The sequence below is a fragment of the Zophobas morio genome, unplaced genomic scaffold (genome assembly GCF_036711695.1).
Source record: "Zophobas morio isolate AGI-343-1 ecotype UQ-CSIRO unplaced genomic scaffold, CSIRO_AGI_Zmor_V1 ptg000038l, whole genome shotgun sequence".
In the NCBI taxonomy this organism is placed as follows: Eukaryota; Metazoa; Arthropoda; class Insecta; order Coleoptera; family Tenebrionidae; genus Zophobas; species Zophobas morio.
In genome coordinates, this window is record NW_026972143.1 from 421,316 (window position 1) to 528,342 (window position 107,027).

The 107,027-nt window shown below is 32.7% G+C and overlaps 8 protein-coding genes across 12 annotated transcripts; 1 reads left to right on the plus strand and 7 right to left on the minus strand.

Moving 5' to 3' along the window:
* Positions 1–2,333: 2,333 nt before the first annotated feature.
* Positions 2,334–3,630, minus strand: LOC135140019 (zinc finger Y-chromosomal protein 2-like). Its single transcript, XM_064070392.1, has 2 exons — positions 3,090–3,630; positions 2,334–3,036 (listed from the first exon to the last, which is right to left on the minus strand). The coding sequence occupies exons 1-2, from the start codon at positions 3,502–3,504 to the stop codon at positions 2,453–2,455; spliced, it is 999 nt and encodes a 332-aa protein (XP_063926462.1). The 5' UTR covers positions 3,505–3,630; the 3' UTR covers positions 2,334–2,452.
* A 3,796-nt stretch (positions 3,631–7,426) lies between these two features.
* Positions 7,427–9,113, minus strand: LOC135140053 (uncharacterized). The gene is made up of 7 exons (XM_064070448.1): positions 8,686–9,113; positions 8,510–8,637; positions 8,299–8,465; positions 8,056–8,253; positions 7,814–8,003; positions 7,658–7,765; positions 7,427–7,613 (listed from the first exon to the last, which is right to left on the minus strand). Exons 1-7 carry the CDS (start codon positions 8,833–8,835, stop codon positions 7,499–7,501), a joined length of 1,056 nt encoding a protein of 351 aa, XP_063926518.1. The 5' UTR covers positions 8,836–9,113; the 3' UTR covers positions 7,427–7,498.
* Positions 9,114–9,214: 101 nt separating this feature from the next.
* On the minus strand, positions 9,215–10,761 carry LOC135140054 (D-altritol 5-dehydrogenase-like). The gene is made up of 6 exons (XM_064070449.1): positions 10,431–10,761; positions 10,234–10,361; positions 10,020–10,186; positions 9,761–9,958; positions 9,524–9,710; positions 9,215–9,474 (listed from the first exon to the last, which is right to left on the minus strand). The coding sequence occupies exons 1-6, from the start codon at positions 10,569–10,571 to the stop codon at positions 9,255–9,257; spliced, it is 1,041 nt and encodes a 346-aa protein (XP_063926519.1). The 5' UTR covers positions 10,572–10,761; the 3' UTR covers positions 9,215–9,254.
* Positions 10,762–11,867: 1,106 nt separating this feature from the next.
* Positions 11,868–13,103, minus strand: LOC135140068 (uncharacterized). Its single transcript, XM_064070468.1, has 4 exons — positions 12,963–13,103; positions 12,234–12,901; positions 12,075–12,182; positions 11,868–12,027 (listed from the first exon to the last, which is right to left on the minus strand). Exons 1-4 carry the CDS (start codon positions 13,101–13,103, stop codon positions 11,916–11,918), a joined length of 1,029 nt encoding a protein of 342 aa, XP_063926538.1. The 3' UTR covers positions 11,868–11,915.
* A 152-nt stretch (positions 13,104–13,255) lies between these two features.
* On the plus strand, positions 13,256–91,465 carry LOC135139893 (GTPase-activating protein CdGAPr). Of its 3 annotated transcripts, none has more exons than XM_064070256.1 (15): positions 13,256–13,379; positions 58,641–58,839; positions 58,904–59,091; positions 59,152–59,340; positions 59,392–59,576; positions 59,631–60,008; positions 72,038–72,193; positions 72,243–72,405; positions 72,658–72,937; positions 80,582–80,712; positions 80,770–80,927; positions 88,006–88,825; positions 88,929–90,136; positions 90,192–90,638; positions 90,692–91,465. In XM_064070256.1, the coding sequence occupies exons 2-15, from the start codon at positions 58,674–58,676 to the stop codon at positions 90,762–90,764; spliced, it is 4,542 nt and encodes a 1,513-aa protein (XP_063926326.1). In that variant the 5' UTR covers positions 13,256–13,379; positions 58,641–58,673; the 3' UTR covers positions 90,765–91,465. The 3 variants fall into 3 exon arrangements, with proteins under 3 accessions (XP_063926326.1, XP_063926324.1, XP_063926325.1); XM_064070254.1 differs by lacking the exon at positions 13,256–13,379 and adding an exon at positions 37,393–37,555; XM_064070255.1 differs by lacking the exon at positions 13,256–13,379 and adding an exon at positions 37,393–37,555 and having other exon boundaries at positions 88,929–90,130.
* LOC135140215 (cell surface glycoprotein 1-like) lies at positions 68,044–71,712 on the minus strand. 3 transcript variants are annotated; one of them, XM_064070667.1, is made up of 3 exons: positions 71,567–71,712; positions 70,992–71,468; positions 68,044–70,733 (listed from the first exon to the last, which is right to left on the minus strand). In XM_064070667.1, exons 1-3 carry the CDS (start codon positions 71,631–71,633, stop codon positions 68,077–68,079), a joined length of 3,201 nt encoding a protein of 1,066 aa, XP_063926737.1. In that variant the 5' UTR covers positions 71,634–71,712; the 3' UTR covers positions 68,044–68,076. The 3 variants fall into 3 exon arrangements, with proteins under 3 accessions (XP_063926737.1, XP_063926736.1, XP_063926735.1); XM_064070666.1 differs by having other exon boundaries at positions 68,044–68,851; positions 69,062–71,468; XM_064070665.1 differs by having other exon boundaries at positions 68,044–71,468.
* A 519-nt stretch (positions 91,466–91,984) lies between the features above and the next one.
* Positions 91,985–94,397, minus strand: LOC135139922 (luciferin 4-monooxygenase-like). Its single transcript, XM_064070289.1, has 7 exons — positions 94,289–94,397; positions 94,152–94,216; positions 93,621–93,752; positions 93,367–93,574; positions 93,022–93,316; positions 92,658–92,975; positions 91,985–92,609 (listed from the first exon to the last, which is right to left on the minus strand). The coding sequence occupies exons 1-7, from the start codon at positions 94,395–94,397 to the stop codon at positions 91,985–91,987; spliced, it is 1,752 nt and encodes a 583-aa protein (XP_063926359.1).
* A 4,484-nt stretch (positions 94,398–98,881) lies between these two features.
* LOC135140177 (luciferin 4-monooxygenase-like) lies at positions 98,882–100,891 on the minus strand. Its single transcript, XM_064070604.1, has 5 exons — positions 100,729–100,891; positions 100,472–100,679; positions 100,127–100,421; positions 99,764–100,081; positions 98,882–99,721 (listed from the first exon to the last, which is right to left on the minus strand). The coding sequence occupies exons 1-5, from the start codon at positions 100,840–100,842 to the stop codon at positions 99,097–99,099; spliced, it is 1,560 nt and encodes a 519-aa protein (XP_063926674.1). The 5' UTR covers positions 100,843–100,891; the 3' UTR covers positions 98,882–99,096.
* Positions 100,892–107,027: the final 6,136 nt, after the last annotated feature.

Below are 107,027 nucleotides of genomic sequence, written 5' to 3' on the forward strand. Positions count from 1 at the left end.
AACAAAAATTTCTATAAATTAAATAATCAAAAATACAAAAAATTTTAATTTCAAAATCCAAATATTTTAAAATGAAACTTGAAAAATCGAAAAATTGTAATATTGAAACCTCAACACCCTGATTAATTAAAAATCGAAAAATCGAAAAAACCAAACAATTCTGCAATTTTTCCACATAAAATTTTTCAAATTCTCGATTTTTAATTTTTCATTTTCTCGATTTTTAATTTTTTAGTTGTTCAACAAAGGACAAATTTATTTAAACCGAAATTTTGAATTGAATTGAAAAACAAAAAATTGAGAAATCGAAGATTTGAAAAAATAAAGAAAACTTGAAAAAACCGAAAAAATGAGACTTGAAATATCGAAAAATTTAAAAATTGAAAAATCGAAAAATGAAAAAATTGAGAAATTGAAGAATTGTAATATTGAAACCTGAAAACCCTGATTAATTAAAAATCGAGAAAATGAAAAATTGAAAAAACGAAAAACAAAAACTTCTATAAATTAAACAATTAAAAATACAAAAAAAAAAAAATACGAAATTGTAACAACGAAACATGGAAAAGTTTAAAAGTTGAGAAATCGAAGAATTGAAAAAATACAGAAACTGAAATATCGGAAAATGGAAAAGCCAAAAATTGAATAATAATAAAATTATCGTAAAAAATAAGAAATTAAAAATCGGCATATTTAAAAATGAAACAATTACAAAATTGTAAATTAAAAAAAAAATAAAAATGGAAAAATTGAAGAAATAAAAAATTGAAAATCAAAAATTGAAAAACCAAACTTGAAATATCGAAAAATTGAAAAAAATGGCAAACTGAAAATTGGTTAACGAAAAAACAATTAAAAAATGAAACTGTAAAATCGAAAATTTGTAACATTGAAACCTGAAAAAGTGATAAATTAAAAATGTAGGAATTGAAAAATCAACAAAACGAAGCAATTCTGCAATTTTTCGAAAAAAAAATTTTTGAAATTCTCGATTTTTAATTTTTCGTTTTCTCGATTTTTCATTTTTTAATTGTTTAACAAAGGACAAATTTATTCAAACTAAACTTTTGAAAAATCGGAAAATTATAACACTGAAACATCAAAAAACAAAACAATTGTTAAGTCGAGAAATTGAAAAATCGACAAAAAGAAACAATTCTGCAATTTTTCCATATAAAATTTTTCAAATCCTCGATTTTTATTTCTTCATTTTCTCGATTTGTCATTTTTTAATTGTTCAACAAAAGGACAAATTTATTAAAACTGAAATTTTGCATTGAATTGAAAAATCAAAAATTGAGAAATCGAAAAAATAAAGAAAACTTGAAAAAACCGAAAAAATGAGACTTGAAATATCGAAAAATTTAAGAATTGAAAAAACAATTGAAAAATCGAAAAATTGTAATATTGAAGCCTGAAAACCCTGATTAATTAAAAATCGAGAAAGTGAAAAATTGAAAAAGCGAAAAACAAAAACTTCTACAAATTAAACAATCAAAAATACAAAAAAAAAATACAAAATTCAAAAATTTTAAAATGAAAACTGGAAAACTAAATTAAGAAATTGCAAAAACGAAAAGTTGAAAAATCGAAGCATTGAAAAACTACAGAAACTGAAAGATCGGAAAATGGAAAAACCAAAAACTGAATAATAAAAACCCTAATAATTATTTGAAAAAAGTGAGAAATTAAAAATTGGCAGATTTAAAAATGAAACAATTACAAAATTGTAAATTTGAAAAAAAAATGGAAAAATTGAAGAAATGAAAAAAAAACTATAAAATCGAAAAACTGATTAATTAAAAATCGAGAAATAGAAAAACACGGAAAACAAAATTTTCTAGAAATATAAAAGTCGACAAATTGTAAAATTCAAAAATGCTGAAGAATGTCAAAATAAACATCTAAAAACCGTAAAATTAAAAAATCGAAAACTGAAAAATTGAAAAAAATGAAACATTGAACAATAAATAAAATTGAAATACTGAAATGTTGATAAAATAGCGAAAATAAAAAATCTGATAACGAAAAAATCAACAATTGAAAAAAAAAAACAAATCTTAAAATGGAAAAATCGAAAAAACGAGAAACTGTCAAATCTAAAAATTTTCTAAAAATACTTTGTTGTGATTGGTCGGTACGGGTGCGGAAATTAATGTATGAGGGCCTCAAGTCTTAAAAAATGTGTTTAAATATTAAAGAAATGTGTGTATGCAACCAAATATACACCCACGTGAAACAGAAAGATCAAAGCAAATTATTTTGTAAACATTTTTTTGCAATAACGCCATCAAATTATGGGAAGGAATGAATAAATAAATATTACAAGTGAATAACTGTGATTAATCTATTTGTAAAATATGGGAAAATATGAAAATGCTACATATATCACTATAGTTGCACAAATTATCATACCCACAACAAAATCCCCCTAAAAACCCATTAAAAAAATCTAATGTATCCCCGAATTTGCATGAATTTCAAGTATATGCCTACCTAAATCTTGAGCCGAACTTTTAAAATCGCAAAGACCACACTTATAAGACACTTTTTCGTTAACGACATGATGTTTGAGCACGTGTTGCTTCCACTTAACCTTAACTTCGGATCTGAATGGACATTGATCACACTCGAACCACTTAACCCGCTCGCGCTTGTGCAGTTTCAGGGTGTGACGTATCAGATGATATTTTTGCGTCGTTTTGAACGAACATTGATCACACTTAATTTTGTGTTTTTCACTAACGTGTCTGTTTAAAAAGTCCAAGGAAAACGTTTTCAACGCACAATGCGCACATTTGTGCCAAACAAAATCCGTTTTATCTATGTTGTTTAAATGACGCTTACGTTTGTGTGTGTTTAACTCAGAGTAACATTTGGCTTTGTATGGGCACTGGTCACACCAGTGCCATTCAACGTGGTTGTGATGAGTCTTAATGATGTGTCCTTTTAAATAATCCTTTTTGTCTGTCTTGAATGAACAATAGTTGCATTCGTGCCATTTTACACTTAAATCCTGGTGTGACTCCTTGATTTCTGCAAATACGTCATAGTCGCATTTATGTTTTCGTATGAACAGTTTTACCAACCTGTTTGTGGTGTTGCGTTAGTTGTTGATGTTTCGTTAGGTTCTAGGCACCTTCGGGCGTGTTGCAGCCATTTCAACATAAAATAAGTTTCAAAACTACATTGTTTGCAAATATATCTCCGAATTTTGTTTTCTTGCGAGTTGCTTACGTTTTGTGGTTGAGAACTGTGCTGCTTTTTGATGTGTCGATTCATAACTAAGGTTAGGTCGGTCTGCAAGTTGCAGTCTTTGCAAAGGTATACTTCAATTTTGGATTTTTCGCAGTCGAAATGGGTTAACGGTGAACGGTGGGTTCTCACATGGTTTACCATTCGGAACACTGATGTGGTGAAGAACGGGCAAATTTTGCAATTGTGGACCTTGTTGGCGAAGAAACCCATGCGGGCATACTTTTCGGAAAATTCCAGCGCGGGCATGTTGTCGGACCTGATTTATTAACTTGTGCAAGCGAAATCGATTGTTTTACCCAATAGTTCAGCGAAAAATCATGAAACAACTTCGGTGAACATTTTAAACCTAACCTAAATACACAAATCACACAAATGTCATTTAGAGTGCGTTAACGATTTCCTTGATCTGATTACCTTGAGTTACAGAAATCTGTAACTGGTTTCATATCACAGACCATGGCCGACTAGTATAAAGATTATGGCCTGTCCAAAGGAATGTCAAAGGTACATTACGTGCTGCCATCTATTAATAATTCAAAAACGACAAAAGAATTATTAACACGTTTTGAAAGGCACAAAGGCATTCATACCGAAACAAACCACCATTACACGTTTTGAAGTCCCATAATGTCAAGTCAAATTAAAATTTTGCTAAATTATTAAGTGTAATTATTAATAGATGGCAACACGTATCGTACCTCTTGGACAGGCCATAATCTTTATACTAGTCGGCCATGCACAGACCATTAAGCAAACGTTTTTCTTTGTTTTTTCTAATAATGTCTAAGTCTTCTTTTCATAACAAGAAACTTAAAACATGTCATTCGCCAAAATCAGTCTTATCTTACCAAACAGTAGCCCCGCCCACCCGCCCTCTATTTTTTAACGGACATGTCATCTGCCAAAATCAGTCTTATCTTAGTAAGTATTAGCCCCGCCCACCCACCCTCACTTTTGTTAGAGGGGATTTCATTTGTCAAAATCAGTCCTATTTTAGCAAGTACTAGCTTATATTTGGCTTTCTTTTTACTTAATACATTTACTTTTCTTTGAAAAACACGATAACCACGAACATGTTTTTAATTTCTCGTAGAAAAATAAGGATTTTGCAATTACGATCCGCCCCTTGGCTCACGACGAATCAAATAATTCATCACAATTGTGATAGGGCAGGTGGGTGGGGCTTACGTTTTTCATTGTTTTTTTCTAATATGTCTAAGTCTTCTTTTCATAACAAGAAACTTAAAACATGTTTAAAATAGTAAATTTTTTAGGGAAATACCCATTTTGCAATTACTCCCCGCCTCAAAGTTTGACAACGAATGAAAAAGTCATCACGACTAAGATAGACACGGATGGGTGGAGCTTATCTTTGGCTTCCTTCTTATTTAACACATTTAATTTTCTTTGAATATGACGATACTCAGAAACATGGTTTTAATTTTTTGTAGAGAAACAACGATTTTGCAATTACGATCCGCCCTCTTGGCTCACGACAAATAGAACAATTCATCACAATTGAGATAGGGCGGGTGGGCGGGGCTTAAATTTTGTTTTAAAATTTACTTAATACATTTAGTTTTCTTTTATGAAAACGATACTCAAAAAGCTAATTTTTATTTCTTGTGGAGAAATAAGGATTTTGCAGTTACGATTTTACGCCTCCTTGCTTCACGACCAATAAAATAAATCATCACAATTGAGATCGGGTGGGTGGGCGGGGCTTAGATTTTGTTTTTTTTTCTAATATCTGTAGTCTTCTTTTTATAACAAGAAACTTGAAACATTTAAAATGGTAAATTAAGTAAAAATACAATTAGATTTCTTTGAACAACACGACACTCAAACCCATGTTTTTAATTCTTGTAGAGAAATAAGGATTTTGCAATTAAACTCCACCCCCTTGGCTCACAGCGAATAAAATAAATCGTCACAATTGAGATAGGGCGGGCGGGTGGGGCTTAGATTTTGTTTTAAAGTTTACTTAATACATTTAGTTTTCTTTTATGAAAACGATACTCAAAAAGCTAATTTTTATTTCTTGTAGAGAAATAGGGGTTTTGCAATTACGATCTTACGCCTCCTTGCTTCACGACCAATAAAATATATCATCAGAATTGAGATAGGGTGGATGGGCGGGGCTTAGATTTTTTTTTTTTTTTCAATACATCTGTAGTCTTCTTTTTACAACAAGAAACTTGAAACATATTTAAAATGGTAAATTTTTGTGGGGAAAAGCCGATTTTGAACTACTGAGCTCGAGGTGGATGGGTGGAGCTTACCTTTGACTTTTTTTTACTGAATCTAATTAGATTTCTTTGAACAACACGACACTCAAACCCATGTTTTTAATTCTTGTAGAGAAATAAGGATTTTGCAATTAAGCTCCACCCCCTTGGCTCAAGCGAATAAAATAAATCGTCACAATTGAGATAGGGCGGGTGGGTGGGGCTTAGATTTTGTCTTAAATTGTACTTAGTACATTTAGTTTTCTCTTATGAAAACGATACTAAAAAGACTTTTTTTTTATTTCTTGTGAAGAAGTAGGGGTTTTGCAATTACAATCTTACGCCTCATTGCATCACGACCAATAAAATAAATCATCACAATTGAGATAGGGTGGGTGGGCGGGGCTTAGATGTTGTCTTTTTTTTCTAATATCTGTAGTCTTCTTTTTACAACAAGAAACTTGAAACATATTTAAAATGGTAAACTTTTGTAGGGAAAAGCCGATTTTGAACTACTGAGATCGAGACGGATGGGTGGAGCTTACCTTTGACTTTCTTTTTACTTAATACATTTAATTTGAACAGCAGAATTCTTAAGAACATTTGTCATTTGGTAATTCCTCGAAATAAATAAATTTTTAAGCTCCACCTCCGGCTTACGACGAATAAGAAAAATTCATCACAATTGAGATAGGGTGGGTGGGCGGGGCTTAGATTTTGTCTTTTTTTCTAATATCTGTAGTCTTGTTTTTACGACAAGAAACTTGAAACATATTTAAAATGGTAAATTTTTGTAGGTAAAAGCCGATTTTGAAGTACTGAGATCGAGATGGATGGGTGGAGCTTACCTTTGACTTTTTTTTTACTGAATATAATTAGATTTCTTTGAACAACACGACACTCAAACTCATGTTTTTAATTTCTTGTAGAGAAATAAGGATGTTGCAATTAAGCTCCACCCCCTTGGCTCACAGCGAATAAAAGAAATCATCACAATTGAGATAGGGCGGGTGGGTGGGGCTTAGATTTTGTCTTAAATTCTACTTAATACGTTTAGTTTTCTCTTATGAAAACGATACTCAAAAACCTAATTTTTATTTCTTGTGGAGAAATAGGGATTTTGCAATTACGATCTTACGCCTCCTTGCATCACGACCAATAAAATAAATCATCACAATTGAGACAGGGTGAGTGGGCGGGGTTTAGGTTTTGTTTTTTTTTTCTAATGTCTGTAGTTTTCTTTGTACAACAAGAAACTTGAAACATATTTAAAATGGTAAATTTTTGTAGGGAAAACCCGATTTTTAGCTATTGAGGTCGAGACGGATGAGTGGAGCTTACCTTTGACTTTCTTTTACTGAATACAATTAGATTTCTTTGAACAATACGACACTCAAATCCATGTTTTTAATTTTTTGTAGAGAAATAAGGATTTTGCAATTAAGCTCCACCCTCTTGGCTCACAGCGAATAAAATAAATCGTCACAATTGAGATAGGGCGGGTGGGTGGGGCTTAGATTTTGTCTTAAATTGTACTTAGTACATTTAGTTTTCTCTTATGAAAACGATAATAAAAAAACTTTTTTTTATTTCTTGTGAAGAAATAGGGGTTTTGCAATTACGATCTTACGCCTCATTGCTTCACGACCAATAAAATAAATCATCACAATTAAGATAGGGTGGGTGGGCGGGGCTTAGATTTTGTGTTTTTTCTTTTTGTAATATTTGTAGTCTTCTTTTTACAACAAGAAACTTGAAACATATTTAAAATCGTAAATTTTTATGGGGAAAAGCCGATTTTGAACTACTGAGATCGAGACGGATGGGTGGAGCTTACCTTTGACTTTCTTTTTACTTAATACATTTAATTTGAACAGCAGAATTCTTAAGAACATTTGTTTAATGGTCTGTGTTTCATATTTCGTACAAAAAAACTAAAGTTTGAAAATTTCAGAAGTCGTTTATTACTTTTGTTCTTAGATGTTTAGGGTATTTGCACTGTTTTCGTTTCATTAATTTATTTTGAAGACCGCCTTCAGAATTTTACCTTGTTTCAGAGTTTCAATAGCTTCATTATATTGACTCAACTGGAAGGTCTTGATTCCCAGCACTTTGTAGTTTAAGTATCTGCAAAAAAATAAGCTACAAATTAAAAAAAAATCATGATTTACCTGTTTCCCATTGCTTCTATAAGACTCAGCGCCTTCTTAAAACAATAGGGGTTGATCTTCGACCCTAAAATCTTCATTTCTTTCCAGAAAACGTCAAAAGGGTTGATTCTACAACGCAATAATAATATTTAACCCCTTTGGGCACGTGTGTGTTACTGGATTCTGCTGTTAGGAGGCGCCACCCCGTACTGACAATACTTTCCCCCAAAATTTAAAAGCGAAATTCCCTGTTCGATAGCAGGGGGAGAGCCACTACAATCGATCACCACATCGAACGCATAACTACCCGGATCGTCGTACGCATTCTTCCTCAGCTGCTCCGGAGTGATCATTTTAAACCCAGTATCTACCAAAACGACAACGTTACTAACAAAACCCCCTATACCACTCGTACCAACTTAGTTTCCGGAGTTGGTCAAGCCGGCTTTGAATCGGCTCGGATATCATCACGTCCCTGTGACCTTGCAGATGTAAAGTGCAGGCCCATAAAGCCCCAGCTACTCCTCCACCCATCAACAGGATCTTCGCACCCACAGTGATGGGACTTATCAATTCCCATCCGTGTACCATGCAAGATATGGGTTCAGCAAGAACGGCTAGAAAAACCGGCGCATCCACCATTTTCTACCAAACTGACTTACCTTGTTCGAGGGTTATGGGTGGGTTTAGTTTGTAGACTTGTTCTTCCGGACATACCAAGTACTGTGCCCATCCCCCATCCACGTAGATACCAATGGTATTGGTGGTGCATCCGAGTTTACAGTAGTGGGGCTTGCCGGCGTGGCAGAAAGCGCAACGTTTGCAACCGCTACAACCATTTCGTTCAGGTTGGTCAAACTGGTTGGGTTTTACCTGTTGGGGTCTATGGCGACGTGGTCGCCTTCTTCGAAGTGGATGACATCTTGTCCCACTTCGACGATTACTCCCGAGATTTCGTGCCCCAGGCTGATTTCTGTTGATTTTCTACAAGGGTACTCGCCCTGGAACGGGAAATGGTTGAGGGTTTTTTAAGGAAGTGGTTTAGCTACGGCTAGAATGTGGAGGTCGGTGCCGCAGATTCCAGCAAATGATACTTTGACGAGGATGTCGTTGGGGTCGTTTATTTGGGGTAGTTCGGAACGCGTTAGTAGTAAGGTTCCGTCTAAAAAAGAGAATTTGAGGGCGTCCATGGTATTCATTGTGGCGGCTTCGCCCCTGCGGGGGTGACAAGTGGCGAGACGACGATTGACCGAAAGTGACTGTCAAATAAAGTGTCAAATAGCTGCAACATCATTATTTTAAAAATAAATTTCATGGTCCACTAGACGACTTTTTTCCATCATGTGGATCAGTGGATTTATAAAAAAACTAGTTTTAGTAGCAATATATTTGATATTTTCGATAATAAAACTTTACGAGATACAATCAAATTGTTTTATTACCTAATCGCTACTGGAAATAACAAGTTATAATCCCTCAAGCTATACCTAATTACAAAGTCAGCATATCACAGCCACCTTTGACTCAGTTTACGTTTAGTACAACTCAGTTTCAAGCGAGCGGCACAAAAATACACTCTAACAAACAAACAACAGTTTATTGTTCCATCACCACGACATTACAGCTTAAATATAGCCTTAGCAATGGTCCCCTTCTTCAAGTGCTCAATCGCCTCCTGGTACTGATTAAGCGCGAACGTCTTAATCCCCAGATTCCCATAATTCAAATACCTATCTCCCATAGCTTCCAACAACCCCAGCGACTTCGGGAAACTAAACGGGTTAATATTAACCCCAAAAATCTTCATCTCTTTCATGTAGATATCGAACGGGGCAACCCTACAACACCAATTAACTAACCTAACCTCACAAACCCCACCTTACTTACGAAATGCGGCCGTGAGGGGGCGCCACCCCGAAAATACACAACTTCCCGCCTGAATTCAAAAGCGAAATGGCGTGCTCGATGGCTGGCGGAAAACCACTGCAGTCGATAATCACGTCGAACAAGTAGTTAGGATCGGCGGCTTGCTTTTCCTTGAGTTGGTTGGGGGTGATTAGTTTATAACCCGTATCTGAAATCAACTGGTTATTTCTGTGACTATTGATGGTTGGTACGACTGACTTAGCTTTTTTAACATGTCAAGTCGCGCGGTGTTGGGTTCCGACACTGTGACGTTTCGGTGACCTTGAAGATGTAGGGCGCACACCCATAAATTACCGATGATGCCGGCGCCGGTCACTAGAATCTTGTTACCGACGTGGATGGGGCTGACGATGTCCCAGCCATGGGCTAAGCACGACAACGGTTCAGTGAGAGCGGCTAAAACCAGGTAAAACGTCACTTTTAGTGTGTTTTTAGTTTAGGGTTTTTGGTTTTTAACCTTGTTCTAGAGTGATGGTGTCTGGCAACTTGTGCACTTGGTCCTCTGGACAGACGACGTAATTCGCCCATCCTCCGTCTCTATAGATGCCAATAGTGTTGTTAATTCCGCCTATTTTGCAAAAGTGGGGCCGGCCCGAATGACAGAAGTGACAACATTTGCACCCGCTGCAACTCAACAGTCAGAAAAACCCCAGTTTCAGTGTTGCCAATACCTGTTGGGATCGACTGAAACCCTGTCTCCCGCCTTGAAAGTTTTAATATTGGCGCCGACTTCGACCACAGTTCCCGAAAATTCGTGCCCTAGGGTGAAAGTCCGCTCTGCGTTGCACGGAAATTCGCCCTAACGACAAACCGATAACTAATCTCCATTACAAAGACAAACAAGGTCAAAGAATGTATATTAACGTACTTGTATGATGTGCAAATCCGTGCCGCAAATTCCTGCGTAAGCGACTTTCACTAAAATCCCGTCGGGGTTGGTGATTTTGGGCACTTCTACTTTGGTTAGTTCAAGTTTTTTGTCTTTGGCTGTATACCGGAGGGCTTCCATCTTGGCGGCTGGACACGTTCTGTTTTTTCAGAGTGTACAACGTGTATTTATATGTTTTGCTTGTTTGTTGATGATGTAATCTATGGATTATGGTTGATAAAAAACGCTTTACAACGTATATTGATAATGGTATCAATTGGTGGTGACCCGTGAAGATGTTGAGCTGGGAATGTACGGGTTATGTAAGAAGTAAGAGTGATGATGGCGCCGACGTTTTTTGTGTTTTATTTAGTTATGCTAAATTGATAATAAAATTGGATTTAAATGGATTAAGCTTAATTGGTTGTTGGAGATTTAGTTTAGATAATCCAGAGAGCAAAATTTGCGTTTGTTTATGTCATTATTATTATTATTATTATACTTACATTAGTGAGCACAATGGAAACTGATTATGTTGTTGTTAAATATGTACTATTTATAAAGTAGTGTCAAGGTTTTTCTCGAAATTAATGAATACTTAAACCGCAAATGTTAATTTAGTTACAAGTATTTGTGTAGAGAACTAGTTTTACTTACACATATACAGAGTGAGCTGTTAACTGTCAAATTGTTGACACATATATATGTCTATATTTTAAACAAATACAATTTGTTTGCACTAATCTGTACAATCGTATGCAATTATTATTTTGCTTAATGTGATAAATCTGGTGTGACGTCAAGAAAGTAAAAAGGTCAAATAGTTATCTACAAAATGCTACAATTTAATTTGTTCTTTCGTGTGATACATATGAATCTTTTTTCAAACCAATACATTTAATTTACAACAAAGTGGTGTATTTTTTTTCTGTTGGCATAACTAAATGTAAATGTCACAATTACGTCAACTAGAGTCAGCGAGGTTATGAAAAAATGGAACTTTTTTCACTAATTCCGAACGACGTAGATCTGATATTTTAGAGAAATGTAGGTACGTCACTAGAGGAATGAGGAAATTTCAGTACCAACAAAAAAAGTTTTTCTTGTTAAACTTGGGTTAAAATACTTAAGTTTCGTTTCTCAGTTATAACTAGTAAAAAAATAGTTGTTATCTTTATATAATTGACAGTGTATTAGTTTTTTTTTTAAACTTGAAGATACATAACTTTAACGAGTCAGAAATAAAGACCCTCATATTGATACCATAATTACTGATAAGCCTGATAAGTATTATTTGTTAGCATATGCAAAGTAGACACACAGTGTATTTATGTATATGAACAGCCAAGTAAATATTATACATGCTATCACATCTATTAAACTTTCAAGTGCAATTTCCGTGAAACAATATAATGGCCATCAAAAAAAAACGTGAAGTTGTTATCAAAATCACCATTTATTGTTTTACAACTTTACAAGCACGAACTAAACCTCGAAAATCGCCTTCGTAATATCGCCATTTTTGAGAGCCTTAAGTGCCTCTTGAAACTCCCTTAACTTGAACACCTTAATCCCTAACTTATCGTAGTCGAGATATCTACAACCCACCAATCAAAACTTACATTTAAATCACGAGGTACCTACTTGTCGGCCATAGCTTCCACCAAAGCCACCGCTTTAGTAAAACTGAACGGATTAACTTTAACACTCAGTAGAGTCAATTCTTTCATATAAATCATATACGGGGAGACCCTAAAATAATTAATTTTTCAAAAACAAGACAAAAAAGTGTGTTAACCGTACGAAATTTTCACTCCAGGTGGCGCCACCCCGAACATACAAATTTTCCCGCCACTCTTCAACAACTCAACCCCTTTTTCCACAGCAGGCCCGTACCCCGAACAATCCACCACCAAATCAAACCCTCCTCCATCCATTTTCACGTCTTCTGGTGCCACCACGTCATACCCCATCTCACCCATCAAACCCCCAATCAAATGTCTTCTTCGTGCGTTTAGTTCGACCACCGTCACTCTTCTGTGGCCGTGCAAATGCAGCAAACACGCCCACAGAGTGCCGATAATCCCCGCCCCTATTACAAGGACATCTCCGCCTAGTGGGAGGGGCGACACTAAATCCCAACCGTGCGAGATGCAAGACACAGGCTCGGCTAAAGCGGCCGTTTTTAGGGAGATGGTGGTGGGGAGCTTGTAGACTTGTTCGATGGAGCATAGGCAGTATTCGCCCCACCCACCATGGTTTTTCACCCCTAGGTTGGCGTAAAAGCCGCCGGTGGTGCAGAAGTGGGGGTTACCGGTGTGGCAGAAGTGGCACTTGTGGCAGGCGCTATTAGGGTCGACTATGACGTGGTCGCCTTTGGACAGGGTGGTGACTAGGGGGCCGTAGTCGACGACGGTGGCCGAGAATTCGTGGCCGAGGGTTAAGGGACGTGGGTTGCAGGGAAATGCGCCCTAGAAGGAACGTGGAAACTAATAAATGAAGCTTGATTAACATGTAATAATGAAATCTTACGTGTATAATGTGCAAATCGGTGCCACAAACTCCCGAATACGCAACTTTAACAAGAACTTCCCTCGGATGCGTGATCACAGGTACTGGAACCGTAACACACTCAATTTTTTGTTCCTCAGATCTGAACTGAATTGCGTCCATTTTGTTAATAACAGTTAATAATCTCAATTTTGTTTAAAGCGATACAATTATCAATAAAATCGTACGTAGGCAACCAACAATACCCCGTTTCAAATTTACCGGTCGCCCGTCCGACCCGCCGCTAGGTGTCGCCCCGCAAACGTCAAATTAGATAAGATGGCGGTCATAATAAAAGTTTGTGTTTGTTACATCTGTGATTAATTCCTCGCATTTGAAGATTTTTGTGTGTGAAAATGTGGAAGAAAACCCGCGTGAGCAGTGCCTGAGCATTTCCCCGTAAGTCCCGTCGAGAATTTCGGCCGCCTTTGGCCCAGAACTCGGCCGTTACGCTTTCGTTATTTTTGTGCCTATTTATTAATTCAAATATTTATTTTCGGGCTCGGGTGTCGCTTGCAGCCCTCGGGGCCCCGAAAGCGGCCCTTCGTCGTCGTGGCGCCCCCTTTTAACGCTCCGCTGCCGAATTAACTGTAACGACTAATTGCCCATTCAGCACATGTCCACCACTACGCCTAGCGACTTTAATTGTGGGCCGAAATGAACGAAAATCGGCGCTTGTCACGTGCCGAGGAGTGTAGAGTTACAGGGGCTTCCTGGTGAGGAATGCGGCGGAACGCCCAAATGGGCACCGTGCCAGGGACGGCTTCCCGTTTCGGGAGCCCCCGGAAGCCTTGACATTGCGTGCAGACGCCGCGAAAGTGGGGCCTGGGGTTGTTGACTGCGTGTTGGTCGCCCCTTTTCGTGTTCTTTATCAGAGTGTCAACACCCTAATTTGTTTATTCGGATGGATATGGGGTGGTTCACCGATATCGAAGCAAACAGCGTCAACGCAAACGTCGATAGCCTAATTTGCTAGTCGAGATTGTGCACACTCTATGTGTCAATAGCCTGGTCCTGGGGTGATACCAGGTCCTTTTCTTTTCTCTTTTTTTCCAGTGATTGGCATAAATGGTTCACGGTCTTGCGGATGATGTAATTGGGTTCACGTTGCGCGACTTCCTCGGATCGACCCGATTTCCTCGGATAAATATTTGCACGATGGTCTGGTCGAGGCGGAGGAAATGAATGCGGGGAAAAATGCGTTATACGATTCATGTGTGGTGCATGTGGTGCGATAATTAATTAATTACTGCATCGGTGTGTCTAGTTTGAAAGGGTTTTAACAATCAATTTCCGTCAACAAAGGGTGAATCACACGGCGAAGCGCAAACCTCACAGAGCATTGATTTAGTATCTGAACAAAGCTAAACATTGTTGTTTGTTTGGAAATTCGTTTAGGAAGTAGCGATGGCTAGAACAATAAGCTGATTGGTAGTGCTGGAAATTGTATTTGCTTATTTTTGGATGATTCATTTTGAGGTGGATGGGTATGTTATGGACTGGTGTTTGGAAGTTTCTTATGAGCGGTCGCTGAAAGACGGGTGAGTCACGGGAGTTTTATGCCCTTCAGACGTCGAGGAGTTTTATTGTAATTCAAGGAACGTGATAAGATCGATATATATGGTGTTTTATCGTAGTTTGATCGATTTACTGACGCTCAAAAACTGGCCCTATAATCTCGTATAATAAAATAAATATATGCAGATTTCGGACTCTAATTAGTATGAAACTCGTTAAGTTGACTTCTACAGTTTCAATAAAAAACTAAACATTAATCATTATTTTATGTCGATACTACTCCTATATTTTTTGAACATTTATAGGTAGGTAAAAATAATCCGTAGTTTGATTGCTTTTAAAAACCCGTGTCTCAAGTCGTCCATGAAATGTGAATAAGAAAAAAGTGCTGGTTCTGAAAATTTAAATAATTTTTACTTCCCGATCGTCAGCTGCTTGACTGAAATTTTTAAATTGTGTCGTAAATGTAGTATAGTTTCCCCAGTTCTAATTCGGTTTTATGATGTTTAAAAGGTAACTTCCTTAACAATAGATTACTACTGCCGGTGATGGGACAGTCATAAATAAGGATTTAACCATTATAGTGTATAATGGTATGGGCATGGTGAAATCTTATTTATGACTGTCCCATTACCAGCAGTAGTACTATATTGTTAAGGTAGTTAACTTTTACACAATGGGGTATTGTACTCCCAGTTTAAAGTGGTTTTTATGACAAGATAATAAACATTATCACCTCATTATTACCCCACGAGGGATAATATGAGTTGAATAACAAAGTACGACCCTTCAAGAAACCGACCAGTTTCTTATTTATGCCTAGGGATTTACTCTATTGTCCCCATCATCACCTTCGATACAATGGACCCATCATAGAAACCACTTTAAACTGGGAGTACAATACTATCATAAAACCGAATTTGAACTGGGGAAATCAAAATTTTGCATTCGCTCCAAAAATTTGATGATGCCTTTTCGTCGTTTTTTCAGTTTTTTTGGTGACTTTTTTTGGCCTTTTGTTTTTTATCGCTTTTTTTGATGTTCTTATTTCGTAATTTTTAATCCCTCTTTATTGGTGTCTTGTTTTTGTTGCATTTTTTTGTGCTTTCTGACGCAATTTCCTATTTCCTATCCTTCCTATTTTTTTTGCTTTCTTTTTGCTGCTTTTTTTTGACATTGTTAAGTTCCCTTTTTAGCCTTTTTCGTCTTTTTTGTCTTTTTTCTGATTTTTCATTGTCTCGTTTTTTGCCGTAGTTTTTGTGGATTTCTGTTTTTTTTTGTCATCGTTTTGACTTTTTGGTTCGAATTTTTATGGAAATTTTTTTCTGTTACGTTTTCTTGTCCTTTTTGTTTGCCTTTTGTTTTCCTTTTTTTTTGTCGCGTTTCCTCTGGCTCCGTTTTAGTCGCTTTTTTGTCGCGTTTTCTTTAATTTTCTTGTCGCTTGTTTGTTTCTTTGTTTATTTTTGTCACTTTTTTTATTTACCTTTCCCCCTTTTTTGGTGTCTGGTTTTTTTGGGAGTTTTTTATACTTTCCAGTCCTTATTTTTTGTTTGTTTTTGTCGCGTTTTTTGTTCCCCTTTTTGTCATATTCTTTTCGTTTATTTTTGTCGCTTTTTTTGCATTGTTTAGTCCTCTTTTTTGCTTTTTTCGTCTTTTTTTAGTTGTTTTTTCTAATCTTTTGTTGTCTCGTGTTTTGTTGTAGTTTTTGTGGATTTCTTGTTTTTTTTGTGGCGATATTTTACCATCATTTTTGTTGGCATTTTTTTTTGTCACCGTTTTGACTTTTTTTTGATCGGAGTTTTTGTGAACATTTTTTCCGTTACTTTTTCTTGTCCTTGGTTTTTGCTTTTTTATATCTCTTTTTTTTGGTGACTTTTTTCTGTTTTTTTTTGGCGCGTTTCTTCTGGATCCATTTTAATCCCCTTTTTGGTCGCATGTTCTTTTATTTTTTGTCGCATTTTTTTCTATTTTTTCGCTTTTTTTCGTATTTGTTTTTTTTGTCTCAGTTTTTGTAGACTTTTTTGTCGTAGTTTTTTTTTGGCTTTTTCGTCGTCTTTTTTGGTCGCGGTCTTTTACTCTCCTTTTTATCATCTTTTTCTTTTGTAATCGTTTAATTTTGTTGTGTTTTCTCCGTGTCCTTTTTTTTCACTTTTTTAATTGGCTTTATTGTGTCATTTTTTTGTCGCATTTTTGGTGAAGTTTGCTGTCGCAGTTTTCGTGGACTTCTTTGTTGCTGTTTTGGCTTTTTTCGCCTGTTTTTGGTCGCAGTATCTGTGATTTTTTTTATGTTTTTATATCGTCGCATTTTTTATCACGTTTTTTCGTTCTTTCTTTTGTCTTTTATTTGTCGCTTTTTGTAGACTTTTTAATTGTTTTTTGTATCGCGTTTTTACTTCTCGTTTTTTTGTCGCATTTCTTTTTCGACTTTTGCCTCCTTCAATGTTTGTTTTTTTTGTGTGTATTAGTACGTGTTGTCTTTTGTTTTGTTAGTATTCTAAACATCTTTTTTGTTGTTTTGTTTTCCAATCCTATTTTTTTGTTTAGTTTTTCGTTTTCTTATCACTTTTTAAATTGCCGTTTCTTTATCGCGTTTTTGTCCCTTTTTTTAACGTCGTTTTTATTCCCTTTTTTCTCGCCTTTTTGTTGTTTTTTTTTCTGATCTTTTTTTGTCTCAGTTTTAGTGGATTTTTTGTTTTTTTCTGTCTCCTTTTTGATTTCATTTTTTGCACCGTTTTGACTTTTTTTGGTTAGTTTTTGTAAATTTTTTTTTACGTTTTCTTGTCTTTTATTTGCCTTTTATTTCCATTTTTTCGTTGACTTTTTCTGAGTTTTTTTGTTGCGTTTCCTCTGGCTCCGTTTTAATCGCCTTTTTTTTCGCATTTTTGTTTTTTTCATCGAGTTCTTTTATTTCCATTTTTTCGTTCTTTTGTCTTTGTCGCCTTTTTTCGTATTGTTTAGTTTTTTGCTTTTTTTTTGTTTTTTTTTTTATAGTTTTTTTCTGATCTTTTGTTGTCTCCTTTTTTGTCGGAGTTTTTGTGATTTTTTTTGTTATACGTTTTCTTGTCCTTTTTCTTTGCCTTTTATTTCTCTTTTTTTTTGTTGACTTCTTCTGATTTTTTTGTGGCGTTTTGTCTGGCTCCGATTTAATCGCTTTTTTTGTCACATTTTCTATAATTTTTTTTGTCGCATTTTCTATAATTTTTTTTGTAGCATCTTTTCGTCTTTTTCACATTTTTTCATATTTGTTTTTTTTTGTCGGAGTTTTTGTGTACTTTTTTAGCTTAGTTTTTTTTTTTTTGTTACTTTTTTGTCGCCTTATTTCATCGCTATTTTACTTCCCTGTGTATCATCTTTTTCTTTTTTGATCGTTTAATTTTGTTACCTTTTTGGTGTTGCTTTTTTGGACGCCTTTTTTTGTTGTTTTTCGCTACTTCCTTTTTAATCTCCTGTTCTTTCACTTTTTTAATGGGCTTTATTGTATCGTTTTTTGTCGCATTTTTTGTGGACTTTTTTGCCACAGTTTTTGTGGACTTTTGTTGCTATTTTGGCTTTTTTCGCTTGTTTTTAGTCGGAGTACCTGAAATCTTTTATGTTTTTATATAGCCGCCATTTTTATCGCGTTTTTTTGTTCTCTTTTTTCGTTTAATTGCTTTTTTGTCGTGTTTAATTCTCCTTTTTTTTTGTCGCAGTTTTTTTCGTTTTGTCGCTTTCTATCATCTTTGTTTTTTTTGTCACATTTTTTTTTTGACTTTCTATTTTTTGTCGTCGCGGTATTTTTCTTCACCTTCTATCACTTTTTTTCTGTGATAGTTTTATGTTGTTTTTTGTTGCTTTTTTTTAAACACCTTTTTTTTGTCGTGTTTTTGTCTGTCTCTTTTTTAATCGCCATTTTTTGGCGCGTTTTCTTTTTTTTTTTTTTTTAATCATATTTAAGCATATTTTTTGTTACTTTTTCATCGCCTCTATTGTCACCATTTTGTCCTCTTTGCCCTTTATTTATTGTCTGTTTTGTTGCATTTTTTGTGACCTTTTTTGTAGCGTTTTCTTGTAGTGTCTTTTTTTGTATTTTTTCGCAGTTTTTGTTACCTTTTTTGCCATCTTTTTTCGTCGTGATATTTTACCCCTATTTCACTTTTTTGTCGATTTTTTGTCACTTTTTAGTTGTTTTCTTTCCGCCTTTTATTTGTCGTCTTTTTTTTAATTTTAATATATATAATTTTTCTTGTCATTTTTTTGTCACATTTTTTTAGTTTCATTTTATTTGGCGCCGTTTTTTTGGTGTATTTCCTTGTTTTGTTTTTTTCGTTTTTAAACTGTCCTAGATTTACCCATTTATACCTAAACGACTTATAAGGGTCGTTATAAAAACACTCTCATCGAATCAAGTTCTATAATTTATCAAAAGAATAGGATTTGTTCGATTGTGCTTCAAAGGCAAGAAAAGTTCTGTCTAGATAACTTTGCCCAATTTTTTAAACTTTCGTAGCCATTTAAGACATCGGGGAAGTTGTAAAGTCGAGCATATGCCTCGTCCACTTCATCTATTTTTTTTCTTAATCAAATCAAAGTTGCGAAATTTTCTCTTAGTGGAAGCTTACCGAATGATTTTTAATATTGATAAAAGTCGGCTTCTTTGTTACCCAATGAATCCACAACTATAAAAGTTATTGTCAACAACACACACATGTTGCTTTATTTATGTGAATAATGTGATTGTTGACATTTATTGAGCCCTTATTCACTAATCCCAGCGGATATTTTATCATTATATTAGTAGACTCTCCAATCGGGCTTAGCCTCGGCAATCACACTATCTCTTATCACCTCCACAAATAAAAGAAACAGCGTTTCTCGATCCCAGGTCATCCGCATAATTATTACTTTTCCGAATGAAAGAAACAAATCCACGCATCTCCCAGATTTCTCTGCTTGTAGGTTAATTAGCTCGTTAATTTTTCTTATATTAACAGTTCGATTTTCAATACCTTTTTCAGCGACGTTTATTGATATTTAAGCCAGATCCTTAACGAGCGCAATTAACGTCTTTATCTTTCGCCCGACTTCCAAAAAAGGGGCGACGTTTAGCCAACAAACCCATCTGTCGCACTCCGTAAATTAAAACTAGAAACGTCTTCAAAGCGCGAATTTACGTTGTGTATTCGTTCTCAATAAATGATAATAAAGCCACTGATCTTCGCTCATAACACAAATCCTTGCGCAAGATCGCGCTCTTGGACCGTTTCCCAAAATAGGGTTTGCATATTGCAGAGATTGGTTTTTCGTGGCCTGATTTCTCGGTTTAGAATAAAACCGGAATGCGCGATTTTTCGGAGGGATTATTTTTTTTCAAAGCGTCTCACGAGATTTTCCGCGTTGACATTTCGAACGCCCCAGTCACATCACCCTCTGCCAAGCCCATATAAAGCGACTTTCTGTCTTGACGTCACAGCGAAAGTATCGAATTATGCACTCTTTGTGGAGTTGTTTGTGGAACGATCGAGTTTCGACGGACGTTCGGTTGGATTTTCTATTTTAAAAAGTGATTTATTGTCGAAAAGATTACACAAAGGATCGGCCTGACGTTTCACTTCTTCGGACAAATTGGGTGAGGATGTCGACGCGGTTTTGAGAGAAGTTAAATTGTTTTTCCGAGAGTGCTGATTTTGTTGTGAAATTTTAGACGTATTTTATGAATATCGTGTGGTCGGTAAAACGCTAATATTGTATCCGCGTTTTAATGATACCTACACGGATTATCGTAAAAAAATTAACCACAGTTGATAAAGCTCGGGTTAGAACGGAGTTGAAATGGTAAAATTTGAATTTTAAATTGATCGCCGCTTTATTAATGAAGCAGTTATTTAAAGTAATGTTCAAATTGAGTAATGAGTGGCTGCGTTTTAGACGTTGTCGCAATTTTTATGAATCTAAAGACAGTTTTTGAGATTGATGGAAGTTTGATGGCGAATGTATGGGTAATATGTGAAGCCGCAAAAAATTAAATGGATGTGAATGAACCAAAAACCTATCAGTTCTGGACGAAAAAAGTATTAAAAACAGTTTGTTGCAGAGCAAAAAATTTAAGAAAGCTGATAACGCTCGAGTCGGGACTAAATTGAACGAATAAAGTCGGAATTTTAAATAGAGCTCACTTTATTATCGAATTAATTAAGTTACCGAACTGCCACTCAGTAGTGTCGAAATTTACAAATAAAACGCGAGGCGAAGTCGAGAGTTACAATTAGGTGAATCGAGGCTTGCAAACAATGTAGTGACTTTTATTTGATAACTTGGTAAAAAACTGTTTCATTGTACTTCAGGAGCGAGGAAAGTTCTGTTGAAACAACTTTCGACCAATTTTTTTTGTAGTCGTAACCCCTAGATCCTAATTTAATATCAGATCAAAACTTTCGGGATTTTTCGAAATATTTTGAAAATAAGTCATCAAGGGTCCCGCTAATTTGTATAAAATTCTTTCAAAAATAAAACAAGAGATTCCCGAGATTCTTTTAAATTCTTTGAAAAATAAATACAAGGAATGTCCAAGATTCTTCAAACTTTCTCAAAAATAAAACACAAGAGGTCCTTCAGATTTTTCTAATTTTTTCGAAAATTATACATAAGTAGTCGCCGAGATTTTTCAAATTCTTTTAAATATGAAATAAGGGGCCCCAGAGATTCTTTCAAACTCCTGCAAAAATGAAACACAGGGCTCTCGAATATTCTTAAAATTAAAAAAAAAAATAAAGGACAAAGGATCTCGGATATTTTTTCAACCGCTTTCAAAAATAACATAAGATTCCCCGAGATTCTTTCAAATTCTTTTAAATATCAAATAAGGGGCCCCAGAGATTCTTTCAAACTCCTGCCAAAATAAAACACAGGGGTTTCCAATATTCTTCAAATTTAAAAAAAATAAAGGACAAAGGATCTCGGATATTCTTTCAACCTCTTTCAAAAATAACATATGATCCCCCGAGATTCTTTCAAATTCTTTTAAATATCAAATAAGGTGCCCCATAGATTCTTTCAAACTCCTGCAAAAATAAAACACAGGGGGTCTCCAATATTCTTCAATTTTTTTTTAAAAATGAAGGACAAAGGATCTCGGATATTCTTTCAACCTCTTTCGAAAATAACATAGGATCCCCAGAGATTCTTTCCAAATGAAACTAGGCACCCTCAAGATACGTTCGAACTCTTTAAAAAATAAACCAAGAGGTCCTCTAGATTTTTAAATTTTTTTCAAAGATAAAACAGTTAAAAAAAAGTACGAGATTTTTCAAATTTTTTCAAGAATAAAGCGCAGGGGACTCCGGATTTTTTTTACAATTAAAAAAAGGGTCCTTTGATGATTCTTTCAGAATTTTTAAAAAATATACTGGGTACCTCAAGATTTTTTCGAACTTTTTCACAATAGAACCCAAGAGGTGGTCAAAATTCTTTAAAATTCTTTCAAAAATAAACCAGAAAGGGTCTTCCAGTTTGTTTAAAAAATTTTTAAAAAATAAAACACAGACGGTCCTGAAAATTCTTTCAAATTCTTTAGTTAAATATCGGGTCTTGAAGGTTCTTAAACAAAAATTTCGTTCAAACTCTTTAAATAATAAAACCCAGAAGACCTTGAAGATTCTTTCAAATTCTTGAATTCCCTACAGGGTTCCCAAGATTCTTAAACTCTTTAAAAAATAAAACACAGAGGGTATTGAACATTCTTTGAAATTCTGTAATTAAAGGCACTAAAAACCCCCAAATTTCGTTCAAACTCTTTAAAAAATAAAACCCAGAAGGCCTCGAAGATTCTTTCAAATTCTTTAGTTGAACATAGGATCCTCAAGATATTTAAACTCTTTCAAAAATAAAACACAGAAGGCCTTGAAGATTCTTTCAAATCCCTTTCAAATCCTTTAATTAAAGACACTTGGCGTCCGCAAATTTCATTCAAACTTTTTAAAAAATAAAACCCAGAAGGCCTTGAAGATTCTTACAAATTCTTAAATTGTCTACAGAGTTCCTAAGATACTTAAACTCTTTAAAAAGTAAAACACAGAGGGTATTGAACATTTTTTAAAATTCTTTAATTAAAGGCACTTGGAATCCCCAAATTTCGTTCAAACTCTAAAAAATAAAACCCAGAGGGCCTTGAAGATTTTTTCAAATTCTTTAGTTGAACATAGGGTTCTCAAAATTCTTAAACTCTTTCAAAAATAAAACACAGAAGGCCTTGAAGATTCTTTCAAATCCCGTTCAAATCCTTTAATTAAAGACGCTAGGCGTCCGTAAATTTTGTTCAAACTGTTTAAAAAATAAAACCCAGAAGGTCTTGAAGATTCTTTCAAAATTCTTGAATTGCGTACAGAGTTTCTAAGATTCTTAAACTCTTTTAAAAATAAAACACAGAGGCTATTGAACATTCTTTGAAATTCTTTAATTAAAGATACTAAGAATCCCCAAATTTCGTTCAAACTCTTTAAAAAATAAAACCAAGAAGGTCTCGAAGATTCTTTCAAAAATAAAACACAAAAGGCCTTGAAGATTTTTTCATATTCTTTAGTTAAAGAAACTAGGCGTTTCTAAGTTTCGTTCAAACTCTTTAAAAAATAAATCACAGGAGGCCTTTAAGATTCTTTCAAATTCTTTAGTCAAAGACAAGGTCCTCAAGATTCTTAAACTCTTTCAAAAATAAAACACGGGATACCTTGACGGTTCTTTCAAATTCTATAATTACAGATAGGATCCTTGAGATTCTTAAATTCTTTCAAAAATAGAGCACAGAAGACCTTGAAGATTCTTTCAAATTCTTTACTCAAAGAGAGTGTCCTCAGGATTCTTAAACTATTTCAAAAATAAAACACAGTAGGCCTTAAAGATTCTTTCAAATCTTTTAATTAAAGATACTAGGCGTCCCCAAATTTCATCCAAACTTTAAAAAAAAAGAAAACCCAGAAGGCATTGAAGATTCTTCCAAATTCTTTAGTTAAAGAGACTAGGCATTTCTAAGTTTCGTTCAAACTCTTTAAAAAATGAAGCACAGGAGCCCTTCAAGATTCTTTCAAATTCTTTAATCAAAGATAGGGTCCTCAAGATTCTTAAACTCTTTCAAAAATAAAACACGGGATACCTTGACGGTTCTTTCAAATTCTATAATTACAGATAGGATCCTTGAGATTCTTAAATTCTTTCAAAAATAGAACACAGAGGACCTTGAAAATTCTTTCGAATTCTTTACTCAAAGAGAGTGTCCTCCGGATTCTTAAACTATTTCAAAAATAAAACACAGAAGGCCTTAAAGATTCTTTCAAATCTTTTAATTAAAGACACTAGGCGTCTCCAAATTTCATCCAAACTTTAAAAAAAAAGAAAACCCAAAAGGCCTTGAAGATTCTTCCAAATTCTTTAGTTAAAGAGACTAGACGTGTCTAAGTTTCGTTCAAACTCTTTAAAAAATAAATCACAGGAGGCCTTCAAGATTTTTTCAAATTCTTTAGTCAAAATCAGGGTACTCAAGATTCTTAAACTCTTTAAAAAATAAAACACGGAATATCTTGACGGTTATTTCAAATTCTATAATTACAGATAGGATCCTTGAGATTCTTAAATTCTTTCAAAAATAGAACACAGAGGACCTTGAAGATTCTTTCGAATTCTTTACTCAAAGAGTGTCCTCAGGATTCTTTAACTATTTCAAAAATAAAACACAGAAGGCCTTAAAGATTCTTTCAAATCTTTTAATTAAAGATTCTAGGCGTCCCCAAATTTCATCCAAACTTAAAAAAAAGAAAACCCATTAGGCCTTGAAGATTCTTTCAAATTCTTTAGTTAAAGAGACTAGACGTTTCTAAGTTTCGTTCAAACTCTTTAAAAAATGAAGCACAGGAGGCCTTCAAGATTCTTTCAAATTCTATAATTACAGATAGGATCCTTGAGATTCTTAAATTCTTTCAAAAATAGAACACAGAGGACCTTGAAGATTCTTTCGAATTCTTTACTCAAAGAGAGTGTCCTCAGGATTCTTAAACTATTTCAAAAATAAAACACAGAAGGCCTTAAAGATTCTTTCAAATCTTTTAATTAAAGACACTAGGCGTCTCCAAATTTCATCCAAACTTTTAAAAAAAAGAAAACCCAAAAGGCCTTGAAGATTCTTCCAAATTCTTTAGTTAAAGAGACTAGACGTGTCTAAGTTTCGTTCAAACTCATTAAAAAATAAATCACAGGAGGCCTTCAAGATTCTTTCAAATTCTTTAGTCAAAGACAGGGTCCTCAAGATTCTTAAACTCTTTCAAAAATAAAAGACGGGGTACCTTGACGGTTCTTTCAAATTCTATAATTACAGATAGGATCCTTAAGATTCTTAAATTCTTTCAAAAATAGAACGCAGAAGACCTTGAAGATTCTTTCAAATTCTTTACTCAAAGAGAGTGTCCTCAGGATTCTTAAACTATTTCAAAAATAAAACACGGAAGGCCTTAAAGATTCTTTCAAATCTTTTAATTGAAGACACTAAGCGTCCCCAAATTTCATCCAAACTTAAAAAAAAAGAAAACCCAGTAGGCCTTGAAGATTCTTTCAAATTCTTTAGTTAACGAGATTAGGCGTCTCTAAGTTTAGTTCAAACTCTTTAAAAAATAAAGCACAGAAGGCCTTCAAGATTCTTTCAAATTCTTTAGTCAAAGACAGGTTGGTTCCTCAAGACTCTTAAACTCTTTTAAAAATTAAACACGGGGTACCTTGACGGTTCTTTCAAATTCTATAATTGCAGACAGGGTCCTTAAGATTCTTTAACTCTTTCAAAAATAGAACACAGAGGACCTTGAAGATTCTTTCAAATTTTTTAATTAAAGACACTGGGCGTCCCCAAGTTTCGTTCAAACTCTTTAAAAATTAAAACGGAGAAGACCTTGAAGATTCTTTCAAATTCTTTAATTACAGACAGAGCTCCCAAGATTCTTAAACTCTTTCAAAAATAAAACACAGAAGTCTTTGAAGATTCTTTCGAATTCTTTAGTTAAAAACACTAGGCGTTTCTAATTTTCGTTCAAACTCTTTAAAGAGGGCCTTGAAGATTCTTTCAAATTCTTTAGTCACAGAGAGTGTCCTCAGGATTCTTAAACTTTTTCAAAAATAAAACACCATAGGCCTTAAAGATTCTTTTAAATCTTTGAATTAAAGACACTAGCCGTCCCCAGATTTCATCCAAACTTAACAAAAAGAAAACCCAGAAGGCCTTGAAGATTCTTCCAAATTCTTTAGTTAAAGAGACTAGGCGTTTCTAAGTTTCGTTCAAACTCTTTAAAAAATGAAGCACAGAAGACCTTCAAGATCCTTTCAAATTCTGTAGTCAAACACAGGGTCCTCAAGATTCTTAAACTCTTTCAAAAATAATACACGGGGTACCTTGACGGTTCTTTCAAATTCTATAATTACAGACAGGGTCCTTAAGATTCTTAAACTCTTTCAAAAACAGAACCTAGAGGATCTTGAAGATTCTTTCGAATTTTTTGTTTAAAGACACTAGACGTCCCCAAGTTTCGTTAAAACTCTTTAAAAAACAAAACACAGAAGGCCTTGAAGATTTTTTCAAATTCTTTAGTTAAGGACAGGATTCTCAGGATTCTTAAACTCTTTCAAAAATTTGTTTTTCCGAACTTTTTCATTAATAAATCAGACGAGGTTTCCGTGATGTTTTCAAATTGTTTCAAAAATAACACAAAGGGAGTACCGGACATTTTTTCATAATTAAAAAAAAACAATGAACTCCTTCGATTTTTGTAAACTGTTTTGAAGACAAAACACCAGGGATCCCAGAGACTTTTTCAGTTTTATTCAAAAATAAAATACCAGTGACTTTTTCGTAGTTTTCTAGACAAAACTTTCCTTGTCTCTGAAGCAGAGACAATTAAACAATTGACCAGTTTCGTAGATAAATAATAAAATTTGATTATGTAATATTTTATTTAGACGTGGATTAATACACCATAGGTACAGGAGTATCCTGTGGTAGATTTAGATAGGGATGATATAATACAAATATAACTAATAACAAGGCCTGCGTTGCCAAAGTTTCATAAAAATCAGACAAATTCATATTTTTCCAGGATAATTTGAAACAAAATTTCGAAATAGTCGGTTGTGTAGTTTCTAAGATACATAAAGTGGGGAATTGGACTTGAAATTGTTTGTGCTTTAGGAACAAGGGAATAACTTAAACTTATTACAATATTAGTACTGTCAAAAATGTTATGATAAATAGCATCTGAAGAAATCAGAAGAGTGACAGTTTGAGGTTTGCGCTAAAATCGCCTTTATGTTTACATACTGATCACAAATATAGCGAATGCAATCACCCCTCTCACATTATAAGTGAGACAGAAAATTAATCACCGAACATCGAGACCGCTCCGCTTATTGGCCAACACGCAAAATTCACAACTCGAGAACGAAACCTCCGTCTTAATCTCGTATTACACTATTACCCGTCCCCAATTAAGACATTTCGTCTAACAATACCCACAATCACGCTTTTTAATTACCGTTGCAGCAACCTCCGCCATTAACCCATTTCCAAAAAACCCGAAAAAACACAAACCCGATTTACATTTCGTACGAAACGAAAATAAACCGTTGCACAATCTCGCCCGTTTGTTTTGTTATTGAGGTTTATTATAGTATTTTTGTTTATGCTAACGGCGTGATGGTTTCTCGTTTACGTTTTATGCGAAAATCGCTTCCGTCGGGCCAAGACGGACAACTCAAGGCTAATACGTAACGGAAGGATGGTACAGTCCGTAAATAATTCAATTAAATTGATTGCCAAGTTCGCCTAATTAATGGCCGACTGTACTTGCGGTTTACTGATTATTCGGTTGGTCAGTGTTTCAGTTGTCGAGGCGGCGGGGTCGGGATGATTCACTGAAAATTTAAATTTGGAATTGCGGTGATGAGGAGTTAAGTGGGTTAGTTAAGGAACTGGAGGGAGAAGTGCGGCGTAATTCACTTATTTGGGGAAAAAGTGGATTATTGGGTGGCTTTGGAACTTCGTGAGGTGTTATAATTTCATCTTTCGCTGAATTAAATTAAGTTGGCGGTTGTTACATAACACGTTATAGAGTTGACAGTTCGATTATGTTTCTGACATGTGACACACTATTAGCGCGTCGTCAAGTGGACATATTAAATATCTTTGGAAGAAAAATGCGTAGCCCTTGATCTTGACCCCCTTCGAACGACTTCAACGAATTCCTCCGTCTCTTGATCGTTATTTAAACTCGGAAAAGAACGTTTTAACGATAAATTAATTTAACCAGCGCCAGAAATAGTTGGCTTTGTCTCTTCCTTCACGGTTTGCTGGAAGAAATGTGATTAGGATCGACCGCAGTCGCTAATGTAAATAATGACCCTCTAGATGTAGACCGACTACTTACACTAAAATTAAATTTTCATGACACAAAACGCAAAAAATCGCCCTCGAAATGAACCAAAGCAGAAGCAACAACACGAAGACGCAAAAAGTTTTAATGGAAAGAAAGCAAGTTTATGCAGATAAAGTAGTCGAAGCATTCAGCGAAAAAAGTTCCGTTGCTACTCCGTCTAACGTAAATAGCGTCGGGTTCAATGAGCACCCTTGCGTAACTTCTACAATGATCCGAATTAGTGTGTATCCTGTATTTTCGACATTTACCAGGAAATGTGTGGTCGAAATCGACTTTCGCAGCTCGGAAAAAAGACGTGGAAAGTGCAGGAAGGCGGATTTGTCACGGTGTGACGTGTGCTGCAATTTACAGTTTGGTGTTTCGGGTGACTTTTTGATGTGTGAAAAATTGGGCGGGTTCCAAAATTTCTTGGATAAAAGAGCGGCTTCGGTTCGCTTTGTCTGGTTAATTGTCGACATTGAGAAATAATGGTTGCTGTCATTGGCAACGGCACTGAACTTAATGAGCTCGAAATTCTAAAAGTCGCTATGAAAGTGGCAATATATTCGAAATTTGTATGTGTAGAAATAAATAGTGCTTCGTTTGGATTTTTTTTCTTTTTTGTAACGATTTGATCTGGTGAAGTTGGCACTGTTAAGTTTTCATAAATCTCGCCACTGACAGAACTAGTACATGATTTTATTTTATATTTAATTTCAGTTCATGCTTGTTCCAAAATTAAAAAAAAAGTCTTGGTTTACGTTTAGCACGAAGAAATATTTCGTGTTTATAGGCTGAAATGCGAGGCGAAGTCGAGGCTCGAAAACTATTGTGGTTGTCGTTATCGAGCTTTTAATTGTGAAAAATAAGTGGATGCGAACGAACGCAAAAACTGTGCCATGTTTAAAATAAAGCGGACCATGTGAGGATCGATACGACCCCAAGCTTCACAATAGAATTGCAGACGAAAAGTCTACGTAGTCAATTGTTAACATATGCAATATAGGTCACCGGAATATGTGAGTTTTTAGGATAAAATCGATGGTAACGAGAAAATAATATTTTACATAGAATCGTAAATGTAAAAGAATGTTGGAATAATTGGAGTTGAAATTAGAGTATGTGTTTACTATTCTAAGTTGAATACTTTATAGGTATGAGAATATTAGGATGGAAAATTGCTCCAAGGTTATTTAGACAGAACTTCAAATGCCGCTTCTTAAATAAAAATATATAAAATTTGATTTAGCGAAATTTTATTTATTTTGTCATAACCGCTATAAGTTTTTTGAATTTTCGATTTTGCAATTTTTCTGTTTTAGAATTTTCGATTATTCAGTTTTCGATATTTCGCTTTTATATTTTTTCGTTTCTTGGATTTCTCGATTCTTCGATTTCCGATTTGTAGATTTTCGAATTTTCGGTTTGTTGTTTTTCGAATATTTGATTCAACGAATTCTCGATTTTTCGTAATTTAAATTTTCAATTTGTTTTTTTTTCGATTTCCCGATTTTTCAATTTTTACATTTTTCGATTTTAGAATTTTGATTATATAACTTTCGATATTTCGCTTTTTTATTTTTGCCTTTCTTGGAGTTTTCGATTTTTCTAATTTTTATTTTTCGATTTCCGTCTTATAGTTTTTCAAATTTTCGATTTTTGGTAATTCAAATTTCCAAATTGTTTCTTTTTCGATTTCCCGATTTTTAAATTTTTGAATTCGCCGATATTTCAAATTTTCGATTTTTGGTTGAATTTTCGATTTTGCAATTTTTCTGTTTTAGAATTTTCGATTATTCAGCTTTCGGTGTTTCGCTTTTTTAGTTTTTCGTTTCTTGGATTTTTCGATTTTTGCAAATCTAGATTTCTAATTTTTATTTTTCGATTTCCGATTTATAGATTTTCGAATTTTCGATTCTCCGGTTTGTTGTTTTTCGAGTATTTGATTCAACGAATTCTCGATTTTTCGTAATTCATATTTTCAATTTGTTTCTTTTTCGATTTCCCGATTTTTCAATTTTTCCATTTTTCGATTTTAGAATTTTCGATTTTTCAACTTTTGATATTTCGCTTTGTAGCGCGATCAGTACCCCTAGCGCCCTCTGTCACGCCCACGCACCACCACTACCCTGCCGCAGCACCCCGGTACTCGCTCGCTCCCTTACCAGAGGGCGGTGCGCCCTTTCACTCCCACGCGACGCATTTCTAGCCGCCTTTACATAGGACCCGAGCGGCCAGATTCGGCAAGTTTTTCCATCTGCGAACTTCACAGCTCATTTGCGTATCACCTTGCATCCGAGGGGTCTTGGAGGTCCAAATCGAGTAGTAAGTCGGCTTGAGTATCAGCGGCGTATCCGAGGGGTCCCGCAGGTCCGGCCGTGGAAAAACGCTCCGGGTGTTCGCGACTGTACGAGTTATCAGGACTGTTCGTCCGCGGAGTGACCATTTTTAAGAACTCGTGTAACCAGTCTATGTCTATGCAGTGTATATACTATGTTTTGTTGAATAAAGTTTTTACGGAATAAACCACGTGTTATAGCTTTTTTATTTTTGCGTTTGTTGGAGTTTTGGATTTTTCGAAATCTCGGTTTCTAATTTTTATTTTTCGATTTCCGACTTATAGATTTTCAAATTTTCGGTTTTCCAATTTGTCGTTTTTCTAATTTGTCGTTTTTCTAATATTTGATTCAACAAATTTTCGATTTTTCGTAATTCAAATTTCCAAATTATTTCTTTTTCGATTTCCCAATTGTTAAATTTTTTAATTCGCCGTTTTTTCAAATTTTCGATTTTTGATTTTTTGAATTTTCGATTTTGCAATTTTTCGGTTTTAGAATTCGATTATTCAGCTTTCGATATTTCGCTTTTTTAGTTTTGCGTTTCTTGGAGTTTTCGATTTTTCGAAATCTCGATTTCTAATTTTTAGTTTTCGATTTCCGATTTATAGATTTTCGAATTTTCGGTTTTCTGATTTGTTGGTTTTCGAGTACTCGATTCAACGAATTCTCGATTTTTCGTAATTCAAATTTTCAATTGGTTTCTTTTTCGATTTCCCGATTTTTCAATTTTTCCATTTTTCGATTTTAGAATTTTTGATTATTCAACTTCCGATATTTCGCTTTTTTGTTTTTGCGTTCCCTGGAGTTTCCGATTTTTCGAAATCTTGATTTCTAATTTTCATTTTTCGATTTCCGACTTATAGGTTTTCAAATTTTCGGTTTTCCGATTTGTCGTTTTTCTAATATTTGATTCAACGAATTTTCGATTTTTGGTAATTCAAATTTACAAATTGTTTCTTTTTCGATTTTCCGATTTTTAAATTTTTCAAGTCGCCGATTTTTCAAATTTTCGATTTTTGATTTTTTGAATTTTCGATTTTGCAATTTTTCTGTTTTAGAATTTTCGATTATTCAGCTTTCGATATTTCGCTTTTTTATTTTTGCGTTTCTTGGAGTTTTCGATTTTTCGAAATCTCGATTTCTAATTTTGATTTTTCGATTTCCGATTTATAGATTTTCGAATTTTCGGTTTTCTGATTTGTTGTTTTTCGAGTATTTGATTCAACGGATTCTCGATTTTTCGTAATCCATATTTTCAATTTGTTTTTTTTTCGATTTCCCGATTTTTCAATTTTTCCATTTTTCGATTTTAGAATTTTGATTATTCAACTTCCGATATTTCGCCCTTTTATTTTTGCGTTTCTTGGAGTTTTCGATTTTTCGAAATCTCGATTTCTTATTTTTATTTTTCGATTTCCGACTCATTGATTTTCAAATTTTCGGTTTTCCGATTTGTCGTTTTTCTAATATTTGATTCAACAAATTTTCGTTTTTTCGTAATTAAAATTTCCAAATTATTTACCTTTTTCAATTTCCCAGTTTTTAAATTTTTTAATTCGCCGATTTTCCAAATTTTCGATTTTTGATTTTTTGTGTTTTCGATTTTGCAATTTTTCTGTTTTAGAATTTTCGATTATTCAGCTTTCGATATTTCGCTTTTTTATTTTTTCGTTTCTTGGATTTTTCGTTTTTCGAAATCTCGATTTCTAATTTTTATTTTTCGATTTCCGATTTATAGATTTTCGAATTTTCGGTTTTCTGATTTGTTGTTTTTCGAGTATTCGATTCAACGAATTATCGATTTTTCGTAATTCAAATTTTGAATTTGTTTCTTTTTCGATTTTCCGATTTTTCGATTTTAGAATTTTCGATTAATCAACTTTCGATATTTCGCTTTTTTATTTTTTCGTTTCTTGGACTTTTCCATTTTTCGAAATCTCGATTTAGAATTTTTATTCCTCGATTTCCGATTTATAGATTTTCGAATTTTCGGTTTTCTGATTTGTTGGTTTTCGAGTACTTGATTCAACGAATTCTCGATTTTTCGTAATTCAAATTTTCAATTTGTTTCTTTTTCGATTTCCCGATTTTTCAATTTTTCCATTTTTCGATTTTAAAATTTTCGATTTTTCAACTTTCGACATTTCGCTTTTTTATTTTTGCGTTTCTTGGATTTTTCGATTTTTCGAAATCTCGATTTCTAATTTTTATTTTTCGATTTCCGACTTATAGATTTTCAAATTTTCGGTTCTCCGATTTGTCGTTTTTCTAATATTTGATTCAACGAATTTTCGATTTTTGGTAATTCAAATTTAAAATTGTTTCTTTTTCGATTTCCCGATTTTTAAATTTTTCAATTCGCCGATTTTTCAAATTTTCGATTTTTGATTTTTTGAATTTTCGATTTTGCAATTTTTCTGTTTTAGAATTTTCGATTATTCAGCTTTCGATATTTCGCTTTTTTAATTTTTCGTTTCTTGGATTTTTCGATTTTTCGAAATCTGGATTTAGAATTTTTATTTTTCGATTTCCCGATTTTTCAATTTTTCCATTTTTCGATTTTAGAATTTTCGATTTTTCAACTTTCGATATTTCGCTTTTTTATTTTTGCTTTTCCTGGAGTTTCCGATTTTTCGAAATCTCGATTTCTAATTTTTATTTTTCGATTTCCGACTTATAGATTGTCAAATTTTCGGTTTTCCGATTTGTCGTTTTTGATTCAACGAATTTTCGATTTTTGGTAATTCAAATTTCCAAATTGTTTCTGTTTTGATTTCCCAATTTTTAAATTTTTCAATTCGCCGATTTTTCAAATTTTCGATTTTTGATTTTTTGAATTTTCGATTTTGCAATTTTTCTGTTTTAGAATTTTCGATTATTCAGCTTTCGATATTTCGCTTTTTTATTTTTTCGTTTCTTGGACTTTTCCATTTTTCGAAATCTCGATTTAGAATTTTTATTTTTCCATTTCAATTTTTTTTTCGTTTTCCCGGTTTTTCAATTTTTCCATTTTTCGATTTTAGAATTTTGAATTTTCAACTTTCGATATTTCGCTTTTTGATTTTTGCGTTTCTCGGAGTTTTCGATTTTTCGAAATCTTAATTCTAATTTTTATTTTTCGATTTCCGATTTATAGATTTTGAAATTTTCGGTTTTCCGATTTGTCGTTTTTTTATTTGATTATTTTTTTCAACGAATTTTCGATTTTTGGTAATCCAAATTGTTTCTTTTTCGATTTCCCGATTTTAAAATTTTTCATTTCCCCGATTTTTCAAATTTTCGATTTTTGATTATCTGAATTTTCGATTTTGCAATTTTTCTGTTTTGGATTTCCCGATTTTTAAATTTTTCAATTCGCCGATTTTTCAAATTTTCGATTTTTGGTTTTTTGAATTTTCGATTTTGCACTTTTTCTGTTTTAGAATTTTGATTATTCAACTTCCGATATTTCGCTTTTTTATTTTTGCGTTTCTTGGAGTTTGCGATTTTTTGAAATCTTGATTTCTAATTTTTATTTTTCGATTTCCGACTTATGGATTTTCAAATTTTCGGTTTTCCGATTTGTCGTTTTTCTAATATTTGTTTCAACGAATTTTCGATTTTTGGTAATTCTAATTTCCAAATTGTTTCTTGTTCGATTTCCCGATTTCTAAAATTTTCAATTCGCCGATTTTTCAAATTTTCGATTTTTGATTTTTTGAATTTTCGATTTTGCAAATTTTCTGTTTTAGAATTTTCGATTTTTGATTTTTTGAATTTTCGATTTTGCAATTTTTCGGTTTTAGAATTTTCGATATTTCGCTTTTTTATTTTTTCGTTTCTTGGATTTTTCCATTTTTCGAAATCTCGATTTCTAATTTTTATTTTTCGATTTCCGATTTACAGATTTTCGAATTTTCGGTTTTCTGATTTGTTGTTTTTCGAGCATTTGATTCAACAAATTCTCGATTTTTCGTAATTCAAATTTTCAATTTGTTTCTTTTTCGATTTCCCGATTTTTCAATTTTTCCATTTTTCGATTTTAGAATTTTCGATTTTTCAACTTTCGAAAATTGAAAAAACGAAAATTATAAAAACCGGAAAGTCGAAAAATTGAGAAATTGAAAAAAGCGAAAAGTAAAAAATTGAAAAATTCGAACTTCCAACAATGAACAAATCGAATATCGAAAATCGAAAATTCAAAAATCCAAAAAAAATTGCGAAAACGAAAATCGAGTGACCTAAAATTCTAGAAGTCGTAATATCGAAAATCGAGAATTCGATAAATCAACTGTTCGAAACAAATCGGAAAACCAAAAATTCGAAAACCTATAAATCGGAAATGGAAAAACCGAAATATCAAAAAATCGAAATCGAGATTTCGAAAAATCGATAAATCCAAGAAACGAAAAATAAAAAACAAATATCGAAAGTTGAATAATCGAAAAAACCCTAAAATCGAAAAATCGAGAAATCAAAAAGCAAACGACCTGAAAATTCTAATACTGAAAACTCGAAGAATCGAAATGTAGAAAAAACGATATATCGAAAGTCGAAAAACTGGAAATTCGAAAAATGGAAAAACTGAAAAATCGAGAAATTGAAAATCGAATATCCAAAAATTGAAAATTCGAAATATAGAAAATTGAAAAATCAAGGATTAGAAAAAGCGAAAAGTAAAAACATATAATATTCGAATTTCCAACAATGAACAAATCGAAAATCGAAAAATCAGAATTTCAAAAATCGAAAAAAAAATTGAGAAAACGAAAATCCAGTGACTTAAAATTCGAAAAGTCAAAATATCAAAAATTGAGAATTCGATGAACCAATGTTCGAAAAACGACAAATCGGAAAACCGATAATTTGAAGATCAATAGATAGGAAATCGAAAAACCGAAAAATAACAAATTCGAAATCGAAATTTCGAAAAATCGAAAAATCCAAAATACAAAAAAATAAAAAAGCGAAATATCGAAAGCTGAATAATCGAAAATTCTAAAATCGAAAAATCGAGAAATCAAAAAGGAAACGAATTGAAAATTTGAATACTCAAAAATCGAAGAATTGTAATGTAGAAAAAACGAAACATCGAAAGTCGAAAAATAGAAAATTCTAAAGACGAAAAATTGATAAATGGAAAAGCTGAAAAACCGAAAAATCAAAATTTAAGAAAATGAAAATTCGAATATACAAAAATCGGAAATTCGAAAATAGAAAAGTTGAAAAATGAAAAAACGAGAATTCGAAAAAAATGAAAATTCGAATTTTGAACAATGAACAAATCGAAAACCGAAAAACCGAAAAAATCGAAAATCCAAAAATCGAAAAAAAATTGAAAATTCGATTAATCAAATGTTCGAAAAACGACAAATCGGAAAACCGAAAAAATGAAAGTCTATAAATCGGAAATGGAAAAACCGAAAAATAAAAAAAATCGTAATCGAGATTTCGAAAAATCGATAAATCCAAGAAACGAAAAAATAAAAAGCGAAATATCGAAAGTTGAATAATCGAAAATTCTAAAATCGAAAAATCGATAAATCAAAAAGTAAACGACCTGAAAATTCGAATACTGAAAAGTCGAAAAATGGAAAAACTGAAAAATCGAGAAATTGAAATTAAAAAAATTGAAAATCCAATATCCAAAGATTGAAAATTCGAAGTATAAAAAATTGAAAAATCAAGGATTAGAAAAAGCGAAAAGTAAAAACATTTAATATTCGAATTTCCAACAATGAACAAATCGAAAATCGAAAAACTGGAAATCAGAAGTCCAAAAATCAAAAAAAAAAAAAAAATTGAGAAAACGAAAATCGAGTGATTTAAAATTCGAAAAGTCAAAATATCGAAAATTGAGAATTCGATGAACCAATGTTTGAAAAACGACAAATCGGAAAACCGAAAATTTGAAGATCTATTGATAGGAAATCGAAAAACCGAAAAATAACAAACTCGAAATCGAAATTTCGAAAAATCGAAAAATCCAAGAAACGAAAAAATAAAAAAGCGAAATATCGAAAGCTGAATAATCGAAAATTCTAAAAACGAAAAATCGAGAAATCAAAATGAAAATTTAAATACTCAAAAATCGAATAATTGAAATGTCGAAAAAAACGAAATATCGAAAGTCGAAAAAAGAAATTTCCAAAGACGAAAAATCGAAAAATGGAAAAGCTGAAAAATCGAGAAATCAAAATTTAAAAAAATGAAAATTAGAATATCCAAAAATCAAAAATTTTTTTAACCTGATGTGACTGATATGATTCAACTTTACTTGATCTGATTTGATCTGGCTTGACATGATTTCTTTATTCACGTAAGAAAAATTTTCAAAGTTGATATTCTCTAAAAATGTAGAAGCTGAGAGATAAGAATAAGAATGTAGTAACTAATGGCTCATTTTTTTCCATTTTTAATATTGTTTTTTTTTTAATTTGCGTTTTGAAGTTAATTACAAAAATGTAACTTACTATACTGTAGGTTGACTATTAAGTGGAAACGGATCGACCTATATTAGAAATTCAATCTCTGCCTCATCCAGTAATAAATTTCAATCTTATACTTTACTGGATTATCAGAATCAATATTAGTCTCACGTTGCGCCAGAGATAAAAAAAATACGACGAACGATATGTCTAGTCTGGTGAAAATAGTTAAAATCGAATAAAGATTTAACTTCGATGGAATTTTATCGACGTAAATATTGCCTGTTATTGCAATAATTTATCAACATAATTGTGACATTTCTCAATAAAAAAGTATTAATTAAAGTGTAGGTGATTTAGAAAAACTTAAAAACAGATAATAAAATAAAAACAACATCGTTGATATTATTGTATTGTTTTCAACATGTCATTGTATTTGGCTTTTACTCAGTGGGAATGTTGCAATTAATAATATGGACATATTGAGGAAGTGGTTCAACATTTTTTGTGCATTCTTTTCACATCCCTCCCCCACCACTTCTCTTCTCTCCTTTCCTTCCTCCCGTCTTCCTTCTCTCCCGTGTCCTCTCCGTTCCCCATCGCAATCGCCTTCGAATTCCCGCCCGTTCGAAATCGATCGATCTCGGCGTCCGGGGCGCCGCGACGCGCAGCGTCGCTCGATATTTTTGGGGGGCGCAGCTTTCGCTTTTAAACGCACACACGCTCGCCAGTCGTCTCCGGCCGCTCCTAACCCACATTCGCGGAAAGGGGCGTGCGACGACGGCGGCGGCGGAGGCGGCGATGACGAGCCCGCCCGCCCGACACGCGAAAAACCGATGACGTGCTCGTGCTGTTCAGCAACCGCCGACGACGAGATGTTCTGCGTTAACTTCGCCAAAGTCAGTGGTGGCGGCGGCGCGACGCCTCCGAAGGGGGCGGTTCCGCATACTCTGTGTTGTGTGGCGTTTGTTGTTCTTTTGTTTGGTGGCTGTTGCTCGCGCGACCCTCAGATAACACGTAGGGAATGCGAGAGGAATGCGCCTTCGCTCGATGCCAAGAATTTTCGTAGGATTTTTGCCGGTCGGAGGGGTCACGTGGGGTTGGCGGTTTTTCGGAATTGTGATGATTGGCGGGCGATGAGCGGGAGCGGCGTCGGGAGCGGCGTCGGAAGCGGCACACTTAGAGGTCGGCTGGGACGGAGCCAAGTTTTTTGCGGATGAACGAAGACGTTCTTTCGAGTTGTTGCATATGGGGCATTCCGGGGCTGGTGGCGGGTTGGAGGGGACGGTGGCTGGTTTTTAGCACAGTTTGCAGAGTGCGTCCATGGGGTGAGCAGACTTGATTTTTTAATATTTTTTTTCACTGAATTTAAAATATTATCTACAAAAAAGTGGTTCAATTAATTTTTTTATTATTATTTTTTTCTAACTTTTATTAATTTGTTGCCTCGTATAAAAAATTCGCATCGTCATTTTATTGTGGTTAATTCCACGATGAAAAAATATCGCGTTATTATTCATATCAGTTTGTAGTACGTAAAGTTTTAGAGCGATGATCTAATGCAACTAGTGTCAAATTTCGTTGAAGCTGCTATAGATCCAAGAGCAACAATGTGGTTTAAGTTTCTGATATTGAAAATAACTCAGTGTCAAGATTTCCGTTCTGTATCGATTTCCGCACTCAACGTCTTGCTCGCTACGCGAACTTATGTTAATTGTTTTCCGTGAAGGACTTATTTGATATTTGTGCCGTTTTACTGCTTTACGTAAGATAAGCTTAAAAAAAACGAAATTTGTACAAAGAAATTTTACAGTTAAAATTTGTTTATTATTTATTTCCCCCAGAAAGTTAATGACGTCATCTCAGAATTATTATGATTAATTAAATACATGTTTCTTGAAATTGAAGAAGCTGGACGATATAATGTCTTTTTTTATATTCTATGTATTAATTGTGTCCAATGATGTCTTTGGATTTATGAAAATTGTGTAAATATACAGGGTGAGATAGAAAAAAATCAAAGACTAAAGTTCTACGGTATTCTGTTTTTAAGGCGTAACACACTTACCCTTATTGTAATCGAGTCCATTGGGCGACTGGCCACTTTTACGTTTTCTCGACGTTTCATGACTCCGAGTCTCTGTCCACTGGACCAATTATTGTTAAATTTTATATGTGTATTAGGATTATTGTGTAGGTAAAACGCTAACCAAAATTTACCTAATTATCCCCACCAAGAATAGAATGACGTCATCTTCAAAATTTACATTAGTGAATGTTATTTAAATTTTTCGGATTTGTCGTTTTTCGCAAATTTGCTTCATCGAATTGTCGATTTTCTATATTTCGACTTTTCTAATTTTAGAACTTTCGATTTTCGTTTTCTCATTTTTTTTTAGATTTTTGGATTTTTGATTTTTTGTTTTTCGATTTTCGATTTGTTCATTCAAAATTCGATTTTCAATTTTTTTAATTTCGACTTTTCAATTTTTCAATTCGTTTCCTTTTTGATTTCTCGATTATTCGATTTTAGAATTTTCGATTATTCAGTTTCCAATATTTCGGTTTTTTGTTTTTTTCATTTTTTGGATGTTTGGATTTTTCATCATCTCGATTTCGAATTTTTTATTTTTCGGCCTTTCGATTTCCGATTTATAGATTTTCGAATATTTGATTCAACGAATTTTCGATTTATCGTAACTCAAATTTTGGATTTGTTGCTTTTTCGATTTCCCGATTTTTCAATTTTCCAATTCGTTGATTTTTTAAATTTTCGATTTTTCAATTTTTCTATTCTTCAATTTGTAGACCTCAATTTTTTTACTTTTCATTTTTTTATTTCTTGAGTTCTCGATTTTCGATCTGTTCATTGTTCGAAATTCGACTTTTCAATTTTTTTTTACTTTTCGCTTTTCCAATTTCTCAATTTTTCAATTTTTCGACTTTCCGTTTTTTCGAATTCTCACTTTTTCAATTTTCAATTTTTCGATATTTTGAATGTTCTATTATTATTCAGCTTCCAATATTTCGCTTTTTTATTTTTTTCGTTTTTTGGATGTTTGGATTTTTTGAAATCTCGATTTCGAATTTTTTATTTTTCGGTTTTTCGATTTCCGATTTATAGATTTTCGATTTATCGTAACTCAAATTTTCAATTTGTTTTTTTCCAATTTCCCGATTTTTCAATTTTCCAATTCGTTGATTTTTTAAATTTTAGATTTTTCTATTTTTCCATTTATTAATTTGTAGACTTCAATTTTTTTACTTTTCAAAATTTATTTCATGAGTTTTCGATTTTCGAGCTGTTCATTGTTCGAAATTCGACTTTTCAATTTTTTTTATTTTTCGTTTTTTCAATTTTCAATTTTTCGATATTTCGATTTTTCTGTTATTCAGCTCTCAATATTTCGTTTTTTTAATTTTTTCGTTTTTGGATTTTTCGATTTTTACAATTCTCGATTTTTTATTTTTCGGAAGATTTGATTCATCGAATTTTCAATTTTTTTTTCGATTTTTGGATTTCCAAATTTTTCGGTTTTTCGGTGTTCGATTTGTTCTTCTTCGAAATTCGACTTTTCAATTTTTTTTAATTTTAGTTTTTTCAAGTTCTCAAATTTTCAATTTTTCGACTTCCCATTTTTTTCAATTTTCGACTTCTCGATATTTCGAATTTTCGGTTTTTCAAATTTTCATTTTTTTAAATTTTGATTTCTCCATTTTTCAGCTTTTCCATTTTTCGATTTTTCGTCTTTGGAAATTTCTTTTTTCGACTTTCGATATTTCGTTTTCTTCGACATTTCAATTATTCGATTTTTGAGTATTTGAATTTTCATTTTGATTTCTCGATTTTTCGTTTTTAGAATTTTCGATTATTCAGCTTTCGATATTTCGCTTTTTTATTTTTTCGTTTCTTGGATTTTTCGATTTTTCGAAATTTCGAATTCGAGTTTGTTATTTTCCGGTTTTTCGATTTCATATCTATAGATCTTCAAAATTTTCGATTTTCCGATTTGTCGTTTTTCGAACATTGGTTCATCGAATTCTCAATTTTCGATATTTTGACTTTTCGAATTTTAAATCACTCGATTTTCGTTTTCTCAATTTTGTTTTCTGATTTCCAGTTTTTCGATTTTCGATTTGTTCACTGTTGGAAATTCGAATATTAAATGTTTTTACTTTTCGCTTTTTCTAATCCTTGATTTTTCAATTTTCTATACTTCGAATTTTCAATCTTTGGATATTCGATTTTCAATTTTTTTAATTTCAATTTCTCGATTTTTCAGTTTTTCCATTTTTCGACTTTTCAGTGTTTGAATTTTCAGGTCTTTTGCTTTTTGATTTCTCGATTTTTCGATTTTAGAATTTTCGATTATTCAGCTTTCGATATTTCGCTTTATTATTTTTTCGTTTCTTGGATTTTTCGATTTTTCTAAATTTCGATTTCGAATTTGTTATTTTTCGGTTTTTCGATTTCCTATCTATTGATCTTCAAATTTTCGGTTTTCCGATTTGTCGTTTTTCGAACATTGGTTCATCGAATTCTCAATTTTCGATATTTTGACTTTTCGAATTTTAAATCATTCGATTTTCGTTTTCTCAAATTTTTTTTTCGATTTTTGGACTTCTGATTTCCAGTTTTTCGATTTTCGATTTGTTCATTGTTGGAAATTCGAATATTAAATGTTTTTACTTTTCGCTTTTTCTAATCCTTGATTTTTCAATTTTCTATACTTCGAATTTTTAATTTTTGGATATTCGATTTTCAATTTTTTTAATTTCAATTTCTCGATTTTTCGGTTTTTCCATTTTTCGACTTTTCAGTTTTTCGACTTTCGATACATCGTTTTTTCTACATTTCGATTCTTCGAGTTTTCAGTATTCGAATTTTCAGGTCGTTTCATTTTTGATTTTTCGATTTTTAGATTTTAGAGTTTTTTCGATTGTTCAACTTTCGATATTTCGTTTTTTTATTTTTTCATTTCTTGGATTTATCGGTTTTCCGATTTGTGGTTTTTCGAACATTTGATTCATCGAATTCTCGATTCTCGATATTACGACTTCTCTAATGTTAGGTCACTAGATATTCGATTTTCGATATTCGATTTCTTCATTGTTGAAAGTTCGAATTTTCAATTTTTTTACTTTTCGCTTTTTCAATTTTTCAATTTTCGACTTTCCGTCTTTTATAATTCTCGTATTTTCAATTTTCGAAATTTTGATTTTCGTGTTTAGAATTTCCGATTTTTCGACTTTTGATATTTCGTTTTTTCTACATTTCGATTCTTGGATTTTTCATTATTCGAATTTTTAATTTGTTTCCTTTTTGATTTCCCGAATTTTAAATTTTTCGATCCTTCGATTTTTCAGTTTTACCATTTTTCGATTTTAGAATTTTCGATTATTCAACTTTCGATGTTTCTCTTTTTTATTTTTTCGTTTCCTGGATTTTCTGATTTTTCGAAATCTCGATTTCGAATTTTTGGTTTCCGATTTATAGATTTTCGAATTTTCGGTTTCGAATATTTGATTCAACAAATTTTCGTAATTCAAATTTTCAATTGGTTTCCTTTTCGATTTCCTGATTTTTCAATTCTTAAAAACAGAAAAACAGAACACTCTGTATAGTTAAAAATAATTTAGAATATAGTCCTCAAATAACCGTACATCTTTGATCCGTGACTTTTTATTATTTCTATTTAATGAGATATCGAGGAACACGTTCTTAGTGATTCACCCTGTATAAATATTATGCAGATAATGAAACGTTAACTATTTTTTTTTAATTATACCCACCAACAGTGGAATGACGTGGTGTTTTGCTTAGTTAATAATAATGTTTAAATTTAATAAAATACCATACTTCTGTACCTGTGTTTGATGAATCCGTCTTGATTTTCAGTCACAACTACTTTATAGAAATGTTTGTGCAATATTTGCCACTTGTTTTACGTAATCGATATTTCACTCATATATGAAACAAGTAGGTCGTAGTTGAGCGATTAAAGCTTTGAAATCGAAACGTGGGTTCGAATTCCATCCTCGGCGACATTTTTTTTCTTTTGAAAAAATTGTTCGTATTTTATTTCAGTCTATTTTAAATTATGTCAAAACAGTAGTTTTGGTTATTCATCTGTTCCAAAAAATTGATGACGTCATCACAAAAGTCATTTAAAAATTGTATTAAAATATGTATGTTTCTCAGTGCGTTGTTCTTTAAAACATCATTTCATTGTTTATTGCTCGTTATAATCAAGATTTTAATAATAATAAAAACAACTATTATTCCATTATCCCATGAGGATATAAATGGATTTTTACCGCCCTAGAGAAGTAAAATTTAATAACGCCCCATTTTCATCGCACGTACACAACCAAACAAGTTTATCCAATCCGCACGCCATCAATTGCGCCAAATCCTGATTTACGTCAAAGAAATTAACCAAACAACAGGAACACTGTTTACGCTGGTTTGGTTTATTTACTCACTGGTTATTTAGTTCTACTTTAAATTTTTTTATAAATTACGTATTCAAGCAGTGTTTCTAAACAACCTTTTTGTAGTTTTTAATGGACGAGAACTATTTCTGGATTTATTGTAGCATAACAAGACCGCTATGTTGTAAGCAATAATGAATTTATGATACTTGTAATAAAACAACAATGTATACAAATATTCCATTATGATGTAGCATTAAGAGCTAGATTTCCTTCCACTTTAATTGCTTTGAAATAGTGCAGCAGCTCGGCTAGCGTCTTTTTTGGCGCATCGAGAAACCAGTATTGATTCCGATAATGTAGTGGAGTATGAAGAGATTGAAATTTATTACTCGAATGAAGCTGAAATTGCACTTCGTAATATAGGTCGATTCAAGTTGGCCTAGAAAAGAAATTTTTTTAGCCAACTCAAAATCAAAACGTTTTCGATCCATTAGTGTGTAATTTGACCCGAATAAGAAACTTTAAATTATCCGTGCTAAAAGCCTTTCCCAACACACATTTACTTAATCCATTACCACCAAATATTTATTTACCTTCTCACACCGACGCTAGGACGTCGCCAACGCCTCAATTAAATTTGCCCAATTCCGGCCACTCATCGCGCAATAAAAACTTCTCATCTCGTTTCTAATTGGAAAAAATTGCAACCCTGACATTCACAATGAGGATTTACTATCGAAATCAACGCTTCAAAACCAAACATCCGGCCAATGGGAAGAGCGGCGAGCACAATCGAGTTCGAAATGTATTAATCATCATCAAATAATTAATTCAAATAATTAATATTTATGCCGGGCCTCACAGTCATAGCGAATAAATTTTAATTAGAAGCGGAGTTCATTTGTCTGTGATTAAGTGATTTGTTCCATTTATTCGGGCGAAGTGTGCCACAAAAACAAAGTGTGGGTAGGTAGGGGCTTCCGCGTTGAATTTAAACATTTTGAAAGTCAAGGTGGTTTTAACATCGTTTAAGTACAAGTTGATCCAAAAGACGATTTTTTTATAAACTAGAAGATGATAATTTCTTGAGATGACGTCAACAGTTTTTTGGAGTGGGGTAAATGGAGGAAATTTTATCGTTTTAATAATATTTACGTACGAATATTTCCAACACTACACTTTAATACTCATTTTTTAATAAACGAGTATATGATAAGTTTATTGGTGACGTCAACAAAAAATATTTGACGATTTCTACTCTACGTAATGTTTTCAAAATTATACTTTTGTAAATTTATATTATGGTGAATTTATTTTTAAAATATCCGGGAATAATTCAATTATGTAAACAGAAATTTCAGATGTACCTTTACCTTGAGTCGATTTTGTATAAGAAACTAGCAGCAAGTTCAAAATGTGAATCAATTTTTCAAAAATTTAATAGTTTTTCGAAAATGTTTGATATGTTGTACTGTACTTCAAGGGCGAGGCAAGTTCTATTTAAATAACCTTATATCAAATTTTTGTTTAGCTTAAATGCAGTTATTCTTGGTTGAAAACATAAACAATAAACGATTGTTGAAATAAAATACAAAAAACGCCGATCAACCATGAAAAAAGGAAACAAAACATCGTTGAGTTAAACCACGAATTAATAGTTAAATGGACTCGTTCGGACGCTTTTACGTCCACTGCGACTTTTTATTAGTGCATTCTTCTCAAAATATTTCTACTCTGCCTCTTCTACGTCATGATTAAGGTGTGGAATATGTGGGATTCGGATTTCTATTATTATTAACTGAAGAACTAGATTTGTACTTTCGAATCACTTTTTTGAAATTTTGACAAATTTTACAAATTTACGTAATGTTTTCAAAATTATACTTTTGTAAATTTATATTATGGTGAATTTATTTTTAAAATATCCGTGAATAATTCAATAATGAAAACAGAAATTTCAGATGTGCCTTTACTTTGAGTCTATTTTGTATAAGAAACTAGCAATGAGCTCAAAATGTGAATCAATTTTTCAAAAATTTAATAGTTTTTTGAAAATGTTTGATATGTTGTACTGTACTTCAGGGGCGAGGCAAGTTCTATTTAAATAACCTTATATCAAATTTCTGTTTAGCTTAAATGCAGTTTTTCTTGGTTGAAAACATAAACAATGAACGATCGTTGAAATAAAATACAAAAAACGCCGATCAACTATGAAAAAAGGAAACAAAACATCGTTGAGTTAAACCACGAATTAATAGTTAAATGGACTCGTTCGGACGCTTTTACGTCCACTGCGACTTTTTATTAGTGCATTCTTCTCAAAATATTTCTACTCTGCCTCTTCTACGTCAGGATTAAGGTGTGGAGTATGTGGGATTAGGATTTCTATTATTATTAACTGAAGAACTAGTTTTGTACTTTCGAATCACTTTTTTGAAATTTTGACAAATTTTACAAATTTACGTAATGTTTTCAAAATTATACTTTTGTAAATTTATATTATGGTGAATTTATTTTTAAAATATCCGTGAATAATTCAATAATGAAAACAGAAATTTCAGATGTGCCTTTACTTTGAGTCTATTTTGTATAAGAAACTAGCAATGAGCTCAAAATGTGAATCAATTTTTCAAAAATTTAATAGTTTTTCGAAAATGTTTGATATGTTGTACTGTACTTCAAGGGCGAGGCAAGTTCTATTTAAATAAGCATATATCAAATTTTTGTTTAGCTTAAATGCAGTTATTCTTGGTTGAAAACATAAACACTGAACGATTGTTGAAATAAAATACATAAAACGCCGATCAACTGTGAAAAAAGGAAACAAAACATCGTTGAGTTAAACCACGAATTAATAGTTAAATGGACTCGTTCGGACGCTTTTACGTCCACTGCGACTTTTTATTAGTGCATTCTTCTCAAAATATTTCTACTCTGCCGCTTCTACGTCATGATTAAGGTGCGGAATATGTGGGATTCGGATTTCTATTATTATTAACTGAAGAAGCAAATATGTACTTTCGAATCACTTTTTTGAAATTTTGACAAATTTTACAAATGTACGTAATGTTTTCAAAATTATACTTTTGAAAATTTATATTATGGTGAATTTATTTTTAAAATATCCGGGAATAATTCAATAATGTAAACAGAAATTTCAGATGTGCCTTTACTTTGAGTCTATTTTGTATAAGAAATTAGCAGTGAGTTCGAAATGTGAATCAATTTTTCAAAAATTTAATAGTTTTTCGAAAATGCTTGATATGTTTTACTGTAACTTCAGGGGCGAGGCAAGTTCTATTGAAATAACCTTATATGAAATTTCTGTTTAGCTTAAATGCAGTTTTTCTTGGTTGAAAACATAAACAATGAACGATTGTTGAAATAAAATACAAAAAACGCCGATCAACTATGAAAAAAGGAAACAAAACATCGTTGAGTTAAACCACGAATTAATAGTTAAATGGACTCGTTCGGACGCTTTTACGTCCACTGCGACTTTTTATTAGTGCATTCTTCTCAAAATATTTCTACTCTGCCTCTTCTACGTCATGATTAAGGTGTGGAATATGTGGGATTCGGATTTCTATTATTATTAACTGAAAAAGCAAATATGTACTTTCGAATCACTTTTTTGAAATTTTGACAAATTTTACAAATTTACGTAATGTTATCAAAATTATACTTTTGTAAATTTATATTATGGTGAATTTATTTTTAAAATATCCGGGAATAATTCAATAATGTAAACAGAAATTTCAGATGTGCCTTTACTTTGAGTCTATTTTGTATAAGAAACTAGCAATGAGCTCAAAATGTGAATCAATTTTTCAAAAATTTAATAGTTTTTTGAAAATGTTTGATATGTTGTACTGTACTTCAGGGGCAAGGCAAGTTCTATTTAAATAACCTTATATCAAATTTCTGTTTAGCTTAAATGCAGTTATTCTTGGTTGAAAACATAAACAATGAACGATTGTTGAAATAAAATACAAAAAACGCCGATCAACTGTGAAAAAAGGAAACAAAACATCGTTGAGTTAAACCACGAATTAATAGTTAAATGGACTCCTTCGGACGCTTTTACGTCCACTGCGACGTTTTATTAGTGCATTCTTCTCAAAATATTTCTACTCTGCCTCTTCTACGTCATGATTAAGGTGTGGAATATGTGGGATTTGGATTTCTATTATTATTAACTGAAGAACCAAATTTGTACTTTCGAATCACTTTTTTGAAATTTTGACAAATTTTACAAATTTACGTAATGTTTTCAAAATTATACTTTTGTAAATTTATATTATGGTGAATTTATTTTTAAAATATCCGGGAATAATTCAATAATGGAAACAGAAATTTCAAATGTGCCTTTACTTTGAGTCTATTTTGTGTAAGAAACTAGCAGTGAGTTCAAAATTTGAATCAATTTTTCAAAAATTTAATAGTTTTTCGAAAATGTTTGATATGTTGTACTGTACTTCAGGGGCGAGGCAAGTTCTATTTAAATAACCTTATATCAAATTACTGTTTAGCTTAAATTCAGTTATTCTTGGTTGAAAACATAAACAATGAACGATTGTTGAAATAAAATACAAAAAACGCCGATCAACTGTGAAAAAAGGAAACAAAACATCGTTGAATTAAACCACGAATTAATAGTTAAATGGACTCGTTCGGACGCTTTTACGTCCACTGCGACTTTTTATTAATGCATTCTTCTCAAAATATTTCTACTCTACCTCTTCTATGTCATGATTAAGGTGTGGAATATGTGGAAATCGGATTTCTATTATTATTAACTGAAGAAGCAAATATGTACTTTCGAATCACTTTTTTGAAATTTTGACAAATTTTACAAATTTACGTAATGTTGTCAAAATTATACTTTTGTAAATTTATATTATGGTGAATTTATTTTTAAAATATCCGGGAATAATTCAATAATGGAAACAGAAATTTCAAATGTGCCTTTACTTTGAGTCTATTTTGTGTAAGAAACTAGCAGTGAGTTCAAAATGTGAATCAGTTTTTCAAAAATTTAATAGATTTTCGAAAATGTTTGATATGTTGTACTGTACTTTAAGGGGGAGGCAAGTTCTATTTAAATAACCTTATATCAAATTTTTGTTTAGCTTAAATGCAGTTATTTTTGGTTGAAAACATAAACAATAAACGATTGTTGAAATAAAATACAAAAAATGCCGATCAACTATGAAAAAAGGAAACAAAACATCGTTGAGTTAAACCACGAATTAATAGTTAAGTGGACTCCTTCGGACGCTTTTACGTCCACTGCGACGATTTATTAGTGCATTCTTCTCAAAATATTTCTACTCTGCCTCTTCTACGTCATGATTAAGGTATGGAATATGTGGAAATCGGATTTCTATTATTATTAACTGAAGAAGCAAATATGTACTTTCGAATCACTTTTTTGAAATTTTGACAAATTTTACAAATTTACGTAATGTTTTCAAAATTATACTTTTGTAAATTTATATTATGGTGAATTTATTTTTAAAATATCCGTGAATAATTCAATAATGAAAACAGAAATTTCAGATGTGCCTTTACTTTGAGTCTATTTTGTATAAGAAACTAGCAATGAGCTCAAAATGTGAATCAATTTTTCAAAAATTTAATAGTTTTTCGAAAATGTTTGATATGTTGTACTGTAATTCAGGGGCGAGGCAGGTTCTATTTAAATAACCTTATATCAAATTTCTGTTTAGCTTAAATGCAGTTATTCTTGGTTGAAAACATAAACAATGAACGATTGTTGAAATAAAATACAAAAAACGCCGATCAACTGTGAAAAAAAGAAACAAAACATCGTTGAGTTAAACCACGAATTAATAGTTAAATGGACTCGTTCGGACGCTTTTACGTCCACTGCGACGTTTTATTAGTGCGTTCTTCTCAAAATATTTCGATTCTACCTCTTCCACGTCACGTTTAAGGTGCGGAATATGTGGGATTCGGATTTCTATTATTATTAATTGAAGAACCAAATTTGTACTTTCGAATCACTTTTTTGAAATTTTGACAAATTTTACAAATTTACGTAAGTTTTTCGGAAATGTTTGATATGTTGTACTGTACTTCAGGGGCGAGGCAAGTTCTATTTAAATAACCTTATATCAAATTTCTGTTTAGCTTAAATGCAGTTTTTCTTGATTGAAAACATAAACAATGAAATATTGTTGAAATAAAATACAAAAAACGCCTATAAACCATGAAAAAAATGAAACGAAACACCGTTGGGGTAAACCGCGAATTAATAGGTTAAATGAACTCGTTCGGACGATTTTACGTCCACTGCGACGTTTTATTAGTGTGTTCTTCTCGAAATATTTCTACTCTACCTCGTCTATGTCACAATAAAGGTGCAGAATACGTTGGATTTACATTTCTATTATCAGAAGCTCAAGAACCGAATACTTTTAAATTTCTTTTTTGAACTTTTGACAAAATTTACAAATTTATGATGTAGTTTCAAAATTATAATTTTGTAAATTTAGATTATGGAAAATTTATATTTTAAATATCCAGGAATAATTCAATTATGTAAACAGAAATTTCAGATGTGCCTTTACTTTGAGTCTGTTTTGTATAAGAAACTAACAGTAGTAAGTTCAAAATGTGAATCAGTGTTTCAAAAATTTCATAATTTTTAGAAAAAGTTGGATATGTTGTGTTATACTTCAGGGGCGAGGCAAGTGCTATTATATAATCTTAGACCAAATTTTTGTTTGGGTTAAATGCAGTTATTTTTCCTTCAAAACACAAACAATGAAATATTGTTGAAACAAAATATAAAAAACGCCCATAAACCATGAACAAATGAAACGAAACACCTTTGGGTTAAACCGCGAATTAATAGGATAAATGAATTCGTTCGACGATTTTACGTCCACTGCGACGTTTTATTAGTGTGTTCTTCTCGAAATATTTCTACTCTACCTCGTCTATGTCACAATAAAGGTGCAGAATACGTTGGATTTACATTTCTATTATCAGAAACTCAAGAACCGAATACTTTTAAATTTCTTTTTTGAACTTTTGACAAAATTTACAAATTTATGGTATAGTTTCAAAATTATAATTTTGTAAATTTAGGTTATGGAAAATTTAAATTTTAAATATCCAGGAATAATTCAATTATGTAAACAGAAATTTCAGATGTGCCTTTACTTTGAGTCTGTTTTGTATAAGAAACTAGCAGTAGTAAGTTCAAAATGTGAATCAGTGTTTCAAAAATTTCATAATTTTTCGAAAAAGTTGGATATGCTGTGCTATACTTCAGGGGCGAGGCAAGTTCTATTTAAATAATCTTAGACCAAATTTTTGTTTAGGTTAAATGCAGTTATTCTTCCTTGAAAACATAACGAATGAAATATTGTTGAAATAAAATACAAAAAAACGCAAGAAACCATGAAAAAATGAAACCAAACACTGTTGAGTTAAACCGCGAATTAATCGGTTAAATGGACTCGTTCGGACGGTTTTACGTCCACTGCGACGTTTTATTAGTGTGTTCTTCTCAAAATATTTCTACTCTACCTCGTCTATGTCAAAATAAAGGTGCAGAATACGTTGGATTTACATTTCTATTATCAGAAACTCAAGAACCGAATACTTTTAAATTTCTTTTTTGAACTTTTGAATAAGAAACTTGCAGTAGTAAGTTCAAAATGTGAACAGTTTTTCAAAAATTTCATAATTTTTCGAAAAAGTTGGATATGTTGTGTTATACTTCAGAGGCGAGGCAAGTTCTATTTAAATAATCGTCGACAAAATTTTTGTTTAGGTTAAATACAGTATCCCCATTTCGATTATTATTTACTTAAGAATCAAAGACTTTTTGAAAAGTTTGAGAAATTTATGCTTTGCATGAGAAAATTTTCCAACTGACAATAATTAAAAGCGCAAATTTAATAAACCAGGGAATTAATGAACTACTTTTTATCTGCGCTGTGTACACAGTGCGTAATAAAGTGTGTGTATTAATCTAATATGTATTTAATGAAACAAATGACGCTTTTAAGTGGTTAACATTTACTCTATATTTCGTACAAAAAAGAGCATTAGAAAAAAACAACAAATAGTACTATTGTTTATTTATCGTATTATTAGCATTACGCGCACGTGCGGTGACAGTAGTAACAACAGTAATAATTACAGTAAGTAGGAGTCACAATAAAACACCGCCGACGAAACAGCCGATCGAAGTCGGTTCCAGTCCCCGACTTTTTCACTACTTTCCCGAATTAATCTTCGTTGGCAGTCACCTCGCCGCCGCCCCAAATATAGAACCTTGCCCCGTTTTCGCCGTCTATTCTCGCATCCGTCAAAGAAACCGAGGAAAGCCGTTCGCCGCGAAATAAAAATCGCACAACCACTTGACACGGCCGGGCTTTCCGCGCCGCTCGAAATTCCATCATTTTCCCATCGCTCTTCCACTCGGAGAAATCCCACTCGACCCCAAAGACGTCTCTAAAATTTTTTTCACCTCTGTCGTGTCTGCACTCCGTGTTTACCAATCGCCACAGTTGCGTGCATGTATGCTAAGCACATGGTCTCGAGGATGCACGGCGTAAATATTGTTTTTATTTTGTTGCGTAATTCCGTCTCAGATGCTGCTTGTCGCATCCCACTACTTATCAATTTTAATACGCGGCCAGGGCCGGCTTCAGGCGGCGCGAGTGGAGCGTTTTGGTAAGGTGACCAAGGTTCCGAAGGGAAAAAGCGCGTCAGTCAAGAAATGGAACTATTTAAAAAAAATTCTAAATGTAAACACATGTTTTTGTAACATTTTTTTTAATCTACCTTACCTAGTTTTAAAATTTTATCAAATAGGGCCTATTTTAACATTTTTTTGATTTTTTTGTTACATAGCAAGTTGTTAAAAAACGTCTTCCCATTTCTTATTTGGACAGCTTTGGCAGAAAGAATCATTTTCTTCATTCCAGATAATCCCATTTTGACTTTTTTTTCTTATTTGACGAGCAGTATGAAAAAAGGCGTCGAATTCGTAATCCTCAAAAGATTTTTCCAAGACAATCACTTTTTCCCCTCTATCCGAATTCGTTTTAAAAATTTTATCAAAAGGAGTCTAGAAGAGTCTAGTTTAACATTTGTTTGGATTTTTTCGTTATTTTTAAAAGCATCTTCCCATTTTTTCGGTTTTCTGAACAACTGTGCCAGAAGTTACTTCAGATTTATAATCTACTGTAGATTCTGTAGACTAAGTTAACATTTTTTTCTGTTCAATTTAGTACATTTCGAGATTTTTTTGAAAAATTTTTGGAAAACATTTTCTTACTTTTTCTGGAAATACAAAAAGCTATCATGAAAATTACTTCTGATTCCTAATAGAAGAAAAATTCTCTGCAAGATTGTCCTTTTTGTGTTTCAAATAGAACTCTGTTTAACTTCTTTTTATTTTAATTTTTTTGAAAATTAAAAAACATTAATTTTTTCGATTATTTGAACAGTTGTGGCAGAATTGACTTCAAATTCCTATTCTATAAGCGATTTTTTCTAAGATAATCATGATTTCATTGAGTTCGTTTTAATATTTTTCTCAAATAAGGCCTGTCTTAACATTTTTTGATTTTTTTTCTGAAAACTTAAAAAACATCTTAACATTTTTTTCGGTTATGTGAATAACTATGGCTAAAGAAGGTTTCAGACTCGTAATCTACGAACGATTCCTTTCAAGATAGTAATGTTTTTCATTCCGTATAATCTCATTTTCCTTTTTTTTTTTGGAAACTTTTCAGAAAATATTTTCCCAGTTTTTGTCTTATTTGACGAGCAGTAGGAAAAAAGACTTCAAATTCGTAATCCTCAAGAGATTTTTCCAAGACAATCACTTTTTCCCCTCTATCCGCATGCCTTTTGAAAATTTTATCAAAAGGAGTCTAGAAGAGTCTAGTTTAACATTTGTTTGGATTTTTTCATTATTTTTAAAAGCGTCTTTCCATTTTTCGGTTTTCTGAACAACTGTGCCAGAAGTTACTTCAGATTTATAATCTACTGTAGATTCTGTAGACTACGTTAACATTTTTTTCTGTTCAATTTTGTACATTTTGAGATTTTTTTGAAAAATTTTTGGAAAATATTTTCTTACTTTTTCCGGAAATACAAAAAGCTATCATGAAAATTACTTCTGATTCCAAATAGACAAATAATTCTCTGCAAGATAATCCTTTTTGTGTTTCAAATAGAACTCTGTTTAACTTCTTTTTATTTTATTTTTTTTTAGAAAATAAAAAACATTAATTTTTTCGATTATTTGAACAGATGTGGCAGAATTGACTTCAAATTCGTATTCTATAAGCGACTTTTTCTAAGATAATCATGATTTTATTGAGTTAGTTTTAACATTTTTCTCAAATAAGGCCTGTCTTAACATTTTTTGATTTTTTTCTTGAAAATTTTTAAAAAACATCTTAACATTTTTTTTGGTTATGTGAACAACTATGGTTAGAGAGACCTTGAGATTCGTAATCTACGAACGATGCCTTCCAAGATAGTCATGTTTTTCATTCCATATAATCCGATTTTGACTTTTTTTTTGAAAAATTTTCAGAAAATGTTTTCCCGGTTCTTGTCTTATTTGACGAGCAATAGGAAAAAAGACTTCTAATTCGTAATCCTCAAGAGATTTTCAGAAGACAATCACTTTTTCCCCTCTATCCGAATTCGTTTGAAAAATTTTATCAAAAGGAGTCTAGAACAGTCTAGTTTAACATTTGTTTGGATTTTTTCGTTATTTTTAAAAGCATCTTCCCATTTTTTCCGTTTTTTGAACAACTGTGTCAGAAGTTACTTCAGATTTATAATCTACTGCAGATTTTGTAGATTAAGTTAACATTTTTTTCTGTTCAATTTAGTACATTTTGAGATTTTTTTGAAAAATTTTTGGAAAATATTTTCTTACTTTTTCCGGAAATACCAAAAGCTATCATGAAAATTACTTCTGATTCCTAATAGAAGAAAAATTCTCTGCAAGATTGTCCTTTTTGTGTTTCAAATAGAAATCTGTTTAACTTCTTTTTGTTTTTATTTTTTTTGAAAATTAAAAAACATTAATTTTTTCGATTATTTGAACAGTTGTGGCAGAATTGACTTCAAATTCGTATTCTATAAGCGACTTTTTCTAAGATAATCATGATTTCATTGAGTTAGTTTTAACATTTTTCTCAAATAAGGCCTGTCTTAACATTTTTTGATTTTTTTTTCTGAAAACTTTTAAAAAACATCTTAACATTTTTTTCGGTTATGTGAATAACTATGGCCAAAGAGGGTTTCAGACTCGTAATCTACGAACGATTCCTTTCAAGATAGTAATATTTTTCATTCCATATAATCTCATTTTGACTTTTTTTTTGGAAAATTTTCAGAAAATGTTTTCCCAGTTTTTGTCTTATTTGCCGAGCAGTAGGAAAAAGACTTCAAATTCGTAATCCTCAAGAGATTTTTCCAAGACAATCACTTTTTCCCCTCTATCCGAATTCGTTTTAAAAATTTTATCAAAAGGAGTTTAGAAGAGTCTAGTTTAACATTTGTTTGGATGTTTTCGTTATTTTTAAAAGCATCTTCCCATTTTTCGGTTTTCTGAACAATTGTGCCAGAAGTTACTTCAAATTTATAATCTACTATAGATTCTGTAGACTAAGTTAACATTTTTTTCTGTTCAATTTAGTACATTTTGAGATTTTTTTGAAAAATTTTTGAAAAATATTTTCTTACTTTTTCCGGAAATACAAAAAGCTATCATGAAAATTACTTCTGATTCCTAATAGACGAAAAATTCTCTGCAAGATTGTCCTTTTTGTGTTTCAAATAGAACTCTTTTTAACTTCTTTTTATTTTTATTTTTTTGAAAATTAAAAAACATTAATGTTTTCGATTATTTGAACAGTTGTGGCAGAATTGACTTCAAATTCGTATTCTATAAGCGATTTTTTCTAAGATAATCATGATTTCATTGAGTTCGTTTTAACATTGTTCTCAAATAAGGCCTGTCTTAACATTCTTTGATTTTTTTTCTGAAAACTTTTAAAAAACATCTTAACATTTTTTTCGGTTATGTGAATAACTATGGCTAAAGAAGGTTTCAGACTCGTAATCTACGAACGATTCCTTTCAAGATAGTGTTGTTTTTCACTCCATATAATCTCATTTTGCCTTTTTTTTTGGAAACTTTTCAGAAAATGTTTTCCCAATTTTTGTCTTATTTGACGAGCAGTAGGAAAAAAGACTTCAAATTCGTAATCCTCAAGAGATTTTTCCAAGACAATCACTTTTTCCCCTCTATCCGCATGCCTTTTGAAAATTTTATCAAAAGGAGTCTAGAAGAGTCTAGTTTAACATTTGTTTGGATTTTTTCGTTATTTTTAAAAGCATCTTGCCATTTTTTCGGTTTTCTGAACAACTGTGTCAAAAGTTACTTCAGATTTATAATCTACTGTAGATTCTGTAGACTAGGTTAACGTTTTTTTCTATTCAATTTCGTACATTTTGAGATTTCTTTCAAAAATTTTTGGAAAATATTTTCTTACTTTTTCCGGAAATACAAAAGGCTATCATGAAAATACTTCTGATTCCTAATAGACGAAAAATTCTCTGCAAGATTGTCCTTTTTGTGTTTCAAATAAAACTCTGTTTAACTTCTTTTTATTGTTTTTTTAGAATATAAACATTAATTTTTTCGATTATTTGAACAGTTGTGGCAGAATTGACTTCAAATTCGTATTCTATAAGCGATTTTTTGTAAGATAATCATGATTTCATTAAGTTCGTTTTAACATTTTTCTCAAATAAGGCGTCTTAACATTTTTTGTTTTTTTTTTTTTTTTGAAAACTTAAAAATCATTTTAACATTTTTTTTCGGTTATGTGAACAACTATGGTTAGAGAAGCCTTGAGATTCGTAATCTACGAACGATTCTTTCCAAGATAGTAAAGTTTTTCATTCCATAATCCCTTTTTGACTTTTTTTTGGAAAATTTTCAGAAAATATTTTCCAAGTTTTTGTCTTATTTGACGCGCAATAGGAAAAAAGAGTCCTAATTCGTAATCCTCAAGAGATTTTTCCAAGACAATCAATTTTTCCCCTCTATCCGAATTCGTTTTAAAAATTTTTTCAAAAGGAGTCTAGAAGAGTATAGTTTAACATTTGTTTGGATTTTTTCGTTATTTTTAAAAGCATCTTCCCATTTTTTCGGTTTTCTGAACAACTGTGCTAGAAGCTACTTCAGATTTATAATCTACTGTAGATTCTGTGGACTAAGTTAACATTTTTTTCTGTTCAATTTAGTACATTTTGAGATTTTTTTTGAAAAATTTTGGAAAATATGTTCTTCCTTTTTCCGGAAATACAAAAAGCTATCATGAAAATTACTTCTGATTCCTAATGGACGAAAAATTCTCTGCAAGACAGTCCTTTTTGTGTTTCAAATAGAACTCTGTTTAACTTCTTTTAATTTTTTTTTTTTAGAAAATTAAAAACATTAATTTTTTCGATTATTTGAACAGTTGTGGCAGAATTAACTTCAAATTCGTATTCTAGAAGCGATTTTTTCTAAGATAATCATTATTTCATTGAGTTCGTTTTAACATTTTTTGATTTATTTTTTTTCAAAATTTTTAAAAAACATCTTAACATTTTTTTCGGTTATGTGAACAACTATGGCCAAAGAGGGTTTCAGACTCATAATCTACGAACGATTCCTTCCAAGATAGTCATGTTTTTCATTCCATATAATCCAATTTCGACTTTTTTTTTTGGAAAATTTTCAGAAAATATTTTCCCAGTTTTTGTCTAATTTGGTGAGCATTAGGAAAAAAGACTTCAAATTCGTAATCCTCAAGAGATTTTTCCAAGACAATCACTTTTTCCCCTCTGTCCGAATTCGTTTTAAAAATTTTATCAAAAGGAGTCTGGAAGAGTCTAGTTTAACATTTGTTTGGATTTTTTCGTTATTTTTAAAAGCATCTTCCCATTTTTTCGGTTTTCTGAACAACTGTGCCAGAAGTTACTTCAGATTTATAATTTACTATAGATTTTGTAGACTAAGTTGACATTTTTTTCTGTTCAATTTAGTACATTTTGAGATTTTTTTGAAAAATTTTTGGAAAATATTTTCTTACTTTTTCCGGAAATACAAAAAGCTATTATGAAAATTACTTCTGATTCCTAATAGACGAAAAATTCTCTGCAAGATTGTCCTTTTTGTGTTTCAAATAAAACTCTGTTTAACTTCTTTTTATTGTTTTTTTAGAAAATAAAAAACATTAATTTTTTCGATTATTTGAACAGTTGTGGCAGAATTGACTTCAAATTCGTATTATATAAGCGATTTTTTCTAAGATAATCATGATTTCATTAAGTTCGTTTTAACATTTTTCTCAAATAAGGCCTGTCGTAACATTTTTTGATTTTTTTTTTTGAAAACTTAAAAAGCATCTTAACATTTTTTTCGGTTATGTGAACAACTATGGTTAGAGAAGCCTTGATCTACGAACGATTCTTTCCAAGATAGTAATGTTTTTCATTCCATAATCCCTTTTTGACTTTTTTTTGGAAAATTTTCAGAAAATATTTTCCAAGTTTTTCTCTTATTTGACGCGCAATAGGGAAAAAGAGTTCTAATTCGTAATCGTCAAGAGATTTTTCCAAGACAATCATCTTATCCCTCTATTCGAATTCATTTTAAAATTTTTATCTAGAGTCTAGAAGAGTCTAGTTTAACATTTGTTTGGATTTTTTTGTAATTTTTGAAAGCATCTTCCCATTTTTTTGGTTAATTACTCCAGATTCACAATACACAAAAAATTTTCTGCAAGGTACTAATTTTTTGTTTCAAATAGAACTTTGCTTGACATTTTTTTTTGGATTATTTTAGAAAATTAAAAAAAACTTTTTTTTTTCGTTTACTTATGTGAACACAGCTATGGCCCGAAAGCACGTCAGATTCGTAATCTACGAATGATTTTTTCCTTTTTTTTGTGGGAAATTTTGGAAAACGTTTTCCCAGTTTTTTTTTTCTTCTTATTTAAATAGCAATAGGAAAAATAACTTCAAATCTGTAATCTACAAACGACTTTTCATAATGTAATAATTTTTTGATTCTACGTGCGCTCATTTTTTGGATTTTTTTTTATAAAAAATGTTTCCATTTTTTTGGTTTTTTGAATTTTTTTTTGAAAACATTTTTAGAAAATGAATGCTCACTTTTTCGGAAGTTCATAAATTTGTAACCAAAATTATTCAAGGTCTGTAATCCACGAAAAATTCTCTGTATGAGTTTTTAATAAAACTGTTTCAACATTTTTTTTTCTAATATTTTTTGCCCATTTAAATAGATTGAACAAAAATCGAATCTGTAGCATATAAACGCAAAAACTCTAATAAATCTTAAATCGGGTCTGTTGGTCACCTTATCTTTGCGCACACCCGCGTTAAGTAGGTCGCGTCGATCCGAAGCCGGCCCTGTGCGCCCGTCGAACTCTGCTGATCCGGTCCCATCCGCAGGCACTATGCACAGAAACGTACCACAGCACTGACATGCAGATCTCGGAGGCGGCCGGCGGCGCCCCGGCGGCGGGGGCGGAGCCGTGCAGGTTCCCCAAGCTGGAGGAGTGCGCCCATTTCCACTACGAGAGGGTGCAGTTGCCGAAGCTGACCATCACGCTGCAGACGAACATCGACCAGTCGTTGCATTCGCAGCACAGTGAGTCACATTGGACGCAACGAAACCGGACGATGGCCTTATGTATATGTTTTTTAATTTCCAGCGAATGACGACGAGGACATGGACTGGTACATGGTGCAGGTGACGTCGGGGGATGAGTGCTGGTTGCTGCAGAGGAATCTGGAGAACTTCAAAATGCTGGACGATCAGCTGCACCAGTGTATCTACGACAGGAAGATTTTTCAGCTGCCGGACTTGGCCAGGCTGGAGCTGGAGGACGAGGAGTTGGAGGTATAGGCGGCGACGTCAAAAATTGTCCGTTGAGTTGAAAAATATGTATACTTTCCGCAGACGAAACTGCAAGCTTATCTCGAAAGATTCAGCGACATCGCCGACAACTCCCTGAACTGCGGTCCGGTCCTGAACTGGTTGCAGATGGACAACAAAGGTCACCGCCTCCTCGTCCCGAGCGAAGAAAGCCGCTCCATCAACACCCCGGCGGTGGCGGCGGCCTACAGCGTCCGAAGATACGTCTCCCAGGTACTTATTCCCCGAAAAAGTCGATATATCGACTCCCGAATGAAATTTCAGGCCCGCGACGAGCTGAATCTCGAAGTCGGCGACATGATCTCCGTAATAGATATGGCAAGTCCGGGCGAATCGATGTGGTGGCGAGGCAAACGAGGCTTCCAGGTCGGCTTCTTCCCCCAGCACTGCGTACACATAATCGGCGACAAGGTGCCAAGGAACATGCCGCTTCCGCCGCCGGTTGTCGGGTTAGTGTGATCCAGGTGGCGACGTTATCGAAATTAAGCGTCTGTTCTGTGCAGATCGTTGGCTCTGACCCCCATCAAGCCCGTGCTGAGGAAACACGGCAAGCTGATCACCTTCTTCAGGAGCTTCATTCTGAACCGGCCGTCGAGGAGGCGGCTGAAGCAGTCCGGGATTCTGAAGGAGAGGGTGTTCGGCTGCGACCTGGGGGAGCATTTGTTGAACTCCGGACACGATATCCCGATGGTGCTGAAGTGCTGCGCGGAGTTCATAGAGAGCCACGGGATCGTGGACGGGATTTACAGGCTGAGCGGGGTCACGTCCAATATCCAGAAGCTGAGGAACGCGTTCGACGAGGACAGGATACCGAATTTGTACACGGAGGATATCCTCCAGGATATACACTCGGTGGCGTCGTTGCTGAAGATGTACTTCAGGTAAGGGTTTGGTTACATTAATAGAGCTTTCTATTACTTCCCGAGCGTAAGCGAATAGTCTAGAGTACGAAAAAAGTAGGCTCTAAAAAACATTTGCAAGGTATAATAACGTTTTGTTCCCGACACGGTTTGAACTTCTCCACAGATCATGCGTTCTTTTTTCTTGCATTCTCTGTGACTACTCTTCTTTTATGCTGTGACTAGAAATATCCATGTAGATGACATTATCACAAATTTTACGCACTTCTTTATATAATAGTGACAAAATGAGAATTATAGTGTTCAGAATGTTTTGTTCGATTGTGGTTTAATTAATAATTATAGTCCTGTTTTGAGAAGACAAACTCATTCAAATCAAAGTAACTTCTACGTGACATTCTTTCGATGTATAAACATAAATAAACACTTGAGCTTCAGATTGCTATTACCTACTGCTGAAGCTCAAGGGGATGTTGTTTATGCCTCTGGTTTTTACTTTACAGCGGTTATCACAAAACGAAAATCGTAAAATCAAATTGTTATTCAAAATTTATCTGTTTACTCCCCCAAAAAATTGATGACGTCATCTCAAAATTTTGCTAAATAAATTGTACCCAAAATGTGCAAAATATGGGGATAATTTATTATTGCATTAATATTTTTTAGATTTGCTTAAACAGATTTCTACTTTTTTTTCAGTTATTTAATTTTTGTTTTTTTTTTATTTCTGGATTAATCAATTTTTCGACTTATCGTTTTACCCATTTCTTGATTTTTCAGTTTTTCAATTCTTCGATTTTTTCAATTTTTAATTTTTTCGATATTTCAGGTTTTTAATCTTCAATTTTTCAGTTTTTCGATTTTTCGACTTTTCGAATTTTTCAAATTTTCAATTTCTTAATTTTTCAATGTTTCAGTTTAGGGATTTCTCAGTTTTCAATTCTTCAATTTCTCTTCGATTTTAAAATTTCCAATTTTTCAATGTTTTTGATTTTTTGGTTTTTTGTTTTTTCAGCTCCTTGATTTTTTGATTTCTTAGTTTTTCGATATTTCAATTTTAGGATTTTGTGGTTATTTGATTCTACTTTTTTTTCAATTATTTAATTATTGGATTCTTGAAGTTTTCGATTTCTCGATTAATGGGTTTTTCGACTTATCGTTTTTCCCATTTCTCGATTTCCCGACTTTCCGATGTTTCGATTTCCCGACTTCTTGTTTTTTCGATTTTTCACTTTTTCAATTCTTCAATTTTTCAATTTTTTATTTTTTTGATTTTTCAGTTTTTCGATTTTTCGACTTTTCGAATTTTTCATTGTTTCAATTTAGGGATTTTTCAGTTTTCAATTCTTCAATTTCTCTTCGGTTTTAAAATGTTCAATTTTTCAATATTTTTGATTTTTCGGCTTTTTTCGGCTTCTCGATTTTTTGATTTCTCAGTTTTTCGATATTTCTATTTTAGGATTTTGTGTTTTTTTTTCAATTATTTAATTATTGGATTCTTGAATTTTTCGATTTTTCGATTTCTAGATTAATGGGTTTTTCGACTTATCGTTTATCCCATTTCTCAATTTCCCGACTTCTTGTTTTTTCGATTTTTCACTTTTTCAATTCTCCAATTTTTCAATTTTTAATTTTTTTGATTTTTCAGTTTTTCGATTTTTCGACTTTTCGAATTTTTCAAATTTTCAATTTCTTAATTTTTCAATGTTTCAGTTTAGGGATTTTTCAGTTTTCAATTCTTCAATTTCTCTTCGGTTTTAAAATTTTTCAATATTTCAATATTTTTGATTTTTCGGCTTTTTTCGGCTCCTCGATTTTTTGATTTTTCAGTTTTTCGATATTTAAATTTTAGGATTTTTGTTGTTTGATTCTACTTTTTTTTCAATTATTTAATTATTGGATTCTTAAATTTTTCGATTTTCCGATTTCTCGATTAATGGACTTTTCGACTTTTCGTTTTTCCCATTTCTCGATTTCCCGACTTTCCATTGGATTTCTCGACCTCTTGTTTTTTCCATTTTTCAGTTTTTCAATTCTTCGATTTTTCACATTTTCAATTTCTTAATTTTTCAATGTTTCAGTTTAGGGATTTTTCAGTTATCAATTCTTGAATTTCTTTTCGATTTAATTTAAGATTTTTTGATTTCCCGATTTTTCAATTTTTGGTTTTCTCAATTTTTCGGTATTTTAGTTTTAGGATTTTGTGGTTATTTATATATTTTTTTTTCAATTATTCAGTTATGGATTCTTGAATTTTTCGATTTTTTGGTTTCTCGATTAATGGATCTTTCGACTTATCGTTTTTTCCATTTCTCGATTTCTCGACTTTATGATGTTTCGATTTCCCGACTTATTGTTTTTTCGATTTTTCACTTTTTTGGTTCCTCAGTTTTTCAATTTTTTATTTTTTTGATTTTTCAGTTTTTCGATTTTTCGACTTTTCGAATTTCTCAAATTTTCAATTTCTTAATTTTTCATTGTTTCAGTTTTGAGATTTTTCAGTTTTCAATTCTTCAATTTCTCTTCGGTTTTAAAATTTTCAATTTTTCAATATTTTTTATTTTTCGGTTTTTTCGGCTCCTCGATTTTTTGATTTCTCAGTTTTTCGATATTTCAATTTTAGGAGTTTTGTGGTTATTTGATTCTACTTTTTTTCAATTATTTAATTATTGGATTCTTGAATTTTTCGATTTTTCGATTTCTCGATTAATGGATTTTTCGATTTCCCGACTTCCTGTTTTTTCGATTTTGCACTTTTTCAATTCTTCAATTTTGCAATTTTTAATTTTTTCGATTTTTCAGTTTTTCGATTTTTCGACTTTTCGAAGTTTTCAAATTTTCAATTTCTTAATTTTTCATTGTTTCAGTTTAGGGATTTTTCAGTTTTCAATTCTTCAATTTTTCTTCGGTTTTAAAATTTTCAATTTTTCAATATTTTTTATTTTTCGGTTTTTTTCGGCTCCTCGATTTTTTGATTTCTCAGTTTTTCGATATTTCAATTTTAGGATTTTGTGGTTATTTGATTCTACGTTTTTTTTTCAATTATTTAATTATCGGATTCTTAAATTTTTCGATTTTTTGATTTCTGGATTAATGGATTTTTCGACTTATCGTTTTTCCCATTTCTCGATTTCCCGACTTTCCATTGGATTTCTCGACCTTTTGTTTTTTGTATTTTTCAGTTTTTCAATTCTTCGATATTTCACATTTTCAATGACTTAATTTTTCAATGTTTCAGTTTAGGGACTTTTCAGTTATCAATTCTTGAATTTCTTTTCGATTTAATTCTTCGGTTTTTTGTTCTTTCGGCTCTCCGATTTTTTGATTTCCCGATTTTTCAATTTTCGGTTTCTCAATTTTTCGGTATTTTAGTTTTAGGATTTTGTGGTTATTTATATTATTAGTTTTTTTTCAATTATTCAATTTTTCGATTTTTCGATTTCTCCATTAATCGGTTCTTCCACTTATCGTTTTTCCCATTTCTCGATTTCCCGACTTTCCGATGTTTCGATTTCCCTACTTCTTGTTTTTTAGATTTTTCAGTTTTTCAATTTTTGACTTTTTCAATTTTTAATTTTTTCGATTTTTCAGGTTTTCAATTTCCTAATTTTTCAATGTTTCAGTTTAGGGATTTTTCAGTTTTCAATTTTTCAATTTCTCTTCGATTTTTTAATTTTCGATTTTTCAGTTTTTCGAAATTTTAATTTTTAAATTTTTTTAAATTTTAAAATTCTAGATTTCTGGATTTTTCGATTTTTCGATTTTCACTTCTTTGATTTTTCTATTTTGCAATTTTTCGAATTTTTAAATTAGAGATTTTTTCACTGTTTCTATTTTTCGACTTCTCGGTTTCGGATTTTTCAATTTTACAATTTTCCAACACTTCACTTTTGGGATTTTTCAGTTTTTCATTTTTTTTTTGGTTTTTCCATTTTTCGATTTTTTAAATTACACATTTTTCGAAATTTCTTTTAATTCTACGCTTTTAGGATTTTTGATCTCCCGAATCTTTCATTTTATTAAATTTCAATTTTTTGGATTTTTAAATTTTTTAGTTTTTTCCATTTTTCGATTTTTCGAAATTTCTTTGAATTTTACGTTTTTGGGATTTTTGATTTCCCAAATCTCTCAATTTTTAATATTTAAATATTTCGATTTTTCAGGTTTTTGATTTTCCAATTTTTCGATGTTTGAAATTTTAAATTTTGCAATTTTTCGAGTTTTTAAATTTCAGATTTTTTTCATATTTTTAATGTTTTGATTCCTCAATCTTTCGATTTTTCGACTCCTCGGTTTTGGATTTTTCGATTTTCCATTTTTTCAATATTTCACTTTTGGGATTTTTCAATTTTTTGGTTTTTCCATTTTTCGATTTTTTGAATTACACATTTTTCGAAATTTCTTTCAATTTTATGCTTTTAGGATTTTTGATCTCCCGAATCTTTCATTTTTTAATATTTAAATATTTCAGTTTTTTGATTTTTCAGGTTTTTGATTTTTCAATTTTTCAATGTTTCAGTTTAGGGATTTTTCATCATTCTGTTTTTTTCAATTTTTCTTAGACTTTTAGATTTTTCAAATTATCGATTTTTGAAATTCTAGATTTTGCAATTTTTCGAGTTTTTGAATTTTAGGTTATTTCACTTTTTTAACGTTTTGACTTCTTGATCTTTCGATTTTTCGATTTCTCGGTTTTGGATTTTTCGATTTTCCAATTTTTCAACATTTCACTTTTGGGATTTTTCAATTTTATGCTTTTAGGATTTTCGATCTCTCGAATCTTTCATTTTTTAATATTTAAATATTTCGATTTTCAGGTTTTTGATTTTTCAATTTTTTTTAGACTTAGATTTTTTAATTTATCGATTTTTGAAATTTTAAATTTTGCAATTTTTCCAGTTTTTAAATTTTAGAGTTTTTCACTTTTTTAATGTTTTGATTCCTCAATCTTTCGATTTTTCGGCTCCTTGGTTTTGGATTTTTCGATTTTCCATTTTTTCAATACTTCACTTTTGGGATTTTTGAATTTTTCGATTTTTCGATTTTTTTGGTTTTTCCATTTTTCGATTTTTTCAATTACACATTTTTCGAAATTTCTTTCAGTTTTATGCTTTTAGGATTTTCGATCTCCCGAATCTTTCTTTTTTTAATATTTAAATATTTCAGTTTTTCGATTTTTCAGGTTTTTGAATTTTCAATTTTTCGATGTTTCATTTTGGGAATTTTTCATTTTTCTGTTTTTTCAATTTTTCTAAGACGTTTACATTTTTCAATTTATCGATTTTTGAAATTTTAAATTTTGCAATTTGTCGAGTTTTTAAATTTTAGATATTTTCAGTTTTTTAACGTTTTGATTCCTGAATCTTTCGATTTTTCGTCTCCTCGGTTTTGGATTTTTCGATTTTCCATTTTTTCAATATTTCACTTTTTGGATTTTTCAATTTTTCGATTTTTCATTTTTTTGGTTTTTCTATTTTTCGATTTTTTAAATTACACATTTTTCGAAATTTCTTTTAATTTTACGCTTTCAAGATTTTTGATCTCCCGAATCTTTCATTTTTTAATATTTCAATTTTTCGGTTTTTTAACATTGCGCTTTTGGGATTTTTCAATTTTTTAGATTTTTGATTTTTTTTGTTTTTTCCATTTTTCGATTTTTCGAAATTTCTTTGATTTTATGTTTTTAGGATTTTTGATTTCCCTATTCTTTCATTTTTTAATATTTAAATATTTCGATTTTTCAGGTTTTTGATTTTTCAATTTTTCGATGTTTCAGTTTAGGGATTTTTCGTCTTTCTGTTTCTTCAATTGTGCTTAGACTTTTAGATTTTTCAATTTATCGATTTTTGAAGTTTTAAATTTTGCAATTTTTCGAGTTTTTAAATTTTAGATTTTTTCAGTATTTTAACGTTTTGATTCCTCAATATTTCGATTTTTCGACTCCTTGGTTTTGGATTTTTCGATTTTCCATTTTTTCAATATTTCACTTTTTGGATTTTTCAATTTTTCGATTTTTCGATTTTTTTGGTTTCTCCATTTTTCGATTTTTTGAATTACACATTTTTCGAAATTTCTTTCAATTTTATGCTTTTAGGATTTTCGATCTCCTGAATCTGTCATCTTTTAATATTTAAATATTTCAGTTTTCGATTTTTCAGGTTTTTGATTTTTCACTTTTTTAACGTTTTGATTTCTTGATCTCTCGATTTTTCGATTTTCTGATTTTTCAATATTTCACTTTTGGAATTTTTCTTTTTTTTTTTAGATTTTTCAATTTTTTGTTTTTTTGATTTTTAGATTTTTTAAATAACACAGTTTTCGAAATTTCTTTCAATTTTACGCTTTTAGGATTTTTGGTCTCCCGAATCTTTCATTTTTTACTATTTAAACATTTCAGTTTTTCAATTTTTCGATTTTTCATGTTTTTGATTTTTCAATTTTTCGATGTTTCAGTTTAGGGATTTTTCAGTTTATCGATTTTTGAAATTTTTGATTTTGCAATTTTTCGAATTTTTAAATTTTAGATTTTTTCAATTTTTTAACGTTTTGATTCCTCGATCTTTCGATTTTTCGACTTCTCAGTTTTGGATTTTTCGATTTTCCAATTTTTCAACATCTCACTTTTGGGCTTTTTCAATTTTTTAGATTTTTCAATTTTTTAAATTATACATTTTTCGAAACTTCATTCAATTTTACGCCTTTAAAATTTTTGATCTCCCGAATCTTTCATTTTTTAATACTTAAATATTTCAGTTTTTCAGTTTTTCGATTTTTCAGATTTTTGATTTTTCAATTTTTCGATGTTTCAATTTAGGGATTTTTCATCTTTCTGTTTCTTCAATTTATTTTATACTTTAGGATTTTTCGGTTTTTCAATTTTTCAATTTTCCGGTTTTGATGTTTCGATTTCTCAAATTTTCAGTTTTTGATTTTTCAAATTTCGATTTTTAATTCTTCGATTTCTTAAATTTTAGATTTTTACGTTCCGAGCGCAAACTAAAGAAGTATAGTAATCGAGTCCATCGGCCGAATTGCCACATTCATATTTTCTCGACGTATATGACCTCAAAAGTACGAAACAAAGTTGTCTCCCGTTTCCGTCCGTCTATCTGTTTGTCTGTCTGGTGTCTGTATCCATTTTTATTGCACCAGTAATCTCCGAAACTACTTGACCGATAGTTGTCCCACCACCAATGGCATGACGTCATCTCTAAAATTTATAAGAATTTTTTTTTAATTTTATACAATAAGGTAATTTGTGCTGTCGAATTTTCACCTTAAACATACAGATTTTTTTTGAAAAAAATCCAAAACTGAATAACAATAGTTTTCAGTATAATTTTGAAAGTGCAAAACCGATTGCTGTGAAATCTTGTAAGTATGGTAAATCGAAAATTATTCGTTTATCCCCTCCCAAAAAATGGATGACGTCATCTCAAAATTTTGCCGAATAAATCCCATTCAAAATATGATGAGTCTATACTTCTTATTTATCATTGCAATAAAAGTTTTTAAATTTCTTATACAGGGTGACTCATAAAAATTAATGAATGAGTCAATTTATTATATTGATTAATAACCTTCGACCAATTTTTTTTTATTTTATTGTCAGCACCCAGCAGCGAGGGGTATTAGACTTCTCCGCTTCCTCCCTGCGGGTTTTCATAATTCTGTAGCCACTTGGCTTGAATTCGAAACGACAACTTTTAGTCTGTATTTAATTTATTGCGGGCAGATTGTATAATTTTTTTAATTAAAAACTACACAATAGACATGAATCTAAATACGTTGATGTTCCCCATGTATTTAAGATAGGACGAAACGATATCGGACACGCCCCTTGTGACACGAGATTACAGGCAACCAACCACAACACATCTTTAGTGATAAAGATGTTTTACTGCTTTAATGCTCGAGTAAGCACATTTGCGGTATCAACATTATTATTTTTCCGATGGTTGCGATGGGCTAACTCAACTTTTACTATTAATTTCAAAGAAAGTTTATTTCATGTACCAAAATTATAAAATCGTGATTAAAAATAAATACTCATAAATAATAGCCATGATTATTATTTACAACTAAGTAACTAACGGGTCGGGAAAGCTTCCACCAGATGCTCCAAATTACACGTTGCCAGTTTTGGGTCGAAAACCAGTGAACTTGGACACGTCGCCACCACTTCTTTACCATTAACACATCGTATATATTTTCGTGGGTTGCTAAGAACCGGAAGGTAGATGGTTGCGTCTTGACACTCCACATTGGGACAGGGGTTTGGTGGTTGCGTTGGCGCTGCTGTCGTGGTTTTATAGGAATCGTCACAACCAGCATCCCATGGCCAATCACAAACTTCTAGTTCTTTATTGAAGTGGAGATCATCTGGACAGTCGAATTCTACCTTGATTCCATTGTCGCATTTGTAGAATTTGGTGCAGTCGTCTTCGTGTGGTAGATGGACTGTGTAGTTCAGTGGGTCGGGCCATGGACAATCTGGGTCCTTGTTTGGTGGAGGTGTTGGTTTAGGAGTTGTGGGCTTAGTTGGTTTACTTGTAGGCTTAGTTGGTTTACTTGTAGGCTTAGGAGTTTTATAGGAATCATCACAACCAGCATCCCATGGCCAATCACAAACTTCCAATTCTTTATTGAAGTGGAGATCATCTGGACAGTCGAATTCTACCTTGATTCCATTGTCGCATTTATAGAATTTGGTACAATCGTCTTCGTGTGGTAGATGGACTGTGTAGTTCAATGGGTCGGGCCATGGGCAATCTGGGTCCTTGTTTGGTGGGGGCGTGGGTTTAGGAGTTGTGGGCTTAGTTGGTTTATTTGTAGGCTTAGTTGGTTTACTTGTAGGCTTAGGAGTTTTATAGGAATCATCACAACCAGCATCCCATGGCCAATCACAAACTTGTAATTCTTTATTGAAGTGTAGATCATCTGGACAGTCGAATTCTACCTTGATTCCATTGTCGCATTTGTAGAATTTGGTGCAGTCGTCTTCATGGGGCAAATGGACTGTGTAGTTCAATGGATCTGGCCATGGACAATCTGGGTCCTTGTTTGGTGGAGGTGTTGGTTTAGGAGTTGTGGGCTTAGTTGGTTTACTTGTAGGCTTAGGAGTTTTATAGGAATCATCACAACCAGCATCCCATGGCCAATCACAAACTTCCAATTCTTTATTGAAGTGGAGATCATCTGGACAGTCGAATTCTACCTTGACTCCATTGTCGCATTTGTAGAATTTGGTACAATCGTCTTCGTGTGGTAGATGGACTGTGTAGTTCAATGGGTCGGGCCATGGGCAATCTGGGTCCTTGTTTGGTGGGGGCGTGGGTTTAGGAGTTGTGGGCTTAGTTGGTTTATTTGTAGGCTTAGTTGGTTTACTTGTAGGCTTAGGAGTTTTATAGGAATCATCACAACCAGCATCCCATGGCCAATCACAAACTTCCAATTCTTTATTGAAGTGGAGATCATCTGGACAGTCGAATTCTACCTTGATTCCATTGTCGCATTTGTAGAATTTGGTACAATCGTCTTCGTGTGGTAGGTGGACTGTGTAGTTCAATGGGTCGGGCCATGGGCAATCTGGGTCCTTGTTTGGTGGGGGCGTGGGTTTAGGAGTTGTGGGCTTAGTTGGTTTATTTGTAGGCTTAGTTGGTTTACTTGTAGGCTTAGGAGTTTTATAGGAATCATCACAACCAGCATCCCATGGCCAATCACAAACTTCCAATTCTTTATTGAAGTGGAGATCATCTGGACAGTCGAATTCTACCTTGACTCCATTGTCGCATTTGTAGAATTTGGTACAATCGTCTTCGTGTGGTAGATGGACTGTGTAGTTCAATGGGTCGGGCCATGGGCAATCTGGGTCCTTGTTTGGTGGGGGCGTGGGTTTAGGAGTTGTGGGCTTAGTTGGTTTATTTGTAGGCTTAGTTGGTTTACTTGTAGGCTTAGGAGTTTTATAGGAATCATCACAACCAGCATCCCATGGCCAATCACAAACTTCCAATTCTTTATTGAAGTGGAGATCATCTGGACAGTCGAATTCTACCTTGATTCCATTGTCGCATTTGTAGAATTTGGTACAATCGTCTTCGTGTGGTAGGTGGACTGTGTAGTTCAATGGGTCGGGCCATGGGCAATCTGGGTCCTTGTTTGGTGGGGGCGTGGGTTTAGGAGTTGTGGGCTTAGTTGGTTTATTTGTAGGCTTAGTTGGTTTACTTGTAGGCTTAGGAGTTTTATAGGAATCATCACAACCAGCATCCCATGGCCAATCACAAACTTCCAATTCTTTATTGAAGTGGAGATCATCTGGACAGTCGAATTCTACCTTGATTCCATTGTCGCATTTATAGAATTTGGTACAATCGTCTTCGTGTGGTAGATGGACTGTGTAGTTCAATGGGTCGGGCCATGGGCAATCTGGGTCCTTGTTTGGTGGGGGCGTGGGTTTTGGCGTTGTGGGATTAGTTGGTTTACTTGTAGGCTTAGGAGTTTTATAGGAATCATCACAACCAGCATCCCATGGCCAATCACAAACTTCCAATTCTTTATTGAAGTGGAGATCATCTGGACAGTCGAATTCTACCTTGATTCCATTGTCGCATTTGTAGAATTTGGTGCAGTCGTCTTCGTGTGGTAGATGGACTGTGTAGTTCAATGGGTCGGGCCATGGGCAATCTGGGTCCTTGTTTGGTGGGGGCGTGGGTTTTGGCGTTGTGGGCTTAGTTGGTTTACTTGTAGGCTTAGGAGTTTTATAGGAATCATCACAACCAGCATCCCATGGCCAATCACAAACTTCCAATTCTTTATTGAAATGGAGATCATCTGGACAGTCGAATTCTACCTTGATTCCATTATCACATTTGTAGAATTTGGTACAGTCGTCTTCATGGGGCAAATGGACAGTGTAGTTCAATGGATCTGGCCATGGACAATCTGGGTCCTTGTTTGGTGGGGGCGTTGGTTTTGGCGTTGGTTTAGGAGTTGCTTTACTTGTAGGCTTAGGAGTAGGCGCTGCTGTCGTAGTTTTATAGGAATCGTCACAACCAGCATTCCACGCCCAATCACAAACCCCCAATTCCTTATTGAAGTGGAGACCATCGTTACATTGGAATTCCACTTTGACTCCATTGTCACATTTGTAGAATTTCGTGCAGTCGTCTTCGTGGGGTAAATGAACCGTATGGTCTAAAGGATCGGGCCAGGGACACTCCGGGTCCCTATTTGGTGGTTCAGGGTTCGGCGCAGAAGTCGACTGTTGCCCAATCGTGCACCCAGCTTGTTCCGGCCAATCACAAACTTGCAAAACTGGGTTGAAATGAAGAGTGTCCGGACAGTCGAACAGCACCCGTTCGCCGTGGTCGCATTTGTAGAATTTTGTGCAGTCGGATTCGTGCTGAAGATGGACTGTGTAGTTTAACGGGTCTACGGCGGGGCACTCAGTCGGAATGGGCCATATTTCGGTATCACCAGCCTCTGTGGACAAATTCGCGTGTTATTTTAACTCATTTTACCACGTGGTGTATGTATGGTCAGTTCAGCCGGAAAAGACAGCAACTTGTCTTTAAACATACCTAAGCCGCTGATTTGGAAAGCCACCAACAACACCGCTACAGTGATGGCTCGGTAGCCTTTAGTCATCGCGATCGTTTGTCGCTTATCTATTACTATACTACAGCACTTGTGCACTTATAGTAACAAATCGACACTCACTTGTACCAACCGAACGTTTCTCGATACCTTTTATACCTTCACAATACCTGCTATCAGTTCATAATCCCCCAACAATAAAATTCGCGATAAAAGCAGAAATAGTATTTACTCAGCGCACGCTTTCAAACCAACAATTAAGAGATTACTTTATGATTCGTTTATCTTTTTTCTAAATACAGTTTTGTCAATACTAATCGATTTATGATGACTTTTTGAATGGATTCGACTTTTGACGCAAAGTTATAAATTAAGATTTTTCCATTAATCACTGGCGTTTTGTCACAGGAAGTTGCCTCTTATATGTTAGAATTAAGTAACAAATTGTCTTCCAGGGAACTCCCTAACCCCTTGTGCACCTATCAGCTGTACCAGAGCTTCGTGAACGCGGTCCAGGGTTGCAACTCGGCAATCCGGAACTCGGAGAGCGACCACGATAGGTTACTGAAGATGCGCGAGGCAGTGCAGAAACTTCCGCCGCCTCATTATAGGTACGCAGCGCCTAAATTACATTTACACGGTGCTGATTGGCTTTCGCAGAACCCTAGAGTATCTCATGAGGCACCTGGCCCGAGTCGCTAAGCACGGGGCCAACACGGGCATGACCACCAGGAACGTGGCCATCGTGTGGGCCCCCAATCTCCTCCGTTGCGCCGAGCTGGAGGTGGGCGGGGTGGCGGCGCTGCAGGGGGTGGGAGTCCAGGTGAGTAATTTTTATCAAAAATCGTTAAAATCCAATTATTCCTTGTGTCATTATTGCGCAACGCGCACTGACCATAAACTGATTCACGCCTTCTTCGAACCCATTATTTACCTCATTCCAACGTCGACTCCTTATCTCTTTCACAATCAATTATTCTCGATAAACCTGTGACAGGAAGCTGGATTAAGGTTTTATTTTTTTCTGTCATCGTTCGACGAGGATTTCACGTAATTTATTGTTCTGTTGATCAAGGCGGTTGTGACGGAATTCCTAATATGCTACGCCCACTTGATCTTCAGCGACCATCTCCCGAATTTAGATCTTCCGATTGCTGAGGTCGAGAATAATCAGTCGCCGAAGAAGTGTCGGCCGAAGAGTCTGGCGATCTCGACGCCGACGAAGTTGATCACGTTGGAGGAGGCGAGGACCAAGCATTTGTTGAGCAAGAATGAGGAGTGCAATTACATCGAGGTGGGCGGTGGCCCGAAGAATCTGCCGAAGAAGTATCATACGGTCATCGAGCTGCCGTCAGGTAGATTTTGGGGGAGCGTGAACACCACCTGCGGGTTTTAGTAATTTTAGGCGGTGTGAAAAAGGTCTGGGCGGGTGTAAAACGGGCTTAGAAACGTCATTTTTGACGTTGACGTTTGAAAGGTTAGGAAAAGTTGGCTCTGGAAAAGTGAATTTTAGTCCGAAGTGACAGTTTTATCGTTGAAAAAAAGAGGCAAATTTTATAAAAATGTTTTAAAGCGTTGCCAACTCTCAACATACGAAATTAAAAAGATAATTTGTCAATTTTTGACACTTAAAACTGCTTATTATTTGTGTGAAAAGGATTTTAATTGGAATTTTTCAAAACAGTTTACCAATTCTGAAAATCAATTTGTTTACATGGTTTTATTATGTAAAAACGACTTCGTTTATTGTGGATCGGGTTTTAGGATAACCTAATATTTATGTCAAAAAAAAGTATGGTCAATACACGAAAAATTAGCTTTGTAAAAAGGGTCTGCGCAGTGTAAAACGGGCTTTACTTTAAGGTGAATTTTGTAGATTAAAAATGCGACCTTAGTGCAAGATCCAAAATAAAAAAAAAAAGATATGAAAACGATGTCAGAAATTATGAAACAATATATTTAGTTTTGACATTTTGAAGTGGGGTTAGAATTATTGAAAAGTTTGTTTCTTTTTGACATTTTGAAGTGTTGCCAATCCTAAAATTAAAAAATAAAAAAACATGTTTAGTTCTCAATGTGTCAATATTTGACATTTAAAAGTGCTTGAAGTTTGTTAAGTTACCAACAAGATTTGTATAAATTCAGCTGTGTAAAAGCGACTTAAGCTGTCTGGAAACGGTTTTAGTTCCAATTGTCGAAACAGTGTTACCAACTCTGAAGATGACATTTTATATAGGAACACTACACAAAAAATTAGCTTTGTAAAAAGGATCTGCGCAGTGTAAAACGGGCTTTACTTTAAGGTGAATTTTGTAGATTAAAAATGCGAACTTAGTGCAAAATACAAAATAAAAAAAAAAGATATGAAAACGGTGTCAGAAATTATGAAACAATATATTTATTTTTGACATTTTGAAAGATTTCCAAACCTGAAAATGAGAAAATCAATAAAATGTTTGTATAAAAGTGGCGTTAGAATTATTGAAAAGTTTGTTTCTTTTTGACATTTTGAAGTGTTACAAATCCTAAAATTAAAAAATAAAAAAAATATGTTGAGTTCTCAATGTGTCAATATTTGACATTTAAAAGTGCTTGAAGTTTGTTAAGTTACCAACAAGATTTGTATAAATTCAGCTGTGTAAAAGCGACTTAAGCTGTCTGGAAACGGTTTTAGTTCGAATTTTTGAAACAGTATTACCAACTCTGAAGATGAAATTTTATATAGGGACAACACGAAAAATTAGCTTTGTAAAAAGGGCCTGCGCAGTGTAAAACGGCCTTTACTTTAAGGTGAATTTTGTAGATTAAAAATGCGACCTTAGTGCAAGATCCAAAATAAAAAAAAAAGATATGAAAACGATGTCAGAAATTATGAAACAATATATTTATTTCTGACATTTTGAAAGATTTCCAAACCTGAAAATGAGAAAAACAATAAAATGTTTGTATAAAAGTGGGGTTAGAATTATTGAAAAGTTTGTTTCTTTTTGACATTTTGAAGTGTTGCCAATCCTAAAATAAAAAATAGGTTCAGTTCGCAATGTGTCAATATTTGACATTTAAAAGTGCTTGAAGTTTATTAAATTATAAACAAGATTTATATAAATTCAGCTGTGTAAAAGCGACTTAAGCTGTCTGGAAACGGTTTTGGTTCGAATTTTCGAAACAGTATTACCAACTCTGACGATGAAATTTTATATAGGGACACTACACGAAAAATTAGTTTTGTAAAAAGGGTCTGCGCAGGGTAAAACGGACTTTACTTTAAGGTGAAGTTTGTAGATTAAAAATGCGACTTTAGTGCAAGATCCAAAATAAAAAAAAACGATATGAAAACGATGTCAGAAATTATGAAACAATATATTTATTTTTGACATTTTGAAAGATTTCCAAACCTGAAAATGAGAAAAACAATAAAGTGTATGTATAAAAGTGGGGTTAGAATTGTTGAAAAGTTTGTTTCTTTTTGACATTTTGAAGTGTTACCAATCCTAAAATTAAAAAATAAAAAAAATATGTTTAGTTCTCAATGTGTCAATATTTGACATTTAAAAGTGCTTGAAGTTTGTTAAGTTACCAACAAGATTTGTATAAATTCAGCTGTGTAAAAGCGACTTAAGCTGTCTGGAAACGGTTTTAGTTCGAATTTTTGAAACAGTATTACCAACTCTGAAGATGAAATTTTATATAGGGACAACACGAAAAATTAGCTTTGTAAAAAGGGCCTGCGCAGTGTAAAACGGCCTTTACTTTAAGGTGAATTTTGTAGATTAAAAATGCGACCTTAGTGCAAGATCCAAAATAAAAAAAAAAGATATGAAAACGATGTCAGAAATTATGAAACAATATATTTATTTCTGACATTTTGAAAGATTTCCAAACCTGAAAATGAGAAAAACAATAAAATGTTTGTATAAAAGTGGGGTTAGAATTATTGAAAAGTTTGTTTCTTTTTGACATTTTGAAGTGTTGCCAATCCTAAAATAAAAAATAGGTTCAGTTCGCAATGTGTCAATATTTGACATTTAAAAGTGCTTGAAGTTTATTAAATTATAAACAAGATTTATATAAATTCAGCTGTGTAAAAGCGACTTAAGCTGTCTGGAAACGGTTTTGGTTCGAATTTTCGAAACAGTATTACCAACTCTGACGATGAAATTTTATATAGGGACACTACACGAAAAATTAGTTTTGTAAAAAGGGTCTGCGCAGGGTAAAACGGACTTTACTTTAAGGTGAAGTTTGTAGATTAAAAATGCGACATTAATGCAAGATCCAAAATAAAAAAAAACGATATGAAAACGATGTCAGAAATTATCAAACAATATATTTATTTTTGACATTTTGAAAGATTTCCAAACCTGAAAATGAGAAAAACAATAAAGTGTATGTATAAAAGTGGGGTTAGAATTGTTGAAAAGTTTGTTTCTTTTTGACATTTTGAAGTGTTACCAATCCTAAAATTAAAAAATAAAAAAAATATGTTTAGTTCTCAATGTGTCAATATTTGACATTTAAAAGTGCTTGAAGTTTGTTAAGTTACCAACAAGATTTGTATAAATTCAGCTGTGTAAAAGCGACTTAAGCTGTCTGGAAACGGTTTTAGTTCGAATTTTTGAAACAGTATTACCAACTCTGAAGATGAAATTTTATATAGGGACAACACGAAAAATTAGCTTTGTAAAAGGGGCCTGCGCAGTGTAAAACGGCCTTTACTTTAAGGTGAATTTTGTAGATTAAAAATGCGACCTTAGTGCAAGATCCAAAATAAAAAAAAAAGATATGAAAACGATGTCAGAAATTATGACACAATATATTTATTTCTGACATTTTGAAAGATTTCCAAACCTGAAAATGAGAAAAACAATAAAATGTTTGTATAAAAGTGGGGTTAGAATTATTGAAAAGTTTGTTTCTTTTTGACATTTTGAAGTGTTGCCAATCCTAAAATAAAAAATAGGTTCAGTTCGCAATGTGTCAATATTTGACATTTAAAAGTGCTTGAAGTTTATTAAATTATAAACAAGATTTATATAAATTCAGCTGTGTAAAAGCGACTTAAGCTGTCTGGAAACGGTTTTGGTTCGAATTTTCGAAACAGTATTACCAACTCTGACGATGAAATTTTATATAGGGACACTACACGAAAAATTAGTTTTGTAAAAAGGGTCTGCACAGGGTAAAACGGACTTTACTTTAAGGTGAAGTTTGTAGATTAAAAATGCGACTTTAGTGCAAGATCCAAAATAAAAAAAAAACGATATGAAAACGATGTCAGAAATTATGAAACAATATATTTATTTTTGACATTTTGAAAGATTTCCAAACCTGAAAATGAGAAAAACAATAAAGTGTATGTATAAAAGTGGGGTTAGAATTGTTGAAAAGTTTGTTTCTTTTTGACATTTTGAAGTGTTACCAATCCTAAAATTAAAAAATAAAAAAAATATGTTTAGTTCTCAATGTGTCAATATTTGACATTTAAAAGTGCTTGAAGTTTGTTAAGTTACCAACAAGATTTGTATAAATTCAGCTGTGTAAAAGCGACTTAAGCTGTCTGGAAACGGTTTTAGTTCGAATTTTCGAAACAGTATTACCAACTCTGAAGATGAAATTTTATATAGGGACATTACACGAAAAATTAGCTTTGTAAAAAGGGTCTGTGCAGTGTAAACCTGGCTTTACATTAAGGTGAATTTTAGAGATTAAAAATGCGACCTTAGTGCAAGATCCAAAATCAAAAAAGATATGAAAACGATGTCAGAAATTATGAAACAATATATTTACTTTTTACATTTTGAAAGATTTCCAAACCTGAAAATGAGAAAATCAATAAAATGTTTGTAGAAAAGTGGGGTTAGAATTATTGAAAAGTTTGTTTCTTTTTGACATTTTGAAGTGTTGCCAATCCTAAAATAAAAAATAGGTTCAGTTCGCAATGTGTCAATATTTGACATTTAAAAGTGCTTGAAGTTTATTAAATTATAAACAAGATTTATATAAATTCAGCTGTGTAAAAGCGACTTAAGCTGTCTGGAAACGGTTTTAGTTCGAATTTTCGAAACAGTATTACCAAGTCTGAAGATGAAATTTTATATAGGGACACTACACGAAAAATTATCTTTGTAAAAAGGGTCTGCCCAGTGTAAAACGGGCTTTACTTTAAGGTGAATTTTGTAGATTAAAAATGCGACCTTAGTGCAAGATCCAAAATAAAAATAAAGATATGAAAGCGATGTCAGAAATTATGAAACAATATATTTATTTTTGACATTTTGAAAGATTTCCAAACCTGAAATGAGAAAATCAATAAAATGTTTGTATAAAAGTGGGGTTAGAATTATTGAAAAGTTTGTTTCTTTTTGACATTTTGAAGTGTTGCCAATCCTAAAATTAAAAAATAAAAAAAATATGTTTAGTTCTCAATGTGTCAATATTTGACATTTAAAAGTGCTTGAAGTTTGTTAAGTTACCAACAAGATTTGTATAAATTCAGTTGTGTAAAAGCGACCTAAGCTGTCTGGAAACGGTTTTAGTTCGAATTTTCGAAACAGTTTTACCAACTTGGAAGATGAAATTTTATATAGGAACACTACACGAAAAATTAGCTTTGTAAAAAGGGTCTGCGCAGTTTAAAACGGACTTTACTTTAAGGTGAATTTTGTAGATTAGAAATGCGACCTTAGTGCAAGATCCAAAATTAAAAAAAAAAGATATGAAAATGATGTCAGAAATTATGAAACAATATATTTGTTTTAGACATTTTGAAAGATTTCCAAACCTGAAAATGAAAAAATCAATAAAATGTTTGTATAAATGGGGGTTAGAATTATTGAAAAGTTTGTTTCTTTTGACATTTTGAAGTGTTGCCCATCTTAAAATTAAAAAATAAAAAAAATATGTTTAATTCTCAATGTGTCAATATTTGACATTTAAAAGTGCTTGAAGTTTATTAAGTTACCAACAAGATTTGTATAAATTCAGCTGTGTAAAAGCGACTTAAGCTGTCTGGAAACGGTTTTAGTTCGAATATTCGAAACAGTATTACCAACTCTGAAGATGAAATTTTATGTAGGGACACTACACGAGAAATTAGCTTTGTAAAAAGGGTCTGCGCAGTGTAAAACGGACTTTACTTTCAGGTGAATTTTGTAGATTAAAAATGCGACCTTAATGCAAGATCCAAAATAAAAAAAAAGATATGAAAACGATGTCAGAAATTATGAAACAATATATTTGTTTTTGACATTTTGAAAGATTTCCAAACCTGAAAATGAGAAAATCAAAAAAATGTTTGTATAAAAGTGGGGTTAAAATGATTGGAAAGTTTGTTTCTTTTTGACATTTTGAAGTGTTGCCAAGTCTAAAATTCAAAAATAAAAAAAAATATGTTTAGTTCTCAATGTGTCAATATTTGACATTTAAAAGTGCTTGAAGTTTGTTAAGTTACCAACAAGATTTGTATAAATTCAGCTGTGTAAAAGCGACTTAAGCTTTGTGAAAACGGTTTTAGTTCGAATTTTCGAAACAGTATTACCAACTCTGAAGATGAAATTTTATGTAGGGACACTACACGAAAAATTATCTTTGTAAAAAGGGTCTGCGCAGTGTAAAACGGGCTTTACTTTAAGGTGAATTTTGTGGATTAAAAATGCGACCTTAATGCAAGATCCAAAATAAAAAAAAGAATATGAATACGATGTCTGAAATTATGAAACAATATATTTATTTTTGACATTTTGAAAGATTGAATTGAAACCTGAAATGAAAAAATCAGTAAAATGTTTGTATAAAAGTGGGGTTAGAATTATTGAAAAGTTTGTTTCTTTTTAACATTTTGAAGTGTTGCCAATCCTAAAATTAAAAAAAAAAAAAAATATGTTTAGTTCTCAATGTGCCAACATTTGACATTTAAAAGTGCTTGAAGTTTGTTAAGTTACCAACAAGATTTGTATAAATTCAGCTGTGTAAAAGCGACTTAAGCTGTGTGAAAACGGTTTTAGTTGAAATTTTATGTAGGGACACTATACGAAAAATTAGCTTTACTTCTATATGCCTTAAATTTTGAAGCAGGGCTGCAAACTTTGAAATATAAAAAATAAAAAAATTGTGTGTGTGAAAGCGAATTAAATAATTGTAAAGCGAATTCTAGTGTAAAATGATAAATATTGTGGGTAGTGGATCCACATTTTAATTCGCCATATTATGTCAGTGCGTATTTGTTACTCAGAGATTTCGCCATAATTAGAGATTGTATGAAAATATTCTAAGAAATTTTAAAATGGACTTTCATCTCGAATATTTCGCCATTTCCACGAAAAAAATAAAAGCAAAAGTTGTTTATGTGAAACTACAGAATGGATTATCCACAGATCGATGACAGGAAAATTTTGACACTTAAAAAAATTGTAAAATTTGGCTGGATGAAAACATCCTGTTATTGCGAAGTGTGTTCCATTTTGAAATGAGTCAACTTTTGCTATCTCATTGTTACATTCTCTGAATTACAACTTTTTAAAAACAATAATATTTACTGCCCATTAATTCTTTTCCGAGAACGCATTCCAAACCAATATTATTAAATATTAATGTAATATAAGGAAATTAGCTCGGTTATCGGTTTAACCACCGAGTCAAGGTAAATTCAACTATCTTTAACAGATGTTACATGTTGTTATAAATTAATTTTTTTATTGTATGTATTGTATGGATATAAATTCGCCTATTTTTTATCATCTTAGCCCCCCAGAACGACCCAATTGTTGTGAAACGAGGTTCAGTTATTAATGTATCGGTTTTTGAGCTTAACGGCTTGTAAATTCTCGAGATTATAAAACCGAAAAAATCGGTTGAGTAAATCCGTCCTTGCCTATTGTGACACGGGATTTAGTGCAAACTGCGTCGAATTCCGACATTTAAAAAAATTAAAATCCCCGAAAAAAAACTAAAGCAGGTGGTGTTAACAAGATTTTGAACGAATTTAACGATAAATCCCACAGGTGGCAGGAAAAGGGGTCACACGAAGAGATCACCCCTCGGCTGGAGGTCCCTCTTCTCCAAAGGAAGAAACAGCTCGCAAGGAAACCTTGCGAAACCCCGAAAAGCGTCGACCCCCGGTATCATAGTAACCGTAAGTCGTCTCTATTTTAAGTCACCGACTTAAGTACTTAACCGGATGTGGCTACAGGATAAAGTGACTGAGTCCGATCTGGCCGATATGAAGAGGAAGCTGAGGTCGGTCAAGTCGGCCGAGAGCTTGACGTCCGGACATTCAGAGCCCACTAGCAACGAAGTCGACGGTTTGGGGCCCCTATATTCGTTGAATAAGCCGCCGGGACACAATAGGTATTAATTAAATTAATTAATAGTGATTTTTTCGGCCGGTAATTCTCGTTTGACATTTTAATTGCCTCGTGTGATGTATGGGGTCATTATCGATTGCATCGGTAGATCGTGATAAGCACGGTTGTCTTATCAGATTTTTTAAAAGTTTCTCGTTCGGGATTGTTTATGCTTGTTTGATGCTTTTATGGTGATTTGCGTCGAACATTGATCTATTGAAGGTCGTAAAGTAATCGGCGAGTTGTAAAGATGTTATCTGGGTTGGTAAATTTTAAAAGGGGCAGAGGCGTGCGTGTTGGTGACAGTTCGCGAAAATAAGTTCAGAGAAAGAAACTTTGGAGGGATATAAAATTGTAAAATAATAAAACGGGTTGTAAAAGCATTTGGCAACTGGGTTTCGGTGTTTTTATAGTTGTTTAGTTTGATGACACATTTTTACTATTATTATTTAATGATGCTATTTTTTAGAACACAAAACAACATTTTTTTACTTCCTGAGTGTAAGCTAATTATGTTTTCTTGACGTTTCATGACTCTTCGAGTACGAAAAAGTAGGGCACCCTGTTTGTCTGTCTATCTGTCTGTCTGCCGTCTGTTTGAAATTTTATTTGACAGATCTCCAAAACTACTGGTCCGATTGTTATCAAATTTTATATGTGTGTTAGGAATATCGCGTAGATAATAAAATGCTAACCAAAATTTGGATAAATATCCCTACTAACAAAAGGATGACGCTCGTAGTAAATGTTATTTCAATTTTATAAAATAAGATAAATTGTAAAAATGTCGATCACGTCGCCACAAAATCGAAATAAACGCGTTTAAAACTTAACTTATAAAAAAATTAAATTCGAAAAATCTGGGCTTATTTACCTTCGACCAATTTTTCATTTTCTCATTTTTTTCGGTTTTTCCAGTTTTCAATGTTTCGGTCTCATAATTTTTCGTTTGTTCAATTTTAATTTTTTCAATTTTTCAACTTCGCGACTTCTGAATTTTTCAGTTTTTTGTTTCCTCAATTTTTCGTTTCCTAAATTTTTAAAGTTCTTGATTTTTATTTTTATTTTCCGGATTTTCCAATTTTTAACTTTTTCATTTTTGCAATTTTTGGATTTTCAATAATTATGGGATTTTCCGATTTCTTTAATTAATAATTTTCAATAGTTCCATTTTACAATATTTCGTTTTTTCGATTTTCCATTTTTTCATTTTTGAGTCAATTTTACAATTTTTCCATTTCTTTGATTTGAAAAAGTTGAAAAACCGAAAAACGCAGAAATGGTAAAATCGGAAAAAATTAAAAATTTCACGTGGAAGAAAACCTTTCGAAAAATCTGGATTTGTTTACCTTCCACCAATGTTATGAAATCAATTTTTCCTTTTTTCATCCCCTTTATTTTTTCTATTTTTCCATTTTTCAATGTTTTGGGTTTCATAATTTTTCGTTTTTTCAGTTTTACAATTTCTCAACTTCCATATTTTTCAGTTTTTGTTTCCCAGTTTTTCATTTTTCAATTTTTCGTTTCATAAATTTTTAAAGTTCTTGATATTTATTTTTATTTTCCCGATTTTTTTATTATCATTTTCTCGATTTTTGCCACATTTTTTTGTTTATTCAATTTTTGAATTTTGCAATTATTCGATTTTCCCATCTCTTTAATCAATAATTTTCGATATTTTTTTTACAAGATATCGTTTTTTCGATTTTCTAATTTTTGTTTATTCAATTTTGCAAGTTTTTGATTCTCAGTTTTTAGATTTCTCAAAATTTTCATTCTATACTTTTTATTTTTTTTTTGTTTATGAGTTTTCAATTTTACAATTTTTCCATTTCTTTGATTCGAAAAGTTGAAAAACCGAGACTCAGAGATTGCAAAATTGAAAAAAATTAAACATTTCAAATGGAAGAAAATCTTTCGAAAAATCTGGATTTGTTTACCTTCGACCAATTTTTTGAAATCAATTTTTCCTTTTTTCGTATCCTTTATTTTTTCAATTTTTCCATTTTTCAATATTTTGGGTTTGATAATTTTTCGTTTTTTCAGTTTTACAATTTCTCAACTTCCAAATTTTTCAGTTTTTTGTTTCCCAGTTTTTCATTTTTCAATTCTTCGTTTCATAAAATTTTAAAGTTCTTGATTTTTATTTTTATTTTCCCTATTTTTTTATTATCTTTTTCTCGATTTTTACCACACTTTTTTATTTATTCAATTTTTGAATTTTGCAATTATCCGATATCCCATATCTTTAATTAATAATTTTCGATAATTGTTTTACAAGATATCGTTTTTTCGATTTTCTAATTTTTCGTTTATTCAATTTTGCAAGTTTTTGATCCTCAGTTTTTAGATTTCTCAAAATTTTCATTCTACACTTTTTATTTTTTTCATTTTTGAGTTTTCAATTTTACAATTTTTTCATTTCTTTGATTCGAAAAGTTGAAAAACCGAAAGAATCAGAAATTGCAAAATTGAAAAAAATTAAAAATTTCAAATGAAAGAAAATCTTTCGAAAAATCTGGATTTTTACCTTTGACCAATTTTTTGAAATCAATTTTTCCTTTTTTCATATTCTTTATTTTTTCAATTTTTCCATTTTTCAATATTTTGGGTTTGATAATTTTTCGTTTTTTCAGTTTTACAATTTCTCAACTTCCATATTTTTCAGTTTTTTGTTTCCCAGTTTTTCATTTTTCAATTTTTCGTTTCATAAATTGTTAAAGTTCTTGATTTTTATTTTTATTTTCCCTATTTTTTTATTATCATTTTCTCGATTTTTACCACATTTTTTTGTTTATTCAATTTTTGAATTTTGCAATTATTCAATTTTCCCATCTCTTTAATTAATAATTTTCGATATTTTTTTTACAAGATATCGTTTTTTCGATTTTCTAATTTTTCGTTTATTCAATTTTGCAAGTTTTTAATCCTCAGTTTTTAGATTTCTCAAAATTTTCATTCTACTCTTTTTATTTTTTTCATTTTTGAGTTTTCAATTGTACAATTTTTCCATTTCTTTGATTCGAAAAGTTGAAAAACCGAAAGACTCAGAGATTGCAAAATTGAAAAAAATTAAAAATTTCAAATGAAAGAAAATCTTTCGAAAAATCTGGATTTATTTACCTTCGGCCAATTTTTTTAAATCAATTTTTCGTTTTTGCGTTTCCTTTATTTCTTCAGTTTTTCCATTTTTCAATGTTTTGGGTTTCATAATTTTTCGTTTTTTCAATTTTACAATTTTTGAACTTCCAAATTTTTCAGTTTTTTGTTTCTTCAATTTTTCGGTTTGCAATTTTACAATTTTTGTGTTCGATTTTTCGGTTTCTCAGTTTTTCATTTTTCAATTTTTCGTTTCCTAAATTTTTAAAGTTCTTGATTTTTATTTGTATTTTCCCGATTTTCCAATTTCTAAATTTTTCATTTTTGCAACTTTGGATTTTGCAGTTATCCGATTTTCCGATTTCTTTAATTAATAATTTTCAATATTTCCATTTTACAATATTTCGTTTTTTCAAAGTTTTCATTTTATACTTTTTGGATTCTTTATTTTTGATTTTTCAATTTTACAATTATGCAATTTTTCCACTTCTTTGATTCGAAAAGTTGAAAAACCGAAAAACCCAGAAATTGCATAATCGAAAAAATGAAAAATTTAAAAACTAAAAATGGAGAAAAATTAATGGATATTGAATATGGAAAAAATAGATAATAGTAAAATCATAAAAGTGAAAAGTTTAAAAAAGTATAATTATTATTACATATTTAAAATAGAAAGTAGCAAATTACAAATCCAAAATTGAAAAAACAAATAAGCTAAAACTTATTAAAAAAATATATAATCTTTCCAAAAATCTGCATTTATTATAATAATCTTCGACTAATTTTTTGAAATAACAATTTTTCCTTTTTTCATTTTCTTTATTTTTTCAATTTTTCCATTTTTCAATGTTTTAAGTTTCATAATTTTTCGTTTTTTTAATTTTACGATTTCTTGATTTCAAAATTTTTCAGTTTTTTGTTTCTTCAATTTTTCTATTTGCAATTTTTCAATTTTACAATTTTTCGTGTTCGATTTTTCAGTTTCTGTTTTTCATTTTTCAATTTTTCGTTTCTTAAATTTTTAAAGTTTATTTTCCAGATTTTTTAATTACAAATAATTTTCTCTATTTTTATTACATTTTTCGTTTATTCAGTTTTTGATTTTTCGATTTTTCATTTTTGGAATTTTTGGATTTCACAATTACATTTTCCGATTTCTTTAATAATTTTCGACATTTCTATTTTACAAGAATTTGTTTTTTCGATTTTCTATTTTTTTGTTTATTCAATTTTGCAAGTTTTTGATTGCCAGTTTTTAGATTTTTCAGTTTTACTACTTGAAAACCGAAACACAGGAATTGCAAAATTTAGAAAAATTAATTAATCTCAAAAATTGGAAAGGGGATAAATTAGAAAACCCAAAAATTGTAAAATCGAGATATAGAAGTGTCAAAATTTATAAATTCAAAAACTGTAACATCGGAAGATCGAAAATTTGGAAAATTGATTTAATGAAAAAGTTTTAAAATCCAATATTTGAAAAATAGAAAAATTAGAAAATCGTAAAATTGAAAAGGTGAAAAGATTTAGAAATTTAAAATAGAAAGTAGAAAAACTGCAAATCCAAAATTAAAGAAACGAATAAGGTTAAACTTATAAAAAAAATTAAATTCGCAAAATCAAATCTTTCGAAAAATCAGGCTTTATTTAACTTCAACCAATTTTTTTAAATCACAATTTTTTGTTTTTTCATTTTCTTTATTTTTTCAATTTTTTCATTTTTCAATGTTTCGGTTTCAAAATTTTTCGTTTTTACAATTTCTCGACTTCCAAAGTTTTCAGTTTTTTGTTTCTTCAATTTTTCAATTTTACCATTTTTCAGTTTCTCGGTTTTTCAGTTTTTCATTTTTCAATTTTTCGTTCTTGATTTTTATTTTTATTTTCCCGATTTTTTAATTATGATTTTCTCGATATTTATCGCATTATTTCGTTTATTTGGTTTTTAATTTTCAATTCGTCGATTTCCGATTTTTAAATTTTTCATTTTTGCAATTTTTGGATTTCGCAATTATCCAATTTTTCGTTTCTTCAATTTTGCAAGTTTTTGATTTCCAGTCTTTAGATTTTTCAAAGTTTTCATTTTATACTTTTTTGATTCTTCATTTTTGATTTTTCAATTTTACAATTTTTCCATTTCTTTTATTCGAAAAGTTGGTTTTTCAACCTAGAAATTGCAAAATCGAAATAATGAAAAATTTTAGTTTGTTTTAAAAACTAAAAATCGAGAAAATTTAATGAATCGCAAAAATTGGAAAGAAGAAAAATTTAAAAACCCAAAAATTGTAAAATCGAGAAATAAAATTCTCAAAATTATAAATTCGATAAACTGAAAAATTAAATATCAGAAAATCGAAGAATACAAAAAAAAACAAAAATTTGGAAAATTGAATAAATAAAATAAGTTTTAAAATCCAATATTTGAAAAATGGAAAAAATAGAAAATCGTCAAATTGAAGAAGTGCAAATTTTAAAAATTATAATTACTATTACATATTTAAAATAGAAAGTAGAAAAACTGCAAATCCAAAATTGAAGAAACAAATAAGTTAAAACTTAAGTTATCATTAAAAAAAAAAATAAAATTGACAAAAAACTAAATCTTTCGAAAAATCTGGATTTATTTGACCAATTTTTTGAAATCACAATTTTTCGTTTTTTTGTTTTCATTATTTTTTCGATATTTCCATTTTTCAATGTTCCGGTTTCATGATTTTTCGTTTTTTCAATTTTTCGATTTCACTTTTTCAATTTTTCGTTTCCTAAATTTTTGAAGTTCTTAATTTTTATTTTTAATATTTCTATTTTACAGTATTTTTCGTTCTTCAATTTTGCGAGTTTTTGATTTCCAGTTTTTAGATTTTTCAATTTTACAATTGTAAAATTTTTCCAATTTGTTTTGTTCGAAAAGTTGAAAAATCGACAAACCCAGAAATTGCAAAACCGAAAAAATGAAAATTTTCAAATAAGGACTGAAGGAACGAAAAATTGAAACATTTGAAAACCCAAAATCGAGAAAAATTAATGAATCGAAAAATTGGAAAGAAGAAAAATTAGCAAACCCAAAAATTGTAGAATCGAGAAATAGAATTGTCAAAATTATAAATTCGAAAAACTGTAAAAATCGTAGAATTGAAAAAGTGAAAAGTTTTAAAAATTATAATTATTATTACACATTTAAAATAGAAAGTAGAAAAATTGCAAATCTAAAATTGAAGAAACGAATAATTAAAAATCTCAAAGTTGAAAAACCGAAAAATTGCAAATCCATTGAAAAATCCAAAAATTGAAGAATTTCACATTGAAAAAAATATATATAAAATTAGAACATTGAAAAACCGAAAAATTGATAAATTACAAATCCAAAAATTGAAGAAACTGAAATTGAAAAAACAAAAAACTGCACATGGAAACTTTGAAGAAATAAATTAAAAATTGGGAAATTTTAACTAAAATTGCCAATTCTAAAAAATGAAAAGTCAAAAGTCCTGTGGGAGTATTATTTACGCCACTGGTTTTAACTTTGTAGAGGTTATCAGAAAACAAAAATCCCAAAAATGTTTACAATTTTTCAAAGAAGCGAGATTTGTTGGGATGGACTTCAGGAGCAAGGGAAGTTCTGTCGAAATAACCTCCGACCATTTTTTTTTTATTCTGTTAAAATAATAGTCAACAGATCTGAAATAATAATACCGATTAGCGGTAAGAACCGGATTTATTAAGCTGGAAATGCAAACTTCTTATCTTCCATAATAAATCATAATTCGCACGTAAGTCGTTTAAATATCCAATAATATCACCACTTTGGAAATTTTATAACCGTATTTCATAACGATTTTCACCCAGTATAAATCAATAACGCGAACTTTAAGCCCACTGTTGCCTCCAATGCCGCCTCATTTCTCAATCACTAATCCCCCACGAACTACAATCGCTCTTTGAATTCCATTTCGGAGTATTACACCATCTAACCACCCTCTCTTCAGATCCGTATCGCACGACTCCTACTTCGACACCCTCCAAACCTCCCAGAACAACTCCGAGGGCTCCCTCCTCGACCTCAGCGAGATCCAGCTCAACTTCGAGCTCGAGGAGTCCGAGATGCGCATCTTCTCCGAGGACGAGAGCCTCGTCAGCTCGCCGCGCATCCAGAAAGACGGCCACCGGCGCGTCCTCACCCGCGCCCGCCCCGAGGAGTTCGGCAGCACGACCAACTCGGGCAACCCCTCCCCCAAGAAGCAGGCCCGCGTCGTCCTCTCGCCGGACTCCATGTCCAGGAAGCGCACCCGCCTCGAGGACCAGCTCTCCGACATCCAATACATCGACTGCACCACCCCCGACAACATGGTCTGCACCATGGCGGTGGTGCACAGCGCGCCGCCGCCGCAAACCGTCCCCGACTCCTACCAACCCAAGAACAAGTCGCCGCGCAACTCGGACAACCTCGACAAGCGGCAGTCGCTGAACCTCGAACGAGACGTCGGCGGCGGCGGGAAAATCACCAAGTCGTTCACGGAGGTGGACATCGGGCGGAAGTTCTTGGACGCGTCTAGTTTAGTGGCGACGCCGACGCCGCAGAGTCCGGGGTACCGGCGACTGGAAAGCAGCGCGAATAGTTCCCCGGATTATAGTCCCTCGGAGATTGTCTACCAGAACTTGGGGGAGAAAAAAGGCCACTATGAGAATATCCTGACGACGATTAGCATCACGTATAAGTCGCCGCCGCGGAGCGTGGAGGCGAGCCCGGTCAAGACCAACGCGGACGCGGTGTACGAGAACGTCATCGTCAACGTGGAGAAGGCGATGGTGAGTTGATGTCGATTTAGCTAAGTAGGCCTCGGTTTGTTGGCAGCTGTCACCGTGACAGTAGCGCTTTCGCGCCCCCAGTCACCCGCGTCTTGCGTTGCAGGTACCCACCTCCACCGCCTCCCTGCCTAGTCAAGAAGCCACCCAGCCAGACAACGAATTCCTCTCGGAAGCAACCGACGGCCGTCCCAAGAGCCTGAGCGCTTTGGACGAATCGAGCAACGACTTAACCTTGAAACCCAACTTAAGTTCGAGCGCCATCTGCGACACCAGCGAGCAACTAAGTCTGGTTAGTTTCACCGACCAGAGTTCGAACCAGTCGTCGCGGTCCAACGTCCAATACACCCCGAGTCTGAGCTCGGGGGTGTACCAGATGATGGAGAACTCGGAACGGATCAGCCCGACGGATTTGAGTCTGAGCGAGGTGATCCACAGCTCTACCGAGAACCTGAGCTCGGCGAGTTTCCCCTTGAGCTACTCGAAGAACTCGAGCCCGAACGTGAGCCCGAGTCCCTTTTTCGAGGATAGCGCAGAAATGAAGAACAACATTCTGGACAATGAAGACGAAGAAGAAGCGAAGAGTGAGGATCTGATTGAGTTTAGCCCGACTGAGACTGACGTCAGTCGGATTAGTTTGAACGACAAGAGAAAGTCGTCGGAGACGGAAACCATCGAGGATAACTTGATCTACCAGCAGGTCAAGGTATTCAGGAGGTCCATCCACGAGGTAAACGCGCTATTGGAACTAGGGGATGACGAAAACAACGAAAAGAAGGAGGCGGACGGGAGCAACTACGATTCGCTCGAGTCGGACGGGCACGTCTACGAAAACATCAAAGGAGAAGACATGAAGAACGAAGACCCGAGTGACGAAATCGACGGAAAAGTGTGCGTGAAAGATTTGAAGAGTCGGTTTGAAGATAAAGCAAACCAAGATAGTACAAATCCACGTTTGAAGAAGTTCTACGAGAAAGATAGTTTGCCGCCGTGTTTGCGGGCCCGCAATTTGAAGAACCAGTTGAAGACGAGGTCGTTGGATGAAGAGGCTTTTAAGAAGGAGTTCGGCGGTGGCGTTGCCGGTCAACGCCGCAAAAGCATGGACGAAGGAATCGGGTTCAAGACGAATTCGTTACCGAAGACCCTAAACCCACCCAAAGTCATACCAATGGAAGACGTAGTCAAACTAAACTCGATACACATGGCGCATAGTACAGAGAACGTGAACTTAACCCCAGAAGAAGAAATGAAGAAACGTGAGCGAATCGAGAAGTATAAAGAAGAGAGGCGAAAGTTCCTACACGATAAGTACAGGTGACTTAAGTCAATCTAGTGTTTATTTTTTGAAATTTTTGCCTTTTTGGTGCAGATCTGAGTCGTTCAAGGAGGACAAGGACGTGCTTTTGTCGAAGTTGAAGATTTTTAAACACCGGGACGAGCGAGCTCCGTCTGAGGAGGGTGAATCTCAGCTACCGCGCAGCCGCCGAAAAAGCAGCCGAAGCGACGACAGCGCCATCGACAGTCTCGACGAGGACAAAGGTACCTGTAATAAAACAAAATCCGAAAGTTTGAAATCTCGGGCGGCAGTGTTCGAACAAGTCAACCAAAGACTAAGCACTGATTACAATAAGAATAAGACGAATCGGACTGAAAGCAAAAAAGTACAAGAGTGCAAGAGTAAGGTGGAGGACTTCGTGAGGGCGAAGAAGGAGGACGACGAGAAGTGCGAGAAGCGCAGGCACACTTTCGAGAGTCGGGAGCGGGAGAGCGAGACGGAGCGGATGAAGCGGATCAGTTTGGAGAGCAGGAGTCCGAGGTGAGTGCTTAGCGTAGGTTGCGCGCGCCGCATGACTGTGGTTGTTCTTGCAGAAAGGAGAAATCGTCGCCTTCGTACTGCATTAAGGATATGAAAGCAATTTTCGAATCAAAGTCTAAACAATAATGTTAAGTATTTATTTTGTTGTAGGCCTATTGACCAAATCGTAGTTCACTTTTGTCAATCAAATTCGTTGTAAGGATATCAAAAGTGACTTTGTATATATTTTTTTAAAGCATCTCGAAGGGATATTACACCATTGATTCAACAGTTGCATTTTGTTTGTTACGTATTTTGTTTTCTTTTTTCGTAGTTTTAAGGCGAGAGCGTAAGGAGGACTCATATTTATTTTTATATGGACGGTTGCATTGCTGGATTATTTTTAAGTTTTTTACTTCAGTCGTTACTTTGATATTAAGAAAATGTGATAATCATTTGATTGTTTGTTGATGAAAGAGCAAATGTTCTTAGAGTAAGGCCTAACGCGTACTTTTTATATCTCGCTCTTGATAGAAAAATTGCCAAATTCACTTTCTACGCATTTTTTTTGGTTTCGTGAAAGTTTTGATGTGTCACTACGTAGACTGACTTATTTTACAAGACATTATCCAAAAGTTTATATTTGTAGCAAAGTAATTTAACAGAGATCACATTATATAAGATATTTGAAGAAATTAGATACGATAGACAATAATGAATTTTTACAGTATTGCACTTTACTCCAACTTAATTTATTTATATTGTAATATCATGTACATAGTGTAACTATGCTTAACATGCGGTAATTCAGATTATGTTAAAAGTAAAAAATAAATTATGTATTATTACGCCTTTTGTGTCTACTAGCCACTTCATATTTCCTGAAACCGCCATAATATGCGACTTCCTGATTTCCTTTTAATCGTACCTATCCCACGAAATAATTTTATCACATAAGTAGGTCTCCATAAAAATAGCTTCTAGAACAGGAACGCCACTTGAAGGTAAGTTACAACATACCAACACCAACGACACCTTTGTACCACAAAATAACAACATATAATTTTCGATTTTCAAGTTTTGTTTTACTAAATTTGAATTTATTCATTAAACAGTTGTTTAAGTTTTAGTGAATCTTATGAAAACTGCTGTAAGTGTTTACCTAAACAAATTCCTGATTGTTAAATTGCGTTAGCACTAGTTAACGACTAAACTCCTAACATGAACTGTGCATTTACAAACAATGAATCAAATTTACACAACGCGTTTGCGTCGGTCGAAAATTAATACACAATTTTTTATTCTACAGGTTTGTTCTACCACACCACATATAACTTTATATATTGCAAACAACACAATATTGTAATCTATTCATTAAATAATTGTTTTATCAATTCCTGGCGCTTAATTTTTCCCAAATTATTTTTGGGGATTTCGTCAACAAATTGCACCCCTCCATGTAAACGCTTCTCTTCGCTAACAAACTGTGCCAAGTAGTCACAGATTTCATTTTCGCTAACTTCGACACCGTCGTGCTTCACAACGGCGGCAGTCGGTAATTCCCCGAAGCGCGAATCAGGTTTACCAACCACAGCCACCTCCTTAATCCCTTTGAATTTCATTAAAATTTGCTCCAGCTCGACCGGAGCCACCTGCCAAGATTTATATTTAATAAGTTCTTTAATCCTTCCAGTTATATAAAAACAGCCGTCGTCGTCATAATAAGCAACGTCTCCGCTATGAAGAAATCCTTCCGAGTCGATTATTTCGTTGGTTTTTTCAACATTTTTCAGATATCCTTTCATAATCTGACCTTTAATGCAAAGTTCTCCTCGTTGAAAAGGAGGAAGAGCGTGTCCTTTTTCCAAATCAACGACTTTCATTTGATAACCGCAAAGAACTTTGCCAATGCTGTTGGGGTTGTTAATGCTGGATGAAATTATAGTTGCTTCACTCATTCCGTAACCGTTTTGCAGTGTTTGCAGACTCAACCTGAAACCATTATTATTATCTCAAGCAAAATTAACAAAAAATTTATACCTGTTTTGCAACTGAATCACGTCTTCTTCAGCCAGACAATTTCCTCCACAGAAGACACGTTTCACGCTCGACAAATCGTATTTTTCCACTAACGGGCTTTTAGCGAAAAAGTTAATCAAAGTTGGCACCAAAAAGAGCGCCTCTATTTTATGATTTTGGATTGTTTTGAGAAAAAAATCCGGCTCGAAAGAGTCAAATGGTATTATGGTTGCTCCATTAAACAGAGCAGCGTTAATAATACTCAAGCCATAAATGTGGAAAAAAGGCAGAATTAGAGGATACTTGTCTCCAGTTTTCATTCCAAGGAATTCCGGGGTTCTAGAATAATTTTGTTTCGGCAATTTTCAAAAATAACTATTATTACCTTCCGTTGCTGAAGTGCAATCGCAACATCTCGTGGTTAATCGTGACGCCTTTCGGCAAACCGGTGGTTCCCGACGAGTTGCAAATCACTGCGATATGTTCTTCAGGGTCGACATTGTCTTCGACTTGAAAGTCACTTTCGTGTGAGCATGCCGACAACATTTTTTCCACGTCCAAACAAATTAGCGTTTTAATGTAGTCCAAATCTTTTGCAACCTCTCGAACACTGCGGTGGGATTTTTTCGTACAAATTAACACACTGGGTTCGGATAAACCCAAAATGTGATTTAATTCGTCTGAAATATTTATAACTATAGAAGTAATAGTTTGTGGATTTATAACATACAGGGTGTGTACTTAGGGTTGATTAGATGCACCGGTGCTGCGATAAATAAACCTGCTAAATACGCAACCAAGAACTCTGCAGAGTTTTCAGCCACCAGTCCAACCACATCGTCGTCTGATAATCCCAAAAGTCGGAGACTCGTTGCTAAATTTTTACCCATTTGGCACAACTGTGGGTACGTGAGGGAAGTCCCGGTGGTGGGATTCACCTAAATTCATTTTACAAAATTTAGAAAGCGGCGCCAACTATCTTACCACAGCGATGACATTTTTGTCAAAAGTACTAAAAGCGTCCACCAGTAGTTTTCCGACGGGTTTATGCGGGATCCCCGAAGTGTCTTTAGGTCCATTTAGCACGAATTTGTCCATCGTGTGATTACTTCGTGACTTAAATTTTTTTTTCAGGGTGTGGGTGGAAAGACAACGCTTCTTGTGTTACCACAAAAATGATAGATGGGCCTTGACAATTTAGTTTTGTGAATGTTATCTAGTGTTTATAAAAGCTTTTCAATGTTTTTTTATTGCAGTGCGCACCTAATCCAGAAATTGTGTCAGCAACCTTACAAATATCGTATTGTGATAACCCAAACATCCCGCCTTAAATTGACAATTCCCCTCAAGGTTGGAAAAGTACCGCTAAATAAAACACCAAATATGTGGAGGACACAAAATTATTTATTCCTCCACTGACAAAAAAAAAGAAAAAACTATGCAGCGACACTAGAGCTCTATAAGAGTGTGGCCATCGAATTATATTAATTTCATTCTACAGCACAGCAAACATACCCATAGGGGGGCGTTCATAGATAGCGCACGAGCGGAGTTTGGGGCTCCTGGTCGGGGCTGTTCTCCTACCCACGACGGTGATTCTATCTATCGCAAGCACTGCCGCACGGCACTTATCTATTACGGACATGACGTACGGTCGCAAACTCGTGGTTGACTTGTGTACAAAGCTTGCATTCTTTGTGGAGATGGCGCAATAAATAACGCCAGCTCGACTAGGAACCGCGCCCTCCGCTTCTGCCACATGTTTCTGTGTTATTTAAGGGGGAACGCTAGACGAGAGACAAGTTTGAATTGGGCGCCATTTGTTGCCTTAAACGCAACTAGCAATTCTTCTTTAAATTTACCTGACGCGCTGGGATAGACGACTACCGGACGTGGGTCATAAAAGTATGGTAAGCCGATAATGCAGATTAATGATAATTTATGACAGGAGGCCCACAACATACCTTCACCACAGAATAATCATTTCTCGTATTCTTTTGACATATTAATCTTAATATTCGAGATAATTATTATATTATTCAAACACAATTTAGACACTGTAGAGCAAACAAGGCGTATCAAGCCCGTCTATTAGTTTATTCGCCTAAATGTATTATTAATACCGTTTTCAAATTACACCAAAATTGAAAAATCGAAAACTTAATAATTGAAAAATTGAAAAATCTATAAATCGAGAAGTTGAACAGTCTAAAAATTAAACAATTTAAAAATCGAAGAAATGGAAAACCAAAAAATCTAAACCGAGAACTTGAAAAATCGAATAATCGAGAAATCAAAACATCAAGGAAAACAAAAAAATTAACGGAAAATCTAGAACTTAAAAATTGAAAAATTAAAATACCTATCGAAAAATTGAAAAACCGAGAAATCGAAACATCAAAAAATGGAAAAATTGAACCGAAACATTGCAAAATCGCAGAACTGAAATACGAAAAAACTGAAAAATGAAAGGAAAATTGAAAAATCGAAAAAGTGAAAAAAACCCAAACTGAAACATTGAAAAATTGAGAAATGGAAAAATGGGAAAATAAAAAAAATTGGTCTAAAGAGTTTAGACAGTACTTCCCTCGCTATCGGAAACGTGACGACTGCATCCCTATTATGTTTTTTTTCACATTAGATTTCAAAGAATTCGGTTTTGTAGTTCCTGATTAAATCAATAAAAGAAATTTTCGCATTCATTAAATTTTTTGAGTCACCCTGTATATGCATATCCAAAAAATATGAATGGAATGATAAATTACAAGAAGAGACTCATCATATTTTGTAAATTTTAAATAGGATTATACGGCAAACTTTTGAGCTGACGTCATCAATTTTTTGGAGGGGATAAGCAAATATATTTTGACCAAAAATTTATTATGCGCTTTATAACCTTAAAACATTTGCAAAATTTCAAAGCATTGGGTTCTGTAGTTCCTGAATAAATCAATAAAATAGATTTACGCGTTCATTAATTTTTGGGGTCATCCTGTATATGCAAATCCAAAAAACATGAATGGAATGATAAATCACAAGAAGAGACTCATCATATTTTATACAATTTAGATAGGATTTATTCAGCAAAATTTTGAGCTGACGTCATCAATTTTTTAGAGGGGATAAGTAAATATATTGTGATTAAAACGGTCCTAGTTTAATAACAAAAAAATATTGTTCGTCTATAAAACAAGCTCGTCTTAAACAAAGTATTCGTAAAAAAATATGTCGTAAAAAAATTTACGTATGCTGGTCCCGACTGCGATTATGGTTTGAATATTTTTTAGAAAATCCTATCATGGATGTAGAAACATTTGTGACAGCCAAAGAGGTTTTTTTTGAGAAAATTATCTCTGAATTTAGACCAAATTGAAATAGACACTAGACAACAGGCACATTCGAGCAAAAGAAAGAGAAATTAGGGTTACGGCTTCAAATTTTGGACGTATTTACAAACTTAGACCGACTACAGCAATAGCTAAAACTGTGGAGTCTCTGTTTTACAGTACATTTAGAGGTGATCGTCATACATACTATGGACAGAAAAGTGAGGAAAAAGCTGTCAAGTGTTTTGAAATAAATAAAAATATAAAAACTGAACGGTGTGGCTTGTTTATTTCAAAACAATTTCCTTACTTGGCTGCTAGTCCAGACAGGGTTCTAGAGGATAGGAGTACATTAGTCGAAATTAAATGCCCTCACAAAATCGCAAGATTTGTCTCCCGAAGAAGCGGTTAGATAAAAAATAATCAAATTTTGTACATTGACAGGCAGAGAATTGAAACTAAAAAAAAATCATGATTACTACTTTCAAGTCCAGGGACAAATGCTTGTTACGGGTATTTCACAAGTTTATTTTGTTGTATGGACACCCAAAGGAATAAATATAGAAAAAATGTATAAAGACGAAGAAAATATGTAAAAAGATGGCAGATAAACTTGGCAGATTTTACTTTGGCGCATTGTTGCCCGAAATAATTGATTCAAGAAGAAAGAGGAACCTGCCTTTGCGAGAGATTTTTTTAAAATAAATAAAATTTGTTTCTATTTTTTATGTACTTTAATAATTTATTAGGAGTACATTTTTCATCACCAACACTTGCGTATTTTTATTATAAGTATATTTTGAAAATGATCTCTCGGCAAATGAAAACATATACGAGCACTTTTTTCGAATAAACAATGAAGGGAGAAGTTACTGGACGTAGGGCTTTTTTAAAACACCTCCTTTTTGAGATAAGTAGTAGATACACTTAGCTACTTATACGTGTTAAACAAAAGCTGTATTTTATATATTTTTTATTATTATTATAAATATGTTTATTAGTTTTATTAATTAACAAAGCAAAATATATATTAACAATAATATTACAATGATTTTTTAGTAATCATGTGTATTGAATTCGGGATCCTGAGTGGAGTAAAAATATTATAGTTCACGAGTTTTAATTAGGTTTTATAATAGTACCTCATTGCGTAAAAGTTAATTTCCTTAACAATAAATTACTGGCGGCTTGTTATAAAACTGAGTTCCTTGACATAAATTAGAAAAATCAGCCGAGAACTCTAACAATCAGCTTATGGGAGAGCATGCAATAATGGTTTTACCTGTAAAGCCGCTGCCGTAAATTTTAGTGGCGCTCCTATCGGTAAAGTACTGAACTAACTGCTCAAATTCTGTCGAATTGATACCCATTTTTTTCAATAATTGTTAGTTTTTGTTAAAAACTCTGCTAACCAATAGATCATTAATTTTCCTTTGATATTCCTGTTAAAATTATTCGACGTATTTTGCATTAATTTGTGGTATATTTTGATTTTAATAAACACATTATTATTTAAACAAATTGTACCACTAACAAACATTTAATGACTCTGCGCCCTGTAAAAAGTGATGTTTTATCCATGTGCGAATTTTCAAGCGATTCTATGATGGTTATGACTCAAAAAACTTGAAAAGAAAACACACAATGGTGCTTTTTTACGATATTTCTCATCCATATTTTTTTAGTTGATTGAACTGGTCTCTGCGCTCTAGAACATGAAAAAAGCTGCAGTTTGAGGTATGATACATCTATATTAATATCATTTTTTCATACAAAAAACCAAAAAAATTTTATACCTCGTCTAGCGAGTCCCCTTAACTACAACCGAACAAGTGTTAAAGTTTCAGAAAGAGCAATAAACAATATTGTATATATAAATGATATTTGATAAATAAACAACACAAAATGTCTCCGGCGTTTTGAGGAAAACTCCAGGGTAATGTAATTTTTAGCGTTGCGAGAAAGTACGTCTCGGTCATGTAGCTGTGCACATTGCGAGATAATATGTCTTGGTGAATTTTACGGTCTTTTCCCACAGTGGAGCAACGTTAGGTTGATTTAACTGCCGTAATGAACTATTAGCAACCTTGTGTGAGAAATTAAGAAGTGTTATAATGTAAGACTAAGTGAATCTCATGAAAACTCTGTAAGTGTTTATCTAAACAAATTCCTGATTGTTAAATTGCATTAGCACCAGTTAACGATTAAACTCCTAACATAAACTGTGAATTTTCAAACAATGAATCAAATTTACACAACGTGTTAGCGTCGGTCGAAAATTCGCATTTTTCCGATTAGAAAGCCGCAACGTACCCAACTTACCGCCTCTTTTCACCAGGCTCTCACTCACGAACCAAAGCAACAGTGCCAGGGTCGCGACCCCTTCCCTCTGCCAAGCAAAGCCAATTTCTCGCTACCAAGCCGCCCTCGTCTAATAACCCTCTAGCTAAAATTTCAAGCAGAACTGTCCACTATCCAAAAAGCGCTAACGTGCACCTGGTTGTCTATGTTTAACGATTTTTTTGATTGAATTTTTTTTCAAATTCAAATTATTCAAATTCGATAATGTCCCCGGTGGGATAGTCATAAATAAGGATTTAACCATTATACTGTATACTGGTAGCGACATGGTTAAATCCTTGAGCATTGCGCTACCCTTAAGGTATATGTTCTAATACCGACAACTTTATCCAAAAAGAATTAGGTTTCAAGTATTTCTATAAAAAAAAAGAAAGGGATAAGGTTTTACAGGATAGTACTTTACTCCAACTTAATGTACTTATATTGATTAATTATGTTTAACAAGCAACAATTCAGATTGTGTTAAAAGTAAAAATACACTGTGTATTATAAACCATTTCTTTTTGAACCTTCTATTTTTACAAAATCACAAATGAATTAAAAGATTGGATATCGTGAACAAAAGAGGACCTACGTTGTGCTTAAAGAATATTAGTGCTTGGTTTGCTTTTGACGGTTAGTGTTGTACGTATTTCATAGGTTTTCAGCAGGTTATACACTTCTATATTAAAGATAATAATACTACCTTACACCCTTGAATCAAAGAATAACAAGATATAAATTTCGCTTCTACAGTTTTGTTCTACCACGCCACAATGATACCGTACTTTAATCTATTCAGTAAACAGCTGCTTTATCAATTCCTGGCGCTTAATTTTTCCCAAATTATTTTTGGGAATTTCTTCAACAAATTGAACCCCTCCATGTAAACGTTTCTCTTCACAAACAAATTTCGCTAAGTATTCACAGATTTCTTTTTCTGTCATTTCGACACCTTGTTCCTTCACAACAACTGCAGTTGGTAATTCCCCGAATCGCGAATCTGGTTTACCAACAACAGCGACCTCCTTAATACCTTTGAATTTAATCAAAATTTGCTCCAGTTCGACTGGAGCTACCTGGCAAGATTTGTATTTAATAAGGTCTTTCATTCTTCCACTAATATAAAAATAGCCTTCGTCGTTATAATAACCAACGTCCCCGCTATGAAGGAAGCCTTCCGAGTCGATTGTTTCTTTGTTTTTTTCAGTATTTTTGAGATATCCTTTCATAATTTGACCTTTGATGCAAAGCTCTCCATTTTGAAAAGGAGGAAGAGCGTGTCCTTTTTCCAAATCAACAACTTTCATTTGATAACCCCAAAGAACTTTGCCAATGCTGCTGGGGTTGTCATGGCTACAGGTAGCTATACCTGATTCAGTCAATCCGTAACCGATTTGCAGTTTCTGTAAACTTAACCTAAAACAATTTTAAGTTGCAAGTAAAATTAAAAAAACATACTTATTTTTCAGCTGGCGCGCATCTTCTTCAGGCAGACAATCTCCAGCAGATACAACACGCTTGACACTTGACAGATCGTATTTTCCGACTAGCGGACTTTTAATGAAAAAATTAGCCAAAGTTGGCACTAGAAGTAGCGTCTTGATTTTATAGTTTTGAACTGTTTTCAAAAAAAGATCCGGTTCGAAAGCGTCGACTGGTATTATGGTGGTTCCAGTAAACAAGGCAGCATTGATCATACTCATTCCGTAAATATGGAAAAAAGGCACAACTAGGAGAAACCTGTCTCCAATTTTTAAGTCAAGGAAATCTGGGTGCCTAGAATAATTGTGATACTTTAGCAATTTTCAAAATATCCATTACCTTCCGATAGTGAAGTGCAATCGCAACATCTCGTGATTTATCATGGCCCCTTTTGGCAGACCGGTGGTTCCCGACGAGTTGCAAATCACTGCGATATGTTCTTCAGGGTCAACATTGTCTTCGACTTGAAAGTCACTTTCGTGTGAGCACGCAGACAACATTTTTTCGACGTCCAAACAAATTAGCGTTTTAATGTAGTCTAAATCTTGTGCAACCTCTCGAACACTGGGGTGGGTTTTTTTCGTACAAATTAACACACTGGGTTCGGATAAACCCAAAATATGATTTAGTTCGTCTGAAATTTTTCTAACTATAGAATTGATAGTTTGTGGAATTAAAACATACAAGGTGTGTACTTAGGGTTGATCAGGTGTACGGGTGCTGCTATAAATAAACCGGATAAATACGCAACTAAGAACTCTGCAGAGTTTTCAGCCACCAGTCCAACCACATCGTCTTTAGATAATCCCAAAAGTCGGAGACTCGTTGCTAAATTTTTACCCATTTGGCACAACTGTCGGTACGTGAGGAAAGCCCCGGTGGTGGGATTCACCTAAATTCATTTTACAAAAAAAACTCAAAAAGCGGAGCAAATGTCTTACCACAGCGACGACATTTTTGTCAAAAGTACTAAAAGCGTCCATTAGTAGTTTTCCGACGGGTTTATGCGGGATCCCCGAAGTGTCTTTAGGTCCATTTAGCACGAATTTGTTCATCGTGTGATTACTTCGTGACTTAATTTTTTTTTCAGGGTGTAGGTGAGAAAAACAACGCTCTCTTCTTGTGTTACCACAAAAATGATAGATGGGCCTTGACAATTTAGTTTTGTGAATGTTATCTAGTGTTTATAAAAGCTTTTCAATGTTTTTTAATGCAGTGCGCACCTAATCCAGAAATTGTGTCAGCAACCTTACAAATATCGCATTGTGATAACACAAACATCCCGCTTTAAATTGATAATTATATAAATATGTATATGGAGGACACAAGATTATTTATTCCTCCACTGACAAAAAAAAAAGAAAAAACTAGAGCTCTATAAGAGTGTGGCCACCGAATTATATTAATTTCATTCTAGATCATAGCAAAAATACCCATAGGGGGCGTTGTAGCACGAGCGGAGTTTGGGGCTCCTGGTCGGGGCTGTTCTCCTACCCACGACGGTGATTCTATCTATCGCAAGCACTGCCGCACGGCACTTATCTATTACGGACATGACGTACGGTCGCAAACTCGTGGTTGATTTGTATACAAAGCTGGCATCCTTTATGGAGATGGTCCAATAAATCCCGCTAGCTCGACTAGGAACCGCGCCCTCCGCTTCTGCCACATGTTTCTGTGTTATTTAAGGGGGAAAGCTAGACGAGAAACAAGTTTGAATTGGGCGCCATTTGTTGCCTTAAACGCAACCAATAATTCTTTAAATTTACCTGACGCGCTGGGATAGACGACTACCGGACGTGGGTCATAAAAGTATGGTAAGTCGATAATGCAGATTAATGATAATTTATGACAGGCGGCCCACAACATACCTTCAGCACAGAATAATCATTTCTTGTATTCTTTTGACATTTTAATTTTAATATTCGAGATAATTATTATATTATTCAAACACAATTTAGACACTGTAGAGCAAACAAGGCTTATCAAGCCCGTCTATTAGTTTATTCGCCTAAATGTATTATTAATACCGTTTCCAAATTACACCAAAATTGAAAAATCGAAAACTTAATAATTGAAAAATTGAAACATTTTAAATGAAAAAAATCGGTAAACCGAAAAATTGAAAAATCTATAAATCGAGAAGTTGGACAATCTAAAAATCAAACAATTTAAAAATCGAAGAATTGGAAAACCAAAAAGTCTAAACCGAGAACTTGAAAAATCGAATAATCGAGAAATCAAAACATCAAGGAAAACAAAAAAACTAAGGGAAAATCTAGAACTTAAAAATTGAAAAATTAAAATACCTATCGAAAAATTGAAAAACCGAGAAATTGAAACATCAAAAAATGGAAAAATTGAAGAACCGAAACATTGCAAAATCTCAGAACTGAAATACTGAAAAACTGAAAAATGGAAGGAAAATTGAAAAATCGAAAAAGTGAAAAAATTCAAAACTGAAATCTTGAAAAACTGAAAAATGGAAAGAAAATTGAAGAATCGGAAAAGTGAAAAAATACAAAACTGAAACATTGAAAAATCCAGAAATCGAAAAATTGAAAAATCACAATTGAAGAAAGAATTGAAAAATCAAGAAATAGAGAAATGGGAAAATCAAAAAATCAGTTAATCGAAAAATTTAGAAACGTCAAAAATTGAAAACAGAAAAATAAAAAAATTTAAAAATCGTAAAAGTGAAATATCGTAAAGTTAATAAATTAAAAAACTGAAAATTTTTGAAAAAAAAAATCGTATCAAGAACTAAAATTCAAAAAATCGAGAAATTGGACAATCAAAAAGTCAAAACATTGAAATCCCAGTAAGTTGATAAATGGGAAAATTTAAAAAACAAAAATTTTAAAAATCCAAGAATTGAGCAACAAAAAAAATCTAAGCCTGAAAACTCAGAAAATTGAATGATCGAGACCAAAAAATCTAAAATATAAAATTTCGACAAATTGAAAAATCATGGAACTGAAAAATCGAAGAGTCGAGATAGTGAGAAATCTAAAAACCTAAAACTTTAAAAACTGAAAAATTAGAAACGAAATATTGCAAAATTCCAAAGCTGAAATATTGAAAAACCTAAAAATGGAAGAAAAATTAAAGAATCGAAACAGTGTAAAAAACCCAAACTGAAACATTGAAAAATTTATAACCTTAAAACATTTGCAAAATTTCAAAGCATTGGGGTCTGTAGTTCCTGATTAAATCAATAAAATAAATTTACGCGTTCATTAATTTTTGGGGTCATCCTGTATATGCAAATCCAAAAAACATGAATGGAATGATAAATCACAAGAAGAGACTCATCATATTTTATACAATTTAGATAGGATTTTTTCAACAAAATTTTGAGGTGACGTCATTAATTTTTTAGAGGGGATAAGTAAATATATTGTGATTAAAACGGTCCTAGTTTAATAACAAAAAAATATTGTTTGTCTATAAAACAAGCTCGTCTTAAACAAAGTATTCGTAAAAAAATATGTCGTAAAAAAATTTACGTATGCTGGTCCAGACTGCGATTATGGTTTAAATATTTTTTAGAAAATCCTATCATGGATGTAGAAACATTTGTGACAGCCAAAGAGGTTTTTTTTTGTGAAAATTATCTCTGAATTTAGACCAAATTGAAATAGACACTAGACAACAGGCACATTTGGGCAAAAGAAAGAGAAATTAGGGTTACGGCTTCAAATTTTGGACGTATTTACAAACTTAGACCGACTACAGCAATAGCTAAAACTGTGGAGTCTCTGTTTTACAGTACATTTAGAGGTGATAGTCATACATACTATGGACAGCAAAGTGAGGAAAAAGGTGTCAAGTGTTTTGAAATAAATAAAAATATAAAAACTGAACGGTGTGGCTTGTTTATATCAAAACAATTTCCTTACTTGGCTGCTAATCCAGACAGGGTTCTAGAGGATAGGAGTGCATTAGTCGAAATTAAATGCCCTTCAAAATCGCAAGATCTCTCTCCCGAAGAAGCGGTTAGAAAAAATATAATCAAATTTTGTACATTGACAGACAGAGAATTGAAGCTAAAAAAAAATCATGTTTACTACTTTCAAGTCCAGGGACAAATGCTTGTTAGGGGTATTTCACAAGTTTATTTTGTTGTATGGACACCCAAAGGAATAAATATAGAAAAAATGTATAAAGACGAAGAAATATATGTAAAAAGATGGCAGATAAACTTGGCAGATTTTACTTTGGCGCATTATTGCCCGAAATAATTGATTCAAGAAGAAAGAGGAACCTGCCTTTGCGAGAGATTTTTTTAAAATAAATAAAATTTGTTTCTATTTTTTTATGTACTTTAATAATTTATTAGGAGTACATTTTTCATCACCAACACTTGCGTATTTTTATTATAAGTATATTTTGAAAATGATCTCTCGGCAAATGAAAACATATACGAGCACTTTTTTCGAGTAAACAATGAAGGGAGAAGTTATTGGACGTAGGGCTTTTTTAAAACACCTCCTTTTTGAGATAAGTAGTAGATACACTTAGCTACTTATACGTGTTAAACAAAAGCTGTATTTTATACATTTTTTATTATTATTATAAATATGTTTATTAGTTTTATTAATTAACAAAGCAAAATATATATTAACAATAATATTACAATGATTTTTTAGTAATCATGTGTATTGAATTCAGGATCCTGAGTGGAGTAAAAATATTATAGTTCACGAGTTTTAATTAGGTTTTATAATAGTACCTCATTGCGTAAAAGTTAATTTCCTTAACAATAAATTACTGGCGGCTTGTTATAAAACTGAGTTCCTTGACATAAATTAGAAAAATCAGCCGAGAACTCTAACAATCAGCTTATGGTAGAGCAGGCAATAAGGGTTTTACCTGGAAAGCCGCTTCCGTAAATTTTAGTGGCGCTCCTATCGGCAAAGTACTGAACTAACTGCTCAAATTCTGTCGAATTGATACCCATTTTTTTCAATAATTGTTAGTTTTTGTTAAAAACTCTGCTAACCAATAGATCATTAATTTTCCTCTGATATTCCTGTTAAAATTATTCGACGTATTTTGCATTAATTTGTGGTATATTTTGATTTTAATAAACACATTATTATTTAAACAAATTGTACCACTAACAAACATTTAATGACTCTGCGCCCTGTAAAAAGTGATGTTTTATCCATGTGCGAATTTTCAAGCGATTCTATGATGGCTATGACTTAAAAAACTTGAAAAGAAAACATACAATGGTGCTTTTTTTACGATATTTCTCATCCATATTTTTTTAGAGAATTGAACTGGTTTCTGCGCTCTAGAATATGAAAAAAGCTGCAGTTTGATGTATGATACATCTATATTAATATCATTTTTTCATACAAAAAACCAAAAAAATGTTATACCTCGTCTAGCGAGTCCCCTTAACTACAACCGAACAAGTGAAAGATCAATAAACAATATTTAAATGATATTTGATAAATAAACAACACAAAATGTCTCCGGGGTTGTGAGGAAAACTCCTGGGTAATGTAATTTTTAGCGTTGCGAGAAAGTACGTCTCGGTCATGTAGCTGTGCACATTGCGAGATAATATGTCTTGGTGAATTTTACGGTCTTTTCCCACAGTGGAGCAACGTTAGGTTGATTTAACTGCCGTAATGAACTATTAGCAACCTTGTGTGAGAAATTAAGAAGTGTTATAATGTAAGACTAAGTGAATCTCATGAAAACTCTGTAAGTGTTTATCTAAACAAATTCCTGATTGTTAAATTGCGTTAGCACCAGTTAACGATTAAACTCCTAACATAAACTGTGAATTTTCAAACAATGAATCAAATTTACACAACGTGTTAGCGTCGGTCGAAAATTCGCATTTTTCCGATTAGAAAGCCGCAACGTAGCCAACTTACTGCCTCTTTTCACCAGGCTCTCACTCACGAACCAAAGCAACAGTGCCAGGATCGCGACCACCTCCCTCTGCCAAGCAAAGCCAATTTCTCGCTACCAAGCCGCCCTCTTCTAACAACCCTCTAACTAAAATTTCAAGCAGAACTGCCCACTACCCAAAAAGCGCTAACATGCACCTGGTTGCCTATGTTTAACGATTTTTTATTGAATTTTTTTTCAAATTCAAATTATTCAACTGCTTAACTGCAAAATACTTGTTTCTTTACAAGAAATTAAAAACATGCTCTATGTATATTAAGGGTCCCCAGTCGTCGCTCGCAAAATCGGTTTCAGTGAGAAGATTTATTTTTTGTAACTATGCAACCCAAAGTACTGATCCACGGCAGGTAACGACCCATTAGAGGAGAGATTATGGTCACTGTAGGGAGTCCGTCATAAAATGCAAATCTGTAAACAACACCAGATAAGCTCATTTATTTTCAAATGAAGGGTACAGGGAAATAACCATCGAAATCCATTTGTATGTATTTTGAAAGAAAATGAGTTGAAAGTTTAAAATGCTGCGGAAAATAGATTGAGAAACCCACAAGGTTCAGTCTAACACAACTTTTTATTTTCTTTGTATTGTTTTAAAATTATATAAAATAAACTGTTTATGTTCAAATATAACAGCAAAAAAAATTGGTGGAAAGTTGTTTCGACAGAACTTCCCTCGCACCTAAAATACAATGAAACATTTCCAGCATTTTCGAGTTAAATTTTTACTTTAGGTACCCAATTTTGTGATGAAATAATCAACATTTTGCAAGGACACGTAAATCAATGTGGATTAGACTAAAAATAACAGTATTCCAAAAATTTCTGGGAAAATGGAGTGAGTCGTTCCTGATTTAATCACTAGAATAAATTGACTCATTCATTAATTTTTTTGAGCCACCTAGGTATATAAGCAAATCTAAAAAATATGAATGCAATGATAAATTACAAGTAAAAACTCATCATATTTTGCACATTTTTAGTAGAATTTATTCGGCAAAATTTTGAGATGACGTTATCAATTTTTTAGTAGCATAATCCTGAACTTGTGGTTTATTACATTATTGAGATTTTCGACTTTTCGGTTTTTCGATTTTTCAACTTTTGGTGTTTCAATTTTTCAGTATTTTAATTTTTGACATTTTCAATTTTTCCGTTCTTCAAATTTTCGATTTCTCCATTTTTTTATTTTTCGATTTCTCAATTGTCCGATGTTTCACTGATACGATTTCGCAATTGTTCAACTTTTCGATATTTTAATTTTTCAATTTTTAAAATTCTAGATTTTTCGATTTCTCGAGTTTTCAGT

What these genes read in the sequence shown, in the direction of transcription:
- LOC135140019 (XM_064070392.1), bottom strand. Translation starts at nt 3,504, where the DNA reads ATGCCCGCGCTGGAATTTTCCGAAAAGTATGCCCGCATGGGTTTCTTC. An exon ending in TAACGCAACACCACAAACAG is followed by an intron (nt 3,037 to 3,089) that starts GTTGGTAAAACT and finishes ACGTATTTGCAG; the next exon opens with AAATCAAGGAGTCACACCAG.
- LOC135140053 (XM_064070448.1), bottom strand. Translation starts at nt 8,835, where the DNA reads ATGAATACCATGGACGCCCTCAAATTCTCTTTTTTAGACGGAACCTTA. An exon ending in GTCGCCATAGACCCCAACAG is followed by an intron (nt 8,466 to 8,509) that starts GTAAAACCCAAC and finishes AAATGGTTGTAG; the next exon opens with CGGTTGCAAACGTTGCGCTT. An exon ending in ATAGAAGCAATGGGAAACAG is followed by an intron (nt 7,614 to 7,657) that starts GTAAATCATGAT and finishes ATTTTTTTGCAG; the next exon opens with ATACTTAAACTACAAAGTGC.
- LOC135140054 (XM_064070449.1), bottom strand. Translation starts at nt 10,571, where the DNA reads ATGGAAGCCCTCCGGTATACAGCCAAAGACAAAAAACTTGAACTAACC. An exon ending in CGGATTTGCACATCATACAA is followed by an intron (nt 10,362 to 10,430) that starts GTACGTTAATAT and finishes GTTTGTCGTTAG; the next exon opens with GGCGAATTTCCGTGCAACGC. An exon ending in GTTTCAGTCGATCCCAACAG is followed by an intron (nt 10,187 to 10,233) that starts GTATTGGCAACA and finishes GTTGAGTTGCAG; the next exon opens with CGGGTGCAAATGTTGTCACT.
- LOC135140068 (XM_064070468.1), bottom strand. Translation starts at nt 13,103, where the DNA reads ATGGACGCAATTCAGTTCAGATCTGAGGAACAAAAAATTGAGTGTGTT. An exon ending in CCGATTTGCACATTATACAC is followed by an intron (nt 12,902 to 12,962) that starts GTAAGATTTCAT and finishes CGTTCCTTCTAG; the next exon opens with GGCGCATTTCCCTGCAACCC. An exon ending in GTGGAAGCTATGGCCGACAA is followed by an intron (nt 12,028 to 12,074) that starts GTAGGTACCTCG and finishes GGTGGGTTGTAG; the next exon opens with ATATCTCGACTACGATAAGT.
- LOC135139893 (XM_064070254.1), top strand. Translation starts at nt 37,493, where the DNA reads ATGACGTGCTCGTGCTGTTCAGCAACCGCCGACGACGAGATGTTCTGC. An exon ending in TCCGAAGATACGTCTCCCAG is followed by an intron (nt 59,341 to 59,391) that starts GTACTTATTCCC and finishes ATGAAATTTCAG; the next exon opens with GCCCGCGACGAGCTGAATCT. An exon ending in CTTCCGCCGCCTCATTATAG is followed by an intron (nt 72,194 to 72,242) that starts GTACGCAGCGCC and finishes TGGCTTTCGCAG; the next exon opens with AACCCTAGAGTATCTCATGA.
- LOC135140215 (XM_064070665.1), bottom strand. Translation starts at nt 71,633, where the DNA reads ATGACTAAAGGCTACCGAGCCATCACTGTAGCGGTGTTGTTGGTGGCT. An exon ending in TTTCCAAATCAGCGGCTTAG is followed by an intron (nt 71,469 to 71,566) that starts GTATGTTTAAAG and finishes ATTTGTCCACAG; the next exon opens with AGGCTGGTGATACCGAAATA.
- LOC135139922 (XM_064070289.1), bottom strand. Translation starts at nt 94,397, where the DNA reads ATGTGGCAGAAGCGGAGGGCGCGGTTCCTAGTCGAGCTGGCGTTATTT. An exon ending in CAACCCTAAGTACACACCCT is followed by an intron (nt 93,317 to 93,366) that starts GTATGTTATAAA and finishes TAAATATTTCAG; the next exon opens with ACGAATTAAATCACATTTTG. An exon ending in TTGCACTTCAGCAACGGAAG is followed by an intron (nt 92,976 to 93,021) that starts GTAATAATAGTT and finishes AAATTATTCTAG; the next exon opens with AACCCCGGAATTCCTTGGAA.
- LOC135140177 (XM_064070604.1), bottom strand. Translation starts at nt 100,842, where the DNA reads ATGAACAAATTCGTGCTAAATGGACCTAAAGACACTTCGGGGATCCCG. An exon ending in TTGCACTTCACTATCGGAAG is followed by an intron (nt 100,082 to 100,126) that starts GTAATGGATATT and finishes CAATTATTCTAG; the next exon opens with GCACCCAGATTTCCTTGACT. An exon ending in GCGCGCCAGCTGAAAAATAA is followed by an intron (nt 99,722 to 99,763) that starts GTATGTTTTTTT and finishes AAATTGTTTTAG; the next exon opens with GTTAAGTTTACAGAAACTGC.